At 28.9% G+C, this 144,179-nt stretch overlaps 4 protein-coding genes and 1 long non-coding RNA gene across 5 annotated transcripts in view; 3 read left to right on the forward strand and 2 right to left on the reverse strand.

Annotated features, from left to right (window-relative positions):
• Positions 1-24,690: 24,690 nt before the first annotated feature.
• Positions 24,691-77,499, reverse strand: LOC105846408 (heme-binding protein 2). The gene is made up of 4 exons (XM_065807349.1): positions 77,320-77,499; positions 55,803-56,148; positions 29,694-29,791; positions 24,691-25,233 (listed from the first exon to the last, which is right to left on the reverse strand). The coding sequence occupies exons 1-4, from the start codon at positions 77,360-77,362 to the stop codon at positions 25,007-25,009; spliced, it is 714 nt and encodes a 237-aa protein (XP_065663421.1). The 5' UTR covers positions 77,363-77,499; the 3' UTR covers positions 24,691-25,006.
• Positions 44,416-45,794, forward strand: LOC136086513 (uncharacterized). The gene is made up of 3 exons (XR_010641383.1): positions 44,416-44,685; positions 44,830-45,047; positions 45,147-45,794. It is a non-coding gene; the product is annotated as an uncharacterized LOC136086513 (long non-coding RNA).
• Positions 77,500-88,075: 10,576 nt separating the features above from the next.
• On the forward strand, positions 88,076-90,415 carry LOC136086165 (zinc finger MYM-type protein 1-like). The gene is made up of 5 exons (XM_065808442.1): positions 88,076-88,172; positions 88,255-89,059; positions 89,177-89,809; positions 89,868-90,153; positions 90,248-90,415. Exons 1-5 carry the CDS (start codon positions 88,076-88,078, stop codon positions 90,413-90,415), a joined length of 1,989 nt encoding a protein of 662 aa, XP_065664514.1.
• An 11,320-nt stretch (positions 90,416-101,735) lies between these two features.
• LOC136086166 (heme-binding protein 1-like) lies at positions 101,736-106,104 on the reverse strand. Its single transcript, XM_065808443.1, has 3 exons — positions 106,008-106,104; positions 102,539-102,684; positions 101,736-102,230 (listed from the first exon to the last, which is right to left on the reverse strand). The coding sequence occupies exons 1-3, from the start codon at positions 106,102-106,104 to the stop codon at positions 101,736-101,738; spliced, it is 738 nt and encodes a 245-aa protein (XP_065664515.1).
• A 7,825-nt stretch (positions 106,105-113,929) lies between these two features.
• The window catches only part of LOC136085813 (D-amino-acid oxidase-like), a 61,717-nt gene continuing 31,467 nt past the window's right edge, over positions 113,930-144,179 (forward strand). Inside the window, exons 1-3 of the mRNA XM_065807350.1 lie at positions 113,930-114,135; positions 120,836-120,956; positions 143,689-143,771. Coding sequence (XP_065663422.1) covers positions 113,948-114,135; positions 120,836-120,956; positions 143,689-143,771 — 392 coding nt within the window. The 5' untranslated portion in view covers positions 113,930-113,947. The remainder of the gene's footprint in view (positions 114,136-120,835; positions 120,957-143,688; positions 143,772-144,179) is intronic.

Here is a 144,179-nt window from a genome sequence, read left to right on the forward strand (position 1 = left end):
ATTTAAGCCAAAAATGAAGAAATAAATTAAAATTACGAATTTTGATTATTAGTGTTATTATTATTATTATTATTATTATTATTGTTATTATTATTATTATTATTATTGTTATTAACATTATATATTTGTTGTGGGATTTTAGCTAATCTGAGCAATATCAGTTTCAATAAAATCAGTTGTATTAACAGAAAGTTGTAAATCAGTTAACAGAAAGAAATTTATTCTAAAAGACTGTTTTAATAATGTCTATTTTAAAGATAATTTTAATCTGCATATATTTCAGAAAAAAAGAACTTTAAGAACTTGTTTTAAAATGATATCACTTATAATATCATATATAATCTATTTTATTAAATTAAAACTTATTAACAATCATTTATTTATCACGTTTAATATTAGCGGTTCTTGGTGACAAGACCTAATGGTCTTCTTTAAGTGTCCGCCTTCTTTGTTTTTGATTATTAAATATTACTAAAGTTTTACTCTTTTTAATAAATTTTCTACCTGTAGTTATATTTCTTGTATATATTGTCTTGAACAAATATTGCAAAAAACAAAACCAAAAAAAAAACAATACAAAAAATGTTTAGATTCATAAAGTTGATTTCTCAAATATTTAAGATTATTATCTTATTAAGATTATTATCTTCAGGGATATGCAAATTTATTGGAACATCCGGTTTCAATCATTATATTAGAAAGTAACCTGATTTTAAAACATACTACACAATGAAAAATATGGATTCATGTTTAAATAGTTGTTATGGTGCCTTACTTAATCCTAACCAAGATTTATAAACCGAGCATGGTCCTAAACGAGACCGATAAATAAGGTTAACCGTTATACGGTTGACCTTAACCCATCAACAATCACATCACCATAAGGTATCACTTTACTAGTTCGTTTTCCTTTAACTTTTTTAAGGTCAGGATCAAGCTCCGGCAGTAAAATAGGAGCTAATGCAGCAATACCCCTTGCTTTTAATTTTGGACCGGCCTCTAATAAATCTAAATACTGCACCCCACTTGATTTCGAACTCTTTAACGCGAAAAGGTCATTTCACCCCTCAGCCTTTGGAGAACAGCATGAATATGAAATTAATTTTAGTGACCGGACAAAAGTTATCATTTCTACTTATACATCAACCACACCAAATTTACAGTCGTGATAATATTGCTTTTCAATATGAAACATTTTATGATCTTGACTTAGCTAGAGAAGTTGCCTATAGTAGTGTAAGCCGCTTTGGACTCGGCTTTGAGAGAATAATACGCCATTGCCGCATTCAACAAGACGCCACTCGAACATTATGGCTTTTTTATGGAAAGTTTTTGTGAAAGTCTCAAGTATGACTCCATATGTTGCCTACAGTCAACCAATTTCGCTCGACAGACTGAAAATTCAAACCCTGTAACGAATATCACAAAAGTTGATATTGTAATTTATAGACAGCCTAATAGACTCTATGTTTATATATAAAAGGAATGTGGCCATATTACTTTGTTGAAGAGTCATACCGCTGTTTATCTGGTTCAACGTGCAACTCTACCAACGAAATCAATATGTTAAATATTGAAAATGGCTTAAAAGCTGTAACACCTAACCGATTTTACTCTGAAACCAAGCAATTCCCTGCAATTGACAGTAGAACTACAAAAGACCAGCATTTATCAAGGAGTGGTAAAAAATTTGAAAATACTGGTGATGGTAGTACTATTTCACAAACAGTTGGTATCGGATTCGTTGACGTTTAAGTGTTCCTTGTCATGGACGCGGTCACACAGTTCGATTAAGGAAGTTTCCGTAGCGTAGTATTAAAAAGCGGTAAGAAAAAAATCTGCCAACCTGAAATAATGCGGGGCGTGAAATGTTTTTTTTTACTGTAAAAAATACAGACTTGAAAAAAACTTGGTGTGAGTGAACAATTTCAAAACGTCTCTTCTGCTCATAGGGGGCCCCTTGGGGGCAGGTCCAATAATGACGAATCTTGATTAAGCAATAAAAGTTTAAAAGCATGTGTTAAAACCACTGTTCTTTATTCAATCATCCCGTTTTCAAATAAAAAATCTGTTTTTTGTTTTGTTTATATTTTTAAAAGTACTGAGATAAAATTTGTGACTGAACTGTATGAATATTTTATTAAATTTTGGGCATATACAAAATTTCCTGATATAATTTAATTACTAATAAATCAGGAAAAATATTACTTATGACTGTATTCAGTGGTATGAGTGGTATCACAGTGGACCTGAATGTGAATAAGACCTTACTATTGTACCCAACTGTTTTTTACATAGAAGGACTGATAGTTATTACTTTTTTCAAGTTTGTTAAAAACAAAATGGGTGAAAAGAGGTTTTTGAATAAAAATTCATTGCTCTTTTGACAATTTTCTTCGTAAAAAAAAAAAAAATGCAAAACACGATTCAAATTTAAATACCATACATATATACATATATACATATATATATATATATATATATATATATATATATATATATATATATATATATATATATATATATATATATATATATATATATATATATATATATATATATATATATTATATATATATATATATATATATATATATAAATATATATATATATATATATATATATATATATATATATATATATATATATATATATATATATATATATATATAAACAAAATATATATATACATGCGATTAAAATTTTCAATTGCAATTAATCGCATGATTAAATTAATTGATCATAATTAATTGCGCAACTTATCGAACACTATAATTTAAGTTAATAATAAAATGATAAAACACTCTGAAAAAGTTCTAACTATAGTTTCTACTGTTTCTAATACAATCAATAAAAATAAAATATTTGAAAATTTTGAAATAAAAAATTTCTTAAAGCCAGTCTTTTAAACATAATAACATGTTCAGTGAATCTGGCAGCAATGATGATCTGTGCTTGTCTGCAATGAATCCAGCGTTTGAAAACAGTCTTTCGCATGGAACTGTAGTCGCTGGTCCTGCCAAATAATTCTTCGTAATTGTTGCTAATCGAGGATTTAAACCTTGATGTAGCTTCCACCACTGAAGAGGATATGAATCCATTTTCGCGCAGGGTTCTTTTCGATATCGACTCACTTCATCTTCAGTTGGGGAATCAACTTCACCCAAATCTGGTAGATAAATAAATTTCTGATGCTTAACGATGTACCTAGAAAAACGGGGCTCTCAATAAGTTAATATTGACTTCATTCCAACAATGCTGTGAATAGGCAATTTATAAAGGTCCACGATCATGGCTTGTGTACTCGTTAAAATATAGTATGGTGTTTTGATTTAGCTGTAAATTTTTATAGAAAAAATGAAAGTCTATTTTGTTGTAGTACTAGTACATGAAAAGGACTATTAAAGAAGTTAAAAAATCGTGAAACAGGTATTTTGCATTGAAAGTGTTTCTGACGGAGGATGCATCTTCAAAAGGGTGTTGATGAATTATCCAAAACTAATCAAGAAATTAAGCTTTTTCTTAAAGATAAACAAATCTTGAAGAATCTCCTCAACCATCTTATTAAAATTGTGAAGGTCCTGTCAGAAAAAAATTGGCTTTTAGAGGTTCCGAAGAAGTACTTTGCTCACCACGTAATGAAAACTTATAAAAATTATATCCTGTTCTGAAAGAGCTACTAAAAAGGATTGCAAAAAACATGATTAATATTTTAGCAACAACATTTAGAGTTAATCCAACTTATTGCAAATAAGGTAGAAAAGGAAAATTTGCAAAAACTGAAAAAAAAAAAAAAAATTACTACGCAATAGTTCTGAATTGTACTCTAAATGTTTTTCACAAAGAACATTTAACAGTCATTTTGCGTTTTGTTCTGTTTGGTGCGTAATAAAGTCACTATAATGAAAGATTTTTTTAGATACATTTGGCAACAAATAAAAATTTTTTTTTTGTATCTTTAGCAATTTTATTCAAATTATACTAATTTTGGGCTGAAAAAAAAAGAAATTGAAAACGAAAATTTTTTATTAGCTCAAGTTTCTGAGATATACAATAGCAATAAATTTTTATTTCAGTTAATTTGCAACAGAGCAACTTGACATAAAATTTACATATTCTAATAATATTTAAAGTACATTTGTTTATTTTTATTACAGATATATTCTAACAATTTTAAACAAAGAAATTATGATTATGAAGCTAATAAGTGTAAAGATGATTATAGGGTATCGTCACGAGATCGTGATTTTTTTGTTTTCCTTTGTAGACTACACATAAACCAACAGTAATCTGTAAGCAAAGCCTTTTTCCAACAACCTTGATATCTTTGTTTCGTTACAGAAATAACTTGGTGACACCTTTCCCCGTGTTCATCACTAACAGATCCACAACTGGAGGGGGAGGGGGGGGAAGAAGTCTAGGTGTGAGTGGGGGAGATTAATCTTAAGGGACATGTTGCATCCAAGTTGATGGTATTTTTGCAGAAGTACTATTACCAATTGAATGTAGTTATCATCACAAATCACTCCCTTAAGAGCTTTCCTAGTTTCCTTTTCTTACCCCTTCAAAACTTCGTCAAATGCAGGATCCTTCATAAGTTGACGTATTTGTTGCTCAACAAAAATACCTCTTTAAATTTTGCATCAATTATTTCGTAAAATTTTTTTCTTAAATACCTAAAAGTCTGTCCTTCTTTGTTCATTTCTTTGACAAAATTTTTCATTAAACCTAACTTAATGAGTAATGGTGGAAGAAGAACATCTTTTGGATCCACGAGTAGTTCAGCAATAAGATTTTTTTCAACTGTGTTGAGATTTCTAACAGGCCAGCCTTCTTTTTTCTAATGTGAACTTCTGTCTCTGCTGTCCCACATACACAAAAAGCAGCAGTATTTAAGTATAGCAATGACTTTAAGATCACCACAAATTTTTCTTTTGTGTTCATTGTATTTAATTGAGTTGAGGAGAACTTTCATGTTTATATAAGTCTCTTTCATGGCAACTGCATGGCCAACAGGAACAGAATAAAGACAGTTTCCATTGTGAAGTAATATAGCTTTCAATCAATGTAAACAACGAGATTATTTTTCTTCTCAAAAAAAGAAGAAAGCAGATTCAGCTGTCATTTTCTGTAATGTGAAACCTTGAGATCAAATTCCACTGCTTTAGTCTTGACCCTTAAAGTTCTGCCTTTTCCTGTGACAAGCCCAGATCTTAAACAAGATAACTTAATTCTACTTGACTTAATCTGTGTGGCACATCATCTAACTTCTAACTTTGTGATGGAGTAGGAACTGGTGAACTATCCGAATGTGGAATAGATCATATGGAAGATGGAGGATTCGGATATTTAACTGTTCCAATTTCCTTCATTGACAAATCTGCCTTAATGAGTGAGGTCAAGCAGAAACACCAGTCATCTGTATGGTTTTTAGACTCCCTCCATAGCATAGGAACAGCAAAAGCCAAAGATCTTTTTTTATCTTTAAACGTGTAACCGAACAAGAGCTACAGCATATATGTGAACCCCATGACTTATCTTGGCCCCCTACCTTCATATCGAAGTAATGCTGGTAAAAAGTCTTCGCAAGAGGTGTCATAGTTCTTTTCCGTGAGGAAAGTGTTATTTCACCACAAATGTAAAAAAAAATTGTCCAATAAATTTACGCACTTCCTTGGCATGTTGATTTGTCAAATTTTGCACTAGTAAATAAAAAAAAAAAAACTTAGAATAAATTAGACCAGACACTTTAGCAAACACACATAACTAATATCACAAGATTTGAACATAAATAAAACATTATGGATAAAGAATTTTTTTTTTTCAAAAAATGAAAATTTATACCCTTTAAAGAAAAATTTTGCTTTTATTTCTTAAACAAGAGCTATTATATCATTTTTAATGTCATTTTTGAATTCTGCACATGTAAATACATAAAAAATAATTAATTTTGGTTTCAAATCAAAATCACTGTTGCGCAGTGATATCTTCAGGTAAGTAACAGCTCAGGAAAACAATTTCTCGACACATTTTTAGAGTGAGCAAAGAAGTTGAAACTGAATAATTCATAGTGTGGTATGTAATGAATCTAATTTGAAAGGGAAGAATTCTGGTGTCAAGTCACATATTCTACAAATGAATCATCAAGCTCTGTAAGTGTCCTAAGCTAATCACTCTTTGAATTTAGTGGTTGTTAACAGTGCTAAATTGTCAACTAGGTCTTTGACACTATTTGTTTTGTCCAGATTCTATACCATATTTTTATTATCCATACAGCATTTGATAATTCTGAAACAACACGCAAAGATTGCAGTTATTTCAGAATTATCAAATCCTGTTTGGATGATAAAATATAGTATACTATCTCGACATAACATGAAATAGTATAAAAAACCTAGTTGACAATTTGGCACTATCAACAACCACTTAATTCAAAAAAAATCAATAGGACACTCGTTTAGTAAGTTGGATCAACTGTATTTAACCTCTTCGGTATTGTATTTGCAATGTTTTGATTTGTCAGTTTTCGTTTATTTTTTAATTACTTTTAAAATAAAAGGAAAAAAGTAAAAAAAAAAAAATTTAAACCAATATGTTCGTAAAATCAATAAAAACCAGATGTTTGGGCTTACTTGCACCGAAAAAACACATAATGAAACTTTTTAGTACCTGTGTAATGAAGTTAACTTATAAAATAAGGCAATATTTGTAAGAAGCTGGATTAACTATGTTAGATTTAACACCATTTACAACTAAAAAAAAGTTTAGTTGCCTATGCATGGATGGCTATATCCATAAAAAAGGCTATATCCATAGACATTATTTTCGAACCATGCTTCGATTTCGCTCAAAGCTATGCTTTGAGCGGAATCGAAGAACTTAAGAAAAAAAAATCAAAAGCCTAAAGATAAAAACTCTATTTTGCAAATACAGCTAAATTATCTTTGGTGGAAAAAATCTTTTCCTCATGAGACACACACTTTGATGTCACCAAAAATATCATTAATAATGGATTCTTAAATTATCCTTTCGAAGACAAAAAAAGGGCAGCAGCTGCAAGAAGGTTTAAAACCATTGATTCCTCACAATTAAAAACAAATATCAATAAACAAAACAGTCGACTCTAATTCTAACGAAGAATTAGGTACCAATCAAAAATTAAACCCAAAACTGTTACGTAACAAATTTTTAAACTGTTTGTATGCCAACGGTACATCACTAAACCAAAACAAACTTCTACAACTTTCAATAAAAATACTATGTCATTTTTGTCACGGAGACTTGGTTTAACAAACTTTGTGCTCCGTCTCTTCCGAGATATAATATTTTTAGAAAAGACAAATCCACCCAGGGTTTTGGCATAGCAATTCATGTTAATAGTAGCTTTACTGTAAGTAAAATTTAATATTCTTAAATACATTAAAAACTTAAGTCAAGCACTGTAAAGAATTTTCTTCATAAAACTTCTTTTTCTTCTGGATTTATCTTGCACCTAAAATTTGTTTTCATGACTTGCATTTATCATTTATAAAATTGTAAGCATTTCTTATGTAAAATCATTTATTAAAAAAAAAGTTCAATTCATTGAAAAAAAAGTTCAATAATCATTACAGTTGGTTTTAAGATTCATTACATCGAATGGAAAAAAAAGTTGGATATATACCTTAAGCACTAAATTCAGTTTAGATAGTAAATTTTAGAACATCATAAGCAGCCTTCATCTATGTCAGCATGTCATTTTTAATCAGTGAATCAGTGAATCAGTCAACATTACTAGCAAGATTATTATTGGTTCACCTTTACAAACAGGCCTACAAGGTCACTGCACTCTATCCTTGTATTATCAATCAGCTAATGATTGGTTTGAATATAATAATATTATCAGCTCAAAATTTTTTATAAAAAAGGAAATGATATTATATTAAACAATTACCTATTCAAATAGAACAAGGAAAATCTAACCAAGTATTTAGACGTTATTGAATGTTAGTAAATCTTTTGCACTATCTACTATAAAGGGTGCGAAGAGTTTATTTTATGCAACTCTTTTAAACAAAAAAAAATGCAAGCTACCCTGGTTAACTCAATCACTTTTATTGCAAATCAAACAAAGAGAGAGCTCAGGTTCTCAACAGTAATAGCAAGAGGAAAATAATTTCTCGGGATATTGATTTTAAATATATTAGTATAAAATGGGCGTTCTAGCTCAAAATTTTTCAACTAAATCTATAACCATAAACTCATATTATACTTAACTATAAACTTATTTATATTCTCATAAGTCATTTCAATCATTATACTATCTTTAAAATTCTTAGCTCATTTCAACTATTGTCGTAACCATAATTTCTGAGCTAAAATAAAATAATATAAAGATAATGGTAGTATAACAACCATAATATATTAATATATTATGGTTACAAACAATAAACTCTGAGCTAAAAAATATTTTTGTAATTTTTTATAAATCAATGTTTCAGACTTATCAATTCTTTATTATCAACCCATGAGTTGAACGAATCAGGATACCCATACCACTTTACGAATGATTTGTTTTTGAGTTTACGAATAACTTTTTCAATTCTAAATATGTTTTGATCAGTTTTTTGCATTTCTTGTTTATAAAAAATACCATGTATTTCTTCACTATTATTGTCAGTTATTTTATACGTTGGTGGATCTGTGAACTGAATCTGAGACACTACGTTCAACGTTTAACTACGCTTTTTTCTTCATTTTCAGTTGAATATAACTCAACACTTTTCAACACTTTCAGTTGAATATAACTCAAGCGCTTTTACATGCTTATTATAAAACTCTAAGCCTTTATCTATCCACATTTTTTGACACTTCCTTTCTTTAAAGATTTTATTTAAAGCATTAGCAACATCAACTCCAGTTTTGTTCTTCAATGGAACAATCCATCCATACTTCAAAAAAACATCAATCACCATTAATAAGTATTTTATACCGTCATTGAATTTGAAAAAAAATTTCATGTCAACTAAATTAGCAACCCATACTTCATCAATTCCATTTACAATAACTTTTCTTTTTCTGAAATATTGTACTACTGGTCTATGAAGTTCGTTTGCAAGTTTGTCTGTCCATTTCAATTCTTTATCCTCTTCTTTTTTACTGATCGTTGGTAGTTTTTTTGAGTAGTTTTAGTTTCAACACCTAATTCAAACTTTGCTTTAGATGATATAATAGGTTTTATAATATCTCGTTCAATTCTTTCACGTTTTGTCGCATTTTTTATCGCATCCATTTCTTGGATCATAATTTTATTAGCTAAATTTCTTTTTGCCGTGTCATCGAAGTATTTATAAGCAAGATCGCGATGGTAAGCTGCATTATCAACTCTATCTATAGGTTTCCTCCATTCTTTATATGAGTCAGTAGAAGTTAATCGTTCATCTAAATTAGTATCAGGACCTGCAAAGTTCATACCGGGTAAATACATTTCACCTGGAAACTTCGATCATGGTAGTTTTATTTTACTTGTTGCTGAATTAATCGAACTCACTAAGTCTCCTCCTGTTTTTGATGATACAAATTGAGTTTTTGTTTTTCCACAAATAGCGCAAGTTCCACGTTGCATATTTCTATTGTTTTTACTCACAACATTTTGCAAGTTTAGTGTATTTGTTTTGTTTCTACATTTAACGCAGTACATTTTTATATATAGAAAAAAATGAAAATCTTAAATATATAAAAATGGATATTATAGATTTTTAATGAAATGCGAATAACAATAAGAGAAATAATAATAAGTTGTTTCCTAAGAGTATAAGAGGCATTATTGTTGGAAAGTCGGTTTGTGGAAAAACTACTTTATTATTGATTTTACTTTTGAGACCTGGTTGGTTAGACTATAATAATTTACAAGTTTTTGGAAAATCACTTTTTCAACCAGAATACAAAATATTAAAACAATCTTTTGAAAAAAAATTTCCAAAAGAAATTGTTCCTGAATTATTTAAGCTACAAGACAAAATAGAAAAATTAAATGCAAACCCTGAGCTTATAATTGAAGACATGAGAAAACAGTTATAGAGTGTAAGTTTTTAAAAACAGCTGAAGATGTACCAGATACTCAAGATCTTGATATTCATAAGAATAATTTGATGATGTTTGATGATTTACAATTAACAAAGCAAAATAAGTGTGAAAATTATTATATAAGAGGAAGACATAGTAATGTAGATTGTTTCTATTTCGCAGAAAATTATTTTATGTTACCTAGGCAAACTATACGATAAAATACAAATTTCATTTGCTTATTTCCACAAGATTCAAAGAATTTAAATCACATTTATAATGATCATGTTTCAAGTGATATGACAAAAGATGAGTTTAAACATTTTTGTATGAAAGCATGGTCAGAGCATTATGGATTTGTTATTATAGATCTATCTTCTAAAAAAGATTATGGAAAATATTGAAGTGGATTAAATTGTTTTTATATACCAACTTGTTGAAATTAGTAGTGTAAAATAAAAAATATGAAAAAAAAATATATTATCTTCTATATAAAAAACAAAAATGGCATATTTATCAGTGAGAAGAAATAGCAGTATATTAAAAACTAAGTTTGCTCCTATTATTACACTTAGAGAAGATAGAGAATATGAAATGGCTCTTGTTAGTTTACATACATATTACAGTATTCCTAATGTTAATGCTTCAAACAACAATTTTAGATATTGTGCAAATAATGAACTTGGAAGGATATAAACATTCCAGATGAATGTTTTATATTCATTTTCCCCGACTGTAGGTCCTGGATATAAAATTGTTCAAAAGCCGTATAACTTAATTTATTTACCAGTAACACTAAAATCAATATCATACATGGAAAATAAATTGATCGATCAAGATGGAAATCTTTTGAATTTACGAGGAGAAGAATTGTCTATTTCATTTCATATTAAAGAAGTAAAATAATTTTTTTATATTGTATATAAAAATGAGTAAATATACTAATAATAAAATAAATGTTTAAATTAAAAGAGCATATGTATAAGGTAAAGGCTTAATAATTACTCTAAGTAAAGCACAACTAGCTCACAATTCTCAAATAGAGAGAGGATTTATTGGTGCACTATTACCTTTCCTTGGTACAGTTGGAAAATTTTTATTATCAAGGTTTATTAACAGGAGTAGGTTCAGCAACTGGATCAGCTATGATTGATAAAATTGCTGGAAGGGGTATTGTGTACTTAAAAAAGAATGGAAAAGGAGTTAAAATGACAGCTGCAGGAAATGGTTTATATTTGAGACCATTGAGTAAAGCAAGTTCTGTAGGTGATGGATTGTACTTACGTAGTGGAAATGGATATACATCAACAGGATCAGGTTTATTATTAGGACCAAATTCACCATTTGCTAATATTCCATTTTTGAATATGATTCTGTGATTTCTCGAATTTTTTTAAAAATTGCATATGAAAAGAAATATCAAGAAATTATCCGCCAATACACAAATTCATAAACAAATATATACCAGATGAACCTCTAAAAATACTTCATCATTCTAAAGTACACAAAGATTTGGAGCAGTATTAGTAACTGAGAAAAAATATGAAATATTTGCACAACACGACATTACAATAAAATCTCTATCACATCAATATATTCTTTTAAAGTTTGGTGTAGTAGTTAATGAAGGTGTTGCGTTAGTTTCATTAAAAGAAGAACTTAAATTAAAAATTGTAAGTTGACAAAACTCTGCAATATCAGAAACTGTTGATGATATTATAATAAATGTTGTTAATAATTCTGATTCTGATCTATTGATTAAAAAAGGAGTTTATGTTTTGTGAATTTATTGTAAATATTTTTTAAAAAATTATTCTTAAAAAAAATTATTTTTACTTATTAAAATGGAGTTTAATTGCAAAAAGCTGTGTAAAAATATTTATTCAGATATACCAAATGCACAAAGTACAAATGATAATAAAACTTTCAATAAAATATATCCGAATCTTCCAAGTGCACCTGATGAAGAAAATAAGATTATTTGTGCACATATATATCGCCTAAACACAATTAGTGAGGTTCAAAAAAAAATAGAGAGTGAGAGAGAAAAGAGAAATATGTTAAGTAAAAAGTATCATAGAGCTGAAAAAATAATTTTAGCAGTTGATAATTCATTACTAGCAAGCACTATGGTATTTGGAACTATTAGAATTGGATTTTTAGCAACAATAATTGCAGCACCAGTAGCTATTGCATGTGAAGGTGTAGCATTAGGAGCAGGTATTTTATCATTAATAGGAGGGCAAGTTAATAAAAAATTAAATTTAAAAGCAGAAAAGCCTGAAAAGATTAAAGTACTTGCTGATTCAAAACTAAATACAATAAGTGGCTATATTTATAAAGCTTTAGTAGATGGAAGTATAGATGGCAATGAATTTAAACTAATACTTAGTGAACTTGAATAATTTAAAGCCATGCTTGAGCAAATTAGAACAAATTCAAAAGAATTAATTAATGAGCAGACTAAAGAATCATTAACTAAACAAGGAAGAGATGAAGCAATTAAAACACTCAAAAGCAGATTTAGTAAAAATGTAAACGTAAAAACACAAAATAATAAATTAAAATAAAACGTAAAACGTAACTTAATTTATGTTGTGTGTTTTTTATATTCCTTATAAGAAAGCAAAATGTCATTCTAAAAATTAAAGGTCCTGGAAAAAGAGACAAAGTTGTCAAAGATTTCTTTGAGCTTAAAAAAAGAATAAAGCAGAATAATTTATATGAAAAGATGGGTGAAACTAATTTACAGCCAGACTTAGAAAAATTGTACAAGCCATTAACTGATAGTCAAGATAGAATAAAATAAAACATAAATAAATTGCAATATCAAGCTGATAAATTTGCACTCACTTTTTCAAATTCTTATCTTGAAGCAAGTAGAGAGATAGGGATAACCGATTCTAAAGAACTATTGCCTTATCATGAAGAAAATAAAGATATGAGGCTAGGAAAAATTGCAGCAAGTTATCTAAAAATGTATGCTACTTGTAAAAAATCTACAGATACTACCTTTGGGATACGTAATGAAAATGGTATATTACATCATTGAAAAAACCCAATACATATTAGTGATGATAATGTAACCCCTTATCAGGGGTTACATTATCATCACTAATATGTATTGGGTAACATATTAGTGATGATAATGTAATTCCCTTATCAGGTTTAAACTTTGTTGTTAACAAAGTTTAAACCTGATAAGGGAATAAAAAATGAAGTTGACCTTAAAAAATATCGAGATATGTTAATACAAACAGATGCAATTACCACCAAAAAACCATACAAACCAAAGTCGTCTCGTAGTGGAAAACACAGAGAAATAATAGCCCCATTTGGAGAGATATAAAGAAAAATGAGAAGCGTGAATCAAAAGGAACAGGAGTAGGAACAATCATACAAACTATAATTCTTCCTAGTGATCCTATTGAGTTAATTGAAAAGCTTAAAATATGTATAGCTGCATGGAAAGCAGGTAACACTGGAGCAAGAAATGAAGCTGTTGCAATTTGTGATGAATTATTACGGCAAGGTGTTATGAATAGTGCACAGTATAAATCGATACAAAATAAATTATAATATATCAGTGTATATAAAAAAAATATATATAGTACATAAAAAGGCTAGTTGTTCATAATAAGAGATAAATGAAGAAACACGCTGTTGGAGGAAGTGGTATATTCGAAAGTATAAGAGATTTATTTAAACGAATAAAAGCGTCAAATGTAACAAGAGCATCATCAGCTATGTTGAAGAAAATGGCTGCTACTGATTTAGGAAAAACTGCAATAACTGCTGCTAAATCAGCAGGAAAAGAACTATCAACATCAGCAATAGAAGCTGCTAGAAATGCTGCAGTTGAAAAAAGAAAACAAATAATTGATAAAGCATCTTCAAAAATAGTTTCACAACCTGTTATTAATAAAAAAAAACTGATGAAATAATTTCAAATTTGGTTGGATCCAATGATCTGATTAATAATGGATCTGAAAGATCTAATAATAATGGATCTGAAAGATCTAAATGACGACTTCCGAAATATTAAGTTTTACAGAAATGCCAATTGTAGATAATGGAATTGAAAGATTTGAATTTAATGAATATGAACCAGTGAATAGTACAAATCTAAATGCTGGAGAGATAAGAATCAACATTATACAACAAGATTTATTCACACTTTTATCTGAGGCTTTTCTCTTATTTGAAGGACAACTTGGTAAAGCTGATGGAACAGTTTATGCTAATACAGATGCAGTGACGCTTACAAATAATGGTATTATGCATTTATTTATTCGAATAACATACCAATTATCAAACCAAGATATATAATCTGTTTATTTTCTAGGTCAAGCAACTACAATGTTAGGAATGCCTAAATACCCAAATGACTTTCAATTAGCGCAAGGATTATATCAATTGTAGTATAAAGATAAAACAACAACAGCAGTACTTGCTGATAACCCAGGGTTTACAGTATAACAATCATACATAATTCAGAAACCAACTACAAAAGGAACATTTTCATTTTGCATATCTTTAAGACACATTTTTGGATTCTGCGATGATTACGATAAAGTTATTTGTGGGTTTAAACATCCAATAGCTCTTGCAAGAGATAGTGATGATAACGCAATTTTTAAGCTTGCTGCTGCAGCTTTAGGAAAAGTTAATTTTAATAAAATATCATTGTTTATACCACATGTGATCCCATCAGATGTATCAAGAATTAATCTTTATAAACCTATCGAATCAAAAGTGACACTTCTAGTAAGTTTTCGTTAGCGTCAGTGTGATACTATAGTTGTTCCACAATCTACTTCATTTTCTTGGAGATTGAGCGTAAAGACATCTCCTGAAAAACCAAGATACATTAATGTTGCATTTCAAACAAGTAAGAGTGGGGAACAAAATGCTAATGCTTCAATATTTGATTATTGCGACTTGAAAAATATGTACATTATGCCTAATCAAGAAAGTCAAATCCTGCTGTTGATTATAATTTGTCATTCCCAAATCAGCAATTTTCAAGAGCTTATAGAAATGCAGCTGTGTTTAATGAAAAATTTTATGGAATGAATGAATTGATATAGATGGAGTTATATTGCTGTGTTATATATTGATATATATAACACAGCAATATAACTCCATCTGACTATAAAGATTTATACCCACTTTTTGTTTTTGATGTTAGTAAACAATCAGAAAGATTAAAATCATCAACAATAGATGTATAAATTAAAGCAACATTTAATTCAGCTGTTCCAGCAAATACTGTGGCATATGCTGTTGTAATATCTGATAGATTGATAGAATTTCAATCAGACGGGAATAAAATGAATATTGTTTATTAAACTTTTTTGAAAATTAATTAAATTTTTTTTCTTTATATATTAAAAGACTGAAATATACAAAGAAAAGTTTAAAAAATCTATTAGAAGAAAATAATATTTCAAAAACATCTAACAATCTCGCTACATTGCTAATGATTGCTATGGAAAATGGGTTATAAGATAAAGAATCTATTATGACTGAAGTGAAGAAAGTAAATGAAAAAAGAACAGTTGGGAGACCTAGAATACATCTAGTGAAGGAAGTAAATGAGAAGAATCCAGGCGGGAGACCTAGAAAAAATCATGAAAAAGAAGAAAAAGAAATAGATCCAAAATATGAAAGATTAAGAACAATAAAGAAAAAATCAGTCACTGTTTAATTGACTAACATGGAAACAGGAGAAATTAAAATATCTAAATCATAATGTAGTGCTATGCGTGAAACTATGCATGGATGGAGATATCTCGAATTACGTGATGGAAAAGTTGATAATGGATTTAATATTGAAGTATTAAATTCTGAAAAATTAAAAAAATAAAATCTTGTCATATAAAAAATGGAAAATATACTAGATGAACCTATTCCAGATATAACATCTTCAGAAATTTTAACTCCTACACCTTTTATATATAGAACATTAACAATTACAAAAGAGCAGGAGATTGCAAAATATTGAAATATTACTTATTATTGTAGAATACGAGGATGGGGATGTATTTAAAAATCAGAATAAATATAAAAAAAATAAACGATGTTTAAAAAATATTTACATGTGCTTTGTAAATATTTTTAATAATAAAAATACGGCAAGATTTTTTTATTTTGAAAAATCATTTAAAGAAAATGAAAATAAAAAAAAAAATATCTTGCTATATAGAAATGGAAAATAAAAAAATCAAAGAATTACAACAAATCGCAAAAGAGCGAAAAATTAAATATTATTATAGAATGAATAAAAAAGAATTATTAGAAGCGTTAGCGCAAGAGCACACACAAACGCAATCTACATCGGCGGAACAGAGAAATATATTAGATGATCCTATTCCAGATATATCATCTTCAACAATTTTGACTCCTACACCTTTTATTGCAACTAGTACATCAATATCTCAAAAAGAATCAAATAATTCTATTGCAAATTGGATTATGTCTTTTGTTCCTGATAAAATAAAAAAAACAGCTAATGAAAAGATTGAAGCATTTAAATCTAAAGTAGTAGAGTTGTATAATAAGTTTTTCAAAAATCCAATATAATTTAAAATAAAGAAATCATCTGTTAACGATGGTTTATCCTTCATAAATTCTGCTAAAAATAATGCTATTAAAGTACTAAAAGAAAATAAAAATTTTAAATTTTATATAGTTTTCTATTGTGAAATGGAGCCTAATGATATTAAAACGGGAGAAACTATAATCACATCTGCTCCATTTAGAACGAATAATCAAGTTGTATTAGAAACAACAGATTTAGATGAGTTTTATGAAATATCAAAGCAGAAAATTTAAGAATCATTATCATTATATCAACAAGCAGGATCAAGTTGGAGATTTTTTTTCTGTTGGAAAGATGGATATAAATATTATTGAGTATAATCCTATAAAAGCTAAATCATATATTTCACTTGATAAAAACTTAGCAACTAAAAAGGCAATAGTCAATATAAAAAATACAGATGATCAATGTTTTAATTGGTGTATTGCTAGAGCATTAAATCCATCAGATAAAAATTCTGAATGAGTAGATAAAGAGCCTAAAAATCAAGCTGAAAAAATAAACTGGGATAAAATAGAATTTCCAGTATCATTAAACCAAGTTACGCAATTTGAAAAGAACAACACAGATATCAGTGTCAGTGTATATGGTTATGAAAATTCAAAAGTTCACATTTTGCATGTATCAAAGAATAATGATCGCAAACATTTAATTATTTAGCTTTTATCAAAGTAAATTAGTCACATTTACTGTAAGTAGTGAAACAGATGACGTTGCACAAATTTTTGTTGATAGCTTAGAAGAAAATATTAAGAAAATTTATAACAAGATTAAAATTTCCAAAAATGATGATATTTACTACTGAAAACAAGCATGATTTTAATGCAGCAGTATCATGCCACATTTGTAGAGAAGATCTTGGAAAAGATAATGTAGGTGACCATTGTCATATTACTAGAAAATATAGAGGTGCTGCTCATCAAAACTGTAATTTAAATTATAAAATTCCATATTTCTTTCCAGTACTAAGTACTTATTTCACAATTTATAGTACTTATTTCACAATTTATCTGGTTATGATTCTCACTTATTTATAAAGAAATTATCAGGAGGAAAATTGAGTTGTATCCCAAACAATGAAGAAAAGTGTATTAGCTTTTCTAGAGAAATTAAAATTGATTAGTATATTAAAGAAGGTAAGAAAGTTGAAGTTAAACGTGAACTTCGTTTCTTAGATAGTTATAGATTTATGCCTTCTAGTTTAGATGCTTTATCAAAGAATTTAGCAAGAGACCAGTGCAAAAATATCGAATAATTATATTCAGGTAAAAAATTAGATTTGCTGCAAGAAAAGATGTGTACCCATATGATTGGGTTGGTTCTATTAAAAGATTTAATGAGACACAATTACCACTAAAAGAATCATTCTTTTCAAAATTAAACGATTAAGATATAAGTGATGATGATTACTCACATGCACAAAATGTTTGGAATGAGTTTAATTGTAAAACATTTAGAGATTATCATGACTTGTACAATGTTTCAGATGTGCTTTTACTAGCTGACGTCTTTGAAAATTTGAGAGATGTTTGTATGAATTGTTATAAATTAGACCCTGCTTGGTATTATACATCATCAAGATTAGCTTGGGATGCAGCATTGAAGAAAACAAAAATAAAATTAGAATTGCTAAGTGATTATGATATGATACTAATGATAAAGAAAGGTATAAGAGGTGGAATTAGTATGATATCAATTAGGTTAGGAACTTCTAATAGTAAATACATGGGTGATGAGTATGTTCAAAGCAAACCATCAACATTCATCCAATATTTAGGTGCTAATATTTTATATGGATGGGCAATGAGTAAACCACTTTCAACACATGGGTTTAAATGGATGGATAAAAATGAAATAGAAAACTGGAAATCAATTCCATGTATACTAAAGGTAGATTTAGATTACCCTGAATATCTACATGATAAACATAACGATTATCCACTTGCACCTGAAAGAATATATATTGATAAAGTTGAAAAATTAGTCCCTAACTTAAATAATAAGAAAAATTGTATAGTACATTTTGAAAATCTTAAATTGTATGAAAGATTAGGATTAAAGATTACTAAAATTCATAGAGAGATAAAGTTTGAAGAAAGAGCATGGCTAAATGAATACATTAAACTAAATACAAACCTTAGAACTAAAGTAACTAATGATTTTGAAAAAGACTTTTTTAAATTCATGAACAATTCAGTATTTGAAAAAACAATGGAGAATGTTGAAAACAGAATTGATATTAGATTAGTAACAGACAGAAATGAAGCTATTAAACTAGCATCAAAACCGAACTTTGAAAGTAGAACAATATTTGATGAAAACTTAATAGCAATATATATGAAAAGAACAAAATTAAAATATGCTAAACCAATTTACTTAGGAATGTGTATATTAGATTTGAGCAAAACTCTATTGTATGAATTTCATTATGATTACAAAAAGAAAAATAAATATGCTGATTGAGAAAAACTATTATTCACAGATACATATTCTTTAGCATACGAAATTAAAACAGAAGACTTTTATGCTGATATTTCTAAAGATTTTGAAAGCAAATTTGATACAAGTGAATTTGACCCAAAACACTTAGCAATTATTAATGTAGATTTTAAAGTTGGTGTTAATAAGAAAGAATAGGAATGTTTAAAGATGAGACTTGAGGAGCACAAATTGAAGAATTTGTAGGACTCAGATCAAAGTTGTATTCTTACAAAGTACAAGGAAAAGATAACAAAAAATGTAAAGGAGTAAAGAAAAATGTTGTTAAAGTATATAACACATGAAGATAACAAAAAATGTTTATTAAGTAAAGAAAATAAGATGATGAATATGAATGTAATAAGATCACATTCACATGAAATTTACACAGAAGAGATCAATAAAGTAGCATTAGGCGCAGAAGACGATAAAAGCGTTATTTTAGAAGATGGTATTCACTCATTAGCATATGGACACTACAAACTAAAAGTAAATAATTTATAGGTCAAATAGGTCAATTAGGCAAAGAGGCCAAAGAGCCCAAATAGGTCAAAATAGGCAAATTAGGCAAAGAAGAGCCTAAATAGGCAAATTAGGCAAAGAAGACAAAGAGCTCAAAAATATAAATATATATAAATAAAAATGGAAAATAACAATTATCATAAACTTATCAATGTTGAAGGAATAATTTTACCTAACGAACCACAAACAAATTTTCAATTGATCAAAGCAGCAAAAAAACTAAAAATAAAACATTTTAGAGATGTATTTGTAAGAGATGAATTACAGAATTCTTATGGATCCAAAGGATTAAAAATACACAAAGAAAAAAATGTGGAATATTAAATACAGGAGATTTAAGTACGCAGGGATTTCACTGGATTTGCTGATATAAAGACGAAGATAAAAAACTAAATTTTGACTCTTATGGACTACCACCGCCAGTTGAAGTTGTTAATTATTTAAAAAGTCCTGTTTATTATGATAGTGATAGATTTCAATTTGGAAATACTTCATTCTGTGGACACTTGTGTTTATATGTTTTAAAAAAATTAGGTGAAGGATATGATTTTCAGAATATTATTAATAATCTATGGTAAATTTTAAAAAAATCTATAGTAATTTTTAAAAAAATATATTGTTAAAAAATTTTTTCTTTATATTTAAAATGCCTGTTGTTAAATTCGGACGCGACACTACTTCAGCTGTAGCTGTAGATAGTTTAACAATATCTCAAGCTACTAACATGTTCATTAGGAGAGACGGACAAAATAATGCAGCTAGTAATATTAATATGAACTCTAATAAATTAATAAATGTAGCAGAACATACTAGCTCACATGATGCTGCAACAAAAAATTATGTTGATAATAAAACAATTAATCTTAATAAATTGGGAATAACACCAAATTCAAGTTTAACATACCTTGGATTAAAATACCAGACTATTCCACCAAATACAGGTGTTGATGCAACAGTTTTTGTACAATTTTCTGGTCCTGTTATTCTCAGAAAACTACGGTTAGCATTAGAAGGATCAGATCCTAATCATAATGTTCCAGGTAATGTATTTCTTAGAATATACGCAGATCATTCAATTTGCATAGGAGATTATTCTAGTTCTACAGATAGTGTTGGAGATAATATAATTCCTTTAGCCTGTGATATTTTATTTACACCACTTGATGGATCATTTTATGCAAACTCTTTACAAGGTTGTAATGTACATACAACCAATGCAATAGGAGGATACTTTACACTAGATTTACTATTTATTACTAGTCTAGTAATTCAACTATACAATAAAACTAGTCAAAACGTTGCATATTGGATACAACCCCATATTGCAAGAACTACATCAATACCTCAATCATTGTCATCTATTAACTTGTACTCAGAAACATTTAGATTTGTGAACACAACTTATGGTAAAGAATGTATATTATTAGACACTTAAGACAATGCTGGTCTAGGTGTTTATCTTAAATATATTAGAATACATGTTATTGGAGTATCTGGAAGTTGGTGGGAATCTAGAGTACACATGTATGATTCATACAATTCTCCAGTAAATGCTAACTCTGTTATACAACCTTGGACACCATATAAAGGACAGAGTTACACAGTATTTCAAGGATTTGATTCGAATAGTGTATGCATATTTTAAATGACATATACGCCTCATCTGGTTTAGAAGACTTTTATCTTTCTTCGTGGAACGGTGTAAATATTAAATCATTTAATAATGAATCATCTGGACTATTGTATCAATCAAAAGATGCAATTGACTCTACAACTACTATCTCAATTTACAGAAATTTTACTGATTCCATGCCTAGTGTTCCTACTGGAAGGAGATTAGTAGTTACATTAAACTCTGGAGATGCAAAAGTTGGACAATCTGGAAGTTTCTCTGTAATAGGATATGCTTTATTTTATGCGTAGATTTCACTTGTGAAATCATTTGAGAAAATTGATATGTCTGAAAAATTGATTTATAAAAAATTACAAAAATATTTTTTAGCTCAGAGTTTGTAGTTTGTAACCATAATATATTAATATATTATGGTTGTTATACTACAATTATCTTTATATTATTTTATTTTAGCTCAGAAATTATGGTTAGGACAATAGTTGAAATGAGTCAAGAATTTTAAAGATAGTATAATGATTGAAATGACTAATGAGAATATAGATAAGTTTATAGTTAAATATAGTATGAGTTTATGGTTATAGATATAGTTGAAAAATTTTGAGCTAGAACGCCCCTTTTATACTATTTATATTCAAAAACTTTTAAAAAAATAAACTCGATTAGCTGTCTTTTCTTTTGAGCAGAACCAAGCCAACAACAAGAATAATTCAAAAAGACGTTTTGCCTTCAGCCAGCGTGTTGTCAGCAATCACATCAACAATTTGCGCTTTTTGTCCGGTTAAGTTTGTAGTTATAAGCTTTTTTTCAAACAAGTTGAGCAAGGTCTTCCAATCTGTATTTACTACATAGATCATCCACCAACACAACAGTAGTTCCGCTTGCTATGATTTTTAAAAAGTTAATGAAGCATAAAAAAGTACTAAAGGCTTAGTTTGTAGCGAATTTAACTCGATTGTTTGAAAATTGCTCTAGAATTAACCCGCCAAACTACAGATCAACTTCCATTTTCTCTGTACCATGTAAAATAATGGAAAAAAAGATCATAGAGAAAGCTATTCTTCACTTAGTATCTAACAATCTTTTCTCCAAGGCTGTGTCAGCTTTTGTTACAAATCTAGTAAAAACTATAGATTTCTTTACCTACACTGCACCTCGTAAGTTTCCTGTTGATATTTTTTTTTCTTAGTTTTTCTAAGGCAATTGACAAAATTTACCCTAAAAGGTTACTTGAAAATGTTGAATCGAAAGGGATTCAGGGCGAAGTCTTAAATTGGAATGATAACTATGGAATATATTTCTGGGAAAATAATCTTTCCACAAAACACATCGTGTCCTCCTTAAAATAAACCAAAAGGTGTAAAGGAAATAATCCAGCTACAATTATAAACGTTGAAAAAAGACCTGAATAATCAACTTTCTGATAAACCAAAAATCAAGAGTCAAGCATTTAGCGTTGCTGCTAAGACAAATAAGATTTAAGGTGTTTTAAAACATGCCTTTGTTAGATGAGAAGTGAAAATATGGAAAAATCTTTAGACAAATTATGCCCGTGCCTATTTAAAATGCGCTATCACCGCCTGGTGTCCTCATTTTAATAAAGATGTTGTTGTAATTAAAAAAGTACAACATTGTATCACAAAAATACCCTATGAGTTAATACACTTTCACTTTAATATAAGATTCTCATAATTATGGTCATCGCAAGCGCTTTCGTCGCGAAATTTATAGTGCCTGCTTGAATATAACTTTTTCAACAACGAGTTATAAATAATTAGAAATTTCTGCTAGAAGAGGTTGCCAATGCCGCTATATTGGCAGTTTTAAACATAAACTACATCAGCAAACTGTATGGTTACTATAGGTGTATTTTCAGTGCATGGAAAATACAGCTATGGTTGTATTTTTCGTGCATTAAATAAATTAAAGTGTTAAACTGTTCTGAAGTTACCTTTTTTTTTCTCGTTTATCTTTTTAATTTTTTTTTTTTTTTTTGAGCATTATTTGAAAAGTAAAATACTATCATTTTCGTGGTAAAATTGATATACCGAGCTCAAAGAACACAGAAAGGAAAATATTGAACCAGTTTTGGTGTACTGAGGATTTTTTAAATTTTATTTATAAAAAATTATTACCCCAATATGAAAGTTGATTTTGGGTGTTTTTGCTCACCCTTGGCCCACAGTGCGTTTTAAATTATGATTTAAACCTTTAACAGTCAATCGGGTTTATTTGAAAAATAATTTACAGGTTTTTATGCCCATTGCCTAAGTTAATGTCGTACTTAGCCCTAATCAATATACAGACGTGCAATTCGGAGGCGAACATTGGATGTCTATATTTTCTGTAAAGCGTTGAAGTTCTTACTAAAATATTTTAAAATAAATTTGTAATAAATATGGGTCGTAAATGCTCTGTCACAAATTGCAACACAAAGTTATGGTAAAAGTTCTGAAAAATACTTTTCTTTTTCAAAATAAATTCATAATTTTTAGTATGAACCACTTCACTGTGAGTCAATGTATAATAAAAATACTCTCACTGAACAAATTTACCATATTTATTAAATAAACGCGTATCGTAGAAAAAGGTCAATTTTCAACGAGATAAACGATAAAAAAATTTAAGTGCATTGAACTGCAACTTTTTTTCAATGCTAGTAAACCTGTTACCGATAAAAATATTTCTGTTAAAAAAATGATTAAAGGATTTGAGAACTTTCCGATGTCATAAGCTAAATATAATTTTTTCAGAAAAGACATTTAAATTCCTTGGTGCATTGTTTTGCATAGCAAACAAAATATTGTCTTTGATGAAGCAAAGGATTTGTTGATTGTCAATATTTCTTTCGACAAAGTTGGAAAAGGTAGATTTTTCCTATTTGATTAGTATTTCGGGTATTTAAAATCTAACTTTTTAAATTAGATTTTAAAATCTAATTTAAACTATTTTTAGTCACCACCTGATAATCTTTTATTGGAACGCAATTTTAATTATTTTACAACGGCTTGAACTGCGCGCAAGACATAATTCTAAAAAATGACATGTTATTTTTACGATTTGATATATTTTTGAATTTCAGTACAACTTTAATTTTTTCTCTGATAATTTTCAAATATTAGGCATAGTGGTAAGAAGAATATTGAGTACTATCTAATTTAGTATCTAAAGTCGGTTCAATTGACTGATGTCAGAAGAACAACTCTCTATGATGTCAGAAGAATAGCTCTCTATGATTTCAGAAAAATAGCTCTCTATGATGTCAGAAGAACAGCTCTCTGTGTTCTCTCCCAGCTCTCTAAGTTATGAAATTAAAGTTTTAATGATTGTTTTTTGTTTTTAAACCTTAAAACTGTTTCAGTTTCGTTTTCCAACTTTACTTGACAAAAAACAAAAAAAAAAGAAGTTCAAATTAATTTCAGCTATGTTTTATATATATTTTTTTTTGTAATATAATTTTAAAAGAATCTTTGCAAAGTAACCAAATTACGTCTATTAGAAGTTTTACAGACGTGAGACGTCAATAGAACGTCGTAGGGAGTTCCAAGGATGTACAAAAATACTAAATAAGTCTTCGTGTTATCGTTCGGGTAACTCAATAAATGATTTTGGTCGCCAACAATAAAATTAGTTTCCTATAATTAGTTGTTTTGGCTATCGGTACACTTCCTAAAATATAACTATATCATGAATGAACTATACAGTTTAAAATAATGCTGTTAAAGAAACTAAATTTGACCGTTTAAGATATCAGTTTCTTCATCCCCATTGCTAGCTTTTTTTGATGATAAATTATATTGATTAGATTTGCTTTTACGACGACAAGTTTTTATATGTTTCAGCAACTTGAAAAATGCTTTTTGAAATATTAGAGTAACGACAAAAACTATAAAGAGTTCGACAGCAAGCGCTATAAGTAAAACTGTCGTTGGAACCATCTTTGGAAGTAAGCCATCTAAAAAAAAAAAAATTTAACCAAAGATGTTTCTAGAACCATCTTTGAAAAGAAATCTATTTAAAAAATAATAAAAGTTAAAAAAAAAATATGTATGCTGCATTAAATAAATTCCATCCGTAGCAAATATTTTTGATAAGTGCTAGGATTACGTCATGTGTTAAGATAACGAATAAGTCAACTAGCGAGGATTAGTGTTAGTGTATAAAGTGTTTTTTTGTTACAAATGTAAAAATTTAATGAGTATTAACAGCATTTAAATACAAAAAATACTATAAAATGTTATAAAGTATTATAAAATATTATAAAATATTATAAGATATTATAAGATATTATAAGATATTATAAGATATTATAAGATATTATAAGATATTATAAGATAATATAAAATACTTACTTTACTTTTTTAATTAATTTTTTAAGTTTTATTTTTAAAAAAAAAGAAACGATTTATTAGTGCGCAATGATATATCCAAAATAATAGCACCTCCTAGACTTTATCACATTACGTGTCGTGGTAATTAAGGTTTTTATAATTTTAGTCGCAATTTTGAAATTGCAAATGAAAATCCTTATTTGTTTCCTAATCATTCGCCTAAATAATTTTAAAACATACTTGTGTATAAGATGTACTTATTTAACATTTAATATTTTAATCCAGTTGCACAGCTTATTGCATAGGTAGGAGAGAATTAAGCCATTCCTTTACAGTTAGAAGTGAACAGCGGCTCAATCGTACTTAGTGTAAATTTTACGTTAAAAAAGTGTTTCCTTTAGCTTAAAACACATCAAGTTTGACTTTTATTATTTTAAATGTTGTAATAGTTCGAACGCATTAAATAATTACTTTAAAGGCAGAAACCTCCTGTAAAGACATGAAAGATTAACTTTAATCTAAAAAAAATAATAATAATTGGAGATAGAGTAAAGGCTTACAACATTCTATATGCAATGCTATGTCATTTGATAAAAAATGCTGGTTGATGAAACCATGAAATAGACTGAATCCGAACTTTTATTATAAAAGAATATTCTCAGACAAGAAAGATTTAGAACTAAAGGAATGATTTTTGACTTGCTCAACAATATTCAATGGCCTTTAATAAAAGAATGTCAACTTTTAGCTTTCGAGACGGCGACTATTAATAAAACAAATATTCCATAAAAGTTGTACAAGGACTCAATTACAGGTATCGAATGGATAAATATTTTTCGAAAACGACATCCCTTAGAACAGATGAAGGATTTTCTCCTTCTATGGCTACATGATTCAATTCCCATAATGTAAATATATTTTTTAATAAATTAAAAGAAGTTCTTGCAAAATCAAAAACATTCCCTAAACGTGATGAAACTAAGACTGTTACCGCGCAGAACTCACAGAAAATAATATAATCATCAGTTTTGGTAATGGCTTCAGAATAGTAATGGCTACCTTTTTATTCAAATAAACAGGTCGATACTAATGTTGTTATGGTTTGTTTGTCTACATCATCAGATTCTTTTATCATAATAATAATCCGAAAGAAGAAGACTTTGTTTTGGAAAAGTACTGTATTAGAATTCTTTTATAAAAGAAGTTACAACTTCTCTATGGAAAAAAGGTGATATTTTTAAGATGCTTGATTCACCTGAAATTTTGACTATCCCCTCGAATGTATGTTATATTAATACTACCTCAACCAACGTTTTCCGTACCAAGTAAAAGACATTTCAAGTTTAAGGTTGTGTTTAACTATATTAATACTCTGTAGCTATAAATTTTTTTGCTTATATAATAAATGCTAGTTTATGCTAATATATGCTATTATAATGCTGTTATAATGTTGCTCTTAGAACTTTTAATTTTCTTTATATTTACTTGTTGTTTTGTGACATTGCTGCAGTTTCCTTTGCTGTTAAAACATTTGTAATAATAAGAATGTGAACATAATTTTTTTTTTTTATATAGTTTATACATTTTATTTATTTCATTAGATGAGTTTAGAAAATGTTAAAATTTAATGTTACATTATTATTATGTTACTTACTTATAACGCTAAGTGGTAAATGCTTTTTAATCAGTTTAAGAAAATTTGTGTTTCCATCTAGTTGGGTTAATTGGAGTTCAATCCTAAATATTAAACCCTCATTGAACCAAAAATTTTTCAAATGAAATGGTATTTCGATTTATAGGAGTTTGAATTACAACTGTAATAAACTCTGAATACTGTTATATTTTGTTAAAACACGAGCAAAAGCATTTACCATGGTAACATCAATCCCTTGTAGTTTCATTAGGTATAAGTCAAGAAGATTTGCGTTGCTGGTCCAAATTCTGTTGTAAATGTTTAATGTACTTTGTTTAAAACAAAAATAACTAGAACTTTGTCCGTTTTGCACCTGACGGAATTAACTAGTTCAGACATTTATTAGTTATTCTCAATTTTTCCATTTATTATAATAACTTTTAGTTCTTTAATTTCAGCTAAGTATTTAGAGATCATAATGCTGTTGATACTTTTAATATTGCCTCCAATTGCTTTTCTGTTATTACTTGTGATTTATTACAGTTTTTTACAATTCAATCGTCTATAAATATAGATATGTATGTATACATATGTATATTAATAAACATTTACTTTAATAGACCTATGGCTTAATGCATCTTTTTGTCTACTTAGTTTATTATTTATAATAAGACATAAAAAAACACTTTGCTGACAAAAGCTGGAAAAAAGTACTTTTGCTGGAAAAAAGTACTTTATTTTTTTCTCCAACTTTTGATTTTTGACAACTCTGAGATAATTATTAAAAATCTGCAACTTTAGATTTACTATTTTTTATAAAGTTTACTTTTGTTAATTTGAAACTACTTTTCTCTTTGCTGGTTTCTCAGAGGTAAACAACTTGTGTTGTTAGGAAGTCTAAAAGATTCTTACACTTTAGATCTAAGCATAAAAATTTATTTTATTCTTCTAACCAATCATAGAAAGCTACAACTGCAACTCCACAACCACAAGCAGACAAATTAAAGTAACACATAAAATTGAAACCTAGATATTCCTTTTTTTGTTTTGTTTTAACTTTTGCATATTTTTACAGCAGACAATACTCTCATGAATAGTCTGTATTTTATTTTGACATACTTCTAATGAAACTTAAGGAAATTTAAGGTTTACTCTATTTCAAAGATTAATCTACTTCTTTTAGTCATTTGTCATTTTTTGTTTCATTTGACATTTTTCTTCTGTTTGTCATTTGTCATTTTTTAAATTATCTTTGCATAATTAATAGTTTTTTTACTTTACTTTAAACTCAAATTAAATTAATATTACCTAAATCCCTAAATATTGAACAATTTTTATAAACTTATATCTTTTAGAATTAATTGATACCATCATTTATATCACTAGTAAATTTTACAGTATGACTTATTGAACTTTATTCTTGACATTAATCTGTTGTAGATAATGTTAAAATGCTTTGCTTTTACTTGAGAATGGAATTCCCCTCACATTAAAAACTCTCCTGAATAAAATCTCCGAACAAAAAGTAGCTTTGACTGTCAATACCCTTTTGAAACATATGTATTATATTTTAAACATTTAAAGTTTTTTTTTATTTTATGAAGATTTTGTTAAAATTTTATAAAACTTTGTTATCTTATTTGTTGCTATAAAACTATTCTACTGGCTTCTCTTTTTTTTTGAGTTTGAAACGTATATTATTAAAATAATGAAGAAACAAGGATTAATAAAGATAAAGAATCAGGTCAACCTCAATATTTTAATTCAAATTTGTTGAGAATAATAATAATTTAAGTATAATTATACTTGTAGTAATATATTGTAAAAAAAATACGAACAAAAATTTTTTAAAAGTTTCTTGTCCGTATCTTTGTAATATTAAAAGCTAAAAAATATAAAAAAGTTACCTGATATCCAGCAAAAATGTTTTTAAAAACTTTTTTTTCAATTTTTTTAAATTTGTCATTAACGTGCTTTAAGGAGACTTAATAGTCTTATTACAAACCTTAAACGAGAAAGTTCACACTTTCTTCAGTACCATACCTTATATACCATAACATAACATACCCATATAACAAATCTGTTCAACTAGGTCTTAAAGCTTGGAATCAGATACTTAAAATGTAATTATTAGTAAAGCATTGATATAATAATAGTTATAATAAAATATTTTAAAAATATAATCTAAATCAATGGCAAAACACAAAAAAATATATAAAAAAATACACAAAAAAATATATAAAGGGCAATATTAAATATAGTATTAATAAATATGTAAATAATTTTCATTATTCAATTAAGCAATAAACTAATTTTGGGTTTGTATCAAATTATACGAAATAAAAAAAAAAGATTTACATCAGATTTGCTACGCTACCGTAAATTTAAAAGGTGTAACCGTCTGGAATTATTGGTATTATAAAAGTTAAAAAAAAAACTAAAACAAATTACTTTTATTTCCAGTGTTTCTGCTTTTGATATCGCCATGGTTCACAGGATAATTGCACATAGGTATATCCGGCTCGCAGTCACATATTGTTTTGTTCCACCTGTAAGTAAATCGTAAGCCCTGCTCAGTAACCTACTAGTAACTGCTCATACTAGTAATTTATAAGTTAAAGCTAAAAAAAGTTAAAGATTTTATTTTCAAATTATTTTTGTTTATTAAAGACCGGTTTACTAAGGGCTGTTTTTTTGCCGAGGCCAATAAGCCCTTATGGCTAAGGGCCCGCTTAAAAAAGGCCCGGTTGCCAGTCTTAATTTTATTTTAGAAAATTACTGATTTTACAAATAAAAAAACTGCCAAAATTTCGTAAGAATTGCGTGATGTAATTTATAGGCGACCCCTGGTTGAAGCTAATAAAAGTTTACGCTTTGTCAGTATGGTAGAAAAGTGTTTCGTCGTCTTATTTTAAAGAATTTGATATTAACAGAGTTTTTTTAAAAGTAGAGTAGTCAAACCTTATAAATAAGTTATTTTTTATTATTATAACAATTATTATTTTATTATAAATCTTTTCTGTTCATATAATAAGAAAATATTATTACAAAGAAGTATTTAAATAAAAAAAATATGGATTTATAAAAAACAGCAAGGAGCTCAAAGATGATACGGATGACTAAAGTCAAACAATCTTTTCGTTAAGCCCCTATTTTGTCTTTACAAGTTAAAATAAACCAAGGTGATTAAAATACGTTCAGTTCCAATTTAGTAGAAAAATAAAAGTTTTCATAAACATTTCTAATAAATCAAGAAAGTTAATAGTACCAATATATTTCTAGCGATAGTCATTCAAATATACTGACAAATTCTTTTGAATATACAAAATAAGAGACAATGAAATAAGTAAAAAAAACTAAAATAATAAAATTCAATGTTCTTTTAGAAAAAATTAAATAATTAATTATCCAGTTTAAAAATTTCTTTTTTTATTAGAAACATAAAGAAGTTTAACATAGTGTTCCATAGTTTTAGCTCACGGTATGCTATTCCATTTTTAGAAAACTTGCTACTAATTTTTACTATTTATAAGTTATCCATTGGTTTATTCTAAGAAAACACTTTTTGTTCACATTTTTTGTAAATTTATCATTAAATTTTTTTGGAATCAAACTGGTATTATATTTATACATAAAAATTAAGTGTTGGTAAATATTGACTTAATATACAGTGTCTCAAAAAATTATCCGACCAAACACTTTTTTAAATATTTTTCCTAAAAAAAGTGCTGTATTTTCGTAAATTTAGACTTTTTTGGTAAACTCAAGATTAATAAAAATAAAAGAACATGTTTTTAAATAGATTTTCTTTATTTCAATGTAAAATATGAATCACAAAGTTTTCAGTCTTTAAATAAATGAACTTAGGTCGTTTTTTTATTGTCAAAAAAATATTCGACCAAACGCATTATTTGTTCCATAATAAATTATTATATAACAAAACAATTATTTTAATACTTTGTTGGGCCTCCCTTTGATTGGATTACAGCTTCTAGACGTCTAGACATTGATTCGACTAAAGATTTTGTTTCTTCTGATTGAATCTTTTCTCAGGCTTCTTCAATTGCCACTTTGAGGTTTTCTTTTTTGGAAAATGACCGATCTCCAATTTTTCGATCTACAATTTCCCACAAATGTTCAATGGGATTAAGGTCCGGTGATTGTGCAGGCCATTCCAAGACCTCAACATTATTTTCAGCAAACCACTCCTTTGTTTTAGTGGCACAATGCTTGGGATCGTTATCTTGCTGAAATGTAAAATCAGATCCTAGCCGAAGTTTTCGAGCAGATGACTTCAAATTTTGCTTTAATATGTTTCTGTATTGCACCTGAACCATTATAGTATCAATAAATTGGAGTTTTCCAACACCCTTCCAAGCCATTGAACCCCATACCTTCACGTTACCGCCACCATACTTGACAGTTCCTCTCACGCAGCTTAATTTGTAGGCTTCTCCGGCTTTTCTCCAAACTTTTTGGGCTCCATCAGATGACTTTAAGTTGAATTTCGATTCGTCGCTCCACAGGATCTTTTTCCAGAAACTTAACGGCATGTTTTTGAACTTCTTAGCAAACTCCAATCTTCTTTTCATGTGTTTCTTACTCAAATATGGTTTATTGCGCACAAGTCGTCCTTGAAGTCCCTGGTCTCGGTTACGATTTCTGATTGTCTGATGGAATAATTTGATTCCATAATTCTCTTCAGCTTGCTCAGCCAGTTTTCGAACAGAAATGAAACGATTTTTCTTGACTTGTATAATTAAGTTTCTATCAAAACTCATATTAAAGCAAAATCTGAAGTCATCTGCTCGAAAACTTCGGCTAGGATCTGATTTTACATTTCAGCAAGATAACGATCCCAAGCATTGTGCCACTAAAACAAAGGAGTGGTTCGCTGAAAATAATGTTGAGGTCTTGGAATGGCCTGCACAATCACCGGACCTTAATCCCATTGAATATTTGTGGGAAATTGTAGATCGAAAAATTGGAGATCGGTCATTTTCCAAAAAAGAAAACCTCAAAGTGGCAATTGAAAAAGCCTGAGAAAAGATTCAATCAGAAGAAACAAAATCTTTAGTCGAATCAATGTCTAGACGTCTAGAAGCTGTAATCCAATCAAAGGGAGGCCCAACAAAGTATTAAAATAATTGTTTTGTTATATAATAATTTATTATGGAACAAATAATGCGTTTGGTCGAATATTTTTTTGACAATAAAAAAACGACCTAAGTTCGTTTATTTAAAGACTGAAAACTTTGTGATTCATATTTTACATTGAAATAAAGAAAATCTATTTAAAAACATGTTCTTTTATTTTTATTAATCTTGAGTTTACCAAAAAAGTCTAAATTTACGAAAATACAGCACTTTTTTTAGGAAAAATATTTAAAAAAGTGTTTGGTCGGATAATTTTTTGAGACACTGTATATTCATCATTTGCATGTCTTTCATTAATGGTTTTTTATGTTCATTCATTTTTTTTTCTTACATATAAGTCTGCATGCATTTTTGTTGAGAAAATATTTTTTAAGTTTTGTTGATTTAGCACTAACTCATGCAGGGCCGCCGAGAGCGTGGGGCAAAAACAGCATATGTGCCCCAGGATCTAGGATAATAGGGGCGCCAGTTTTTTAAGATTTATCAACCAAATGTACTCAAAAGTTCTTTAGCCTATTTTCTAATTTATATGCATACTAATTTCAAAGAATCTGTGTATATATGCATACTAATTTAAATTTTTTAACATAATGCTATTATCTGTCACGTATCTTACTTATTATCTTATTTAAGGTGTTATAACACCTTACGTAAAATTGATTACTTCTGGTGGGCGCGGGATCTAAAAAATTGTCATTAAAAGTGTCAGAACGTTTAAAAGACGTCTTTTTACGTCCCGTGTCCACTGGACTTTAAAACAGAAGCGTTTATTGGACACTTGTGTTGAAAATGAACTGGATTCAATTCTGTTGTAAGATAATATAAAAATAATAATAATAGTATTTATTTTTAAAAAAGCAAAATATTTTCAATAATAATTCTAAAGAATCTGTCTATTAATCTTTATCAGTGAATGTCAAATGTGTTGCATAAGTGCTAATCGAGACTTAATCGAGATGCGTTTCATGGATATATGGATCTATAATATCAGTATTAGAAATAAAACTTGTTTGTACTGTACACGCTTTTAACAAATTTTCTTTTAAAACTATGTATAATAATAGGGGCGCCTAATAGCTGCTATGCCCCGAGCGTTTTGAAAGCTCTTAGCGGCCCTGAACTCATGTAATATTGGAATAACAAATAAAGCATTGAATAAGATCAAAAAAAACTAGTTTTAAACATTCTGATGTTACACATAAACAAATTCGGTACATCAAACCAACTGATTTACTAGTTTTTAATTTAATTTATAAGTTCATATTGAAGAACGTTAAAATTGAGTTTATAAATATGAAAATCATGTTGTATTTCTGTTTCTAACAAATGTGAAAGATTCATGAAAAGCTCTTTCTTTTTCTCTTCTATTCTTTCTCTTAAAGTTTATACATTTTTTATGCACCGGCTTTATAACCCTGACGAATTTTATTTTTGCATACCCTCAGTTACAAGCACTTGTGGTATCTAAATTTTGTGGTCTCCTAACAGTTTGGGGGAGAGGAGAAAAATTACTTTATTCTCTTTTTGAAAGCAAAAAGTAAGAATCAATAGAATATAAAATTCTTTTACATAATAGGTATGTTACACAAATATTTAAATCTTCTACATAATAGGTACCTTACACAAGTGTTTAGGTCTTTTTCATAATAGATATGTTACACAAGTCTTGTTCGTAATAGGTATATTATACAAATATTTATATAACATTTATAAAAACCTTTTATAAATTTCAGCTCTTCGGTAACTTTTAGTTTACTTTTCATTGAGTAATTAGAAGGTAAAGATATAAAACAATGTTAAATAAAACAATATTTACTTTAATTTCGAAACATGAATTTAACTTTCTAACCATTTAGATCAACATGCTCTAGAAAAGACTGCTTTTCACTATTAATTACTTTGAAAGTATAGATGCTTGGTAAAGAAAATTAAAATTAAAATCTTTTTTTTAAAATTAAAATTAAAATCTTTTTTTTTTAATTTACTTATTAAGTTGATAAAATAATTTAATTATTAAGTTGATGACGAAAGTTTATTATTTTAAATATATTGAAAACAATGTTAGACAAAGTTGCAGTTAATCTTACCATAACCAAATTTTGTAAAACCTGGCAAAAATCTCTGTATGATTTAAATAGCCACTTTATGTCAGTTAGCATTTAGGCCTCTGAATGTTGTAAATGCAATAATTGTATAGCAGTTAAAAAATTTTTGAATACATCGAGTTGATATTTAAAGGTAAAGGTGGTTTTAAAAATTTGATAAATTTTTAGATAATGATAAAACCACCATAATGTATCATCCCTAGGTATCATAGTAACCGTTTTTGTATTGTTTTTATACTTGTTTCATTATCAAACACTATGAGTTTAACCATTTTCTCACTGTTAGAACATTAAATACTCAAATTTTTTATACTTTCATTTAAAATGTATTGCAAACCATTAAAGATTACAAATTTAGATGCAGATTAACATGTTTTTTTTTAAATTCCTCATATGTTTTATGATAAATAATAAATTCGTGCTTCATTGATAAGCAACATATAAACATGATTTTTGCTTGCAGCAGAAGATGTTTTAAATAGTAGAGACACTTTTCTATTTAAATAGTAGAGACATTTGTTCATTACTATTGCAGAAGAGAATGCAAAAGCACAAATTTACTATATAGAACATAGTGAACAGTTTATAATGAACAGTTAGTTCAACGATGCTGAGTCTGAAAGTTGATGCTAAAAGAAAGTCGTCTAATGCAATACTTTGTCATAAATCCTTCAAATTATTTTAGAAAAAGAAATTTTAAAAATTAAAACATGCTTAGCATTTTTTATCAGTGGAGAGGGACGCCCCTTCTCCTGAGTAGGACTATCGAAAATTGTGAAAATGTGCCTGCCCGGATAACCTTCGAACGAATGGATGGGTACCCGGTTACCCTTTAAAAAAATAATACTTTTTATAAATATATTCTTATAAAGAACAATTTTTATAAAAAGTTGTTCTTTTATAAAAAGTATATATATATATAAAAGTATATAAGTATATATATATTCTTATAAAGAACAACTTTTATAAAAAGTTCTTTATAAGAACAACTTTTTATACAAATGAGCATTATTAAGTTAAAAGTTGTTCTTTTAACTTAAAAATGCTTAAATTATTAAATTAATTTTACTTAATAAATTTTCTGAACTTTATTTTACTTTAACACTACTTTTTCACCATAACTAACAAAAGTGACCTAATCATTGATCAAGCATGGCTTCACAACCCGAATATTACACAGTTAATTTTTAAATCATATGCAAGGATGCCGAATAGAATTGCAGCGCCTATAAAAACCTAGGGTGGTGCAACCAAATACTGAAAAATTATGCACAATGAGTAAATTGTACTCAGTACATGTATGTTTGCTTAACTTCGGCTTATATATTGAATTTGAGGAATAAAAATCAGTTTAAATGTAAAAAACAAGTTTTTTGTCAACTATTGTAATAATTTGGCCCGTACTGTATATGTTTGCATGCCAGTGTATATGTACATGATAAACACATGAAATATATGCGCAAGTGCAATATGTGCAATATATATATATATATTTTTTTTTTTTTTTTTTTTTTAAACATCTTCGCTTCCAACAAGGCTGCAAGCAGCCACTAATTAAAGTTGGAAGTTACTGTAAGAGAAAAGATGAAGATTGTAGAGCAAGATAACGATTGACGGACGATTTAAAAGATTGCAAATTATATGAATCAGGAAAGCAAGATGAAGGAAGCGAATTCCAAAGAACTGATGTTCGAGGAAAAAAACTAGAAGAATAAGCGTTTTTGGAGCACTTAGGAACAGTCACAGAAAAAGGATGACACTTAATTGAATGACGAGTAACACGAGAATGAATTTTAGTAGATGGCACAAGAGACGTTAGCGTTTCGAGCAGTGCCCATTATAGTATTTGTAGAAAAGAGAAAGAGAAGCAACATTACGACGATGTGATAATGGTTGAAGGTTGGCTGCAAGAGCAGGTCCAACTATGTTTACAATGCGTTTTTGCACCTTGTCTAAAAGAGAAAGGGCATCATTAGAAGATCCGCCCCAGATATGGCAACAGTATTCCATACAAGGCCGGATTTGAGATTTATAGAGGTAGAGAATAGAATCCAGAGTAAGAAAGTGGCGAGCTCGATAAAGAGATGCAACCTTAGCAGATGCTAATTTTGCAACCGATTTGATATATGGTTTCCAAGAAAGATTGGAAGTAAGAGTTAATCCTAGAAGATGAAGAGTAGGTGACTCATCGAGTACATCACCGTTCATAAATATAGGAAGATCTAAATTATTGCGATAACGATTGGCTGAAAAAAATTGAGTTTTATCTGAATTAAAGTTCACCAGCCACTGTGAGCCCCATGCTGTAGCAGAAGTGAGATCCTTTTCAAGCTCAAATGCCCCTTCCAAGCAATCAGAGGGTGTTGGTTTCTTATCACGACAAGAATAAATGGTAGTATCATCAGCAAACAATGCCACCTTAGATGTGAGAATATCTGGAAGATCGTTAATGTAAATTAAAAAGAGTATAGGGCCAAGGATAGAACCTTGAGGAACCCCTGAAGTTACAGAATAAGAAGAAGAGTGTTGTCCATCGAGGACAACTTTTATGCTACGATTGGAAAGGAAGGATTCAATGATCTTAAAGATGTTGCCGGATACACCATAAGAAGAAAGCTTATGGAGAAGACCAGCATGCCAAACTTTATCAAACGCTTTTGAAATGTCAAGAGCGATGGCCTTAACCTCTCCACCTTCATCTAATGCATGATAAAACCTGTCAGTTATTACTGTTAGCAAATCAGCTGTAGAACGAGAAGATCGAAATCCATATTGATGGTCAGAAAGTAAGTTATTAGATTCAAGATGAGAAATTAAGTGTTTGTTAATTAAAGATTCAAAAACCTTGCTTATGATAGGAAGAAGACTTATGGGACGGTAGTTAGACGAATCAGATCGCTCCCCAGAATTTTTGAAGATAGGGATAACAGATGCCGCTTTCCAGCAGGCTGGAAAACAAGACTCTGATAAGCACTTGTTGAATAGTTTTGAGAGTATAGATGACAGCTCTGGAGAACACTTCTGCAAGACAATAACAGGTATGTTGTCTGGGCCACAAGCTGTAGAAGAGTCTAGACAGGAAATCACTTTAGATACAGATGCTGAAGTGATATGAATGTCAAGCAATGAATCAACCTGTTTGTTGGCAATATCAGGTAGAACGCAATTAGTGGAATCAAGAGATGATATTGATGAAAAGTTGTTAGCAAACAGTTCGGCTTTGTCTTTAGGTGAGGTGACAAAGTCTGAACCATACAAGAGAGGTGGAATTATAGATTTGCCCTTATTATTGATATTATTAAAGATTCTCCAGAAGTCACGAGAGCCTATTTTTTGAGATGAGATACGAGATTTCATGACCTGAGAATAGCGGGTTTTGGCGTTAGACAAAACCTTTTTACAGTTGTTTCTAGCAGTAATAAACAGACGTCTGTTTTCTGGAGAATTGTTTTGCTGATAAATATGGAAGTAACGGTTTCGATTGGCAATCGCAGCAGCACAGTGTGAGGAAAACCATGGAGGAGAGTGAGGCTTGACCTGGAATCGTCGAGAGGGAATAAAAGATTCCATGCCAGCCTGAATCCACGAAGTTAAATAAGAAGCACATTTGTCGACAGGAAGTTGAAAGATTTCTACCCAAGGGCCATCACGAAGAAAATCACGGAAAGAATCCCAGTCAGCTTTACTGTAGTTGTAAGAGGTTCGATAGTAGGGGTATTCAGGTGATGAAGAAGAATGAGATATTAGTTTTAAAGAGATCAAACTGTGATCAGAAGCACCTAAGGGTGAATGTGGAGAAACTGAGCACTGACTAGGATCAGAAACAAGACATAAGTCGAGTAGAGAAGGTAAATGATTAGGGTTGTCAGGAAAGCGAGTTGGAAAGTTGACTATTTGAGTTAGGGATTGAGAAAGGCAAAAGTTGTGGGCTTTAATGCCTGCAGAGTCACTGACACTAGAGCCAAGCCATTCAGAGTGGTGAGCATTAAAGTCACCGACAACAACTATATTAGCTGATGGATAAAGAGAGAGGGCTTGGTCAATATGATCAGAAATAACATCAAAAAGAGTACAGTCTTGAGATGAAGGAGATCGATATAGAACAAAGAGAAAGGCAATAGAGTGAAGTGGTGCTAAACGAAAGCACATGAAAGAATAGTCTGTGGATTCAAACCTAGTTTCACGACAAACAGGTGAATTCTTACGAATGTAAATGCCCAGGCCAAGCATGTGACTATTGGAGTCTTTACGAATCAGAGGAAGATAACCATCAACACTAAGATCACAAGATGAGACAGCCGAACTCAAATTAGTCTCACAAAGAGCAAGTAGGTCTGGTGAACTTTGCAAGAGATAAGACTCAACAGAAGAAAAGTTACTTCGAAGACCACGAATATTAGTGAATGATAGGTTTAAAGAACTTGGTGATGATGATGGTTTTTTGTGTTTTATAGTTTTTGGTACTTTATTCATTTTTAAATTAGATTGAAGAACTTGACTCAAAGCATAGATAGTACTCAGAACACTGTTTAATGGCCCAAGCAATTGCCTCATTACTACTAATAAACCCTAAGCCGTAACAAAGGGCTCCAAATGTGGCCTCCGCAATGCACACCAAAAGTACAAACAGGGACACCATCCATGCGCAACATGGCACTGTTAATACTTTGATATTTTTCAGCTGTTGATGGAATCAGCCTCTCTGAGAGCTACCACAGAGTTCGGGAAACCTGACTACCAGCCGGCCTCAGAACCATAAAACTGAGTCTTAGAGCTGTACCCTCATAAGGAGATAATAGAATGAGTTGCCTAGTCATAAAAACAGTGACACAAGCAAACCCATGCATTGAGTCAAGAAGATCCAGCATTCAACATCCTAAACTGGAAACAATGTATTAAAAATACATCTGCGCCAGCCTAATAGATGAAGAAGGGGTGCGAGGCTGGTCAACAGATAGAATCTGTTTACCCCTTTATATATATATATATATATATATATATATATATATATATACTTAATATATATATATATATATATATATATATATATATATATATATATATATATATATATATATATATATATATATATATATATATATATGAAGAGCTTATTTTCAAAACGCGGTAAGCGCCAATTTCGAAAAAACTGTGTTAAATGGATAATTTTGAAGAGAAAGTTAGATACTTTAAAGTCATGTTTGTAACTAATTAATTAGGTTTAATTTTTTTTTTTTTTTTAATTTAGACTCTAAAAATTATTTATTTTCAAAACGCTTTTTTTTTTTTTTTGCGCTTTAGCCATTGAGTCGATAAGACGTGTTTTTGTTCGAGCGTAAGTTTCAGGATTTTATATATATATATATATTTTTTTCGTATTCTTTTTGTTTCCTTTTCCTCATATTCTCTTTTTTCTAACATTATTTCTTCTCTATTATTGCTTTATCTTATTAGCTTATAAATTATTTTCTACTTTTAAATCATAGTATATTATATTGCCTATATTCGTGTCTAAAATAACAGTTTTGTCGTACTTCGCGCACCTATATTTATATATACCTATAATTATATACTTATATTTTATTATATATATTTTTATCTATATATTATTATTATAAAAATAGTTGTGACTAAGATTTTATTTACGCTTTAGTTCGCTTATATTTTTACAGAGTTTACAAATTTTTTTTTTTCTTTTTTTTTTTCTTGTTTTAAAGAGTTTTGTAAACTTTTCAATTTTTGCTCGTTGTTTTACCACCAACGTTTAAGCATGTAAACGATTTTCTAATCTATTGTTCTATTCAAATAAGTTTTGATAAATTTTTAACCTTTTTCTAAATTTTTTTTTCCGCAATTTTTGTGCCTTGACATCCAAAACTTATTATCAATTAATAAATATATTTACGGAAAAATTATCACTTTATATTTACTTATATCTGTAATCAAATTGCTAATATTAGTGAGTTATATACGTATAAATTTATTATATTAAAAAAAGTAATTAAAGAGATCGGACGTGTTATTGGAGCTTAATAAAGTTATTCAGTTTTTTGGTATATGTATACAAAATACTTTGTATATTGTTTTCACCGTTTGGAGCAGATTTATCGGTTACTAATACTGGTCTACTGGTTTTGGTATACTTTTCTGCTTTCACGCTGTGATTTTTAACAGAACTAGTAAACTCAAGTTATAAATTTAGTTTCAACTTAGCTTTATTTAATATAATATCACATATTAATATATTCAACCAACCGTATTAACTCTCAAGTATATACTCCCGAGGAACAATTTAAATCTTATCTCAATTAACAACAAATATCGTAAAAAATAAAAATAAAATTGGCTGCTTGGATACCGTCACCACAAAAAATGGTAACCAAGACGGAAATAGAAGCGCTAATCAAGAGAATATCTGTTCTTGAAACAGCGATTGTTGTGAAAGAATTGTGGAATTAGAGAAAAGAGTTAAAACGCTGGAGGACAAAACAACAAATGCTGTGACTTCAACAGTGAACATTGGAAATGATTGGGTTAATGTGGTGTCGCGAAACGCAAAAAAACCGAAAGAACAACTAGTTGTGGTTAACGCAGCAATTAATGAGCAGGAGGAGCGAAAGAAACGCGAAAAGAACGTCATTATATATGGAATTAAAGAGTCGAGCAAAACTGAGAGCAAAGATAAAATTGAAGAAGACAAGAAAGCAATTGAGGACTTACTAAAAACAATAGGAAAAGAAAATGTTAAAACGATACATTTAAGGAGATTCAAATCAAAAAACGCTGCCAAACCAGGCCCGATTCTACTCGAGTTATCCGAAGGCGAAAGAAACCCTCTCTTACTCGCGTCAAAAAAGCTAAGAGAAAAGCAAGATTTTAAAGAAGTCTATATATGCCCAGACTTGACAGAGGCCGAGAGACTACAGGACTTTGAGTTGAGGAAGAAACGAAACGACTTAAATTCGAAGCTTGACGCTAACTCGCCCTTTCGATATGCGATTCGTGGAAACGAGATTGTGCGATTTAAAAAACAACTATAGAGGAAAAAAAATGAAAGCGAAAAAAAGAGAAAATTTATCGTATTTATCCTGTATATATTTGAACGCCACTTCACTAAACAACAAGTTTGAGGAATTTAAAGTATTGTGTCACCTGAATGAACCAAACATAATCGGAGTAACGGAAACATAGTTTAGTGAAACTTCAATTACGTGTGTGGAAAATTTTTGCTTATATCGTAAGAACAAATCTGAACTGTACTAGTTTTCGGGAACGACAAATATTTGGTAGGATGCATATACCGACCAAACGATGTGGTAGATATGGAACTGTTCAGAAATGTTTTCAGAACTGCAAGAGAATATGTGGACAAACGGGGTTTTAAAGATCTTTTAATAATGGGTGACTTTAATTTTCCGAAAATTGAATGGTCAGATGGAGCAGTTCATGCAATAAATTCCAGTGAACACTCGATAGAACATCATTTCTCGGAAATAATAAACGACGAATTTCTAATTCAGCACGTCGCGATACCTACTTTTCAACTAAACGAATCAACGTACGAGAATACATTGGACTTACTGTTCACAGTAAACGAACAAAGATTATTTCAAGTTGAGACAAATGCGGTATTAGGGAATTTAAGCAAAGGACATCTTGTAATTTGCTTTAAATATGCACTCAATCACCATGAGACAAAAACTGTAGCTAGCAATCGGAAATATATTTTAAAAAAAGCTGACTTCGCAGGAATGAACAAATTTTTTACAAATACAGACTGGGTAAACATTTTTGATGCAATTAATGTCCAGGAGATGTACGACACGCTCATTTTTTATGTTAACGAAGCTTTTCAAAAATATATACCGTGTCACAGCTCGAAAAACAGGACTCTTAAAAGAATTTTTTGGATTGGCAATGAACTAAAAGAACTTGAGAAGAACAAAAGACGAATGAGACATTTAAACTGTTGCACAAATTGGAAAAACAAAAATATGGTAAACGAATACAAAGCATTGTGTAAAACAGTTAAAATTGAAACGAGAAAAGCCAGAAAAAAATACGAACGCGAACTGGTCTACAAATCGATTAGAAACAAGAAGATACTATTTAAATATGTGAACGATCAACAAAATGTAAAGAGCTCAATTAAAGCGATAAAAAACGTAGAAGGAAATGTTACAAATACGACTAGTGAGATTGTTGACATTTTAAACGAAAATTTTCAAAACTCTTTCACTAGAGAGGGCGACCAAGTATTACCAGAATTCGGATCGAGATGTGGGGGTAAATATTTAGATTTTGACGAGAGTGCAATTAATTACAGTGACGTAGAAACAAGATTAAGCAAATTATCCACTGAGAAATCTTGTGGAGTTGATCAATTGAGTACTATCATTTTAAAAAATTGCGCTGAAGGACTAGCAATGCCAATCACATTGATATTTATGTCTTCGATTGATAAGAGCGAACTACCTAAGCAATGGAAATTTGCGAACATTACCCCAATCTTTAAGAACAAAGGCAGTAAGCTAGAAGCGAATAATTATCGACCAGTATCACTGACTTCTGTGCCGTGTAAAATTCTGGAAAGCATAATAAAAGACTCACTTTTGGCACATTTTACGAGCAATAAATTTTTATCGAAGTGTCAACATGGATTTGTTAAATCTAGATCATGCACGACAAATCTCATGGAAACTGTGGATTATTTAACAGAAAATATCGCACTGAATCGTCCGGTAGATGAGGTTTATTTAGACTTTGCGAAAGCTTTCGACACAGTGCCACACAAAAGACTCGTTTTAAAATTAAAAGCGTATGGAATTACAGGAAAGCTGCTAAAGTGGTTAGAGGAATTTTTAAAAGATAGAAAGCAACGCGTAGTCAACGGTGATACTGTTTCGAGCTGGCGCGATATCTACAGCGGAGTTCCGCAGGGATCGGTAATTGGTCCGATATTGTTTGTTTTGTTCATAAATGACCTGCCGGATAGAATACAAAATGTAGCCAAGCTCTATGCAGATGACACCAAAATAATGATCGATGTGAACTCAATAGAGAAAATAAACAGTCTTCAACGAGATGTAAACAATGCTTGGGACTGGTTTAAAGAATGGTTAGTGAAATTCAATAAAGAAAAATGCGAAATAATACATTATGGAAGTAACAATCCAAAACACGATTATTCTATGGATAATGTTGTCCTAGGACAAACTACTATTCAAAAAGATCTAGGCATATTATTCTCAGCAAACATGAAATGGAGACAGCAAATTATATCTTTCAGCTCGAAGGCAAATAAAATGCTGGGAATGATTAAAAACACATTTGTGAAACTGGATGTGCAGACTCTTAAAGTCTTATACGTGACGTTTGTTCGCCCAATAATTGAATTCGCGGTTCTAGTGTGCTCCCCTCAGCTTAAAGGAGAAATAGAACTGCTCGAGAAAGTTCAACACAGGGCTTCGAGACTCAATCCGACTCTGGCAAAAATGAAATACGAGGAAAGACTGGAGATTCTTGGCCTCAGCCCATTATGTGAACGCAGACTTCGTGGAGATTTGATCCAGACTTATAAGTTATTAAATAAGATTGAAAATGTGGACTTTTTAAACGGTTTCAAGCCTGATGATTTTCAAATATCTAGAGGAAACGGTGTCAGGTTTGAACGCGAAAAAACAAAGTGCAACTTAAGACACTCATTCTTTACTAACAGAATAACAAAACCATGGAATAAACTACCTAAAGATGTAGTTAATGCAAAATTAGTAAACAGTTTTAAAGCACAATTAGACAATTGGCTCCTTTTAAATAAAATTAATACTGACACGGCTGTCTAAGTGTGTTATTAATACACACACTCGTCGTCTTCGGGCGGCTACAGCATCTACTACTACTACGCTGTATAATTTTTTTAGTTTATTTTCAATGTGCTGTATATTTTTTTGACCAATCCGTGCTTATATAAAGTTAACTCCACGCAAGCGCAATAGTCATATTTAAATAATAATAATAAAGATGGCTGATTTGGATGGTTTAGATGAAAGTGTTGTGTCAACGTTAAAATCACGAAGAAAAAAAAACAATGCTCTGCAAGAAAGAAAAATAAGTTATTTAGACATTCAAGTGGAGGAAAAATTCCTACTATATCATGTAATCATGTTTCAGGTTACTGCAAAGTGAGTCTTTTTAATTTAATGATCTTCGTATGTTGAAATTATAATTTAGTTATGAGTTTAAAGTTTTATTATACACAATGTAAGATTACTTGGTATAATTTCTGTTTATGGCAAAATAATTATTTATTGATTGACTTATTTCAGGCTCGAGATATAACAAAGGATAATTTGCTAAAACATCATACAGAATTCAGAATCACAAGATGCTACTATACTGTCAATGCTTAATATAATCAGTGTTAAAAGAGTCAGAGTGAAATATAATAATCGAATAAAGTTAAGAAATATGAGTATTGAGTACTTTTTATGCTGCGAGGGAATTAAAGTACGAGTTTGCCAAGCTTCATTTTGTTCAGTATTGTGTAAGTATAAAATTACTTTACTTTTAATTCAGAAATAGAATGTATATTTTGTTAAAAAAATTAATGAGTAAAAGTTAATATTTTATTAATTTATTCCAGCCATAAAACCTGATAGAGTTTTAAGAATTGCAAGACACTGGTATGAACATGGAACAACCAGACTTGAAAATAGAGAAGGAGACAGGAAGAAAATAGCTTTTTCTAAAAAGAAAGAAGTTATTAAAAACCATATTCAGTCTTTTAATTGCAGAGCAAGTCATTATGGAAAAAAAGGTGCTCCAGGACATAAATATTTGCTCTCTGATTTAAATGTAAAGCGGGTGTACGAACTTTTTTTGGATAAAAACAATGCTTATACTGTAGCTACTGTTGGCTACCATTATTATTATGGGGTATTTATGAATCATTTCAATTTAGCTTTTGGATACCCAGCAACAGATACATGCTCTACATATCAAACATATAAGTTGGCTATGAAAAACCAAAATATTACTGATAACCAAAAAAAATTAAAAACTGCTCTTTTCATTCTTCATCAAAGGAAAGCCAGAAAATTTTATAGTCTTCTCAATGATATTCATCCCAATGAGATCACTATCTGTTTTGACATGATAGAGAACCTTGTACTATCAAAATTATCAATCGGAGAAGCCTACTATTCTAGACAGCTTTATTTTTATGTCCTTGGTGTTGTTATTCATAAAGGTGATAAGTCTGTTAACGATATATATTTTTTTACTTGGATGGAGTGTGAAAATAGGAAAGATTCGAATATGATCTGTTCAGCTATAGAACATCTACTTGAAAATGTTTTAAAAGATAAATGTTTCAACGCCTCATCACTTCGATTGTTTTCTGATGCATGCTATGGCCAGAACAAAAACATAAATATGACATGTATGCTTCTAGCTCTAAGAAAACAATATTTTAATAAACTGCAGATTACACATACTTTTCCAGAACGAGGTCACTCATATCTGCCAGCTGATCGCGTTTGTTGGTCGAGTTCAGCTAGATATTAAAAAAAGAGACCAAATTTTTGAGCCTAATGAATACATAAACATACTTAGCCGGCATGGAAAAGTCATGGTTTACGGGCAGAATTGGTCAGCACATGACTTCAAATCAGAAGTCAAAAAGTATGTCATGAGCCAAAAAACATTTAAAATCAGTGCAGCAAAAAAACTTCTTATAAATTCAGACAAGCTCGAAGTAGTTGCATTTAGTTACCATTCTGAGCCAAAATCACACAGTATCCTTAAAAAACGGAAGAAATGGGAGACATTTAGACCGCAACGTTTGGAATTAAATAACTGTGTTAAACTTGCTAAGAAAGACGATGTTTTTCGTCTTCTCGGTCTTGTAGGAGCAGAAGGCAGAATACTTAGTATGTATAAAACACTACTTTGTAATGCCACTGAAGATAATGCTAGCCTTAGTGAAGAAGATAGTTCATAATTTGATTTAAATGTTTTTTAGCTGTGAATTTTGTAAACATGTTTAATTTAAGATACAAATATTTAAAAAAATTTCCAGCATAACATGATTTATTTTGTTGTTTTTTTTATTAACGTTATTGAATACAAGATAAAATACTCATTAACACCTTATATATTTTTATAGTTGCACTTGTGAGTTGTTTAAAAAAAGTTGCTGATTTATATTAAAGGTGAACAAAATATATTAAAGGAGAACAAAAGGTAGATCTTAGAATGCATAATAAAATAATATTATGTTTCATTAATAGATATATTTTATTAATGAAATGGATATAAAGGATATATATAATGGATATAAAGCGTTTAAAATATAAAAGGATATATAATGGATATAAAGCGTTTTGTTAATAAATAATACTTGGATATACAGCGTTTTGAAACAAAACAAAAATAACCACTGAAAATATACATCGATTTCATACCGCTCAATTTCAGTAGACATTATAGTCTTATTAATAAAGTACATGTTTAACTAAATCCATAATAACTTATTCCAAAATACTTAATTTCTTTATGCAGGAGAAAAGTTCGATTTACTCATAACCCAAAAAATGGATTTACAGCGTTTTGAAAATGAGCTCTTCATATATATATATAGAAAAAAAATAGTAAAATAAAATAATAACATGAGTGTCTAATTACCAAAAAATAAAACAAAGAGCAACTATTAGGTGCTCGTAAAATCTAAAGCAATTGCTTGCCGTTTTATGAATAACGCTTTTTTATTAACGCCTTTTCTCTTATATGAGTATTTTCTAAGAGCAAAAGCTTTTGCGAAAAATAAAAGCAATTGCTGAAAATTTTTATTCACGTAAATAAGCAATTACTCCGAAAACTCGGAGTAAAAGCAATGAAATTGAATTATGAAATATTTTCAAAATGACTTGAAAATATTTCATAATTCCTTTTTTTATACATTTTTTATATTTCATTTGTTCATTAGTAAACTTAGGTTTATATAATAGATAACAACGCATTAATAATTGATTTGACATTGCCTTAAGGAGCTAATTGAAATATAGAAATAATTATGTCCTTATCATTTGTATTAATAAAATTAGTTAATATATAGTTTTCATAGGAATGTAGGTCAGGGCCGACGACACAAGTTTTGAAGTGGGGAGGGGGGGGGGCAAAAGCATCAGTTTTTAAAAAAAGTCTTCTATATCTAAAAAAAATTAAAAAAAAAAAGTTCCTTTAGAAAAAAACGTGCTCACCCCTCCTCCCCCTACCTTCTCCGGTGTCGTCGGCTCTGTAGGTTCACATACAGATGGGAATAGAAAACATTCTTCCTCCGGTGTCGTCGGTCTACACATTGGAATAAAAAGCATTCTTCAAAACATTCAATAAATTTATTAGTTTGAAATTCATTACCAGTCAATAAAAAGGGACAATAATTGTCAGACTAATCTAGACTATTGAATTTTATCTGATAAATGCTGGTTTTAGCAGCATAAATAGATAGCAAAGCATAATTATTGAGGTACGTCTAGTGATCGATCACTAAACGTACCTAAAAAATTTTAATATGAATGCATCATATTAAAATTTTTTGATGAATAAAACTTTATTTGATTTTCAAATATAGACAAGTCCATAATTGCTGAATAAAATTATTACTTAATTGCGAAATATTTGTTTCTAACTGATTAATACGTTGCTTAGTATAAATAAAAACAACGCCTCAATAAGACATTCTATTGTTTCTGAAAATGTTATAACTTTATATGTTTACATCTGGATCTGCTTTAAAGTTTCTGAAACACAAATAACATCCGATTTATAAATTTGAACTAGTAATCTTAATTCATCAATATTATTATTTAATGACGTTTGAAGTGCTTTATTGCTCAGCAACAAATTAGGGCTGTAAACTTCCCCACTAGACTGATTTATTTTATTGCTTGTTTCAAAGTTAAAGTACCGTATGTGATTTAAGTTTTTTTTGCGTTTAATTATTTTTTTAAATTCTTACAACCTTATCCCCAGCCAGCATTGTGATGCAAAAGAAATTTTAATATAGTAAATTTTTTTTTTAATATATTTTATCCAAAAGTATGGCATTAGGTAGTCTCAACATATTACTATAAAATATCATGATTTTATTTAGTAGGTATATATTGATTAAATATGATATAACAGTATATTTCATTTAATAAAATATGCATGAATATGTCCTTGTGTTTTAAATTTGCATATGAAACATTTAGCTTTTAAAACTTTTGTAAAAAATTATCATAATTAAATTAATCATTTCATTTGTTTAAAATGAAAAAAATTGCTTTAAACAAATTGTTGTTAATTTAAGGTATAAAAAATCTAAGTTATACATAATAAAAAATAAAAAATATATCCGGGAAAATTCTGGGGTCAATACAAGAAAAAAGAAAAAGCAGCCAAAAAATTTTTCGTTTTTTTTTTATTTAGTCCGTATCATATAGATCCCGCAGCCAATCCCGTACGGGTCTCACACGGTGCTCGCACTACAATGCTGGCTGGGTCATTACTAATTCCAAAGTAATATTTTACCGTGTCAATGTTATCACCATTTAGGTTTTTCCGCTATTTTCTTAAATACACTTCACTTTATACACTAAATACACACAAATACATTACACTCTTTTCTCAATAGCTTTGATTTGTACCGGTTAGATTCAGTCAAATCAGGGTTTATACATAAATTTTCTTAGGTTTAATCTTCCTTTAATACTTTTAAACAGAATTTATTCCAATTTATTAGTTAAAATAACAATATAGGGAACTTTATATGCATTTTTTGACTTTAGATTGAAAGCTTTTTTTGATATGACTCAATTACCTGTCAATCAAATCAAGATCAAATCTGGAAGGATGGCTACGTGTTATCCATAAGTCAATGCCGTTTGCAATTCCAAGAAAATAGAAAGAACAAATGAACCATCGTTTAAACTGTTATTTCTGAATGGTTTATATTTCAAAATATAAAAAGCTGAAGATTAGGCTGACTCAATTTTATCCAAGTATAACATTTTCTATTAAACCAGTTCCACACAATGATGAACCGCCTGTTCCTACTCCAACTCAATTCAAACAAGCGGTTGTATGTTGTTCTGAAGAAGATATACAAGATAAAGTCACTGATGACTGTGATTTCAGGAAACCGAAAAACTTTTCAAATTTCCCTAATGAATTTAATGACTTTTAAGAGATTTAAATCTCACTAAGTCAAATGCCAAACTTCTGACATCACGTTTGAAAGTATTGAATTTATTAGATTGAAACTGCAAAATTTCAAAATATTAAAATAGACGAATATCAGGGCTGTAGATTAGCACTTTAAAAGACGGTAGTGGCCAGTAATAGAACATTTACAGCCTATTTCATACAATTTTATAAATCAACTCCTGATTGAGAAGATCTTACTTCCACTTTAAAGTTTATTTTCAAACATTATGTCAAAGCATTAAACCCAGCTAGTGCAGCACTCCAGAATATTTGGCTGATATTACCAAAGATGTCAGATGCAAAAATTTCAGCTGTTTTTTTTTTGTGTTGGTCTACAGATTAAAGTTATGTTGGCATGTAAGGAGCTGGAGGAAAAATGGATGCAGTTTAAAAAGAAGCGTTAACTGCGTTTATTATTAGTTTTTTGGAGGCAACAATGAAAGTAATAACTACAAAAAGCTTGAGGAAAACTTAGTTGTACACAGATATGAAATGCAGAATGTCAATAAAAATGCATTACCAACAATTACACATGGAATTTTTCAGACCAAGTTTGAGTATTGTAAGCAAAGAGTACGGAAAACGTTTTCATCAGGATATTCTTGAAATGGAGAAAATATACCAGGGTAAATGGTATGCAGCTATGATGGATGAATACAATCTGGTGTTTGTTACGCAATGACAACAAACTTCATAAAAGAAAACCATGTTCTACTGTTCACTTCTAAAGTTTTATAAGATTGTCAGAGAATATTACATTACAGCATAATGTAAATTTATGTTATATATGTATGTAACATGACGTAATATTATTATTTGTAACATAAAATACCATTTTTGAACTAGTAAATATTATCTACACCCAAAGGTGTCAAACTGTTGATGCATCAAAAAAACCATGTTTAAACTAAGCATGCTCAAATTTATTAGGAAATTTATAAAATACATAATAACGCAGATATGTTTTATTTTTATTTTTTTTTGAGACCTTGTGTTATTCATATTAAACTACTTTTTACGAAAGGAAGTTAATGAAAATAATATTAACGGTGTAACCTTTTTAAAAATATAATCTTGATAATAATTTATACTTTATTTTAATTGCCAAAAAAAATTTTTAATTTTTTCTTTTCATTTGAATATTAGACTTTTTACAAATTTAGTTTGTTACTATAATTTTTTCATTTTTGATGAACCCTTATGAACTTTTTTTATTTTTTACTATTTAAAAAAACTTATGTGTTTTAGTATACCCTAAAAATCTTGTTTTTGTTTATAAATTATTTGTTCATTATATTTTTGCTTTGAAATAATTTTTAATCTTGAATTATTTTGTATTTTTTTTAAACTTCTTCAAAAAATATAGCTTTTTATATTTTATTTTTGATTAGAATGGATTTATATAAGTGTGTTTGTAGATACATAAAGGGCTTGGTGTCAAGACAAAAGCGTCTCCTTTTTTTCCTTGACATCATTCTAGCCATTGGAGTGACACCTTAATGAAATAAACAAATAAAGTAAAAAAAAAAAAAAAAAAAAAAAAAAATTTATAATAAGAAAAACAATAATTATTTAAAAAAAAAGCAAGACAAATAACTCAAAAAAGGTAAAAAGTAAATTAGCTGACATGAGAGATAACGAACGAAAGTTTAAAGATTAGCAGCATGATGAAAATAAAAAATAAAGCACAATTATTATAGTTAACAAAATTATTTAATTCGCGATGACTAAAGATCAGCAATTATTAAATATCAGCAATGATTAAAGATCAGGTTCGGAAAAACTAATTATTTTTATTATAAATTATTGATTTTGTAATTGTTGAAGAAGTTCTTAGTTTTGTTGCTAAAATGTTAAACAAATAAGTTGAATTATTATTAAAGCTAAAATTCAGTTTTTTATGTTTTTTTTAGTTGACGTCATCAGTAGCATTTTAATTGTTACTGTAATGTTACTATTATACTTAATTTGTTTTCCAACTTTAATGAGCTGACTAAATAATTTAGATTTTCCAACTTGATCAACTTTATTACATCTACCTGGAATGATTGTACAGGGTAAATTTAGTAACAATTTATTGGAATTTGATTTTAAAGAAGTTGTAAAGGATTTTATTTATTCACTAATAAAAGAAAATTTAATTTTAAATTTAGCAACACTTGGATCTGGCTGCTTGATACCTGACATCTGGCTGACTGGCATTTGCCACCAACAATTACAAAAGCAGGAAATTTGGTTATCATTATAAGAATAAAAAACAAACTGATATAGGTTACGTTGCAAATTTAATCTTTTATTTGTAATGCACTTTAAGCATGTAGAAACCTTAAAAGTAAAACCATAAGATCAATCATTGCACATAATCACTGTTTTTTTTAATTGATTACTTTGTTAAATATTAAAAACTTTTGTATGTTTTTATTTTAGTATTTTAGACACTAAAAGGAAAGAAAGAAAAGGCTGTATTTTTGTGTATTTTTGGGTTGTAATATTTATATTTTACAAAACCAATAAAGTTTCCATTAAAAAATTTTTGAATCAATATTTATAATGTAAATATGCATAGTAATATTTAATATAATTTTATTATTTTGTACTTAGTTATATTTGCTATATCAAAAAATAACTGTTAATAATTGCTTTTGAAATTGCTTATTTACTAAAGCAATTATCTATATTTATATTTATATTTGCTCTTAAAATAAATCACAAAAAATTAAATATTTTTATGTAAATCTATACACAATCGATTGCTAAATCTATATACAATCGATTGCTAAATTTATATACAATCGATTGCTAAATTTATATACAATCGATTGTAAATTTATATACAATCGATTGCTAAATTAGCTTCTGCAAAGGTTGCTTCTTTTTATCATGTTCATCGTTTTCTTTTTCCTAGTTTTATTTTCTACCTCTTAAAATGATGCTCTTTCTTTTTTTAGACACGCATCCAAAACGCATTGTAAACGTAGTTAAATCCTCTCTATCTGCGAAGCTTGAGCCTCTCCCTCATAGTCGTTAAGTTGTATTTCATTCTTCAAACACTACTATGGTTGCTGCTCAAAGGATCTATCATCCCTAGTTACACCAACTAAAACTCAATCTCGCTTGACTTGTCATTCAGCAAAGTCTCATTATTTTATTGTATCTGCCCCAGCATGCTCTAAAGACTTATATTCGTCTATTTTTATTTCCCGCAATTCAAACTTTGGAAATCTCTCTCTCATACTAACGACAACTTTTTAAGTTTTCTGTCAACCGTTTCCTTGCTCTATAACTCTTTTTTTTTTTTTTAATAATTCCCAACATAATAGTGGTTGCTTTCAGCCTTAATGGGAGTGAACCATATTTAAAAAAAAAAAAAAAAGCATCAAAGAAAGTTTAAAATTTTGAAAATTTATTTTTGATAATATTTTCAGTAACATACAATTTATTTTTTATTTTCTAGAAACAAACTTTTAAATTTTCTTATTATGGAAATATTATTTACAACATTCTTTTTATTTACGGAAATTGCTTGTCTGATGAGTTGCTATAACCAAGGCCTTCTAAAGTAGAAGGACCGCTCATGTGGAATGTGACGTCTTATTAGTAGTCCATTGATATTTGTCTTGTTTTAAAAAGATTAACTTTTATTAAAAACTTTTGCTAGATAAATTTTTTATATTTCGTTCAATTTAAGTTATCTGATTACAAATAAAAAGTGAATGAAAAAAATAATAATGATAACAATCACCTTAATTTTGAAAGTTTTAATGTTTTTAACAAGTTAGTTTTTTAACATCAATGAAGTTTTAAAAAATATATCAAAAGTCTCATTAAGACTAACAAATTTTTATTTTTTTATTATTAAAGTAACTTTAGCAATATTCTTAAATAATAATTTACGAAAGTTGCCAGCTTCCTTAATACTTCTTATACTATTTTTTTCTACATTTTAAAGGTTATCAGCTCTTTTAAAAAAAGATGATAACCTTAAAAAAAATTATTTCAAAAAGACTTTTTGCATTAATTACATTTGGCAGTGTACATATGGCAAGTCATGCAATATAAAGTATTGAAATACCACAACTGCATACACCATTATTCATCTCAAGAAACTCTAAACACTTAATTGAAAAAGAAATTAGGATTTGTTTGTGCTTTGACATCAACAAATACTTGGATTCGCATTTAGAAAATATTAGAGGAGAAAAAATTAAAAAAAAAAAAAACTTAGGTTTTTTATTAAACTTTTTAAACTTTTTTTTTTAATTTTTTTAATTTTTTAAACAAACTTTTTGTTGCAACTAAAAACAGAATTCTGTTTTTAGCAGCAACAAAAGGTTTGTTTGCCATTTCAACCCTCCACGATATAAATTAAATAGGTAATCATATGCTGAAGCAATATCTAACTCTAATAAATGTTTTGACACAAGTTCCTTTTTTTCAAACCTCACAAAAATTTTTTATGCAATATACTCAAGAGAATTGCATTCAAAAAAAGAATCATATATATTTTCTGATCTTGTCACTAATTTAAAAAAATTATCAATAAAAACATCTTCAGAATTGTCTGCAGATTCAATTGCATTGACACAATTTCATCCAGAAATTAAGTCTAAGAATAATATACTACCATGTTTAGTAGAAATAATGTTTAAAGAACTGATGATTTTTTTTTCAGATTCTCTTATCTCTTGAACTTATATAGTATAATTTCCATCCGAAAACTTTCGATAAGAACCAAACTGTGTTTCCAAATAGTTTGTTTGAAACTTTCCTGTCAAGTCGTAGAAAAAATGCAAATCAGTTAGCATGTATTTAATCAGTTCAACAAAAGTTAACTAGTTTATTTTCAAGCGAAAATAGCTTGTTTAGTTAGACAGCCATGTATGCTTTTTTTTTTTAATTTTCCTATCTTTAAAGTCACGAGAAAAAATCTTTTTTTAAAAAAAAAGGTCATTGTTTAAGTCATTGATAGGATTGCAATTATTATCTCGCTTACAAACTCCTTTACTAGTCGACATTTAAATTTTCCAGAGTTTTACAATTAAAGAAATAAACTCATAAGTTCCTGTCAGAGTTGTTAGTCCTTGGCCTTGCCTTAAGCCGAAAATGAAGACCTTGGCCTTGGTCTTGGCTTTGAAAATTTTAAAACTAGTTTAACATTTTGTCTATCAATAGTGGTCGAGTTAAGAGCATTATTTGTCAAGTTTGAAGCAAATTTAATAAAATTATCTTTTTCAAAGTTGTGTAACTGTCAAATATGTTAAATACATGCATTACATTTAAAATTATCAGTAAAACCAGAATATAGAAATAATGATCACTGTCAAGTTGTCTCAGCCAGTTATTGCGAATACATTTCATTAGATGTACACTATTAAATAGAAAAAACAGTTTTCTTGTTGAATCATAATAATGTTGAATAAATGACATAAAATCACTACTACAAAAGTGGTGATCTTTTGAATGTGATTCGTATATAAATTATGTGACTCGTATAAAAAATTATGTTTACCAACTGAGTGAATTTACAAAACAGATATTTTGTTAATTGATTTAGACGATGAAATTAAACTTTTTCTGTAAACAGCCAAATTAATAAAAATAAAAAAAACTATAAACAAAAAATATGCCTAAATTTATAAAAGAAAACAACATATCCAGTACGTTTCCAATAATTGAAATATATTTGTAGAGATTTATTATTTATTTACTTATCAACCGGACTCAAGATCTTTTGAATTTATCTTATTTGTTTTTTATATATATATATATATTAATTGAGTTTATATTAACTTTTTCATGTATAGATTTCAGAAAAACATATTTGACAAACATAAATTTAAAGAAAAATTGGAAAAAACTTGGATGAAATATTTTTATTTTGATAATGAAAGATTTAAATATTTTACAGCTGTTCTTGTTTCTGAAATTATGTTTGTTAACTTAAATTCTAAGTTTTATATTTTATTGCACACACGCAAATACACATTAATTGTTTTTGAAAATAATATATAACCATTTACTCCACAAATTTTTTTAAATAGTAAAAAAAAACCTGTAGCCACTATCACACTGAACTTCTTTAGTTTTATAGTTCATGCATAGATTTCCAGAATGGCACACACAATACATATCACACCCAGTGTGATTATACAGAGTAACAACTTCAGTGTTAGTATGGTCATGTACAGACGTCAGTGTTAGTGTAATAATTTCTTGGGTACTAAATAAGCATTTCCATAGCAATTCATTTTTATCGTGACCACCACTATAACCAGAACATTTATTAAGTACAACATAATGAGGCATAAAAGATGCATTTTTTGTTGTCTTTTCTAGATATGGTCGAAGTTTACATGAAACATCGTTATAATTGTCTTCAGCATGAAATCTTTTTATAACTAAAATATATACTGCATATATATATATATATATATATATATATATATATATATATATATATATATATATATATATATATATATATATATATATATATATATATATTTATTTATTTATTTATTTATATATATATAAATGGTCCAAGTAGCACTTATTAAATAATAATTTTAAAAAAATAAGTCTTTTTAAACTTTTGAACATGTTTCACTTATAACAATTGACATCATTAGGTATAAAAAGTTAGTTACAATTTCTGTATATAAACAGAAAATTCTTGTTTATATACAGAAATTGTGACTAATTTTTATACCTGATGATGTCAACTTCAATCAAGTTATTGATGAAATATGTTCAAAAGTTTAAAAATATTGGGATTTTGAAGGTGGATACGTTATCTACGTTGTGTGCTTTTTTATTTTCATTTGTGACTAGGCCGTGTCACAGCACGCATTATTTTTTGACTGTTACATCAAGTTGTTTTAACTATAGCTATGTATAAAAGATTTATACTCTTCAAACCCTTGAAAAAAGTTACAAAAATAATTAGATCAGGTGTAAATTGCGCTTCTGAGGTAATATAAGAAGTTGCTATTAATATACAAATATGCAATAAACACAAAGAAGAGAACGTAGATCACAGCTAGTAGTAGAAGAGTCGCTCGAGTCCTTTTTTGCTTGATAGGTTACTCCAAGAGAGCGTGGCTTCGATAGACACGCTATTTATACAAATTCCTATAGGGGACATTTATAGTTTTATACAATCAGCCAATCCAAACGATTTACGTTTATGACAATTTGGTTAGCGCAACAATTGATAGATATTGCACAAAGAACTCCAAACTTATTTAAAATGATATCTTTACTAAAACTTTAAAGAACTTCAAAGCTCTGATAGATTATTCTATCAGAACTTCCGCAAAAAAAAAAAATATTATTTGCCGGTGGCAGAGTACATAGTGAATGAATATTTTTGAAAGCATGTATAATCTATGAGGAATTCGGAATCATTTGCTATCACCAAACAATAAAAATGTTTTATATTAATCTACCAAACAACCTTATTTTTCAAACAACTTTGTTGCTATATTGTCATGTGCCACTCAATAAAATTAGTTTGTAAAAAATTAGTAATTATCCATGGCTTGAATTGACGCTTGTAGCTCTTTATACAAATTTTTTTGATTGATATTACAATAAAAAAATTTGTTGTAATTTTTTTATTGTAATTGTTATTATTAATATATTATTGTAATTGTATGTTGTATTAGTATATTATTGTAATTGTATGTTGTATTTGGCACATTGTTCTTAGATTGTCATGTCATGACAATCTAAGAACAATGTTGTTTTTATTGAGGTAGGTAATCAGAAATAGAACTTGTTAGATTTCCTGAAATAATTTGGTTAGTGGTTACATTTAAAAAGAAAATGACAATAATTATAGCAGAATGGTCAGTAACTCTCGTTTAATAATATATTTTTTTACTGATTATTTAAAATATAATCCAAACACCTCATTGAAGTTTATTATGAAAGAACATTGGGAGCATAAAACCTAGCAAGGAATACTATAATGAAAGGTTTTTTGAAAAAATTCTAGACTTAAAAAGCTGAGAAAAATTCCTTTGAAGATACAAAAAAAGAATTAAATTTTATCAAATACTATTATATAAGCGTAATAAATGGGCGAATATTATAATCCTTAGTGTCACTCCTTTGACCAGGTTTCTGCATGAGTGACTCCTTCCTTGTCAATTATTTACTTATATTTTTTTTTAATAACGGTATTTTGATTTTTTTATTAGTAGTAGTATATTATTGTAATTGTATGTTGTAAATTTAAAGGAAAATAAATATCTTGTTTCTGTTGTTGTTGTTGTTACCACCTTAGATTATAGTTGTTGTTCTTAACACCTTAGATTATAAGTATCAAATATGCAAATTTTATTTTTTAAATAAAAACTAAAAACAAAAAAAAACACTCTTTTGAGTTGACGTACGCTTGCAGTGACGGATTAATCATAAAGCGTTGGAAGGGGGGAAAGCTGCCCTCACGCGCTCTCTAAACCGGTCAACTGGCGCCCCCTAAAATATTAAATACTAGTTTCTCTTTACAAAATTCTGCGTTTATTTTTAACAGAAATATAAAACTTGGTAACAATAAACTACCGCTTACGTACCTGCTGTACAATTTTGCACGCATTTATATCATAAAACAAAGCGGAGACGGTTTGTTTAACACTAGAAGCCCCAAGTTGGATCAATTGATCCAAACACGAATTTGACACTTTACTGAAGCTATAACTTTAATGTTGATAAAATTGTTTTTTATGACTTTTATTACTTTGATATTATTTACTGAAAAGCGGAAAAACTACATAAAAAACACATTCAGAGATGCGGCTATAAATATTTATACCTAAAAAACCAGAGGTAGATCAATTAATCCATCTTATAGAGAATATGCATAAACATAACAATTTTAGTCAAATAATTAAAATCATTTGCAATAGTTGCATATATTTGACAAGCACTTTCCACAAACAAGTTTTTTACAATTAGCACATACTGTTGATGTCAGATTACTTTGCAGTCTGTTTATATCTGACATCTCAAACGGGTTGATAATAGTGTATTACTGTTGGCAGCAACTAGGCATTTTCGGCGAGTAATATTTGCTCTACTTAACTGTTCAAATAAAGTGTAAAGAAACTTTTGTCTCGAAATATTTCGTTATATAACGTTTTTAAAAATAATTTAATCACCGGTCAAATCCAAAATATTAAAGAAAACAGCTAACGGCTGGCGTCTGCACCCAGTTTTTTTTGACATTTGTTGACACATTGAATCTTACAAATCAATTCCACATTTATTCGCATTGTAAAGAAGTATTCCCTTTAGTTTTTTCTTCCCATCACTTTGCTTAATCGCCCCTTTATGAAGTGTTGATAATAAAATTACAGTTCTCCTTATCTTTGCCTGGTAGACAATCAAGTTTAATGGTCCATTAATGTAGAAAGTCGAATCGTTACGTGGAAGTCGATTAAATATTGGAATTTCCTTTCTATTATGTTTAACTGTTCCGACAAATGACGTTTTCTTTTGCAAAGTTTTGTTGCAATATCGATACTTGTAAAAAAGTTATCTGTAGTAACCCAGCCGGCACATTGCGTGTCAAATAACACCACTAGTTCTCAACACGTGTTTAATACCTTGAAAATTACACCGATAGTTCTAGAAACGTGTTAAATACAGCATTTAGTCCGTGCTACACACCGTGCCACAGTAGGACAAAATCGAGTTTTTTGTGCCAAAAATATTTTCGTAGTTTTTTTTTATAAGAATAGCTATATTTATATATAAAAGGCATAAATTAGGTAATAAACATGTAATTATTTAATGTTTAAAAAAATATTTAAAAAATTGAATTGATGAAAAATACCAAATATTTTTAATGGACAAGACAACTTTTATCAGTGTAAACATTAAAAATATTACTTTTCCATGCATGTATTTGTCATAAAGTATCTTTTTAAGATTTGTATTTACAGAACTTAGATATTATAACAGTAATGAAAGATTTTGTAGGTATTCTTTGTGTAAAAAGCATCTTTTTTACATATTTAGTATTTCTCATCAACTGACCATTAACCGATGACCAATCTTTTGTTGTAACTTTTTTTATTGCAAAAAGTTGCAAAATATTTATGATGTATGGCTATTTACATAAATTTAGCATGAGGTTTACATAATCAAATGTTTGGAGGATATTGGAGGATAGTTTATCTGATACCTAATAGTAAAGGTTAGTAGCAAAAAAAATATCGAAAACTGTCTGTTTTCGATGCGTAAAAACTAATGATTACACTTACGTTAAATTGTTTTAAAAGTCTGAGCGAAGAAAACATTGTTAATTAAAATAATATATTTTAAAATGAAATTCAATAAAGTTAATTAAAACACTAGTACCGTAAGAAAGTTGATAAATAAAAAATGCAAAATAGCGTTTTGGAACACATGTCAAATTAACGTGCATATGTCAAATTAACCGCATAAAATTACTCTCAAATTAATATTAAATGTTTTTTTAACTAGATATTTCCTCTAATTAACATGTCTTCACCAATATGACAAATTTTTTGATTTTTTGGTATTTTGGCACACTCCGTCCCACTTTGCGTGCGTAAAGCAGTAATTTTTAGCTCATAGTACAAATTTCAAAAGCTGGAGATGTCTGATGTGAAGGAAAAAAAAGAACGTGTATAGCTGATGCGTAGTAATAAAAGTAACACGTAGTAATAAAAGTCATTTAAAATGGATGATTAAACTTTTTATTATTTAGTTTTTTTTTCTTTGCTCTTAATTTCAAAGCATTTAATATGCCACCTTTAATCAGCACTTAATCAATATCAGGTAGGCATAGATTGTAAGCCAGGTAAGCATTTGCCTAAAATGCCAAGAATATCAAGAACGAATTTTATTTTGTCAATGCATATTTATTTTCGTTTAACTTCTAAATACTTTGATAATATATAAATTATATATATTATTATTTATTAGAATATATATATATATATATATATATATATATATATATATATATATATATATATATATATATATATATATATTCTAATAAATAAGACAACTTTTTTAATTTTTGTTAAAACCATTTATTTTATAAATACATGTTTCAACTATATCATAGCCATCATCAGTTAAAATATATTAAAATGGTTAAATCAAGTTAGTAAAATTAAGTTGAATTAATGGAGACCTTATAATAAAAATGAAGTTAAATAATGCAACAAATGTTTTAAAAAGATAAAAGAACCGGTAATGTTATAAGAAACTAGATTGAAATTGTCATTTTTAACATGGTTCATTTGTTTATTAATAGTGGGTTTTTCTCTCTGTATGTTAATGCTTTCTTTGAGTTTTAATATAAATTTGTTGGAGGCCGAATCCAAAACTAAAAAATTAGCATGATTAAAACTATTAAAACAGCTTTCATTTTAGTAAGTGAGTGTTTAAATGTTAAATACTCACTCATTTTCTACTCGCCATTTAAAGACACGAATAATCGAGCACCAAAAAAGGGATAAAAATTCACAGATTGATAAACATATTCATTCAAATGAAAGCTGTTTTAATAGTTTAGTTCATGCTAATTTTTTAGTTTTAAACTTTAAAGCAATCGCGTAACAGAGTCGCAGCTGAACAACGGCATCACCTATCATTTGAAGACAAACTTTAAAAAACTTTTTTTATTTTATTAGTCTTTACTGATTTTATTTATTAGTCTGTAATGTTGATAAATTCTTTTACTCAATTCGTATGCATTATTTTTTTCAGTTTTATTTAAAAAGCAGGATTTACATAAAAGTCAGTCGCATTACTAGGAAACTCGAATAATACAAAAAGTAATTTAGTCAATTAAAATAGCAATATATTATCGATAATTTGCGATAGCAATGAGGTTTGATTATAATACAAACAACAGTTTTTACATAATTTAAAAAAGTACATAGTGTAAGCAATTGAATAATAGTAATAAACCATTTCCGTTCTAAATGCTTTCTTTTCTCTCATTTTGAATTCGAAAATTTGTAACTTAACTTAGTTAACTCGCGAAAGTTAAGAATTTTTGCAGAAAACTAAAATATAAACAAAATTAAAATAAATGCTTCGTTGCATATATGTTTATTTGAGACTAGGAATCTCGTATTGAACATGTGTTGCAAATGAAATACAACAGGGACTCGAACACGGCAATTTTTTTTTATTGATGTTCTCCCACTTGCAATAGTTTACAAGATTTTTGGAAACGGACGGAACGAAAACAGTTTATTTTATTTTTGCGCGCCAACTAAACAAATTCTCTCTAAATAAAAATTCAAAATGGTTTCTGAACCATCTTTTTACCGATAAAGTAACCTACTATCAAAATTGTGGATAGACTCAACCCATGATGCATCTTATAATCTAAAAATTCACACATTGGTTCATAATGTGTATATCCAGAATTCCTGTTTACAACATATAGTTTCGTATGACTAATGTCGTAAATATATATGTATTTCGTTAAAAAACAGTGATTTTTATGTCTATTTTGCTTAAAAATACTATTTAACTGTATTTAAGACATATAGTTGTAAACTGGAATTTGAGATCCAAATGAAATGTATCTTTATAAGTAATAACATCGATAGTTAAGGAAAAACTGTCACTTAGTCTATCCAGCGGATTTTTATAGTTTTTATACTAGTTTTTTAAATAAATTGAACTTCAATATCTATATAACTTTTAAAGAGCAGATTTTATAAAAAAAACGCACGATATGTATTTACACTTTAATAAATATTAAAAGAAAAATGCATAAACTTATATTTATAGCCCTAATTCAATGCTAAAGATGGTAAGTTTACGTAACTTTTCATAAAAATTAAAAAATTGCGGACGTTTTGGACAAAATTTCGTATTTCTTCAAAAAAAGCTTCGGGAGTTTTTATAACAAAAAAAATCGCCGTGGAAACGAAACTAATTACGTGATTTTCACGTGCTCAACGCCACGTCTTAAACACGTGAAGCCGGGTAACAGGCGACCGTGCCCAACACGTGTTGTAACCTAGATAAGTCGGCTGGGAACATTGTATCATGGCCTACTGTTATTATACGGCCTGATTTGTTGCATTTTCCGTAAAAAATTAAGAGGCCAGTTTTATTACGGCTTATTTCTAAATTTTAAATTATGCATGAAAAGTGTTATTAACAACAACAACGATAACAATATATCAGTGAATATTATACAAAGGTGTTGAATAAAATATTGAATTATATTATATATTAATATATTAGTTATATTATAACAATTACTATATAAATATTTGCTTGCATGCATTGGTTTATGTTTTATAGTCATTTAATATGTAATGTATTCTGAACTGATTATTATGTGAATGTATTCTGACTGATTGCCTGTTTCATTATATTCCATTAGAGAGTGGAATAATGAAATAGACACACAAACAGTCTATTATTATTACTGTATATAGTTGAACTGCTTTTTTATGCGATGTTATTTAAGTGGAGATAATTCCAATAATCAATTTAAGTAAACTTTATATTTAAAAATAACTGTTACATTTTTTTGATTTGTTTTAGTAATAAAATGGTTTACAAATGTGTTGTTACAAACTTTAAAACTGGTTACTCTAATGGTTCAAAAAAGCCAACATTTCATTTTCCTGAAGAATATGATTTGTGAGAACGATGGAGATACTTTGTTAATAGAAAAGATTGGGCTCCATCAAAATATTCAGCTATTTGTGTGAATCATTTTGATGAAAAATTTATTAATTAGGGAAAAAGATGCTTGAAATGGAATCTTCTTCCAGTTCGAACTATTCAAACCGATGAAATAGGTGGATTGTCGACTCTAAGGGTTCCAAAGTTGCCCCGAAAAGAACCAACTTTGAGATATTTGGGAAAAGATGAGTTTGAAGATTTTCAAAGTGTTGATAAAATAATTAATCTTGATTCTTTGACAGAACAACATTCTCTGCCAGGATTTACATTTAAAAAAATTCAAGATAGTGTTGTTTATTATAAACTATGTTTTGATGAAAAATCAGGCATACCAACTGTTTTTGAGTCAATAACTGTAAATAAAGATCTTTATGTTTCATTGTCATATAAAGGCTATCATATTTCTTTACCTGAATGGTTTCGTGGTCATAATTGCAAATTAACAAACTGTAGTATGTTAGAAAATTTTCCTGTCTATATTAGAAATAAAGCCAACGATATGAATTCAATTTTGACAGAGTTAAATAAAATTAGATACCACTCTCCTCAAGGCAGACCTCTATATTCTGCATCCATTATACGTTATGCGCTAATTTTACGTCACACTTCAGCACAGTCTTATAAGTTATTGTTACAACAACTACCTTTACCATCTTTTAGTTTACTTAAAAAAATCCAAAGTAGTGATATAAATGGGTATAAAGCTATAACAGTTTTGTTACAAAAACATTATGTATCAAGTGATTGTGTGCTTCTTGTGGATGAAATGTATCTGCAGATTCAGGCCAATATCAAAGTGGGAATATTTATTGGTGAAGATCCAGAAAGTAATCTTTATAATGGTGTTGCTGTTTTTATGATTTTAGGGCTTCAAAAAGCTACTCGTTATGTTGTGAGATCATCACCTGAAATTGGCACAACAGGATCATGGTTGAAAAAAGAAATTGATGAGTGCATTACCTCATTGTGCCAATCAGGTTTTAAAGTAAGAGCTATTGTTACAGATAATCATTCTACCAATGTTAATGCATTTTCAGAGTTACATAAATCATATACTGGAGATGGAAAACTATTTATTTATCATCCAGTTTATAATGGAGTTTTAAAAACATATCTATTATATGATATAATCCATTTAATAAAAAATGTTAGGAATAACCTGCTGAATGGAAAAAAATTTGTTTTTCCTTCTTTTTCGTTTGATTTCTTCAGAGACAAAGTTGAAGTTTTAGCTGGTTTTATTTCTTGGGATTTATTTCATAGAATTTATAAAAAAGACCAATTATTAAATGGAAACTTGAAAAAACCAAGGAAAATTAATTATCAGGTCACTCATCCTGGAAACAATAAACAAGACGTTAACCTTGCATTAGCAATTTTTGATAAAACAGCTACAGCTGCGATACTAAGTTATTTTCCTGAAAGAAATGATGCTGCACAATTTTTACCATTGTTTCATAAGTTATTTATCACACTTAATTCAAAGCAGATGTTTAATACACCCAATCAGCTCGGCAATGCTGCTGTAAAAGGAGATAAAAAAAACCCACATTTTATAGAGAAATAGCAAATTGGATTGAAATTTGGTCAACATGTGAATATTTTACTTTATCCAAAAAAACTCTCATGCTCTTATCACATTATTACGTGCAACTGCATCTCTTATTGATGATTTGCTTGAAGAAAGCTATACATTTGTTCTTACTTCCAGGTTACAAAGTGATCCTTTGGAGCTACGCTTTAGTAAGACTAGACAAATGAGCGATGGTCTATTTCTTGTAAGTCTTTTAGAAGTTTGCAACAGTGAAAAGATTTTAGCAGTAAGAAGTCTTCTAAAGGAAGATATTAATTTCTGGGATGAAAATATTTATCAAACATTTGAATACTCTACATTAGAAAACATTATGCAAGATTGTTGTCTTCAGAGATATTAGAGTGTCAGCTTTCTGAAGATAGCATGGAAGTTGCTGTTGTTATAGCAGGCTACATTGCTAAAAAATTGAAAAAAAGATTTAAATGTCTATCTTTGTGGTCAAAAAATGGTTTCTTCAGACTTAGATGTTTTTAATAACAAATATCTGAAAATATTATGCAGAGGTGGACTTATATGGCCAAGTCAATCCTTGTTTGATTTTATTTGTCATTTTTTCAGATATTATTTCTCCTATTCTTATCAAACATAGCAGTTATTCTTTATCAATTAAAAGTTTTGCAGAACAAATTTTCAAGATTTATTATAGCAGTGTTGATTTTACATGCGAGAATCACCAAGAATGGGGAATTAAATATGGATCTCGAATTGTTATTAATGCTTTTATAATAATTTACAAAAAGAAACTACAGATTCTGTAAGAAAAGATCAGGTAAATGAGTTTAAAAAAAGACAAAAAACTGATAGCTAATGCTAATAAAAGATTTTTTCTCAAATCCTTAATACATATAAAATTACAAACCTTTGTTTTTATTTCCTCATAAGAGTTGTAAGTAGTCTTTGCAATTTTTAAGTTTGATTTAGAAGCATTTTGATACATAGCTATTTGAGAGCCTATCTCACATAGCTATTTGAAAGCCCATTTCAGTATTTCATGTTATTGGAATATACTGAAACAGGGAATCAGTTAGCGAATAATATTGTATAGCATAATGTAATTACATGATGATAATCTCAAGTATTCCTCGACCATCTCAATAAAATAAACATTTGCCGTAAAAAAAACTGGCCTCTTAATTTTTTACGGAAAATGCAACAAATCAGGCCGTATAAAAACAGTCGGCCATGATTATACCCGCGACCTAAATCAGGTTCCATTAGTGGCATGACCACATGAGTACCCTAATTTTCTACACGGTTTTCATCTTTACCTAGATACGGTTTGATACTAAGACAGTATTTGGTCTTAAGATCAGCTAAAATCCAGAATTTGATTCCAAACTTGTCCGGACATATAATGTGTAAAGAGACACCGATCTTTAGTTGGAAACAAAATTTTTGACTGTTTTCTACAAATCTTGTCAGCACCCATCATGACATAAGAGCATATTTATCACTTTGGAGGAGCTCTCTACGTTCTGGAGGTTGTATCAAATCTAATGTTTTTTATGTCTTCAAATTGAGAACGAGGCATAGTTTCTATACAAGCTTTGTTGCCATATTTTTCAGACCATGGGAATTTAACTGGAAAATTTCTAGCGTTCATGCATCCGCAAAGATATATTAGGTCTATGTTCAACGTCGCTTATATTCCATCCTTCATTTGAAAAATTAGCAGATAAAATTGTACATTTTTTGATGAAGCGTGTAAACCCTTCATCCATAATTAGTCTAAATGCATCAATAGGTGTCAAAACATTACGACAATAAGAAGTTGCTCCGTTTTTGGCAGTAAACACATTTTGAGTTTGAAATCTTCCAATTACCTCAACTATTGACGCAATAGTCCATTTTAAATCATCTCTTCGAGTTTTAACAGTTAAATCATTACTTCCACCGCATGAATTTTCTTCTACGTCATCATTGCTACTACTTTCTGAATTTTAAATGAAAGTATTACTTTCATTGCAATCAGAAAGATTATCTTCAAGAACATCTGCCTTGTCATTTTCTGTCAATTTCCGAGAGTTCTTGTAATATGAACAAACACTGTTGCACCGACACACTTTTCAGACGTTGATATATACTTGATTGGTCATTGGAATTTAAAGAGGATGTCCTGCAACAGAGGTTTTTTATGATGAAGCACTATCAGTGTTTGTCGAACTTAAGCGTTTCATTTTAATATCTATAGCTTTAATGATATTTTTTTTTACAGGTCAATACAGTAGTAAGTTCATAATGTAAAGCAGTAATATTAGTGTACTTGTGGTAGCAGCATATTTATACTAAATAGGCGTAAACAATATTTTATTTTGTTTGCTAATGTTTCATTTTTTATTTCGGTTTAAATAATCTGTATAAATATGCTTGTAAATCAACTTTAGGCAAAATATGCTACTAAAGCTTTTACTAAGAGTAAAACACGCCGTAATTTGGGCATAAAACCTATATATAAATATGTAGGGTGAAAGAAATTTTTATTAAGTCTAAAGCATATAAATATTAATTTGGATCAATTGATCCACTTTGGGGTTTCTAGGTATATAAAAAACCTAAGGCGTCTAGTGTCTAGTATAAAATATCTCTCATAATCATGATGTAGAAAGTCAATGTGTTTTTAACATAGTTTGATGTATGAAAACTGTAACTGTTCAGTGACAGATGTTCATAAAACTGCAATTACTTTGCGAACGGTAAATAACTTTTTTTTAAAATTTAGATTTGGTTTTTTGTGTTAGACCACTAATAAAATAAAATCCTTTAAAAATTACATTTTGGAAAATATTTTTATATAAGTTGAGTAAAATTTTCATTTTAATGACAATTTTTTATTTTTTATTTTTGACTATTAAATGGCTTGAGAAATTTGGTCCCGAAAACCCTAAAATAGGGTTACTTCGTTGCGATGAATATCTCAAAAACTATGTATGGTATCAACTTGAAATTTTTCAGACTTGCTTTTAATATAATAAAAAAAAACCTTTACCAAAACAAAAGAAAAACATTAAAAAGTTTTTTTTTTAATAAAAAAAACACTTTGAAAACAAAAAAGGGGCATTTTTGACCATATTTGGACTTTAATATCTTTTTATCGAGTTATCATAATCCAATAAAAGTGGTAGGGGACATCCATAATAACTAAAGGAACAACTCATGAAAATTTTATGAAAATCGGTTAAGAGAATCAGGAGATAATAACCGCAAAGTCGTGAATTTTAAAGAACTGAGAAAAACACATTTAAACAAAAAAAAAAACATTAAACACTTCAAATAAAAATATATTGACAAATATTATCTTATTATAAACGTGTTGTGGAGTAAAACTAACGCAAAATTAAAATAAAATATGTTTAAAATAAAGTTATTATATTAATCACTTTATTTTCTTCCTCATCTTTGTCCAAAAATCCCTAATGAATACTTCGTAACTGCTTTCGCCTGCTTTTTTCCTTTTCATTGCATTTTTTTTTCATATTTCTAACTCTTTTCAAATCAGACGATGCCAAAAAATTTGATGCCCTGGTTTTAAATATAGTTCAAAAACTCTATTAATACCATTAACTCCATCATTGAAATTAATGATTGCAGAACAGCAACATAAATTTAATACATCAATTCTAACAAAAACATCTTTTGGACAACGTTTCCAAAACTAAAGCATTTAAAGACTCGTTGTTATTTTGTGTTGATCCATGTAGACTGCACCAAAAGCATTTAATAATAAACAAAAAGTAGTTTTAGAGTAGCAGTCACCAAAAATGAAGTTTTTTTGTCCTAATTTTTATGGTGTTTTGTGGGATAACTTCTTTTTTAGCTACGTAGCAACGGATTAAACAATCCCTTGCTACGGACAAATTAATGAAAATGCCTAAACCGCATTATTAAAAACTGATTTTTAATAGGGTTAACTTTATTTTTATATAAAACTAATATGAAATTTGTAATCTACGATAATTATATTACTTAAAAGCTTTAAAATTGAAAAAAATGATTTTTTCGATTTTTAATAGTGGTCTACCACCTTAAAAAGGTGCATAGACTTTAAATTATCAAAAAACCACTTTGTTTCAGCCCAGCGGGCGCTAACGTCTATAAGATGTTTATGCAACTCCATACTTATGTCACAAGTCCTTATGATGTTCTTAAGACGCCCAAAGAATGTTCTTTTTCCGCTGAAAATGATATCTTGCAGAAAAAATTTTTATAAACTAGCAGGAAAGTAAGTTTCTTTCTTAATACTTGCAAAAATACAAAAGAGAGAAGACTTAAACATAAGTTTAAATACATTTATTAAATAGACTGTATCTTAATTAAATATCAGTATCTTAATTAAACGTCCCGGTGCCGGTTAGAATCAACGTATCATAATATGTTTATATATATATATATTATTATATATTATTATAATTATTTCATTTATTCAACACCCAATGTAATTTACAAGATAAAAAAAAATACGAAATTTATTTATCGTGATTTTCACTTAAGTATTTTTTCTTCCAGAATTTGTTTAAAATTTCCTCTTTGTTCTCTTGCATTCCAGCACTCTATTGTATACTTCAAAGTTTGTTCAACTCTGGAGGAAATTTCACTTTTAGAAAGTGCTGCTTTTATCTCCTTTTCATTCTGAACTAACTTTTGAAAATTTAACATCCGAAAACGGCATAGGTCCTGGAAGTCGCCAACAAACAAATGTTGAAATAAAGAGTGTTTTAATTGTGAAAAGACAATGTCTGCGGTTGATTTATTATTAAGAAGACGAAGAAACGAGTTTAATTTATTTTGTTAAATACTTTTTGAAATTTCCTGGATTTTAAATTGCAAATTTGAATAGTTTTTACTGTGTTTCGAAACATTTAAAAGCGATTTTAGCGCACTCCTTCCAATTATATCTCGCTTTTTCATCAAAGCAGAATTATTTTCACATAGCTCCATACCAAAAGTTAAGATAGCGACTGCCAAAGATTTATATATATAGGAAATAGAACATGGGTGGGCAAACCGGATTCCAGAATAAATAAGAGTTTTCATTTATTCCAGAATAATAAGAACAACAGCTTTATAGTTAATATATTGTAAATTTTGTTAAACCCATATTTATTAACACGTTTTTTCAGCGTAGTGTAATAAATATATTGAAAATTTTGTCAAATCAATACTTATAATCACAATGTTTCACTACTTATAGTCTGAGGGTAAAGTAATGCAATTACTTTACCCTCGAACTATAGTAATAATACACAGAGTGGCCGCTGAAAACAGCACATCACTGAGATCGGAAGAAGAACTACCAATAAAAACTTATTAAGCTTTTAATTTCTTAAGTTGAAAGAAATATAAACTACACCATGCTGATTCTGACACGCAAAAAAAAAAGCAGATTACTTTCTCGGTATACTTTGAGTTCAGAAGACCAAAATGATAATTTCTTGGACCATTATAATCATCTAAGAATTTAAAGTCTTTGAGTTTTGTTTTATTAGATCTTAGATTGTCACTTCGTATAAGATTTTTTAGTTTTGGAATTCCTATCCAAAAAATATGTATAAGGAAATTCTACTTAATTTTTAAAATTTTGTTTTGAGTTTATTTTGGCATTTTTTAAGAATTTAGAATTTTTTTTCTCAAGATTTTTCAGATTTTTTCTTATATCTACATTGTTGACAAATGGAAATCCTGCCTATATCCATGGATGTTTTATTTTAGTGATGATACATTCTCATTTAGCTTGTTAACATCTATCAACCTTTATGCTTGACTTCGGAGAGTTGTATAGAATATCAATATTTTTTGTAACTCCACTTGGTTCCATATCCGTTGGATGTCGAGTTCCTAAATAATATAAGTTTTGATAAAATATTATAACGAATAACAACAGTATAAGATAACATATAGTATTAGTATAAATTAACTTTAAGTTAACATTAGTGTCTTACAAACTATAATGGTGTAATGAAATAGTGTCAATATTAAAATGTACTTAATTTAGCATGACTTATTTTTAGGTAACTAAAAAATATCTTGAAATCTATAACTCCTAATTTTTTTATTGTCATTCAACAACGCATACCTGAAATAGTAGGCTTAGCTTTATTGATAATCTTTATTGATAGTCTTCTTAGAAGATCTCAAACCAGTTTTTGCACAAAATCTTGGAATTCTGTTAACTCATATTAATATTCAAACACTTGAAATTTTTCAATTTGTATTTGTAAAAAAGTTGAAAAATGTTTTAAAATTTAACGCAATGTACAGACTTCATGTAGCAAATCACAGACTTCATTTAACTTAATAAAACATTTTCATTCTTCTAAATTCTTACGGAAGTTTTGTGAGAAGTTAGTATAAATTTAGTAGTTAGTCATTATTTTTATTTTGGGAAAGAAAAGGTGGGTAAAGTAGGTTAAGGAACCTAGCCTCATCCTCGAGTACATAAGTAAATAAATTAGCAGCAAGGCACACATTTTAATTTTGTATATAAAAGAGTATATATAACTTTTTTCTGTCAATGATGCATATGTTTTGCTGCCAGGGTTGGGGTCAAATACATTTGATCAATTATAAATACAAATATGTTAATTCTAGATTTTCAAATACAAATTTCAATATAAATAATTGAACTTTAAGTTAAAAAAAAACACAAAGATTTTTTCAAGACAAGATTGATATAATGGTATATAAAATAGAAGAATGAAAACAAGTCTTCTAACAAATATCTCGTAAAAACAAAGTTTTATTTTATTTTAGTTTTAAAAATGAAATAATAAAATGAACCTCTTGGTTTTTCCAAAAAAAAACATTAGTTAACCTAGTTTGTGGAATTACAAATACTTGTGAATCAAATACAAATACAAATATAAGGAAATTTTTTTACTAAATACAATACAAATACGTCAAGTGAGCCTATTTTTACCAAATACAAATACAAATTCAAATACAAATATGTATTTGACCCCAACCCTGTTTGCTGTATACATTTTAGTTTGTTTACAATATGGTTTTGAGCATATCTCATTGAACGTTGTATTACTCCATATATTCAATCACTCTAGTGTCATCTGATCGATTTATTCTCTTTTTTTGACAGGTTTTTTAATATTATTGTTTCAATATTTAATAGTTTATTTATTTTAATTTACTATCTTTAAAATTTTTGTCTCTATCTTTTTTATTTTAAAATTAGTTTATATTTGGTCGTTTAATATTTGATATTTAAATAATGGTAATATATATTAATATGGTTGTTTTATTTTATTTGTTTACTTTATTAAGGTGACGCTCTATTTCTAGTTTTTAACTAAATAAGTGACACCAAACTTAATTTCGTAATTATAATTAACTTTGTAGTTTTTACTTTTATGGTTAAATAAATGAAAAAATATATATAAACCAATATTTGCAATCTTTGAGAGTGTGGTAAGTACTTTATCGATGCTATCATTTTGGTTGCGCGCCGCTGTACTTTTTCCAGCGTTTCAATGTCATACTTTAGAAAAGGAGACAGAAATTGAATTGCGAACTCAAGATGCGGTTGTATGAAGTTGTATACAATAAGCGTCATACCACGAGGTCTTGTTCAATCTTAGTAACTGTAAGCTAGTATTTGAGACTACTCCACAGCTTTGATTAGATCGTCATGCAAGGTTAACTCGCCTTCTTGAGATTTAAAGATGCTTGTGATTTTTTATCATCCGCCTATTTTAAAATCTAAAATATTAAAATGTATTTTGCCAAAGCATTTGAAACCGTTTCAAATTGCCAACCGTTATTGGCAATCTAAAAGTCACAGTTTGATTTACTTAAAAAATACCGAGTATCCTGTATTCTCTCAGTTTATTTAGCAAACGTTGATGAGGAATTTTTTCAAATTAACGTTATTAAAATTACTCTGGAAGCTAAACCTAGGTAAACAGTCTGGATCAGTATGTCGCATACCTCCATGAGATTGCTTTTGAAGCTTGGTTTAAGTACAAAGTCGTGCGGAGATTTCAAAATTTGTTGATAACATAATAATACATTAATCTATCCTGAATAAAACCTTCTTGGATTTTGAAGAGGTTAGTGATACCGGCCTGTAGGTTAAAGCGTTGATTTTGCTGCCTTATCTGAAAATTAGCGTTACTTTTTATTCGTTCCGGGACGTCTCTAGTTGCGGTTGCTTTCTCAAAAATAAGCACTATTGGAAACGAAGCAGGAAAAGTTTTCAAGATATTCGAGTGAACACCATTGTTACCCAATTTTTTAGTTCAAATTAGATCTTAAGCCTGGTTTCAAACTCTTTAACAGCTATGTCGCTTTGAAAAAGATATATTTATAGAAGCCGTGGCGCAGTGATTTGTGTTTTGGCTCATAACTTTCATAACTGTATTCAAAAAGTATATTTGGATTCCGTATCTTGTCAAACTTTGCATTGAACCTTCTGGCTCAAAACCAAACGCCGACTGTACAATACTTGCATTTGACAGTGTTTCCAGTTTTAGTTGATCCGCTTAACATTTCAAGACGTTTGATAAAATTAAAAATGGGTTGATTTGCTCTCGTAGGTGTCTCCTAAGTCAACATCACCAACTTCACTAGTTTGGACACATTTTTGGATGCAGCTACACTTACCTTTCGAAGTGTATAATGATAGTGTTGACCAGATGCTAAATATTTTGTCCAAAGTTTGTGCTTCTTGTCAACTGCGGCAATAACTTCTGGTATAATTCAAATTTCGTTTTTTGCGGAAAAAGGTCTTTTTGTTGTCGGGATATGGTGCGTGATTGCTACGTTGTGTTTACGGTATATATATATTGTAGCTTTAAGATCTGCTGTAGTATGCAGAGACAATGTCTCATAACCCGCAAAATATATATATATATACATGTATATATATATATATATATATATATATACATATATATATATATATATATATATATATATATATATATAAATTAGTAAAAACTTTTAACACATCAGTAGGCTCATCAGGAAAAAGCTTCTGACTGATGAGCTTACTGATGGCGAAACAAATTGTTGAAGAAAATTAGATAAGTGTTTTTACTAATTTACTATTGCTCTATTCTTCAAGAATATTGAGCACTCTATTTGTAGAATACACTAACATAATTTATATATATATATATATATATATATATATATATATATATATATATATATATATATATGTATGTATCTATATTATATATATATATATATATATATATATATATATATATATATATATATATATATATATATATATATATATATATATATATATATATATATATATATATATATATATATATATATATATATATATATATATATATATATATATATATATATATATATATATATTTATCTCCGTTTACCAAAGTTGTTTAACACAGAAAATTGTTTATTTAAACAATTTTCTGTGTTAAACAACTTTGGTAAACTTAGATAAAAAAAACTAAGTTTATTTAGTTTTCTATGTTGGCTTTTATAAACAAAAATCTACAATTGTCATGGTTTATTTTATACTTTTTCTAATATTTCAGGTCTTGGATTTATACTTTGGTACTATATAGTTATTTGTTTTTTATTTTTATTTAATTATTTATTATATGGATTTTATACTAATTTCTTATAGTAAATGACTTATTTAGCAACTTTTTAGCTTCCACTTCAATCATAATGAATGTAAAAATCATAGAACTTGATAAAATTGATAGAAATTGGTGAAAATGGAGATGGTCATAACCATTTTCCTTATCAAAACATCAAAATGGAAGTTATTTGACTTTAAAGAACAACAAACAGTTAAGTAATTTTGTAATTAATTTTTCATTCTTCAATGTCTTTGCATGTTAAGTACGTCACAAAAACAGTTAAGGATTGCTATATCTTATGCTTATTCACCATAAAAAAAAAATAAAAAAATTAGATTTTTAGTTAAAAATATTACTAATTTTAAAGTTTTTAATTTAAGATTGTATTTAAATGAGGTTTAACCTCATTTAAATACAAACATGCAAACATGGTCTTTAAAGACATGATCTTCATGTCATCAAAGGCCATGCTTACTATAATTTAAGTTGTCACACCAAAGTTTTAAAAAAAGATCAGTTTTCAGATTTTATTGCATAAAAAATGACATATTTTTTAAACTAAAATAAATATTTTTAAAACAATGACTATTAATTTTGAAATTCTTATTTATAATGTTTAACTTTTTTTATTTTTGTGATTTTTTTTTTTAAAACATTTAAATCTCTTTATATGTTCAAGATTCTTAAAGCACCTAAAAAATATTTTTTTTTGTTAAAAAAAAAAAACTTTCATATCAAATGTTTCCTTATTAAATATAGCAGTCCAAAGCTATACGACTTAACAATACAAAAACGTTGTCTACAAATTGACGTCAAATTGTCTTCAAAATAATTTGACGTAGTGCAAAACTTAGTTCAATATAAAAACGTTAATAACGTTCATTCAAACTTTTAGTTAATATCTCATCCATTTGAACTTTGCTAGTAAACTTAAATTAATTCGTTATTAATAAGTCGTACTATATGTGATATGTCGTTACATATATTGCTTTTATTAGTGATACATGACTTGCATTTAAACTCACATTTTGAAAAAACATTTGTTCTATTAAAAATTCCGTAATGGAATTATTCTTTCAAGTTGGTAAACCGTCACTATAAAATCCCAAAATAATAATATGAGTAAATAAGCAACTAAATATATATAAAGAAAAGTGCTTATAAATTAGTAGAAAACAATAATACACACACACATATTAAATATATATATATATATATATATATATATATATATATATATATATATATATATATATATATATATATATATATATATATATATATATATATATATAAAAACGCGCATTGGATATTAACATATATTGTTGTTAATATCTAAGGTTATGTACAATAATTTTAGCTTTTAATTTATTCCTTAAAACAATTTAATTTTTAATTTTCATTAAGCATTGCAAGGTTTGATTTTGCAATGTTTATTGAAATAAAAAATATTTTATGCAAAAAATTCTTACTTGCATCTAGAGGATAATCTATAAATCTTTGTTGCCTGAGACACAAACACAAGATTAAAAATAAAGCAGCAATTGCTAACGTATTCATACATTAATCTACAAGTTAGTTCATCAGTTGAGAGTTGTCAAATATTTTTTAAAGATTATTTTTAGATTTTTAAGAATTATAAAATTTATTTCTAAGAGGATTATATCATAATATATATCATATAATTTTATGGTGCCTAAAAATAATAGGAAGAAAAAACACATCAAACCGCTAATACTATTTAAAATTTATCAAATACTATAAAAAGTATTTACAGTATCAATCAACATCTTATGACAACAAATTACATTAATTGAGATAATTAGCAATTAAATGTTTCTTTCATTAGTTAAACAGTTATAAAAGTACGCTGTCCTTTTTATTATGAATGACCTCAAGTTGATTTTTTTTTATGTAAATATTTATATTTTTGACCAAATTTTTATTTCAGGCCAACTCTAAATCTCTAGCCTAAAGACCATTTCATCATTTGCTTGAAAGTATTCGAAGAATGTTTTTTAGTCTTTTTTGAGTTTAGAGTGTTTTTTTATAACTGTCTGTCGTTCAATATTTTATTTAAGTTAGTTTAAATAAGACGCTAAAAGATGATAAAATGACAAAATATATAAATACAACATTAACAATATACAATTTTTTTTATTTTTATTTATTTCAGACAAAAGTAGAAGTACAAGGTAAAATAAACATTATTCAATTATTACTTTAATGCATACACAGCCGCATTGTTTCTAGCGCAGGAGACAAGCTCGTTTTTAAGACTACTGCAGTTAAGCAATTAGGTATCTAGAGTTGACAGACCCAGCTCATTAAACATAATTTTAAAACTCTTGAATACTTGTTATAGCCAAAAAATATATTAGCACATTTCTTGTGACAAGATCTAGATTCAACAAAATATTTACGTTGAAGTTAAGCTACAAAGCCGCATCGTGCAAACAGAGGCAGTACGCCTTAAATAACTGTATTTTTACATTAACTGAAATATAATACAAAAATCATGTAAAAATAAAAACTTATCAAGAGTTATAAAACTCTAAATATCGAATAAATAATAAATACTAAACAAACAAAAAATGAACTTTTTGATATATAAATTAAAGTTATAATTTTAATAATTAGCAATAATCAAATAAAAATTACAAACATAAATGCAAAACAAAATTTCTTACCGACGATAAGCCAGACAAAACAAAAACACACTTTAACTTTCATGGCTGAATCAAAAGAAAATTCGTTAAAGTTATCGTTATATTGTATTCGATTTATAAATTATAAAACAAATCGTTTTTAATACATTTAACATTCCCGAAGTTCTTTTAAAGATAATTAATTCTTTTATGCTACTGCTTATATGATTGTGTCACTACATATGAAAATTGTTTTAAAACGTTACTAAAGCTCGTTGAAATAGTTATAATAGGTTGTTTTTCTAAGCTTAAATATAACTTTACTAGTATAGTAGGCATTTAAGAAAAAGAATTATAGCTTATTTTAAAGCTTTTAGCTTCTTTAACATTTTAATTTTAAAAACTAATGAATAAAAGAAATAATATTGCGATAAAACTAACATATCTAAAAATAAATCACACGACCTATGTTTATAAAATAAGAAAAAAATTAAAACAAAATAGAGCTGCCTCTTAGCAAATCTTTTGTGTGTGCGTGTGTGCGTGTGTGTGTGTGTGTGTGTGTGTACCCAAACAGTCATTATTGTTGGATCTACGGCATTCCTCGTTAGTGCAATTAAATAATTTGTTTACTAGATTTGCAGTTCGATCAACCGCTATTTTGCTTTAGTTGACGCAAAAGCATTTGATTTACAGTTAGACCAACTACAACTCAAACTTATATATAATAAGTAGTACATATATAGCAGTACCTATATATGTATATGTGTAAGTACATAAGTATATTTTTGGGGCCAATTGCATTCTTGGATAGTTAGTGCAACTACACTGGATTATAAATAAAACTATTAATAAAATTGCATCAACCAGATTAAATCTGAAAACACAGCTAAAGTGCCTTGTTATACCCTAGTCAAAAAGTCCTATAGGACCAATAGTATTTTGGAACAAAAAAAAAGACAAAACTTTGATAACTATAAATACTATTGAACTTATGCGTTTTAATTTAATAGGGTTTTTATCTAACATTTTTTTGTTCCAAATTCTTATAGGATCCTACTGTAAAGGACTTTTTGACAAGATTAAGCATATTTTTGATTTACTTATTTGTCTTTTTTTAGCTTCTTTAATTATCATTCTACTTTATATTTCTTATACCTTTTATTAAAAAAATTTCTAGATCCTAGAGATTTTTTTTGAAACTTTTTATTTACCTTACTTGTAATATATAGTGGGTGTTTAACAAATATATAAATAAAAAAAATAAAAATTAAGGCAGTTCGCGAGTAGAAAACTTTGTGGTGATTTGTAACAAGGAGAGAAATGGGAGTGTGCAATTAGTATTTAGATTATTATATTTTACACTTTAAATGTAAACAATTTTTTTTGAATAAAAAAGTGTCTAGCCAAATGCAAACCCTTAAATTATAAGTACACTCCACTGCGCATTTATTTATTTAACTCAATTTACAGTCATTTTGTGTTTTCATTATACATTATTACTAATGTAACATAATTGTCATTTGGTCACGTAATTGGGGCAAGATGACTTACTATGCGTTTTACTATCTTTAACTTTATAAAGTTTTAAAAACTACCACCCAGTGGGCGCGCATCGTCCGGGAAACGTCCGTAGACGTATCACAGACGTACCCCGGACGACGCATGCCTACTCGGCAACTACTCTATCTAAAGTATTGCAAAATAAACTTGCGTTGCAAAAAATACCCCTTACTAAGTTAAATCAGTAGAACATCCCCTCATAGCAATAACCCTAGTTGTATTTTATTTTTTTATTCATAAAAAAAAAAACTTGTGCGTATAAAATCACATTAACAAAATATTTATAAAAATTAGCATTTTAAAATACAAGCTTTATATACAGTTTTGTATATAAAGCTTGTATTTCCCCCCATTTTTAAATTTTTTTTTGAGTTGTTATATAAAAACCCATTTTCCCCCATTTGCCAAGTTGCCCAGATTTCCCCATATTAGAACAATGTTCTTTGTATTTTTAATTATGTAGCATTAGTTTACTTTGTAATTCAAAGCAAAATCTGCTTTTGGCCAAGCTGGCTAAATGGGTTAGGTTTTCAATAAATAATATATTATCAAAAAAATAGAAGATGAATAATAAATAAAACATAAATGTCGTGTGTTGTGCAGTACGTGCAGAATCATCTTTCGTTGTTACACAATCTCAGCACCTAAAACAGGTCATTGGGTTTAACGTTGGGTTGTAGGGTCTCAAATGAAGCTGATAAATTTAACTAAACAACTGAGTTGGTAAATTTCAAATACCCTTTCCAAACAAGCACCAAAGAGCATTGTCTGCTACAAAAACTAAATTATCTAAACAGTTCCTGGGTTGTAACTCACTTTTTTGACGACTTTTTTTGTTGATATAGCTGCAATCAACTGTATTTTTAAACCTTTTGAACTAGGTATTTTCATTATTGCTCTACTTGTCTGACTCATTCAGGCAATTTTCTATGAAAATAGTTTAAATTTGTTTCATTTAACTAGACTGACAACCAACTGTAATATATTCGTAATTTCTCCCAACATATTCAGCCCTTTTTTGATTGTTTTCAAGGCTTCTTGTTCACTTTTTTTATCAGAACAATCTTAATATCTTTGTTTTGATGTCAACCAATATCAGTTAACAGTCCGTTTCCATTGTAGTGTTTCCTTGAATTTATTTTTGATAATTTTTTATAGCTCAAAACAAGATTTTATAACCACCTTTTCCGATGAAATATGAACTTTTGCTGGAAACTGATTTGTATGCTATTTTATATTTGACACCGAGAATTTACTCCAGAGTCAGCCAACCGTCATTTTGCTCAGCACATTCAACAACTCTTCATCTGTCATTTGGTGAAGATAAAAAGTAATGTTTTTTTTTCAACTTGTTCAGTTGTACCCCAATAAGAAATCGACTAGCGACTAGCTATATATATATATGTAACAATATATACAACGATTTGGTTACAAGAATCGCTAGCTAGATTAGTTAGCAACTAGCTCGTGACAACTCGTAACAATTAAAACAACGACTTGGCTACAAGTATCACTGGCTAGATAAAATAGCGAATAGAAGTCGTCCATAAAATACGTCACGCTTAATGGGGAGGGGGAGGGGGAGAGGTTAGTGGTTTTGTGACGACTCATACGGGACTTGTAACTAAAGAGTTACGACGTTGTAATGAGAGTGGTTGAGGGAATCAAAAACGGTCAAAAATTTCCTTGACGTAATTTATAGACTTTCCCTCAGCTCGTAAAAGATTGCATTGCACTTTAATAAATTTCTTATTCATATTTATACTACATCAAGATTAATTTTGACAGCACAAGTTCATTCCACTTACTCTTCGATGGTTATCGTTCCACCTAAGGTTCCCAGCATCTTCTCCCTATTCTCCTTATCGAAGCCTAAAAAATAAAAAAATAAATTTTTTTTTAGCTTGTAGAAAGTGTAATAGCGCTATTCCAACTGTAAAAACAAAGAAAAAGAGCTACGCTAAGCCGATAGTTTGCGCTCCTAAAATTTTTATATATAAGATTTTGAAATAAAAATATTTTTAGGTTCAGACGTAAGTCTGGCATGCAACCAGCAAATTTTCGCTTCTTTTGCTTCAAGTTTAAATAAATATCGAAAAGTACAAAAAGAACTATCGTTCCGACTCTATTTATTTTTTAAAGCATTATAGTTGATTAGGGCCCCCAGCTTTAATATACAATACAATTAATTTAATATTGTTTATTTAATAAAAAAAAGTCACTACTTTCTAAGACGTTTGACTTAATTGACTATAACCGATCTATAAATCCTAACCGCCTAATGCGATTAAAGAGTATTAATCTATAAAACAAAACTATTATTTTGACTCTAATATTTACAGTACGACCCTAATGTGTACAATGCGATTATTTTTATACAATACGGTTTTTACAATACGAACAATTGAATGCTTATTTAACAAAAAAATTAAAAATAAATCTCGCAAAATTCTCACACGTAAGACTTAATCGGCTATAATAACCAATTAATGCTCTCTAAAATATAATATTTTGATAAGTTGCTTGTTTAAAATAAAAAAAATTCCGAAATAAAAAGATCAATAGTTTGGAAATAAATTGGTTTTATTTATTTTTTCATGGCTGGTGTAATGTTTCCTGACTTCTGTGTTTGCTCTCAGAGACGCTGATTCCATCAACATCTGTATAATATCAGAGTATTAGCAGTGCCATGTTGCACATGGGTGTTGTCCCTGTTAATTTTTTTAATGTGCATTGTCGAGGCCATATAAGAAGCTATAACTTACGACTTTGGGTTATTTATCAGTATTGAAACAACTGCTTAGCTCATTGCTTAGAATGCCGTGCTCTGACTATGAATGAGTTAAATTCTCTTTAACTTAAGCCATGCACAAAGTAACCAAAATATCAAAAATAACACACTTGAGCAGCAATTATATTTTATCATAATCATTTTTTATCTTTTTTAAAAGAACAACTCTCTTGAGAAAAAAAATTATTTTCTTATTGCAAGAAACCAATGTAAAAAGGTGCTGTCTTATGCTATGCTCAATTAATCTCAGTTTACTAAATCTTGTATTTTTTCACAGAAGTTAAGCTCTACAGAGATTTACAAAGTTTTCAACAACATTATTAACAAAGGTAAGTCATTTCAACTCTAGTTCATGGGGCTGGTCTTATTTCCTCTCTCAAGGAGAAGTCAGAACTATTTGCAAACAACTTTTTTCTAATTTGACTCTTGATTCTTATGCCCATACTTTTCCTGCCATTTCAGTGAAACAAGTTAACCTATTGTTAGACATTTAAATTACTCTAACTTTAATTGCTAAAGTTGTATCTCAATTAAACTCTTCAACGGCTTGTGGTCTAGACAACATCCTGTTATAGTCTCACAAAAGCGTTCTTCAGAACTCTCTTTAATTTTATCTAAACTATTTAATAAGAGCGTGAATGAATCTTTTTATTCTGTATCATGGAAAATCTAATTTTCTCATTAGAAAAAAAAATTTCTAATTGGAAAATAGTATCTATCGTTCTAATTTTTAAAAACTCTAGAAAACATTAAAACTGCTACCAACTATTGTCAGATCAATCTTTCTGTTATTAGCAATGTCTTTAAGTCTTTGATTAACAAATTTCTAACATCCCATCTTGAATCTTATAATAAACTAAAAGACAATCAATAAGATTTTTGATCTACTCATTCTACTTCATTTGAGCATCAGATGGAGGCAGCCAAGCAAGAGCTCTTGCTCTTGCTCTTGACATATCTCTAGCTTTATATATAAATAGCTTTTAATATAGTTTTGTAAGCTAGTCTCCTCCATAAGCTTGCTTTATTTGTGTTATCTGGAAAAGTTGAGGTGATCAAATCTTTTCTTTCTAACCGCTATATTAAAGTCATCCTCAAAGGCCAACACTCTTCTTCATTTCAAATGACTATTGGGATAACTCAAGATTCTATCCTTGGTTCTGTTTTGTTTCTTATCTACATTAATAATCTTCCTGACAATCTTAAATTTAAAGTGATTCTACTTGCTGGTGACTCAACTTTATAATTATGTCTTGACAATAAGTCACATGAGTATAAAGTTGAGTCACTGTATGAGTATAAAGTCAGAAAGGCATTCTTTTGATCGCATATAACAAGCAGCTGATTTTGAATCTGATCTCACTTCTGTAACAAATTGGGGCTTGAAGTGGCTTGTGAACTTTAACTCCAACAAAACTCAATTATCCACTGCAAATAACTATCGCAATACTGTTGACGATCCTATATTAATGAATGACATCTCTCTAATTGAGTCCTCTTCTTTACGTCTTTTCGGATTATCTTTTTCTACTGACCCCTCTTGGAAGCCATGTATATAAACAATTGAAAAATTAGCATCTGCTAAGGTTGCTTCTTTTTATTGTTTTTGCCATTTTCTTATTCCAGATTCCATTCTCTACCTCTACAACTCTCTTATTTATCCCTGTATGGAACACTGTTGTTTTATTTAGGTTTGTTCTTCTAATGATGCTCTTTTTCTCCTAGACAAGGTCTTGAAGAGAAAGAACATCATTGAACAGAAGCTTGAGCCTCTCTCCCATCGTCGTAAAGTTTTCTTTCACTTCTCAACAAATACTATCACTATCACTCCTCAAAAGAGCTACTATCTCTTGTTCCATTCACCAAAACTTGTACTTGCTTGATTATTCATTCAGCAAAGTCAGATTATTTTACTGTATCTGTTGCTGCATGCTCAAAAACTTTTATTGGTCTTTTTTTTTTTTTTTTTTTTTTTTAACATCTTCGCTTCCAACAAGGCTGCAAGCAGCCACTAATTAAAGTTGGAAGTTACTGAAAAAGAAAAGATAAAGATTGTAGAGCAAGATTACGATTGACGGACAACTTAAAAGGCTGCAAATTATTTGAATCAGGAAAGCAAGATGAAGGAAGCAAATTCAAAAAGAACTGATGTTCGAGGAAAAAAAACTAGACAAATAAGCGTTTTTGGAGCACTTAGGAACAGTCACAGAAAAAGGATGACACTTAATTGAATGACGAGTAACACGAGAATGAATTTTAGTAGATGGCACAAGAGACGCAAGCTCTTTAGAGCAGTGCCCATTATAGTATTTGTAGAAAAGAGAAAGAGAAGCAACATTACGACCATGTGATAATGGTTAGAGGTTGGCTGCAAGAGCAGGTCCAACTATGTTTACAATGCGATTTTGCACCTTGTCTAAAAGAGAAAGGGAATCATTAGAAGATCCGCACCAGATATGGCAACAGTATTCCATACAAGGCCGGATTTGAGATTTATAGAGATAGAGAATAGAATCCGAAGCAAGAAAGTGTCGAGCTCGATAAAGAGATGCAACCTTAGCAGATGCTAATTTTGCAACTGATTTGATATATGGTTTCCAAGAAAGATTAGAAGTAAGAGGTTATCCTAGAAGATGAAGACTTGATGACTCATCGAGTACATCACCGTTCATAAATATAGGAAGATTTAAATTATTGCGATAACAATTGGCTGAAAAAAATTGAGTTTTATCTATATTGAAGTTCACCAGCTACTGTGAGCCCCATGCTGTAGCAGAAGTGAGATCCTTTTCAAGCTTAAATGCCCCTTCCAAGCAATCAGAGGGTGTTGGTTTCTTATCACGACGAGAACAAATGGTAGTATCATCGGCAAACAATGCCACCTTAGATGTGAGAATATCTGGAAGATTATTAATGTAAATTAAAAAGAGTATAGGGCCAAGGATAGAACCTTGAGGAACCCCTGAAGTTACAGAATAAGAAGAAGAGTGTTGTCCATCGAGGACAACTTTTATGCTACGATTGGAAAGAAAGGATTCAATGATCTTAAAGATGTTGCCGGATACACCATAAGAAGAAAGCTTATGGAGTAGACTAGCATGCCAAACGTTATCAAAAGCTTTTGAAATGTCAAGAGCGAGGGTTTTAACCTCTCCACCTTCATCTAATGCACAATAAAACCTGTCAGTTATTACTGTTAGCAAATCAGCTCTAGAACGAGAAGATCGAAATCCATATTGATGGTCAGAAAGTAAGTTATTAGATTCAAGATGAGAAATTAAGTGTTTGGTTATTAAAGATTCAAAAACCTTGCTTATGATAGGAAGAAGACTTATGGGACGGTAGTTAGACGAATCAGATCGCTCACCAGAATTTTTGAAGATAGGGATAACAGATGCCACTTTCCAGCAGGCTGAAAAACAAAACTCTGATAAGCACTTGTTGAATAGCTTTGAGAGTATAGACGACCGCTCCGGAAAACACTTCTGCAAGACAATAACAGGTATGTTGTCCGGGCCACAAGCTGTAGAAGAGTCTAGGCAGGAAATCACTTTAGATACAGATGCTGGAGTGATATGAATGTCAAGCAATGGATCAACCTGTTTGTTGACAATATCAGGTAGAACGCAACTAGTGGAATCAAGAGATGATATTGATGAAATATTTTTAGCGAACAATTCGGATTTGTCTTTAGGTGAGGTGACAAAGTCTGAACCATACAAGAGAGGTGAAACTATAGATTTGCCCTTATTATTGATATTATTAAAGATTCTTCAGAAGTCACGAGAGCCTAATTTTTGAGATGAGATACGAGATTTCATGACCTGAGAATAGCGGGTTTTGGCGTTAGACAAAACCTTTTTACAATGGTTTCTAGCAATAATAAACAGACGTCTGTTTTCTGGAGAAATGTTTTGCTCATAAATATGGAAGTAACGGTTTCTATTGGCAATCGCAGCAGCACAGTGTGAGGAAAACCATGGAGGAGAGTGAGGCTTGACCTGGAATTGTCGATAGGGAATAAAATATTCCATGCCAGCCTGAATCCACGAAGTTATGTAAGAAGCACATTTGTTTACAGGAAGACGAAAGATTTCTACCCAAGTGCCATCACGAAGAAAATCACGGAAAGAATCCCAGTCAGCTTTACCGTAGTTGCAAGAGGTTCGATAATAGGGGGATTCAGGTGATGAAGAAGAATGAGATATTAGTTTTAGAGAGATCAAACTGTGATCAGAAGAACCTAAGGGTGAACATGGAGAAACTGTGCACTGACTAGGATCAGAAACAAGACATAAGTCGAGTAGAGAAGGTAGATGATTCGGGTTGTCAGGAAAGCGAGTTGGAAAGTTGACTATTTGAGTTAGGGATTGAGAAAGGCAAAAGTTGTGGGCTTTAATGCCTGCAGAGTCACTGACACTAGAGCCAAGCCATTCAGAGTGGTGAGGATTAAAGTCACTGACAACAACTATATTAGCTGATGGATAAAGAGAGAGGGCTTGGTCAATATGATCAGAAATAACGTCAAAAAGAGTGCAGTCTTGAGATGAAGGAGAGCGATATAGAACAAAGAGAAAGGCAATAGAGTGAAGTAGTGCTAAACAAAAGCACATGAAAGAATAGTCTGTGGATTCAAACCTAGTTTCACGACAAAATGGTGAATTCTTACGAATGTAAATGCCCAGGCCAAGCATGTGACTATTGAAGTCTTTACGAATTAGAGGAAGATAACCATCAACACTAAGATTGCAAGATGAGACACCCGAACTCAAATTAGTCTCACAAAGAGCAAGTAGGTCTGGTGAACTTTGCAAGAGATAAGACTCAACAGAAGAAAAGTTACTTCAAAGACCACGAATATTAGTGAATGATAGGTTTAGAGAACTTGGTGATGATGATGGTTTTTTGTGTATTATAGTTTTTGGTACTTTATTCATTTTTAAATTAGATTGAAGAACTTGACTCAAAGCATAGATAGTACTCAGAACACCGTTTAATAGCCCAAGCAATTGCCTCATTACTACTAATAAACCCTAAGTCGTAACAAAGGGCTCCAAATGTGGCCTCCGCAATGCACACCAAAAGTACACACAGGGACACCATCCATGCGCAACATGGCACTGTTAATACTTTGATATTTTTCAGCTGTTGATGGAATCAGCCTCTCTGAGAGCTACCACAGAGTTCGGGAAACCTGACTAACAGCCGGCCTCAGAACCATAAAATTGAGTCTTAGAGCTGTACCCTCATTAGGAGATAATAGAATGAGTTGCCTAGTCATAAAAACAGAGACACAAGCAAAACCCATGCATTGAGTCAAGAAGATCCAGCACTCAACATCCTAAACTGGAAATAATGTATTAAAAATACATCTGCGCCAGCCTAATAGATGAATGAAGAAGGGGTGCGAGGCTGGTCAACAGATAGAATCTGTTTACCCCTTAACCAGGGGGTGTTTTAAATCGGAGTTGGCATCTCCTAGCCTTTGCCTAAAAAGGCGTATCATACAAGGCAGCAGGGCATGAAGCAGATTGTACTGGGTTACATGTTACCAGTAGCAGGATAACCTGATCTGACTATAAACTTTTATAATTTATTTTATTAAGTTTATTTAAATTTATATAACTTTTTTTTGATACATGCACTTTAATCCAATGAAAATCTCTACCATCTTCCAGGGCCGTTTTTGGAGCGTCGTAGGCTCTAGGCACTTTGCATAAAAATGCAGCTGTAGGCCTTTCTTTCAATTTAAATGTCATGAACACGTTATTCAATTTACATTATTTTTTGATTTTTTATGGCCTACAGTCGCTGTTTGTTTGATTATTCTGCATCTGTACACATGTTATGCCTTAAAGAAATTAAATTGTAACCATTTCATTAATTGTATTTCTCTCACTATCATTACTTTAGTTATGATCATGAAAAGCCATTAAAAATTCAGCAATCTATGGTTTGTTATTTGTTTTAAACGTTTGTTTAAATTTATCAATAGTTTACATTTATTTAAAAATAAAATTCTCAGAATTCCACGTATTATTTTAAAAAGTACGATTTTATTTGGTAGGTATTTTATTAGTTATGATTACGTTTTTGTAAATTATTAATAAGTTTTGTTAAATGTAATGTTTAATGGTTCAGTCTATGGTTTGTTATTTGTTTTAAATGTTTGTTTAAATTTATCAATAGTTTACATTTATCTAAAAATGAAATTCTCAGAATTCCACGTATAATTTTAAAAAGTACAATTTTATTTGGTAGGTATTTTATTTGTTATGATTACGTTTTTGTAAACTATTAATAAGTTTTGTTAAATGTAATGTTTTATGGAATATATTTAAATGTTTTCCCCCTCTTTAAATGGGTTAACATATTTTATTTTATTTTTATGTTTTATGTCTATTCTATACTGAATATTTATTATGATTTTCAGAAATTCAAGTCATGTCCGATGGCGATGGGTACAAGAGAAAGCACGAGTCTGGCTATATTAAACGGCAGAAAAAGCAAAGGAAAGAGGATGCATTAAAAAAAATGAAAGGTTCTTTGCTAAAATATGTTAATAAAGTAGATGCTACTTCTGGCAATGACACTTCAATAAACTCTTTCGTTTCTTCAACAAGTTCAAGAAATAGTTATACCAGAGCCAGAACCAATGCTGACTCACACTGTGGAACAATGCGGTTGTGCAATGAGTTTTACAAGTGAACCAGTTATTCAAGCAGATGCGGAACCAACAGTAGCAGATTTAGGATTGGGAATAAGGAATAGTAAGGAATCTATTTCAAATGATCCTGCTGAATGGGAAATAAATGCTGATCTCATAGCTTATTATGCAGAGAATATCCCATCACAGAATTTGAAATCTGATTTAAGCTTAAAAGGTAGACAATTTGGTGAAAAGATTAGGTATGTACGTAAGGAATATTTTATAAGAAAACTGGTAAATGGAGAAATTGTTAGCAGGGATTGGCTCATATATTCGCCCTCAACTGGTAAAGTGTTTTGTTATATTTGCAAGATATTCGGTTGCAAAACCGGCAGCGCTGGTACTAATAATGCACCAAGGAATCAATTTATAACTGGTTTCGATGATTGGAAAAATGTTATTGCTAGGATAATCTCACATAAAAAATCAAAAGATCATTTTGCTGCTGTGTCGATGATAATGCAATACAAAAAGTCTACTCGAATTGATGTTGAACTTCAGAAGGAAAATGAGAAGTCTTGCAAATACTGGACTGAAGTCTTGAAGAGAGTTGTTGTAGTGATAAAGTTTCTTGCTGAAAGGGGATTAGTTTTTTGTGGTGACAATCAATTGCATAACTCTCCTAACAATGGAAATTATCTGGTTGGTTGTATTGATCTGTTAGCTGAATTTGATCCATTTCTAAGAGAATACATTCAAAGATATGGAAATCCAGGAAAGTGAAATGTATCATATCTTTCAGCAAACATATGCGATGAATTCATTAATATATTAAATGGCAAAGTTTTGAAGCAAATAATTTCTGAAATCAAGGATGCTAAATATTATGGAATTAGCATCGATTCAACCCCTGATATTAGTCATGTAGATGAGCTCACACTTGTTATTCGCTATGTACTCAAAAACAGAAATGTAGTAGAGCGATTTCTTCAATTTATTCCAATTGAACACCATGATGGAGAATACGTATTTAATCTTGTGGTTGGTATTCTTCAGTTTCATAGAATAGACATCAAAAATTGCCGATCACAATCTTATGATAATGCCAGCAATATGAGTGGAATATATTCTGGTGTGCAAGCTAGATTCAGAGAGATTAATCATTTAGCAGAATGGGTTCCATGTGCTGCCCACAGCCTAAACTTAGTTAGTTCAGCTGCCGTGGAGGGTTGTTCAGCAAGTGTAAATTATTTTGGTGTCATACAGTCAGTTTATAATTTTTTCTCAGCTTCAACGAAGAGATGGTCAATTCTTATAGAACTTCTTAAAGAAAACTTATTTGTTTTACAAAGTTTATTAGAAACTAGGTGGTCCTCTAGAAGTGATGCCATAAGAGCTTTCTATGCAAATTACTTAGAAATTCGTCAAGCATTATGTGAAGTCACTAACAGCAGACATCAACCACCAGCAGCTGTTCATGAAGCGAAATCACTGGTTAAACATTTAGACTACTTTGAAACTGCGTTAATGTGTGTGATTTGGAAAGATTTACTTCAAAAGATGAATATTGTCAATAAAACCTTACAGTAATACAAGTAATCCCAGTTTAAATGTTAGTGCCAGTGATAATTTCCGTATTCAACAGTATTACGTTATCATAGACAGACTTAATAATGAGATGGAAAAACGCAGAGCAGCTTATAAAGTATTGTACAAAAGGTTTAACTTTCTTCTTGACAACAAGAAGAAAGTTAAACCTTTGGAAGTAGTGGCTAAAACCAAGGCACTAATTCAGTTGTATCCATCAGACCTCGAAGACGAATTTACCGATAAGTTTTTGCTGTTTTCTCAAATGTTTAGTGATGGTAAATCGGTGTCTGATAAGTTTAAGCTGCAAATAGACAATAAACTAGTTGCAAGTTTTCCAAATGGTAATATCGCTTTCAGGATTTATCTCTCTATATTAGGCACGAATTAAAACTGATAAAAACTATCTGCGTTCAACTATGGGACAAGCCCGACTATCCTCCCTGGCACTGCTATCAATTGAAAATGAAGTAATGCGGGAGATGAAATTTGAAGATGTTATAGTTGATTTTGCAAATACCAAAAGTCGAAAAGTTAATGTCATCTAATTATACTGTTTGATTATAAACATTTTTATCAATTATGAATATTATGCTGCATCTGTATGATTGTTTTATTAATGAAATGAAAAACACTTTAAAGTTTCTTTTTTTTTCTTTCTTTTGTAGGCCCCTGTAGATTCGTAGGCTCTAGGCACAGTGCCTATAGTGCCTAATGGATAAGATGGCCCTGCCATCTTCATGTTTTCCTGACTCATTCAACCAAGAACTTTTCAAGTCTTCTGTCAACCGTTTCTTTGCTCTTGAACTCTATTCTCTGTTTTCTAGTAACTATCAACTTAATAGTAGTTGCTTGTAGCCTTATTGGGAGTCAATTAGAATTGTAAAAAAAAAATATTGCAGACTGATACACTCATTCAAAACCATTGTAGGATACGTCTTATTTTGCTTTCCCTTTTCCTCCTTCTTTAAGTGAACGATTGAAACTGCCCCTTGATATAAATTCATCTCATTCTCATTCAAAATGAAGTTTATGAAGCAAGATAACGATTGACAGACGACTTAAAATATTGCAAATTATATCAATTAGAAAAATACGATGAAGGAAGCTAATTCTAAAGAACCGATGTTTGAGAAAAAAAACTGGACGAATAAGAATTTTCAGAGCACTTAGGAACAGCCACAGTAAAAGGATGAGACTTAATAGAACAACGAATTTTAGTAGATTGTATAAGATACGCTAGCTCTTTAGAGCAGTGAACGTTATAGTATATATAGACAATAGAAAGATGAGCAACATTACGACGATACCATAATGGTTGGAGGTTTTTTTGGCGCTCTGGCTTTTGCGGAAGAAAGACGTATTATTTAATAGCGAAAAGTTTTTACATAAAAAAAATGGATATTACGATGAAAAACATCGAAAAAATGATTTCTAGTAAGCTTGAAGAACATAAAAAAAGTATTCTCAAAGAAACGGAACGCTTATTAAAAGACCAGGAAAAATCATTTACCTCAATAATAAGTGCAAATCTCAAAATTATCACAGATATATTAGACATGCTAGAGAATGACATTAATAACAAGAAATGTAAAATATCAAATATAGAAAAAGACCTACGTGACATTAAAGACAGCCTAAATTTTCAAGAAAACAACATCTCGGAAAAAATATCACAAATAAAGAAATACTACGACAAAGAAATCAATTCATTATATAAAAAATCCATAGATCTAGAAAATCGATCGAGAAGAAACAACTTAAGAATAGATGGAATACAAGAAACACTAGGCGAAAGTTGGGAAGACTGCGAAAAAGCTGTTAAAGAAATTTTCAAAACAAAACTGAAAATACAGAGCGAAGTAGTGGTTGAACGAGCTCATCGTATTGGACAATTTAAAGACAACAAACCAAGAACATTAGTTATAAAACTTTTAAACTTCCATGACAAAAACAAAATTCCCAATGCTGTAAAGTATCTTAAAGGAACTGGCCTATACATAAAAGAAGACTTCGCTCAAGAAACAATATATCATCGAAGAAAGCTCTGGGAAGATGTTAAAATACTAAGAAGCGAAGGTAAATACGCCATTTTAAAATACGATAAAATATTTACACGAGATTTTAAAAAATAGCGCAACACACTTTTGTTTTACTGAGTAAACGCGTTCTACATTTTACATTCTAAAATAATGGCAATAAAAAATAAAACAATAGATTTTGAAACGATGCGCTTTAATGTCTTTGAAACCGCGAATAATATACTCAATGACGCTGATACGCAAATTTTTCAAATGTATAATTTTAACTCTCGATATTTTGAAACAGAAACTTTCAACTGAACTTGAAGCTTATAAAAATAATTTTACGGTAATTCACATAAATATAAGAAGCATAAATAAAAATTTTGACAAACTTAAACATTTCCTAATTGATTGCAATTATTCATTCAGTATGATTTGCCTAACAGAAACTTGGTGTTCTGATGAATCAATCCAAAATAACTCTAACTTTCAAATTCCAAATTATAAATTATTATCTTCTGAAAGGAAAGCATACAAAAAAGGAGGAGGGATTGCAACTTATGTTCGGAATGATCAAGTGATAAAAGTGAGAAAAGATCACTCCATTTCTAACCCCGATAGTGAGGTCTTTACAATAGAGATCATCAACTCCAAATTTAAAAATATTATAGTCTCTACCTGTTATAGGCCACCTGAAGGTAATATTAAAAAATGTTCTAATTATCTAGAAGAAATATTTCTTAAAATCAATAAAGAGCAAAAAAAGTTGTTCTGTATCGGGGACTTAAACATAGATTGTTTAAAATACAAAGAGTGTCCGATCACTAAATTATTTTTTGATAACATGTTTCAACATTGTATTTTACCAATTATTAATAAACCCACACGGGTAACCTCGAATACTATTTCTGCTATAGATAACATACTAACAAACTCATTTCTAGATACCTCCTTCAAAGCAGGAATAATAAAAATTGATATAACAGATCATTTTCCAGTTTACTTTACAATAAAGCATGATACAAAAATAAATAATAACTCGAAAAAAAAAATTTATAAAAGAAAAATAAATAAAAATTCTATTAAATGTTTTAAAGACGCACTATCGGCAGTAGATTGGGTTAAAGTGTATCAAGAATGTAACCTTGGGAACACAAACTCTGCATATAATACTTTCACAGATATTTTTCTAAAACACTATAATAATCATTTTGCAATCAAAGAAAAAGAAATAAAAGTAAAACATTTGAGCTGTCCATGGATCACCAGCGGAATCAAAAAATCTTCAAAAACTAAACAAAGACTATATGTTAAATATTTGAAAAACAGAAATGAAAATCTACTTATAAACAATATAAAAATCTTTTCGAAAAAATCAGAAAACATTCTAAAAAAGTTTATTATTCTAAATTACTTCAAAAAACAAATGGAGATACTAAAAAAACATGGAACATCATGAAAAAATAATCGGAAAAAAGTATATAAAAACAAACAGCTTACCAGATAAAATTATTATAAATGAAATAGAACACAACGATAAGAACTCTATTGCCGAACAATTCAACAATTTCTTCGCAAATATTGGCCCTAACATGGCGTCAAAAATTCAAACCGCAAATAACTCCTTTGAAAATTATTTTACTGATCTAAATAGCGAACTAACTTTCAACGGATTAAGCTATGAAGAACTCGAAAATGCAAAAAACTCTTTAAAAATCAACAAAGCACCAGGAATTGATGAAATTTGTAGCAATATTGTAATGAGTATCTTTCCGATAATAAAGAAACCCCTCTTCGAAATATTTAAATCTTCAATTACAACAGGAACCGTTCCAGAGAAATTGAAAATTGCAAAAATTGTACCAATATATAAAACTGGAGAACCATACTTACTAAACAATTATAGACCAATCTCAATTCTTCCTGTATTCTCAAAACTCCTTGAACAAATAATTTATAATAAATTATACCAATATATAACAAACAACAATATCTTAAATACAAAACAATTCGGCTTTCAAAAGCAACATGCAACCGAACATGCAATCGTAGATCTTGTAAATAGCATCAACTACTCATTTGTTAATAAAGAATTTGTTTTAGGAATCTTTATAGATTTATCGAAAGCATTCGATACTGTTGATCATGCTATCCTGCTCAAAAAATTGGAAAAATATGGCGTAAAAAATGTTGCATTACTCTGGTTTAAATTTTTTAGCTAAACAGACAGCAATGTGTTTATACTGATGAAAATATTCAAAATTGCTTAAGATTAAATGTGGCGTTCCCCAAGGTTCCATTCTAGCTCCCTTATTGTTCTTAATATACATTAACGATCTTCCGAAAGTCTTAAACAAACTTGATGTAATAATGTTTGCAGATGATACTAATTTATTTTATTCATCTCAGTCTATTGAAAAACTCTTTGAAACAACGAATATCGAACTTGAAAAACTTAATATCTGGCTAAAATCTAATAAATTATCTTTAAACACAGAAAAAACCAATTACATTTTATTCCATCCCAACCAAAAAAGAAAAAAAATACCTAATATATTACCATTGCTAAAAATAGAAAACAAAAATATTGAAAGAACCTCAATAACAAAATTTCTAGGTTTACTAATTGACAAAAATATTTCTTGGAAAGCACACATTGACTATTTAAATACAAAAATAACCAAAAACATTGGCGTGCTATACAAAGCTAGACCAATGTTATTCCAAGAAAATCTAAAACATCTTTATTTCTCATTTATACAGACCTATTATACATATGGTAATATAGCATGGGCAAGTACCAATAAATCCAATTCACTTGATGATACCCTGCAGTTATATTTTTTGTATTCTATAAAGTTGTGAGATTTTATTTTTTCTCTTACCATCATATATTTTATAAAAATTGTAAATTTGTATCAGTTATATAGATAGAATCACAACATTGTAAAGATAAAAGAACAAAAAAAAAAAAAAAAAAAAAAAAAAAGGTTAGCTGCAAGAGCAGGTCCAACTATGTTTATAATGTGTTTTTGCACCTTGTCTATGAGAGAACGGGTATCATTGGAAGATCCTCCCCAGATATGGCAACAGTATTCCATACAGAGACGGATTTGAGATTTATAGAGATAAAGAATAAAATCCGGAGAAAGTGGAAGGCACAGTAAAGAGATGCAACTTTAGCAGTTGCTAATTTTGTAATGGATTTATGGATATATGGCTTGAATGGATATATGATTTCCAAGAAAGATCGGAAGTAAGAGTTAACCCTAGAAGACAAAGGATAGATGACTCATCAAGTAAATTACCGTTCATAAATATAGAAAGATCTAAATTATTGAGATAACGATTGGCTAAAAAAAATTGAGTTTTATCTGAATTAAAGTTCACCAGCCACTGTGAGCCCCATGCTGTAGCAGAAGTGAGATCCTTTTCAAGCTCAAATGCCCCCTTGAAGCAATCAGAGAGTGTTGGCTTCTTATCAAAACAAGAATAAATGGTAGTATCATCAGCGAACAATAATACCTTAGATCTAAAAATATCTGCAAGATCATTAATGTAAATTAAAAAGAGTATAGGGCCAGGAATAGAACCTCGAGGAACCCCTGAAGTGACAGGATATGAAGAAGAGTGCTATCCATCGAGGAAACTTTAATACTACGATTAGTAAAGAAAGATTCAATAATCTTAAAGATTTTATCTGATACACCGTAAGAAAAAAGATTGTGGAGAAGACCAGCATGCCAAACTTTATCAAAAGTTTTAGAAATGTCAAGAGCGATAGCATTAACCTTTCCGCATCTATTTAATGCACAATAAAACCTATCGGTTATTACTGTTAGAAAATCAGCTTCAGAACGAGAAGATCGAAATCAATATTAATGATTAGAAAGCAAGTTATTAAATTCTTGATGAGAGGTTAAGTGTTTGTTAATTAAAGACTCAAAAACCTTGCTTATGATGGAAAAAAGACTAATGAGACGGTAGTTAAATGAGTCAGATTGCTCTCCAGTGTTTTTGAAAATAGGGATACCAGGTGCCACTTTCAAGCAGGCTGGAAAACAAGACTCTGATAAGCACTTGTTTAATAGTTTTGAAAGTATAGATGACAGCTCCGGAGCACAATTCTGCAAGACTATACCGGGTAAGTTGTCCGGACCAAAGGCTGTGGACGAATCTATGCAGGAAATCACTTTAGATACAGAAGCTGTAGTGATACGAATAACAAGCAATAGATCAACCTGTTTGTCGGCTACATCAGGTAGAACGCAACTAGTTATATTAAGAGATGATATTAATGAAGTTTTCTTAGCAAACAGTTCAACTTTGTCTTTAAGTGAGGTGACAAAATCTGAGCCATTCAAGAGAGGTGGAAAAACAGATTTGCACTTATTATAAATACTGTTAAAAATTCTCCGGATGTCACAAGATGTAAGAAGTCACATCTTTGGAATGTTTTTTATCTGAATATTGCGCCATCTTAAATACTTTTTGCTTGAGTTTCATTATGCAATGTAATGCGTCAAAAGTTCGTGTTCGCCTTATTTGCATAATGTTTCTTTATTTGATACAGTTTAAAGCATGCCAAACCTCTATATTCCAGACCTTAAAAATATTTTTCTTGACTACTAAAACCATATAAACCGTTATTTTGTACAAATTATTATTTGTTACATTTATTATCTTAAGCTTTTCTAAATCCACGAGATTTCATTAAAATAATTCACTGTTACTAAAATTGCAACTAATAATAGTATTGTTTGTTAAACTAAGAGAATATAAAATAGCAAAACATATATGTAAGGTTTTAAAATTAGAAAATAATTTTTTCAAAACTATATTATTTAAAAACCTTAAATGATATAGCTTTGAAAATTTATTAACTAATTTATAATTTTAAATAATTTAAAATTTTTAAATAATATAGTTTTTATTTTAATTAAATAATATATTTAGTTATTTAATATATATAATTTTTATTTTAATTAAATAATATATTTAATATAATTAAATAATATATTTAGTGCGGCCGTGGCGCAGTGGTTAGAGCGCTTGCTACATAAGCAAGAGATCCAGGTTCGAAACGAGCCTTGGACATATTTTCGCGTCACGGTAAGAAAGGAGGCGTGAACTTTCTGGTTAAATGCACATCCGCGGTGCTCTGTGACAAGACCGTTAGGTCTTCTTGGGGCACCTAAATAAATAACAGTATACTGATTTAAGAATCTCATATATTTTTGCTATTTTCTTTTCTTTTAATTTTAACGTCCTAATAATTTTCTTTTAAAACTTTGTATTTTTGAAAACAAAAAGTTTTGAATCCAGTGACTTTTTAATAAAAAGATTTTGGATCAGATTTAAAATTTCTTGCTTTTAAAATTATCACAGTTTTAAATCATTTCACTGATCAAATCAGCTAATTAGTGCAAATCAAAAGTTGTTCAACATTATTATTATCGAAATCTTTCCTTTTTTTCATGTAAAAATTATAAATTTTTGTATTTATACTTACTTTCAAATTTTATGTTATATGTACGCTGTAAAAAATATAATGCTAACTGACGCTCATACGTTGGTATATGCATACATTTATGTACATTAATGTTATTGTTTAAAGTTTTATTATTTTTAAAAATGAAAGAATTTGTTGTTTTGGGGCAAAGTTAAAAAACTTATATCTTTAGAATTGATTAGAGGAATAATTTTGTGGACATTGATTGAAATCTTGAACTGATGTAAAAATGATGAATTTGCATAGAATTACCCCATTCGTATCTTTAAAAAATAATATCATTTTCATCTTAAAAAAGTTAAGAATGTAATGAATTAAGTTGTATAAATGTATAAGTTAAGAATGTAATGGGTTAAGAATGTAATACATATGTCTGTTATTTCTGTTTTTTACCTTGCTGGGGTTGTCAAAAAGTATTTCAGCTTTTATATCATTTCTTTTTTTCACATTGTTATTTCATTTTTTTTTTTTAACCACGTATTGTAGACAGCATAAATTCTATTAAAACATTAGCTTGTTTTCTGTTAATGCTCTCATTAGCAGTTTTAATTTAATTTTATTTTTTTCTATAAAGCCAAATTAATTTGGTAAACTATGTATAATTTATGTTAATTATGCCATGATAATTATACTATATTATTATGAACTATAATTTACGTATTATTAAAGACTTCAACAAAGTTCTTTTTGACTTCGACAAACCATACATCTGACTGCATTAATATGGGCAGTTTATACTTGAGGTTAAGGGTTTTACGTGACTTTAAAATAATAGGGTTCTATCTCCGTTTTTAACATTCAGAGAATTTAACTTTCGGTTTTTAATTATTTAAATGTCTTACAGTTTTTATTGTTTTTATTCATAAATTATATGTTTTTTATGTTTGTACGTTTTATTATTATTCTTACATTAATATAATAATTTAAAATTGTTTATTTATAAATTATTGTTAAACCCAACTTTATTAAATAAAGTTGAAATTAACAAAAATTGGCAATTTTTAAAATTATATAATTAATAATAATAGGATATACACATTAATTATATAAATTTATACAACTATGAACATAAAAATAATATAATAAATAACAACCAAAAGTTAAATTTTCTTGACATGAAAAATGGGAGGTAAAACCTTATAATTCTCATGTCACAATATGCTATTTTGTTTTATAACAATCTATATTACTAAATAAATAATAAACTGTGTGTTATAATCAAGATCTACACCATCTAGTAAGGAGGGTAGGGGAATTTTTAGGTTTTTTTATTTGGTGAATTTAGACTAGAAAGTAAAGATGGGAAGGGAGGCGATTTTTTGATTTGGTGAATTTAGGCTCTAATAAAATAGAGGTGGTGGGAGGGGGACCATATTCAGGTTTATATTATAAAACTTTTTTCGTTAGTTTTTTTAGAATATTAGTTTTCAAACAACATGCTTTGTTAAATATATAAATCTACAACAACAAAAAATTATTTCAAAAATATATAAGAGAGGTGGGAGGTCACCCCAATTACACCTCCCATACCCCTCCACCAAATGGATCCGCCCGTGTGCCATATTTGAATCGCACTTAGTTATGGGTGTCAGATTTGGGGTAAAAAAAAGATCTTTAAACTAACTAGTTTTTCTTCAAAACAAAGCCCTTAAAATTATTCACTTTCAAAATTGTGTATTTTAAAATGTTTCTCTCTTATATAAATCATCAAAAATTCTTATGCTTAACGACGATACCTTTTAAATTGTTTATTTGTGTGGGATTATCATCGTGATAAACTTCCAATATCCTTCAAGGATTTCGGAAATTTATCACAAAGTTTGTCATGAACTTTTTCTTTCAAATACGTAACAAACATTCTTACTTCCTAAGATCCTTTTCATGCAAAAAAATCCTTATAGAACATACCAGGACAATAAAATTTGGCAGCAAATCAATTAAACATCAATGCACAAATGCTTGAAACAATCTCCCTCGTCCTTTTTAAAAAAAATATTTTAGTCAACAAGTTTAAAATACATCTGCTTCAACTTGTTGACTAAAATATTTCCAGTTTTAAAAAGAACGAGTGTGCACACTTTTAAAAAGTACTAAGTGTGCACACTATGTGGATATCTGCTAGAATAATAACATCAATAAAAGCAATATATCATTGTAAGTATTTTTACAGGAATATATTGTCGTCCTTATACAATGATTGTTTGTATATATGCGCACGCATGTTTAGGTATATGTATGCGTATGTGCATATATATGTCTATGTATACACACATACACATATACATGTACATATGTATAAGTGTATGTGTGTGTGTATATATGTATAACTTTAAATTTAGATTACCATGAGCAAAGAACTACCGGTAAAGAAACCTAGGATTTTTATTTTAAATTACGCTGACACTTGGTATAAACAACCCACTCAGTTGGTATAAACATCCCACCCCATTCCACCCCACCTCTACATCAAAAAAATCCTGTAGCCGTCGCTGAATGGAAAGTTTATTTATTAAGTGAGGAATTTTCTCATTTAATGTGGAACGCTTCTTTTACTTTGAATTTATGTTTAGTTGTAGTGGTATCTAAAATCTAAAATGAATTACAATTAGATAGGTTTTTACAATTAACGGATCTAATTAAATGTTTATATATAGGATTTTTAATTAGTTACAAGGTGCTCATTAATTCTTGTCAAATGTCTGGAAGTTTCTCTAATATAACTGGCATTACACCATGCACAAAAAACTAAACAACATGAGATTTAAATAGCTTAGGAAGTCGATCTTAAGCAAAAAAAATTTTGTATTTTCTTAGTATTAAATATGATTTTTATTAGAACATCTTTACAATATTTATTAAAAAATTTTTAATTTTTGTTGTAGTATAATTAGAATAAGCTTAAAAAATCTTATATTTGAGTTTTTAACTAAGGTAGAAAAGGATGGGTTCATTTTCTTGTCAATATACGATTTAATTTCAGAGCCAATAATTTTTTCATGTAGTTGTGTTAACGCAGTCTTTTCTGCGGAATGGACTATAGTTAGTGAGGTTGATAAACAGATTCACATTGACTAGGGCGCCAGCCTGAGTCTTTATTTACAAACTCCTTCATTTGCTCAAGAACTTTATCGGCGTCCTTTGAGCATCTCCTTGATGTCAATTTCATTAAGAATAGGTATAGAGTCAGATCCGAAATGGAAAGTTTGTCTAAAAGTATTTAAGGCTTTCCAAACATATCCAATACTGAAGGCTGTTTTTTATTTCAGTCACGAGGATTAGTGAAACCTATTTTCTACCCAATGAATTGAATAAAAATTTTTATCAATTCAAAAGAATTGATAAAAGTTTCATTCATTTGATCAAACTTTTTAACCGGAACTTTCTAGGAGCAGTCTTAAGCCTTGGAGTCGGAATAGACTTTCTTATAATACTTCTTCTGGTTGTTCTGTCACTTATTTTACTCCTGAATTCCAATTCAGCAAAAAAAATTAATTTTATTGCGTAGGAGATATTTCATTTCTATCATTCGGGTTATTAAAAACTTGTACTTTCAACGGTCTATGGCTTAGCTCTCGAAATGTTATCAGTAAGCCTAAAGTGCTGATTCTTGAATAAGTTATGTGTCTTATACTGGTATCATAGTTCTAAATAATACTTGAGTAACTTTATTTCTTCTAATGAAAATAATTTTTATTTTTCAGGCTACGGTTATTAGTTTTAATGCTGCGCCACTTGCCTAGTTATAAAAAAATATTTGCAACTAGATTGAGTTGACATTTTTTTATGATATCTATGTGTTCTAGAAAAACTATAGCTGTGACTAGAAAAGTTGTTAATGCTTAAAAGTAGCCTTAAAAGATAACCTGACTTTTTCACAACAAATGTTGCCAAGTCACAACTTTAGCTTTTTGTGACTAGGCAACATTTGTTGTGAAAAAGTCAGATGTCCTGAAGCCTACATTATACATCTACTGCGAGTTATAATAAATAAAATATTATAAATAGTATTATATTATTCCCAAATAGGACAATTTCTCCCGATGCGCTGTTTTAGGTCTAATATTAGAAACATAACATTAGACCATTTATCGTTAAAGCTAAAATTTAATTTTTTTGTTATAAAATATACATCTTTCAATTGAGATAATATAAAGTATTACATACTTAAATATGCGTATTTAATTTTTTTATTTTTATTTATTACTTGTTATTATTTTTTTATTTATTTTTATTACATATTTAAAATATACCTCTGAAACTGCAAAACTTTGTAATACAAACAAATTAAAAAGTAAGTTGTGATGTATTTTTAAATAAAGAAAATTTGAAAAATTAATCAACGTCGTTTAATTGAATTTGTGGAGAAATTTCATTTGGGAAAATGTTTAGCTTATCAGTATCTTCAGATTCAACTCCCAACATAATTTCGTTATGTCTGTGAAACAATTTCAATGGTGAATCGTAACCTGCGTAAACCAAGCACACTTCTTGGTATTTTCGACCGGCTTTGTCAAGTGCATCTGTAAGAATATTACGTTGTACTTCCAGAATTCGATCGACTTCCATTTGATATCCTCCAAAAACTCTCACGTAGACGCAAAGTTTGGGATAACTTACAAATTTAACAGCATTGTTGGTTGGTTTGGGTATCATTAAAATTGTAGGAGGAATAAAAAAATGCATTTTAATTTCCAAAGTATCATTTTTATTAGGTAACTTTTTCATTGAGACAAGAACGGGAGCAATCATCGGTATTTTAACTTTTTGATCATTTTTACCATTAATATATTTAAAAAGAGTTTGGTACAATGGTTGAAATGCTAATATATATATATATATATATATATATATATATATATATATATATATATATATATATATATATATATATATATATAGATACATACATACATACATACATACATACATACATACATACATACATACATACATACATACATACATACATACATACATACATACATACATACATACATACATACATACATACATACATACATACATACATACATACATACATACATTTATATATGTATATATTTCTTATGAATCGAACTACTGACAAAACGCTAACTCTTAATAATTGTTTAGTTCTTAATAATAAAAAAAATTACTCGTGTTTTGTCGTGTGGTGCTTGGATTGAAGCTGCCGCCCATGTTGACTCATCGTAACACCTTTCTTCATACCCATCGTCTTTTGACTTGATTGTGAATTTGTGACACTTTAAGTTGTTACTAAATTCAGGGTATTCTTCGTTCCCTAATAAAAACTTTATAATGCCTCCTTATTAGGCAACTAATTGGGCTAAGGAGGATATTCTGTATTTTAAATACAATTCAGATAGCAAACGTAACTTGTTATAATGCCAGAAACTCACATACTATGCTATTCTTAAATTAGGATTATTAAATGTCAAATAAATATCTTCATCCCAGAAAATAGTTCCATCCTTAAGCAGACTTCATCCAAAATATTTTAAATGTTGTTTATTTTCAAAATACTAACTAGAATTCGCTGCTCATTTATCCGTACTTAGTGAAAAGTAGCTCCAAAGGATGTCTTTGTAAAATAGAATTAAAAAAATATATATAAGCTTTCTTTGAGCAAATCATTCATAAGAATGATTTTCTTGAACTGTTGCAATTATAGCATTTTTGGTTGGAAATTTTGGTTGGTTGGAAATTTTGTTTAGTTGGTGTAAAATATTCACATTTTGACCAAGTTTCAATAAAGTTTGCAATAAAGTGAGTATTTGTAATCACTTTTCACAGCAGCATTGCTGAGTTATATGGATGTATTGAGTTTCTGCTTTGAGTTAATAAATAACTTATAAAACAATCATAAAAATTTTGCTGCATTATTTCTTTCAGAAAATAACTATAAAAATGAGTATATCAAATAAAAAGCATGTTTTAAATACTCATTTATAAACTGGATGATCAATAAATAGTTTTCCATCTCCAGTCTATAGATGTAGAAAGGTTCTTAAAGCATATAAATCCTAATAAATTTATTAGGATCTATATGATTTAAGATGCTTTTTTTATGTATTGAATATTTTAAAGATTATTTTGTTACATTGTTATTTTGTGTATAAAATATTTTAAAGCTCATTTGTGTTCGTTTATATAGTATTTAAAAGTAACATACAACAGTATGATTTTTAAAAAACGCAAAAGGTAACTGCCAGCAGTGCCGGCATATAATACAATATAAGAGGTTAATTGCCGGCAAGTAAATTAAAAGTATAAAGTTAAAAACTTTCAAAATCTGAATGTTTATGTCGCTCAGTGGATATGATAGTTAAGTGAGCGTACGGAGGAGATCCGAGTACGTATCTGCTTTAAGAGTTTTTTGTCCGCGAAATTTTATGTTTATTTCAAACAGTACTAATTTTTATTAGTATTACCCATTATTAGTGTATAATAATTTTTAATAATTTTATTTATTATTAATTACCATTTATTATAATAAATACTCTGCTTCGTTTACTGCTACATCAGTTAATGTATGTACACTTTGAGGCACTTATGAAACTTAAACCTATAGATAATGCCTCAAAGTGTACATACATCAACTGATAAAGCAGTAGGCGAAGCAGAGTATACATACGTTGGCTGATTTAATAAGCGCAGCGAAGTCTAAATAATAGACTGACTTGAATAGGGATGGAAGAAGTGAAGTGTACATACCACCTTTGATAGGGTACATACCAGGGTACATACCATGACTTCGATAGGGTTAGACGTGTATAAAGTAACATAAATTGAACGAGGGTTTTGCTATGGGTAGTCTATTATTTTAAAAAAAGTCTTTGTTTTTTTAAAACTGGCGTAAAAAAGTCTATAAAATTAAGCTAAATAAATATTACTAAACATAGTTTAAACTGTTTTTCTAACACCAAAACTAATTAGTTAACCAAATCATTATATTTGTTACACATAAATTGTTTTTTTATTCGCGCTCCAGGCAATTTATTATTTGCCGGCACTGCTGGCAATAACCGCCTGTCTTTAAAAAATTTATTTCATTAGAAAATGTTCTTAAATTATTGTAAATAAATAAATTAAAAGAGATTTTACTTATAAGCCAAATTATAAATTTAGCTCAAACTTTATATTTGACAGTACATTAAGTTTTGCAGTATATTATTTATTTGAGGTACAAATCATATATACATCGTATAAAACACTTATCTAAGTGTTTTATACTATGTATATGTAATTTATCTTTACTTATCTTTTGTATGTATAATTTATCTCTACTTATCTTTTTTCTTCATCTATTAGTTTCAACTTCAGACTGAAGTAGACCTTTTTGATGAATCAGTTAAAGTTCAGTAGTGTCATCAAGAAGGGTCTCCTAATGAACCTAGGTTTTTATAGAAAGAGAAACCAGTAGTTGAAGAAAATATTTAAATAAGACTTTTTTACTAATTTAACTGCTCTGTTCTTTAAGAACATTAAGCACTCTTTCTGTAGAATACACTAACACAATTTACATTACATGCAATACATACATGATGTATAAAGGAATTTTAAAATTATTATTGTGTAGTCAATACATAATAAATATAAATACAAATACATTTTCCTAATAATTTTAACATTACCTTTTTTTTTTTTTTTTTTTTCTTACTGAGTATTTAATGATTTATTAATCCGATCTAATTTTTACGCAATAAAAGAAATACGGAAAACCGGTAATTTTACAGTGAAAGTGTTGTCTCTTTGCAGGCTGACTTTCTCCGCAATTTTGGATGGAAAAATGATGTATGGGTACCGTGAATTTTTACGGTGCAAGTTCTGTTTCTTTTTTAACGGATTTTCTCCGTTAATTTATACGGAAATTAGAAACTACGGTGGTTATCAGGTAAAAAAAATATTTTTTGAATGCCAACATAATCATATACCAAAATTAGTTTAAAAGAAAAATACTTCTTAATATAATTAAAAATGCTCATAAAATTAATTTGCTTTTTTTTTGCTGGTTCAGCATAAAAAAATCAATGAAAAGGAAAACAACATTTTCTCAGCCTTTTTATGATATTATAAGCTAAAACTGACAAAACTGTTAGATAATAATGTAATAAACAAAAGCTTACTAAAAAAACTAAAAATAAAAATTATTTTTAAAATGGCAGCACTTTCATTTTTAAAGGTAAAATATCAATATTGGAAACAAGTTTAAGATTTGTTATGGTAAGGTAATGCAGTTCTATCTATAAAGAAACAACCCTGAAAATTTGAACTCAATTGCATATCTGGTTAAAAAGATATGAATGGTTTGCTGTTCGCAGTCAGACAAAAAAAATACAGTTGAGAAATCGTGCTTCAAAGTTTAAAAACAATATATTCATTTAAAATTTCCAGAAACATAAGAGTCTTTTCCCTCTTTTTCTTTCTCCTTATTAATGTATATCTTTTCCTTCTAGCCATTTTTTGCTTAGGAGTTGAACTTTTAATCGTGTTCTTTCTTTTAATCGTGTTACTCTCGATATGTCCTTCTTCCACGATCTTTGGATCATAAAACTTCCAGGCAAGTTTGTGGCTTATAACTTTTTTCATTCTGGCAATACTTACACCAGCTTTCCTTTGTACATGGACAAAATTGATGTCTCTCTTCGCTGTTACTTATATTTGAGCAACGCCATAATATAGCCAAAACAGATTTTTTCATATTTTACAAGGCTTTATTACGGTCTCCACTCCATTCTGCTAAGGTATTTTGCCTAATGCTAATGCCATAAAAGTTTTGTATTTTATTAATGATCTTGTCTGTCAACCTTCCTTTCCCATATATAATCTTTCCGTCATTTATTTTTTTATCCTTTAAGTCACATCAAATTTGACATGTGCCTAGGCGTTTTTGAACATGACCAACGCACTCTATCTTTACTGGGACAAGATCATCTCCGTATGGCTTTGCCTTTACAACATTCTTATAGGATTTAGTATCTCCATCTCCTATATAATGAGAATAAAGCACATTGTACTTTGCCAATGATTCTGTAAAAAATGATAAAGCATCTGCTGATTCCATGACACATGATGACTGAAAGTGGTTGAGGTCACAAACATGTATACTCAATAACTTTCCATAACCGCTTTTATTGCTCTTACTTTGCCACAAAGCACACCCACGACAAAACTTTGAAAATACTTGTAAATCAACAACTTTACGGTTAGTTTTTGTAACAGCAGTGCATACACCATTTAGAGATGAATGACCGCGTTTATGCCATGAACCGTCAATTCCAATTTGTATATCAACTATAATATTTTCACCTGTAGTCGGAAAATCTTTGTTTCTAACCTCTGTCACAGCATCCTTCATGCAATCACAAGAAGCAGCTTCATAAAATTTTAATAGATCAAAGTTTATTTCATTATACGAAAACAAACACATTGGTGGGGACATATTCAAAATAGATGCAAATACTTTCACTGCCTCATGACCTTGTCCAATTTCTCTAAAGGTCGTAACAGTTCTCATATTAATTTTTTGAGATTTTACTCCTCTGGTATCTCTATCAGGCATACTAAATGCTCGTGATGAATTAAAGAAGTATGTCCATTCACAAATTGCATACTTAATAACAAATTTTATTAAAAATCTCTTTGCTTTTTCATCAAGGTATTCAAAAGCAATTTCCTTAGAATTACATTCACCACAGGATCCAATGCTACAAATTAAATCTTTAAATATTGGGAAATGAAAACAAAAGAAAAAGTCGTCGTGTTTAGTTAAAGGTTGATCAGCTTTATCTATGGAAATGTTTAACTTTGTTGAACTAGCACATGGCAATATATATATATTCTATTATTGTTTGATTCTTTTTTAGGCTGTTGCAAAAAAGCTTCAATTGTTTTCTAAGTATATCTATTACCTTGAAATATTCGGTTAATTTTTCTTTTTTTAAATTTTTATTCTTTTTATTTTATATATATTTTTTTAACAATTTTAAACTACCTTCTCTTTGCATAACAAATAACATCAAAACATACAGCTTTGCTTTACAACTCTGGTTCAAAAGTTTAGTTAATTATACAGACCACAGACAACAAATAATTATTTAAATCTAGTTTTTAGGTTAATATATATGTAAAAACAATTCGTTGCTATGCGCATCCCTTAGTAAATTTTTTTCTCTTATCAATATATATTGTTATATACTGATAAGAGTAAAAAAATATCATGATATTTTTTTTAAAAATATCATGTTATAACATGATATTTTTTTGTTTTTTGTTGAATTTTACTGTTGAAAAGCCAATTAAATTTCACACAAAGTTGGCTAAGAAACTAAAAAAAATATTTTTTCATAGAAATCGCTATTTTTTTACCTGATAACCACCTTAAGGGATCATCCATAAATGATGTCAGTAAATATAGGTGGGGGAGGGAGTGCTGGAAAGTTTGACACTAATTGACAATGGGGAGGGGGTGTTGAGGCCAAAATGATGTCAATTTAAATAATTTTTTTAGTCTTAATGAGCAGATTTTAAAGGTATTTACATCTACTAAATGGTATAGAAATGATCTTTTGTTTGTGGGGAAATTAATATTAAATGCCGGGAATTTGATATTATATTTTATTAAATATTTATAATATAATACTATAAATTAATATAATAAGTTTCCCAGAGACATTAAATAAATAACAACTACTAACGTAAAATAAAAATTACTTTCGTTTTATTAATATATTACCATTTGACTGCGAATCAAATTACGTTAGAAATATTAACTCTTTGTATAGAAAATTCACAGTCGTTATTCGCTCCCTAGCGGATTATAAAATGTGGTTCAAAGTAAACTCATAAAAGTAAACTCATAAATTTGTCATTTTTTGAAATTAAATTGCTGTTATTTCAAATACGAAACTCTAATTGCTCTCTAGTTGATTGTAAAACGTGATGCAATGCAAACACATAAAGTCTATTGAAAATTCGAAACGCTAATTTCTCCCTAGCGGGTTGAAGAAACTCTTTTAAAAAGCTTGCGCTAACGATGAGCAAAATCATTATTCTGATTGTGATGTAAACAATGCTAATAAATCAATATTAAAATATGGATAAAACCGCATTACTTAACTTATTGATGGTCTCGTATGGAAATGCTCATTCCGATAAAAAAAGGCTAATGTCCAGAAAGAAGTCCATAGTATATGGAATTCATTCAAAGAAGAGAAACTGGTGCATAAGGATCTTGAATCAAGAGTAATGTATTTAATCAATTTATTTAATGAAAAGGCAATGAAGTTCAAGAGCAAGCAATTATCATTTTGGGCCAATAATCCAAAACAATCTGTTATTGATGATCAACAAAGCGCATTAACTTTGAGTTTGTTGACCACGAAAAATCAAAAAAATGCAAGAACAGTGGCTCAAGATCGACTCAATTCTAAGATTGTAGCTTTAAATTGTGAAGTTGCTGGACTGAAGACTAGACAGAGAAGTGGATTCATTGCTGAAGCTGAAGAGAATGATTTGAAAAAGAAAAAAAAGAAACTAGCTCATCTATGTAAAGAACCGGCCAAAAAAAAGTATGATCAAGCTCAACAGAAGAAAACTAGAGAACTGAAAAAAGCTAAAATGGAGGAAATCTGCTTGGAGCATCCAGAAGTCGAAGAAAAACTAAAAATCAGAAAGAAACCTGGTCGACCGTCATTAGAAGTAGATCAACCTCTTCTTTTGAAGGCGACTATGGATATTGCTCTCCATGGTTCGTCCGCTGATGAAAGACGTCGGTAAGAGGTTCTTCGGGTAATGAGAGCTTAGCTATGTTTGTTAATATTGTTAGAATTTTACTCTTAATTAGTACTTGCACTATTGTAAATATCCTTGAAATGTTAGCTACTAATTTCAAGATTTGATTTGAATATGATTTACGAAATAAATCCCTTTTTCTGTAAAAAAGTTAATTATATCCAAATATATTTCTTTATTATTTAGAGTATTAAAACTCTCGACGAATTGACATCCGAGATGAACAAAATTGGATTTGCAATCAGCAAGAGCGCCCTCTACATTCATCTACTTTCGAGAAGTTACGGAACATTAGAAGGCAAAAGGCACGTCAAAGCAGTCCCTGTTAGATTGATCAGTTCTCAGAATGAATCTCATTTAAAACATGTTGGTGGACTCCTTTGCAGTTCAATTATAAAATATGTGGATGAAGTTTGTTCTATTTTAGGGCCAGATGAAGTGTGTTTCATTAGCCAAGACGATAAGGCTAGAGTGCCAATTGGAATCACAGCAGCCAAAAAACAGGCGCCGTTGTTGATGCATTTGGAGTACCGGGTAACTCTCCCGGACCACGGTCGTGGCTGCTAAACACAAGCTTATACCAAAAAAGATGGTCTCGGAAAAACAGACGCTGTCACTTATTCTGGACCTACCTACATTGCTGTTCGATCAGGAAAATACGCATCCTCGACCGCCTTCGCTCATGGATTAGACTTTCTTGGATATCAAAGAATTCGACTCTATTACCAGAGATCCTCAAACTAATATGGTTAAGCCTATCCAACCATTGCAGAGTATATTGATCCAGACAAATCAGAGCTAGAGTCAAGGAGCCTTTTATTACAAGATCAACGTTGGATTGCCAATCATCTTCGTACAAGTCAATATTTTACTCAAATTGTGAAATGTGAAAATCGTTCTTGTTGTCGTACTATTAGAAGCTCTTACTTTACTCTAATGGTAAAGGTGCAATATCTACTTTGCCTCTCAAGCTATGTTGAAAAAGCACGCTTCTATCCATTCTTCAACTATAACACTCCCTCTAATCAAAAGGGTCCAATCTGTTCGTATCGCTTCCAAGCGTCAGACAGAATTTTTGGCAGTCATCGCCTTGCAGAAGAGTTCGGAAAATGCTGAATGGTTAGATGAAAATGAAGTTGACCTCAAAAATACGATATCCTTTTAGAGCGCGGAGAGCATTCACTACCTATTGTTTCAATCGATGATCACTTCAACAACCCATGGGAAGATTATATTAAAGATATATAATACTATTTGCTTAGTTGATTATTTAATGAGATATCGACTGTTATATAATATAGTTTGATGAGATCTACTATTATATAAATGTATAATTTAGTCAGAAAAATATCAATGGTTTTTAAGCATTTTTATTGTTTTTTAGAGGGGAAGTACACAAAAACTGACATCATATATAACGGGGGGTTGGCCAAAAATTGATAATTTGACAAAGGGAGGAGGGGGAGTCGAAAAATTGAGAAAAAACACTGACATCATTTATAGATGACCCCTAAGTACTTCATGATTGCCACGAACCTCTCTAGGCATAGCGCGCCGAAAAAGTCGTTTCCCCATACCATAAAACCGGCAAATTTTTACCCCCTAACAACTCACGAGCATTGAACAGGCCAATAAAGGTTCCCACCTCTGCAAAAGGCAGTTGCTAAAAAAAAAAAAAAAAAAAAAGGATAAGTGCTAAGTTCAATTTTTTTCACATCCCCATACTGATTCCGAAACAGTGTAATTAGATTATAGAGAGCATAATAGACAAGGAATACGCATGGGGATAAAAATTAAAGATATCCGCATTTGATGAAGTATCTAAACTTACTTGTTTTCGATTTCATTAGATGATTTTATTAATTAGGAGTGAAAATGATGAGTTTGCCTCTTCCTTTGATAAAATTGTTCCTTTAGTTGAAGCAGATGACCTAGAGGTTGCAATAAAAATATTGTGTGCTTGTTGTCTTTAGCGTACACGATTACAACTTTCAATACGCGATTGGGTTCCATTTTTAGTTTTTAAAGTATCACTCAAATCTGTTGATTCTTCTGGCTCTAAATCTGATTCGCTACTCTCATCTTCAGTCTCGACGAAATTCTCATCAATGTCACTTACATCATCATTAGCTGATTCATCACCTATTTGTCTTCACGTATGCTTGTTAGTTTGGCTAATTCTTCAAAGATATTGCGTGACATAATGTGTAAAATAAAAAAACGAAGTTACTATGACCTAATGATATTCTATGACAAATTGAGAAACCTAACACAAAATTCCTAACGTTAAAAAGTCAAAATCAAATAAAAAATTACTTTGTCATTAAAGTATAATGACTTCAAAGTTATAAATTTTATATCATTTTGTATAAGGTTAAAAATTTGAACTTCAAATTAAGTTTGAATATAATAGTCTACTTGTTTGATTATCTCAACACCAAGAATAAATTGGATGTAGTTTATGTTAGCATAAAATCTGAAAATCGTACAGATGCTCAAATGAGATATCATTTCTATTCAAAGGTAAATTTATTTTTACAAATGAATAATTATTTATATATTGTTGTTTTATTATTTAATTGGAAGCATATGTATATGTTTTTTGTTTGTTGTAGTTGCAAAGATGCATTAAAACAAAATATCCTCAAATCGAAGGTGTTATACTTTGGCCTAAAGAGATAGATCAGGTCCTCAAAAATTGAAGTTCATAAACCAAGTAGCACTTACATTGGATCTGGTACAAATGTTACAATTAAAATGGTTTTAGACTATAATTGAGCTCACTTATCATTATCTTATGTTAAAACTGTAAAAATAAATGATTAAAATAATGTTGTTTTCTCTAATAATGTTTCTTTAATCTACAAAAATTTGCAATATATGAATAAATTAGGCCTTATACAACAATTAAGAAAGTCACAAACAGTTGAGTAAACCACACAAGGTTTACACATGTTTAGACACTCCAGAAGTTTTGTAGAATTGCATTTAGAATTCAATTTTCTTTAAAATTTATATTGGGTCAAAATGACCTTATCAGATTTCTAGGTATGTGAAATTTACTGTAGTTCTAGTGTTAAAAAAGAGTTTATAGACATTCAAAATTAAAAAGAAGTAACGAATCCTTATCTTCCTGGTGTTTATTAAACTTTAAATTATGCTTTTTATAAATATTTTTTTTGTTTTGCATTTTTCTAAATGATATGTTTTTCTGACTGTTGCTTTAACTTCAAACAATATATCTCATAAAATAATTGTGCTATAGCTTTGAAATTTTCACCAAATGTTCAGGTAATATGTGCCTATGTCATTCACCAAAATCAAGATTTAAATAATGTTTTTTTAGAATTTATGACCCAAAAACTATAAGGAACCCCCTCAACTATTTTCATCACAATAAGGGCATTTAAAAAATATTGGTAGAAGTTATTTTAATAATTTTGGTGAATGTTTTTAACTTATTAACAATGAATATTTGGGTCAAATTTGAAGTTTTTTTTGTGGAATACTTCCTAAGTTTGATTTAGAAGGTATATCTAATCAATTTGCATAAAATTTAGGTAAATTTTGTATTAAACAAGAACATAGCCTTTTTTTTTTTTTGCAATTTAAGATTCAGTTAAAGCCTATTAAATATCAAGAACCAAAAAAATATAGTATAATAAGTTTAATAAAAGATTTTAGTTTTTCTATTGAAACCACCATAAGTCCAGTGTAAACTCTGATTCTCGCATTATTTGATTATCTGATGCTCCCTGACCATAACATTAGAAGTTAATTGCTCCAAGCGGTGTGCATGAGATGAAACAATTAATTGTACAATGTTTTTTATATTGGCAGTAATATTGTGCTCTTGCCATAAGAGATGATGGTGATTCCACAAAAACTTTAAAACAATCAATAATTGAGGTTAGTTTTAGGAATTTTTTCTTGAAAATAGGAGGAATTGTTTCATATATATGATCTCAATCTTGCATTTTTATTTAAATATTTAGTTTACCTACATAATGTCAATCCTTTTTCATAAGTTATCCAATGCAAAAAATTTTTTTAAACCAAACACAAATGATAATATGTCAAAGTTAACCCAATATTGCATAATGCTACCAAATGGCAACACATCAGTAAAAAACAGATAACTCCTTTTATTTTAAAATAATATGAACTTTGCAGCACTTTCTCTTTGATTTATCATCATTGCTTGTTTTTAAGTCATCAAAACTTGCATTTAAATTTTAAACAGGGCTCTAAAGTATACTAATTTGCATTGTTGTTGTCTGTTTTTTTTTAATTTGAAAAAAAATGTATGCAATATTAGGTTAATGTTGTCTCTTAACTTTACTAAGCAGAAAACAATTTGATCTGCTAAATTCAATTTTTTAAACAAATTTTCTTGAGTTCCTTTGCATAGGAAATATATAGCAGCTAATCTAATACTGGAAGTGCAATATGCTCACTCCAGTGAGCATATTGCACTTATCAGGATGGGCTCGAATTTTATTTATTCCATTCCATTATTATTCAGTTGCTATCTTTTATTGACATCCACTTTGACATAAATAAATCTCTTTCTAATCGAGGGTTATTTACTTCAGTATATAATTGTTTTTTTAAAGTTGTCACATGTCTTTCGAAATTTTTTAAATTTTAGAATGACCAACTTAAAACAGTTGGTCAATTTAAATATGATATTTTTTAATTCAAAATTTTGACTTGGATATATGTTTTTCTTTAGCATCATAAGTTAAAATATGGTTAAAGTAATTGTTGCTGGTGCAGGAATTATGGGCCTGTCAACTGCATATCATTTAAAACAAACAATTCCTGAAATTGATGTAGTAGTATATGCAAAAGATTTTAGTCCTAATTTAACTAGTGATGGAGCTGCAGGATTATGGGAACCATATATACCTGGTGAGACACCTATAGAACTTGTTTCGTAAGTAATTTATACATTTTATATTCACTTACAACATACAAGACTATATAATAAAACAGCACCATAAGAGACTTATAAAGGATTTATAGAACAGAATCTTAACTTACACATCGCGCTACTAAGTAAGAAACTATTAAAAAATCATCTTGAATAATTTTTGTTTAAGGCTCAAAACTCTTGACATTTTAAAAGTTCTTGAATAATAATAATAATTATTATTATTGACTAAATTGCATCTGTATTAAAGTTACTTTTCCAGGGAAGGAAAGGAGGAGGAGGTAACTAATATAAATTCATTATGTTTTTCCGGAGTATTCTGTTACATTTCTTTTCAAAACAATACTCTTGGAACAAAACTCCTTTGGAACTTAAAAAAACGATGAATTAATTTCAAAAACATAGATAAACTGATTTCAAGATATTTGTATTATAGCTTTTTGGTATCTCCTGTTTCCTGTATGAAAAATTGATAAACTTCAGTTTGAACTAAAAAGTTATTGGTTTTATTTACATTTTGAAAAAAATTTACCCCGCATCACTGTTCATTACATGCTAAGCCCTTATGTATAGCAGCCATGATGCAGTGGTTCGAACACTTTCAGTATTGAGAGGTCATAGGTTCAATGCCCCTCTGCCCATATTTGCAACATTTTTACAGAAGGATGTTAACTTCTTGATTAAATGCTGTTCGTTTTTTTTGGTAATTTATACCAACTTATTTGATTGTAAAAAAGGTATATTCCTAGATTTAAAAAAATTAACCATTAGATTGACTCCTAGATGATATAAGAAATAAAAGGTTTTAATGTAGTTTTGTTTTAGTTGAAACACTTTGTTTTTGCATGTTTGTTTATTATATTGTCTGTTTGAAAGAATAAGTTTGTTTTGAAACCATAACCAAGAATGATATTGTTACAAAGGTTTTCTAAAGCATCTAAATGAGTATTATTGTAGTAGACTTTATTTAGTTTCAAATTAACAGATCAATAGCCATCTAATTCACACTTTATTTTTGTAAGAGCCATCAAAATTTTCTTATTACTAGGAAATGTCTTTGTTTACAAAGTATTAACAATATTTTTCTTATAAAGTTATTAAAACTGTATTTATCAATTAGAGCTTTGAACAAATTCCTACTAATTGTAACAACAGCTGATGTATGTGAAAGGTAATCAGGGTGACACTAAAAGCATATTTTGTTTATAAATTTTAGCGGAAGTACTAGTCTTCTCCTTTTGTAAATTTTTGTGAAAGTGTAAAAAAGAGTCAGCTAGAGGCTCATGAGACTTTGTGTGCAATGAACTTTGATAACACTGTTTAAAAATGGAAATACAGTGTTTTTCCTAGCAACAAATTCATTTCACTATTTGCTGATATTGCTTGATATAGTTAGACTCACTCTGAACTCTTCTACCTCGAACTGTTCTTCTTCACTATATTATTAATAATAAGCGTTTATCTGCTGTTTTTTAAATTTTTTTTTTAATATGTATAACAACTTATGTAGTTTCCAACACTTTTTTTTCAAAATAATTTAGATTATCTTCAAACTGTTATTTGACAACAGAAACCTGTTGAATTACAGCTTACAGAATTGTTTTACAATTAAGTTCACTTTTGCGTATTGTGTTCTAATTACAATTTGATGAAAAGACAAACAATTATGAATCAAATATTATGAAAATAACTTTAAAAAATCATTAAAATCATGAAAATATTGTATATATGAAGACTTGAACCCTGATTACCACACAAGGTAACAATATTGTATTCGTAAGTTATTAGAACTTAATTATACTCAAATTTATTATAGCAATATCATGGCAAACAAAATTATTTCCCTATTACTAAACTATCTGAGATCATTTCCTAACAGAGTTTTAAGTTATCACATTAGAACATAAATAATATAGATTTACTTATATGTAATAACAAGTTTCAAGAATCTTCCTTTTTTCCCATATTAAATATATTTTTGGGCTAAACGGTTTTGGATTGCTTTTGTAACTAAGATTACCATAAATGTAATTTTGCAAAATAATTGATGAGGTTGAGCAAACATAGCATAAAATGTGAGTTTCTCTGTGAATTTGATTGCAGCCACCATATTTAAGATATAGGCTGGCTTCTTCATTAAGGTACCCAAAAAATGATAAAAATTTGAAAATCAAGAGACTATACCCTCCAAACTATGTGATTTAGTCTATAAAGATAGAAATATAAAAAAATTTGATCCAAAGTTAGCAACTTTGCTAGATGTGTTATTATAAATTCAGAGAGATTTATACTTTTTTTACGGTTTTATGTGTATATTACTGAGACAATTTTCCTTCAATAAATATAAAAAATCCCAACCTACAAATTTATTTCACAGAATAAACCAAGAAAAAATGAATCACAATATTAAAAACTTTTTTTATCAAATTAAATGCATAGGAAAACAATTATAAAGTAAAGGTTTTGTAAGTTAATTTTTCTGTCATTTTGGCTGATATTTTGCAACAAGCATTATATTTTGTCTTTGATCATCATTTGTAGATGCCTTCACAAAGTCTTGTATGAGCTTGATATTTCGTTCTGCGCAGTCGTTAGTAGTAGAGAGATATTTAACAAATAAACATAACTTAAGAAAACTTTCAGTATTATCTAAAGATTTTACTCTACCGTAAACCCATTGTTCAACTTCGCTTTTTGAAGTTCCAATTATTTTAAAAAGATACCAAGACTCTGAACCAACCAGAAGAGGTAGTGTTGTTTCGTAATCAAGAACTGGAATAATTTGAGAATGCCCAATATGGAATGTAGGCATAGGAAATTTTAGGTTATTAATCATTTTTATTTATTCATTATCTTCAATGTCATGATCTCCAATTACTACAAGCTGAAGAGTTAAGTACCAAGAGTATTGTTTTATACTTTTTGTTTAAAACTAACTGGTCATCATATTGCTCTTGTATTTTAAGACTTGCCCTAAAAGCATTGAGGTCATTCTTAGGTGCTTTTAAAGACTGAGAGCTTTTTAAAATCATGATGCATAAAGAATGGCGGTAAAAAAACTTCCCTTCTGTACCTTTTCTTCCTTTTCTGTCATTATTTTAACAACATTTTATGTCATTTCCAATGTAATAAGGTAAAATCCGTCTGCCATAAAATGTGCCTTATAAAAAGTGCCAGGTTGATGGGATTTAAAATTATTTACATTTCCACCAAGATAAAAAACAACAAGCTGGGAAAGTTTTCTATAATCACCTCTTGCAAAAGTATTTTTGAGCAGAGCTTTTAAACAGAATGTAAGGGCATCTTTTGCAAGAATGTACAACACTGAATCAACTTCTAGGTTATCCCAACTCATTTTTACAGTATTATTTAGTGTTCACTTCTGTACAAACAGAAGTTTGTTCCACTTTTTTTTTAACTTTAAATATAATGCTTTTTAACTTTAAATATAATGTGAGACATATGTGATGCCTGCATAATAACCATATTAAAGAGAGCTTAAGTTTTACGCTCAGCAATTGAATTGCTGAAGCATATTTCCTTGTGTTACTGCTGGTTGTATCGCAGCAGCAAGCAAATAATTGATTAACACACTTGTAATATTGTAATAATTTTAATAGTTCAATTGCCTGGCATCAGGAATGCTGAGTCCCAAAAGGACTCCGGCTTTATATCTCTGCTTTTTCCAAGTCTGTAGTGTCCAGAAGCTCTAAACATGTTTGTTGACTTATTATCTGCTGTAATAAAAAATTTCACAAGATTTAATGACTTGAAACTTGGAACTCCAGGCTCAAAAAACAATTGTTCCTCTAACCTAAATGTCTTGATTTTTTTCCTATTAGTAGTCCATAAACTTATTTATATTTTTAGAGCTCCTGGATACCAAAAACTAGGATAGAGTAATCTTTTTGTGACTTTCAAATCCAGAGTCCTTTTTGGGACTCCGCATCCCTGATATATATATATATATATATGTATATATATATATATATATATATATATATATATATATATATATATATATATATATATATATATATATATATATATATAAATATATATATATATATAAATATATATATATATATATATATATATATATATATATATATATATATATATATATATATATATATATATATATATATATATATATTTGGGATTCCACATCCCTGCCTGGCTCGCTCCAGTACCATTTTTTAATTAGACAATCCCAACCAATATATCCTTGCAATCTGGAGCATCTGGAGAACTAACACTCGCAGCCAATCTGTCATAAACAACAGATATTTGAAGGAAATTCTGAAATTTCTTTAACTAGTTTAGTGTCAAAATGTAGAACTAATCTTTAACCTTTTAGTAAATCAATTATTTGCTTTCTTAGAAGGTTCCCTTTTGACTAAATTATCTGAAACCGTTTTCTGTGAACAGAAGACCTAGAGATATTTATTTCTTTAAAATTAACATTAGATTTGGAAAGAATGACAGACATAATTGCGGTCTGAGGTTGTATTCCAATATTACATCTTGCTGCCACAATTGATGTCACTTTAATTAGCTCTTTAATCTAAATGTATTTAATAAATAAATTTTTTATTTAAATTTGTTGTTGAGTTAACATGCCTCTATTAATAATAAAGTTGTTCTGTAAATAAAATAAATACTTGATTATAAATAAAAATTATTTTTAATAAAGTAGTAGTTCACAATTACCTTTTTTTTTTCTTCATAATTTTTTTGTCAAATTCATCATCTGTTGAAGAGTCAAATTTGTAGTCGGCTGTTTCAAATCCATCTAAATTTTCACTACATATTGATATACTACTATCCTGGATGGATCTTGGCTTCCTTGAACTCATAGAGTTCAAGGAAGCCAAGATATTATCTAATTCTCTTTTTGTTTTTGTTTTCCTGTAGTTAGAAATCTGAGTTTCCTTTTTTTTAGTTCATCATCTTTTTCCTCAATGAACATTTTCCATACCTTCTTTTGGTCTTTAAAGAATTCTAGATCATTTTCAACTACTTCTAGATCATTATTAGTTGCTCTTATTTTGTGCTTAAAATCCATTTTTGAAATATTAAAAAAGGTTACTTAACTTAAACTTAAATTCTTCTACTAGATGTTATGTTTTGTTTTATCTTTAAACTCAAGTGATTTCATTTTTAGCATTTTGGTGTATTTCTTAATGAACTTATTTAATTTGTCCCTAAATCAATAATTAAAAAAATTATTTTATTGATAACAATTACAGTTAACAAAAACAACTGAAAAAATATTCATTATTTTAAAGGTTACGTATTACCTTACTTGAGCTCCCTTCTAAATATAATATCCAATACCTGCTTTGATCCATACATAAATAATTTTGGCAACAACACAATTGATCCCAAAAAGACGTTTTTGTGGATACACAGTGTGAAACTTTGGCGGCTTGAATCTGTGGCTTTTTTCAGAGTTTAAAGATAGATGATATCTCAACACATTTCCCAAAGAAGGCAGTTGGTTTGTTGGCAATTTGTTTATAGGATAATGAAGAAGGTAAACAGTTCTTCTAGGACTAATAGAGCAGTTATATTTTCTCTTTGCACCTTCCTTTATAACAAATAAAAATTGATATTGTGAACACTTCTGCACTAGTTAAAAATATTTAACAAGCAAATCTATTAGATAAATTTATAAACATTCTTAAGCTTATCTAATAAATCTTTTTGTATGATTTTATCATCAATGCTTTTTTCATAACAATTATTACAAAAGCGAAAGTAATAAAAATATGGAAAAAATTCCTATATCCAAACGCACATCTTGCAATTGTTGACAAGATGAACCATAAAGTATGGGTATTTTCTTTTTCTACAGACTAAATCCCAAATATTTGAGGGTATAGTCTTTTTTTTTTTTGGGACACCTTATTCTACATGTAAGACTCAAAGTTTTTGTTGCAATTTCAATGGACATTTGTAAAAGCATATGTGCTTCACTAAAGGCTTATTTTAAATCAAAAGTTGAAGTTCCTTTATGAAATTTGAGGATTTAACTGAAATTTGATGTCCTGTAAGTAATTTTTTTTTTTGGAAAAACTCCATAGGAGTTTTAATATTCAGGATTTTTTTGATTTAAATAACACAATCAGACTTACACCCATAAGAAAAATTTTTCTAGAGCATTTTCCTCACAACACCCCAAAAATTCTCAAATTTTTTTTTTCATTTTGCATTAATTCCATTATATTGAAGCAGTTAAAGCTTTATAATTAGAACCAAGCTTTGTCAGTTTTAAGATTTGTTTAATTAATTTCAATAAACTCAAGGAGAAGATATTTTCTTGGTTTTATTTAACATAATTAGTAAAAAAACTAGAATTTAGATGTAGGTGATACATTGTATTACCTACATAATCTAAATTGTAGTTGCTAATAATGTTGAATAATACCAAGAAAATATCTTGTAGTATAATATATAATAATATTATTGTACAAAGTACAATAAATAATAATAAAAATGCATAAAACTACAACACAAACGTTAAATTTAATGATAATTCAAAAGTAAAATAGTAAAACTAATACAATTAGTATTATTATTTAATACTACTATCGTACTTGAAATATTTACTTTTAAATTTAAAAGATCTGATGTAAGCATCTTCAATGTAAGCATCAACAATTTTTTATATTTCATTGAACTTATTTATAATTAACAGGAAGTGGTCTCAATCAACTTATGATTATGTGCTTGATAAAATACGGTCTGATCCTGATTCTGGAAACTATGGTTTGATGACATGTCTTGGGTATAATTGTAGTACTAACAGTGACTTTCAGGTATATTTTTGTTCTTTATTTCCTAAATCTTTACTTAAAAAATCTTTTGTTTTCTAAACTCAAAACACCTACCATTATATTTGGACATTATTGCAATCTTGTATTGATAAACATAAACAAAATGTTTATTTCCTAACTTACTAAGTAAGGAGCCTATCTGCAAAACGCTTCAAGTCCAAGTAAATTGATTTTAAGAAATTAAAGGAAAACTGGCCCACGCCTTATTAGCGCTCCAAAAAAAAATGTGTTCGTTAAACTTGTATCATTAGATCGACACTATAAAATCACGTGCATAAAAAAAAAATGCAACTCTACAGGATCTCAAAATAAACCTTTTTGAAATATAGACAACTTATTTTGATAATGTCAGTTGGACTTATATCATTTTGAAAATGTTTGGTTAAATTCACTTGACTTGTTAGTTTATTAAAAAGCATTAAAATATTTTGATTTATTTAACTTGCACAAATTCTTGGATTTTTATTATTATACTATAAATAAGGTAACGGAAAAGGAAGTATAAAACAACAGGAAAAACAAAATATTGAAAGTTTTATATTAAAAAACTGATCAACAAAAAAAAAAATTTGAAATACAACAAAAAGTTAAACATGTCTGCTTACAGCATCTTCATCAAGACAACTGCACATAGTATCTTCTTAATCTTTTAGGCATTCTTCTATTAAAGAATCAATAACAATACTTTTTAAAAAATTGAAACAATTACCCTACTCCCAGTTCACTCCTGCATGCACAAGAATTAAACTTTTGATATCTTTCTTTATAGCATCTGCAACTGGGATTCTTTTCTGAATCTGAGATGGACAAGAAAAACAGTCATGCCCTCTCTTTGTTATAATATGAGGACTGTACAGAAAAAATTTAAAATTTGGTTCTCCTTGGACTTAAATATTTTTAAGTGACCCTCTTGTGATAAAAAAGCGTTTATTTTCTTGAATTTTGATTGGCAATGGTTTTTTAAAAACTTTTAGAGATACTAATTTAAAATCTAACACACTCCAGTCTCTTTCTACAATTTTCACTTTTCCCTGTGTACTGTAAACATTATAGTACTCTTCTGGGGAATATATTTGTTCAATCTTTTTGAGGTTTTTTTCCAAAGTTCCAAATACATGGTCACAAGGCAAAAATGTATGCCCTCGAACAGGAAACAAAAGTTCAAAGTGTTTTGCGATATTTTGAACACAAGTTTTATTAACATGCAAGCATTTTAGAAAAGTGTCTTTACAAACATGCACTATTTGTCTGTTTTCGTTTTCTATAAAATAACTAATTTCACAATTAGACCTATTTCTCATTTTTTGAGGATAAAATTGCTCTTTTTTTCTAGATCGTTTTTTTTTTCTGAACAGACAAAAACTTTAATATATCTTTATCTTGGTCACATTTTTTGATAGCATTATAAAAATGAGCATTAAAAAGTTAGAGGTCAGTACTTTTTTATTTCAGAACATTTGTATGTCGTCTTGTGTTTATGTTGGCAATAATGTTTTGAAGGTGGTTTTGGTCCATGCCTAAAAGTTAAAATGTAAACTAACATATATATATATATATATATATATATATATATATATATATATATATATATATATATATATGTATATATATATATACACACATGTATCAGGCTTGGTCGGGAAGCGGGAGCGATCGCTCTCGATACCTGATCAAGGAAATAATATTTAGTTTTTAAGAAAATTTCAAAAAAATGCAAAAAGGATTAATTGGACCGATGAGAGACAATCACAAAAAAAATAAACTTGGAAAAGAAAACTTTTAACGCGAAAAAAACTCAAAGCAAAATAAATTACGTTTAGAACAAATATTTTCGAAACATCATTCTTTTATAATTTTTTGATAAAATTAAGCAACTTTTTTTATATAAAGTAACATCTTACGATTGCTTAATAAGGAAACAAATGTTCTTTTATTTATTAAAGAGTTTAATTTAATTTTTATTTATATACTAGTGTCTTATTTCCAGTGCTGGATTAATGAGGGTTGGGGTTAAAGGGGGCTATAGCCCCAGGCCCCGCAATGTTAGGGGCTCCAAATAGTCAAGAAGAAATGTACTCTGTGGCACATGAAAAGGCTTCCAAAAAAAAAAAAAAGCCCCTGACCCTAAAAAGTCTAGCATGATTCTAATAAAACTAAGGCTAACTTTAAGCTAAATTATTTTATAAATAAAAAAGTTGATTTTTTTAATAACAATTTTATGTTTCATGTAGTTTAAAAATTTTAACATATTTGAAACCATTCTTCTTAGTAAGATGAACAAATGAAATAATTGAATCATTAAGTTACTGTAGAATATAAATTAACTAGATAGAAATCAACTAAATAGGTTAAAAATATTTTATGAAGAGGAAGCAGAACTGCTTCACAATACCGCTGATGATGTTCAGTGAGTGGGCTTTTTAATTTTAATTAGTATTTAAAACCGAAAAAAGTAACTTTAAGTTTATGTATAACGGGTTTGTAAGACTGGTAACTGAAGCGAAAATATTTAGAGCTAGTAAACCAATATCTAAGAACTTAAAAATTTTTCTTTATATGTAATAACATTTTGAATATACATATATATATTTTATATATATACAGGGTTAGTCAAAAGTTTTGTCTCCCCTTAGTGGCACTTTTTTTGAAGTACATTTTATCTCTTGTCAGCGTTGTAATTTATAGATAATTATTTTCAGTATCTAACCTTGACCTTAATACTGTTGTTTACTGATGTTATTTTTAAAAATATGTTTTTGACATAAAATAAGCTGTTATTAAATAAACGTAGTTATTTTATAATGAGCATGATTAATAGATAGTATTTTGTCTATATTATTATAAAATGAAAACACGGATTGTTAGGGTTTAGTTTAGTGTTCAAAATTTTAAAGGTGAAATTTTCATCATGCATGTCAAAAGTTTTGTCTCCCCCCACCCTAAAATTAAATTTCAATTACAAGCGAAGTATTCTGGAAAACTTATGTTTTGTATTATTATTTTAGATGGGAAAAATAGCTGGTGTCACAAATACAGCTCCTGCTTTAAGAAAAAGAATGGCGGAACTGCAGATAGCCGGCATGACGAAGACACAAATTGCCAAAGTGTTGGGGTGTCATCCACGAACGGTTCAGCGGTACTGGACAAAATCACCATCGTCAAAGTTTAACGACAAGTTTCGTTCTGGTCGTCCGAAGGCTTTGTCACCAGCGTCAAAAAAAATCATCACCGAAACTATAAAAAATAAGTGGGGTTCATCTCCAGGTGCTTGCGCAAGAAAGCTGAACATGTCGCATCGATATCAGGAAAAAAATAAAATCGTATCAGAGTCAACTGTACGAAGATTCGTTCGCGAACAACCGTGGGGTAAAATTGCTTATAAACAGCCAATAAAACCCCTACTAACTGCAAAAAATAAAGACGATCGCTTAAAGCTGTGCCAGTGGTTAGACGAAAACGGGTATCTGGACGATAACCATTTGGGGCGTATCAAGAGGAGTCACATTCTTTGGACGGATGAGTCACCCATCGAACTTTTCCCGACTCCGAACCGACAAAATGTCCGCATTCGCACTGACGACAAAACTAAAATTATCCCGGCGCAGAAGCCAAAAAATGGACTTAAAATTATGGTTGCCGGTGGAATGTCAGGGTATGGTTTGACAAAATTAATAATTGTCCCAGAAAAAGTTACGATCAATGCTGATTATTACATAAATAATATTCTTCCAGTTTATAAAGAAGCTTGTGTAGGAAAACAAGCCGGTAATGATGCTGACTGTCGCCAACTTGTGTTTAGCCCTCAACATGTGTTATTTCAGCAAGATGGTGCTCCAGCACATTCTGCGAAGAAGACCCAGGAATTTTGTCGTAAAAATTTTGCCGCCTTTATCCCAAAAGGTCGGTGGCCAGGTAACAGCCCTGACATTACCTGTATCGAACACTTGTGGGCAAAACTTCAAGACAGTGTGCTGCTTGAACCACGGCCAAAAAATAGGGAAGAACTGGTACGCCGTGTTCAAAAAACTTGGAAATCGATGGATGGTGATTATCTGAAGGCTCTGGCGGAATCTCTGCCGAGTCGTGTTGCGGCTGTTCGAGCTGCAAATGGAGGACATACTAAGTACTAAGCATAAATTATATTTTTATTTTATTGGTTTATGTATTGTTGTGTTTAATAAATATGTATTTCTTGCAAATCATTACTTGTTTTTGTATTAAAGTTGAAATTGTTAGACCAGTGGGGGAGACAAAACTTTTGACTAACCCTGTACATATACATGTATATATATATATATTATATATATATATATATATATATATATATATATATATATATATATATATATATATATATATATAATTTAAATATATGTATATATTATATTTATATATATACATGTATATATATATAAATATATATATAAATATATATAAATATATATATATAAATATATATATATATATAAATATATATTAGTGATGTACCGACTAATCGGCGTCGGCATCGGCTTAATCGGCCACTTTTTGTACAATCGGAATCGGTATCGGCATCTGCCTTTTTTTATTAATTTACCGATATGCATTACCGATGGCATTTTAATACTTTTATCCTGCATTTTGATAATAATTAAATAATAAGTAATCTAAACTTTATACATCGCTTAGAATTTTTTTAAAAATTGTTTATTTTGACTTTGTTTTAAAATTAAAAAATAAGACAAATGCAACAAAAAACATGTTTTCACTGATTTCTTTTTAAATCTTTTGTAATATTTTGGTAGATTCTGTGAGTTTATTTGAAAAAATGATAAGATAAAGTTAAGGAAAGCTAAGGAACTTAATTTTTTGAGGACAAAACCGCTTTTTCTGTACAAAAACTTACTTAAACAACTAACACCGCAGATAAGCATTTAACTAGGATGTCCACGCCTCCTTCTTTTCCAATGTGCATTATATGGCCAGATATTATATGTCAAAAATTTACCCGATTTAAAATTCTATGGCTTTATATCTTCAAAACTTTAATAATTAGTTAATTAATCGGTATCGGCATCAGTATCGGCCTTTTCCCATCAATCGGCATTGGCCAAAAAAGTGTTATCGGTACATCACTAATATATATATGTATACATATATACATACATATATATATATATATATATATATATATATATATATATATATCTGTGTTGTGTCGTGACCTCAGGCGCGGTGCTTGTTCATCTGCGAGTTACTTGTATTCATGTTGATGTTTAGTAACCAGAAACTTCTTGTATGTTTACTTCATAATTAGTTTTATTAACTTTGATGATTATTAACAATTTCATTGAAAACACAATTACTATTGATCGTAAAAATTGCTTTAAAAGATTACATTAAAATATAAAACAGATACACAAAATTACATTTACACAAAAAATACATACTTTTTAAATAAAAAATAAGAGTATATTAATAAAATCAATAATATATAATAAACTTACCAAATTGTGACTTTAAAAAATATATATTTAAAATATTTATTTTTGAAAGCAAATAATAATAGTTTAAAAGATTTGCAGTTTTGCAGATGTGGCTCCGGGAATGAACCATAGTATTAAAGTATTAAAGTAATAATTCGTTTGATAGTATATTCTTAAAACAATATCAATTATTGGTTTAATTCTATTGGTTCAAAAAATATACTTAGTCAGCATACTTTCTGAACCAATAGAATTAGTTTGTTTGTAGATTTAGCGTGTTTTTAGTGTTCGCAAATATTCTTTTTATTCTTTTGCACCAAGATATTTTGAGAACATTCAAGTTTATATATGTTTCCGTGTATGTCCGTAAAACAAAATTTTTTTGTTTTATGGACACACATAATTATTGTCCATCAATACAAGCCTAATATGTATATATATATATTGATATATAGATATCGGTTTATATATATATAAACATATATATATATATATATATCTATATATGTGTATGTATATGTCTATATATGTATATATCTATACCTAGCTCTATAGTTTGTTGTCTTTGGGAAGAGCGGAAGGAAAAAAGTGATTCTTACGCCAACACATACGTCACTTTTAATTACTTTTGACTTTCGTCCAACATTTGCGTGTTGGACGAAAGTAAAAACCATTAATTTAATTACAAATAAAACGTTTTTTAAAAAAACCACAAAAACGCAAATTTAATTGACCAGAATGTTTTAAAAACATTCTAAATGTTTTTAACAATATAAACAATGTTTTTATTTTTATTTTTTTTAATAAAATGTTTTTATTTTTAATTTTTTTAATAAAATGTTTTTATGTTTTTTAAATGTAAATCATGCGCGGAGTGTTGCTACATCGACTATCTTATAGCCTGACTCGAAGGGGAGTGCTGCGACATCGACTGACAAATAGCCTGACTCGCAAGGGAGTGCTTCTACATCGACTGACAAATAGCCTGACCCGCAAGGGAGTGCTGCTACATCTACTATCTTTTAGCCTGACCCGCAAGAGAGTGTTATATATATATATAGAAACCAAATCATACAAATTTATCTTATATATATATATAAATAAATTTTTATGATTCTGTTTGTATAAAACTTTTAATATTCATAATATAAAAATACACTACTTACCTTTCATATTGTTTTCTTTTCCTTGCATTACCCTTAGTAAGACAGTGGCTTGCTTTTTCTCCAACAGCTATAAAACCTTTAATTTCAGTCTTTTTTTTCTATGTGAATATTAAATAAAACTTGAAGCGCCAACAAAAAGTGCGCTAATTTTAATATAAACACTCCTTTTACTGGTTGCTAAAAAATCATAACGTCATTTGATTCGCTGTAGACTTCATATGTTTTAAGGCTATAACCCTGTTTAACTTAGCCTTTTTTGAAAATGTTGCGATATTTTCCCTAAATATTTTTAGGACCTAGAGTCTTTTATTAGATCTAATATTTAAATAGATCATAGATTTCAGTATCTATAATGTAGAAATGTAATTAACTCAATTTTTTATGTTGATGACTTAGCGCGTTTTGAAGATGGGCTCCTCATTTAAGGGAATTCATTTTATTTAATGATTAAATTTGGACATAAAATTGGTTTTTATCATATTATTTAAACCAAAATTCAAAAAAACAAACTTAATAGTGTATTAAACAATTAAATTTGCTTGTCGTGAAATCATTAATTTCTTCACAAAATAGACTGTTCTTTACAAAATAGACTGACAAAATAGATTGTTTTTAAAAAGGAATTTTTGTTTTAATGCCACACAATGAACATTTTAGCAAATAATTTTTAAAAATTTCAAAATAGTTTCAACCTCAAATCATCAATTTAACTTTATTGTAATCAATAAAATAAATAAATTTAGAGATTTAGATTATCATTTACTTTCAACAAAATAAACCAAATAAAATTATATAATAAAAATAATATTTTTTTTTTTTGTTATAGTATTGTAATATAATATAATCCAATATTTTTAATAAAAATAATATTAAACTAAACTAAATAATTTTAAGATCTTTCTTTGTAATGTTCTTTAAAATTTTCTACCAGTTCATCTGAACAAAATTATAAATACATAAATTTATAAAAAATACTACTTATACATCAACAACCATTATTAATAATAATAACTAAAAAAATAACATTTATATTTGTATTATATGGTAAAATACCTGGAAAGTAGCCTGAAGTCTGTCTTCATTGTGTGTTTTCGCAATGAAATTTTGAATTAGCCTAATGTGGCGTTTTGCATAGTCGTTTACAGCAATTGTTCTAGCACACATTGAAAAGTAAAAAAATTGGGAAACTTCCTCATTTTGATGCTTCAATGCCTTTTTTCTTCCAGAACAGAAGCTCTTTCTTTGGGATCTTCAATAACAAGAACAAAAGGTAGGACTGCTCATTGACAAAGTCTTTCAATTTTAGTGTATGAATAGTTTTAACCTGAATTTCAGGCTTCTTTTTAACCAGGGTCTCTCAACTCAGGGATACTATAAGAAAGCAGCTTGTTTAACATGTTGGTCTTGAAAAAATTCCAGCTTTCTGTTCTTTATCCGCAAGAGCAAAAGTTACTTGTTGGGGAAATAGATATCAAGTATGACACATGAGGCTCTAGTAAAGAACCTTTCCTAAGTCTGAAATTTCTTTAATTTTGTCTACTGTTTGTAGCTGGAAAGCAATATTTAACATCATTAAATCATTTGTAAGTTCTTGAAAGTCAATAGTGCTTTTCAGAAGTAAAAACCCATTTAAAAAATACAATGTAATTGGTTGAGCATTCAGATGGTTTAATGTGCTTTTTCTTGGAATTAGCAGAGTAGTATATTTGAGTCATTGAAATAACCAGTCAGCCGTAATTTTGCTCCATGCTGTTTAAATGAGAAGTTAGATAACTCTGTTAGGGTGATATCTGCACAGCTGTTGTATATGTATTATTGTAATTACGGACCATTAACTTTGATATTAGTTTCTAAGCACAGGTTATGTGCCCAGAAACCATTATCAAAGTTTATTAATCAATGGAGATGAAATAAAGTTTGAATTATAGGAATAAATATAGGATACATGAAACTTAAAGGTTTAAAAGATGTTTTTACTGGAACTCAAGAAGTCAATGACGATGAAAACAAACTTTTTGCAAAAAAAAGCATTTGCAGAATTAATCCAGTACCTAGACGAAAGATCACTTTTATTAGTAATGAGAGATGCTCAAAATAAAGGAAGAGAATCATTCTCAATACTTAAACAACACTATGCTGGATGTAGCAAACTAAGAATTATAATATTACACAACCAACTTACAACTCTTCAAAAATTGAATTTGGAGTCAGTTACTGACTATATAAAAGAGCAGAAACATCAGCAACAGCATTGAGATCTGCAGATGAAATTGTAAGTGATTCACTCCTAGTAGCAATGGTCTTAAAGGGATTACCAAATGAATATAAATCTTTTATTGCGGTTCTAACAAAATCAGAAACTATTAAGTGTTTTCAAAATTTTAAGCAAACACTTAGAAGCTTTGAAGAAACTGAAAATTCAAGAAGTAATCAGAATGAACAAAATATAAGCAGTATTATGAAAAATACTGTAAAGTTTAAAAAAAAATGTTGCAAAGTATTATACATATAGGACTCCAGGTCACAAATCTACAGATTGTTATAAAAACAAAGAAAGAAAATGGTGTAAATTGTGTAAATCAAGCACTCATAATGACAAATCTTGTCGTAAACAGCAACAGGGAAAAGATAAAGCTAAAAAGTTAACATATCAAAATATTGATCAAAGTTATGTATTTAAAATTAATGAAGGAAATATGCAACTTTTATATGAAAATGACTCATTCCTTGTTGATGGTGATGCAACTACTCATATAGTTAACAGTGATAAATATTTTATTTACCTGGATGAACATTTTAAACCAGATAAACATTATATTGAGTTGGCTGATTGTACAAAACCTAACAATGTGGCCTAAATATGAGGAGCAATTTCAGTAAAATTAACTACTGAAGATGGAAATGTTGTTCAAGTTATACTAGAAAATACTTTATTTATACCGAGTTACCCTAATTGTATATTTTTTGTTCAAGCTGCTGCACAAAAAGGTGCAACTGTATGGTAATGCCGAACAAAACTGGCGAACTTTGTTTGATATTGCCAGATGCATGGTTATTGAATCAAAATTTTTATGGGCGTATGCCATAATGACTGCAACTTATGTTAGAAACCATTGTTATAGTTGTTGTTATAGTTTCATTGTTATAGTAGACTTGAAAACACTCCATATGGAACTATCACAAAGACTAAGCCAAACCTTTCCAAATTGCATATCTTTGAAACAATATGCTTTCCCTATGAAAATGATAGTAAAAAGTTGGAACCACGTAGTAAAATTGGATATTTTATTGGATATGACAGAGAAACCCCTTCATACTTTGTATACTACCCTGAAACAAATTCTGTTCTAAAGCATAGATTAGTAAAATTTACTGAAAATTTCAGACTTATAACATATGCTGATAATGATGAAGATGAAATTGAAAACTCATACCAAAAATATCAGCATCAATCTACAAAGCTAAAACACATACAACCTACTAAAAACCGTAGGAACTCAGAGAGAACTAAAAGACTGCCAAAATACTTAAATGATTACATTAATGGCAATTCTGAAAGCAATGATTACATTAAATATATTGACTACTGCCGTTTTGTAAAAGTACCCTCTTCTTACAGTGATGCCATTCAAAGCGAAGAAGCCTGTGAGTGGAGGAAAGCGATGGATGAAGAAATAAAATCATTAAATGAAAACCATACGCACAGACTTACTACCTTGCCAAATGTTAAAAACCTAATAAGAGGTAGATGGATTTACTCAGTGAATGGTGAACCTTATAATCCAACACATAAAGCTCGATAAGTAGCAAAAGGTCTCACCCAAATTGAAGGAGTAGATTACCCTAAAACATTTTCACGCACCGCTAGAATTGAATCGGTAAGGATAATTATGAATCTATCGGTACATGAAAATCTAATCATACACCAAATGGATTCAAAAAGTGCATATTTACATTCTCCAACTTAATGTGAAATTTATGTCTCACAATCACCTGGCTATGAACAAGGTAACGGTGAATTAATTTGGAAGTTGAATAAGTCACTATGGTCTTGAACAAAGTGGGGGAAACTGGAACAAATTATTAAAAGATTGTCTTATTGAAATGAGTTTTACTCAATCTGAATCCTACCCATGTGTTTATATATACAACGAAAATAATTTAAAAGTTATTATTTTAACTTGGGTTGATGATATTATTATAGCCACCAGTTCCACGAAAGTCATGAACTATTTTAAAAAACAACTTAACCAAAAATTTAAAATAAAAGATTTAGGAGAAATATCAAATTTTCTTGGAATAACTTTTGTTCAATGTTTTGACAAAATAATTATGAACCAAAAAGTTTACCTCACTAATGTATTACAACGATATGGAATGGAAGATTACAAATCTAGAATAACACTATGTGAAATGAATCTAAAATCATATGATGAAGAACCACAAAACAAAATAAATTCAGACAATCTTTATCGTGAAATGGTAGGAAGTTTAGTTTATGCAATCATGTATACTTGTCCAGACCTTAGTTTTATTATCACAAAATTTGTCAAAACCAAATAATAGAGATGGGGCAATGCTTAAATATGTTTTTCAATATATAAAAGGTACTCTAGAATATTCCTTAACTTTTAGAAAAATCCAACAAAGTATTAGTTTGAATGCATTTTGTGATGCTGATTGGGGAGCATCTTGCGATGATCGAACTATTATTACTGGTTATTGTTTTAGTCTTTACCACAATGGTCCAATCATAGCATGGAAATCTAAGAAACAAGCCTCTGTTCTCTTTCAACATGCAGAGCTGAGTATATAGCAATATCTGCCACATACCAAGAGGTAGCATACCTTATCCAATTCCTAAAGGATTTATTTGTGGATATCACTGAACCAGTGAAAGTCAAAAGCGAAAACCATATTTCAATTGCTTTATCAAAGAATCCAGTGAAACATCCACGTTCAAAACACATCGATATGCGATACCATTTTATAAGAGAGTATAGTAGAATCCTGTTAACTCGGACTCTGAAGGGGTATATATTTTTTGTCCGACTTAGCGAATGTCTGAATTAAGCAAAGCTCTTGTTAAGTCGGACGTGTCACAAATGTCCGACTTATTGAGATTTCGAGACTTATTGAATGTTCGTCGATATATAAATATTATGTACATATATATTGAACAATATAATCTTATGTGAAATATATATTTCTGTATAAATAATATATGCTATAAACAAAAAAAGTCCAAAAATGATGTTTGTTTCAGTGACTCGCACAATTCTTTTTCAAACAGCTTTGAAGCATTCAAAGCTACTCTTCCAATATCGTTACCACTCTGAGTAAACATGGAAAAATTAACAAGGGTATCAATTGCTTTATGAACTTCTTCTTGAGTTTCTTCTTCAACTACCTCAACGATATCTTGAACAATATCTTCATCTGTCATCACTCCTCCCATAATTGAAACATCATCATCAATTGTTAACATATCTTCGTAAGTAAAATCATACGGAACAAGATCCTTATCACGCTGACGTAACTGATTAATTGAATTTTTTAATGCAGGGAAGTATTCTTCATCTTTGTCTCATACTCCTAAAAAAAAGTAGAGTGTTCTTCTGAATATACTTTGTTTTTTTCTTTTGACCATCCAGACAATGTTTGCTTTGGAATCCCATATTTCTTTGATATAAATACGGATGGTTCTCCTTTGTCGAGTTCTTTTAGTATTTTGTATTTTTCTGTTAAAGTTCTACTTGATAGCTTTCTTTTAGCAACCTTCAGCATTTTTAGTAGAGAAACCTTGATCGAAGTATAACCGTATCGAAGATATCAGTGAAAATGTTTAGTTCGTTAAATTATGTTTGACGCTAAAGTAATTAATTTTCGAACGTTCTAAGTTTAGAATTTTAATTGATATTTTAAAATTTTTAATTTAATAGTTATTAACAAATAGAATTTAATCGAAGCTTAACTGAATCGAAAGCTCTCCGTTAAAATGTTTATCTATGTTTAATTATATTTGACATAAAAGTATTTTATTTTCGAGCGTTTAAAGTTTGAAATTTTTGTTGAAGTATTGGAAGTTTTGTTATTATACACACTTATATGCAAATTCAAAATAAAAGTCCTAGTTAAGCGAAGTTTTTTGCCGAAAGGACCTCAAAAAACAGTACAAATTAGCGAATGGTCCGACTTAACCAGGGTATGACTTAAGCAGATGGTTTTGCAGTAAGTTGATAGAGAATGTTCAAGGGGAATTAAAATTCCATCCGACTTAGTAAAAGTCCAACTTATCTAGGGTCCGAGTTAACAGGATTCAACTGTATCTTCATAATGGAAAGATAACCTTGGAATATGTACCATCAAACAAAAACTTAGCGGATTTTTTTACTAAACCATTTAAAAGGGACTCTGAAATTATTTAGAGACATTATATTTGAAACATGACTTTTTTCGTAAATTTAGATTTTGACATCAAATGGGGGTGTTAGGATGATGTCATCTGCATGACCGTTGTATATGTATTGTTGTAATTACAGACCATTAAGTAGTTGTAATAGCACGCGTGTCAATATGGCCGCTTCCTAATATTAATATATAGATTATATATTTAGTAAATATTTATTCCTCTATTATGACTAACCCCAACTTAACAAACTCAGTTCCTAGAAAAAATATCAGAACATATATACCTATATATATATATATATAGCCTATAGTTACCTCTCTGGAAAGTGCCTTTATGAAGAGTTATAGTACAGAATTCTTCAGTATCCAAAGCAATTTTGAACAATACACTGCTTGATTCTAAGGGTTTTAGGTTGAATTTTAAAAGATATTTTTCTTCAGATTCTATTAATATATATATGTACAAGCTGGAATGTGTTAAAAATAAAATTCCTTCTTAGTCCAAAATTATTATTTTACGAAATCCAGAAAATAGTGCTTAAAAAACAATATCATTTGTATTATTTTAGCTATAATGACTTTACGGTTTATGTGCATTTAGAATTAATATTTTTGGGTCTGTTATATACATTACAGGTTTCAAAGCAAAATAAAAGTAGATCAAAAACTTTTCATCTATTAATTAAACAATATATATATTATATAAATAAGTTAAAAATTTTGAAATTATTTAATTTAAATTCATATAAAGCTGTAGGTGGAAGCAACTTTTTTAAGCCTCAATCCTTGGTTTATGTTAGTCTCTGCGACAGCATAGCGCTTCCATGTTTTTGTTAAATTTTTAAGTTCAGCCTCGGATGTTTGTTCTGAAATAAGTCCAAGAGCTTTCTGACTCCTATTGAGAAAATCTACAAGGTGGTATTTAATAATATGAAACTTCCAACCAAGTGACAATGTTTTGTTGAACACATTTTTACAATAGTATTCTAAATATTCAGCAGATTCAATAAACTGCGAGATATCTTTACTGTATGAAGGTTTTAGCATCATGCCAAAACAACTTTTTGTAACTGAAAAATTTTAAGTATAGGATTAGAATATATATATATATATATATATAATATATATATATATATATATATATATATATATATATATATATATATATGTGTGTGTGTATATATATATATATATATATATATATATATATATATATATATATATATATATATATACATGTATATATATATAAGTGTTACCTTTTCTAAACTTCTGCAGGGTTTCAACGCAGGGGTATAACTGAATTGGTGTTACCAGCATCATTTAGTCTAATAATTTGAGAACTTTACCACAGTTGGGTCCATCCAATCCGCCACCATTATAGCCATGCCACATTACAGTTTTTTTGTCCAAAAAGGATTTCAGGCCCTCATTAACTAAAATAATGTCAACAATTTTTGTCATAACATGCTCATACATCTGAAGTTTTGGAGGAGGGATGGTATCAAGAATAAATTTTCTAGGATCTTCCTCAAGCAAACATGACTTAGTAACACTATTAAATAATTGCATAGTCTTATAAGGATATCCTGCATCTTGATACAGATAGTAATCTAAACTTAAGGAGGCAAAAGTTCTCAAGTCACCTGATGAGCTTATTGTACCAGTACACAACAAGCATGTTTTCCACCATGACTCTATAGTAAACTATTTTATTATTCTGAGATTTAATGTTTTAAAAACTACTTGTAAAAATTAATAAAATTAAACAAAATCTCTTACTCATATGCCAATAAGTACGTTTATGAGCTTTAAAAATTTGAGCTGATGTAGATTAATTAATTTAGTAAACATTCCAAGATTATGGTTATTCTCCTTGACGTTACGTGCCAAAGCCAGAAGTATCACCTTGTTCACTCCTGAGTCTTTCTCGTTTCTGTTTTGCTCCTCTAACTTTGTTTCATCGAAAATTTTCATTATAATCTGAAAATTAATCACAATTGAATAATAATTCTAATTTTATTTCTTTTATTTGAGTAATATAAATTAGGTTAAGTTACTAAACCTTCAGTGAACCCTGTCCTCTGTCAATTCCAACTCTAACAATGGCTTTCATAGGATCTAATCCACGTAGAGAGCAGACTTTTTGAACAAGTCTGGTGAGATCTTTAATGTATACAATATTTTTCAACACTGAGATTTCAAGTTCATCTTCCTTTCCATCTAAAAAAACAATTTTTTTGTAACTGTAAAACTTATCTAGAGCATGAGACGGCTTCATAACCGTAGTAATTTAATTCTTTTCAACACCTAATTGTGAAAAACCATACTGTAAACAATGTGATATATTAAATATTATAGTTTTTTTGAAAAAAGAAAATAAATGTACTGCCATTTAAATTATGTTATAAAATATTTAGACACCTAAAAGACTAAGATCTTTTTGTAAATATCTAAGAATATCACGAACAACATTTTCAAGCAGATCATGATTTTTCTTGATATCAAATATTGTATCAGTAGAGACTACTTTATTTTTTTTTGGGCTTTGGTTTTAGTACTACAGGCAAGAGTTATCCTCCTAAAATTAGAATAAAATATTGCAAAAAGTCGTTTTAAATAAATAAGAAAATAAATAAAAATCTACCAGTGGATAATTGTAACGAATTTTCATTCTTAACTCGAAACTTTAAAACAGTTGAGGTTATTTGCTCTGACGTCTTTTCATTCTTGGAAAGAATAAGATTCTTAGCATTTTGAGCAGCTGATGTTCTCGTGCATGGGTACCTAATGCCCTTTCCAACTAGTTGAAAACAATCTGTGCAGAATGAGTTTAATCTTTCAATGCAGAGATTTTCATTTGACTTTACAAGCTTTCCTTGCTGTGAACAAAATTATTTGTATTTTCAGTGAAATATTTTAGAAAAAGTTTAACAAATAAAATAAAATATTTATAAAATATATTAACCTTTTTGGCAAAGAGAGCATTTTTGCAGCGGCAACAAAGTCCAGTGGAAAATGCATTTATATCAAAACTGAATCCTTCGTGTACATAGTCTCTGCGCAGTATGCCATCATTGGTGACACTAGTCACCAATGATGCAAAGAGAGTAGCTGTCTGTTTTATTACAGCAACAAAAACAAACTGAATCTCTGGACTCATTATGATTTTTTTTCCTTAAAAGATGAGCCATTTGATATATCATAGTTATGTACTTTTATTGTTATTTAAAATAAATGTTTATTAATTTAAAATGTTTTAAAAAGTAGTTATACTTTTACAAAACAAATAAAAAAAAAGTTGTAAAATTTTTTACAACATTTCTAAACAAGTCATCAACCGCTTTAAGAGCTTTATTAGTGAAACTATTTAAGGTATTATTATATATTAAGTTAACCACATTTTAATGACAAAAAAAATGAAATGTCACGTGGCTTTCTATGATTTTTGTAATAAAAGTAAGCTTGAATAATAAAATTAATATTGTTTTTTAAACGCTAATTTCTGGTTTTTCGAAAATATCAATTTTGGGCTAAGAAGGAACGCTTTCGATTTTATTTTCAACACATTCCAGCTTGTACATATACATATCAATAGAATCTGAAGAAAAACCTCATGTCTTTTGAAATTTAACCTAAAACCCCTACAATCAAGCAGTGAATAATGAGCTGAGCCTAAAAACAACTTGAGACCAGTCAAACTTTTTAATTCTTAAAAATATTTTTGCATCTTTGTAATTTGCGACTTGCTGGACAGAAAATTTCTTACATCACATGAGTCGCATGCCTTTGGTGATGTCTGCACATTAACTAAAGAACCAGTCTACTTAGGGGATAATAATAATTCAATAAGCACATTTTTGCAAGTGTTACTGGACATTGTGTCAGAACACAATCCTATCAATCTGATCAGACATGTCATAGTATTCAAGCATTGTTTAAATAGCAATGAGTTTATCACTATTCTTGGATCTATCAATATTTAAGATGACAAGATAGAAGTCTAGTTGAATAGACTCTGGAAAATGCACTAATAGCAAATCTATTCTCAAAGATATTTTATCCTCTTAGATATTTCTTTTTAAGCAGTTGTATCTTTTTAAAATCCTCCTTAAAAAAACTTTTTTTTTAAGGAGGGTTTTAAAAATTGCTCCTTTGATGCATTACCAATACCTGTTCTCAGTGAATTAGTGTGACAATTTTTGTCTAGAGGCATTTTCTAAAATCAACTTATTTCATTTTAAAATATTTAATAGTTAGACACATTTGATTATACTTGATTGAATCAAGTTGATAGCATACAACTAATAATGATCAATGAAAAAATAGTGAAACTGGTAAATAAGTTTTATATGCATCAAACCTGAGTTTTAATAGAAATTCTTTGTTGAAAACAACTTTCAAACTTCATTTCTACTTTGATAATGTATCAACTTAAGTTAAATTCATGTATCCTTAATTTCTATTGTTTATCAAACACACATTATTAATTTCTATTGTTAGCCTCATTTTTGTCAAAACATAAATTAAAGTTGACTTTAATTTATGTTTTGACATAAATTAAAGTCAACTTTGAAAGTATTGAAAAATGACAATATAATTGCTTTATTTATTCTGAGGCAGAATTATTTCAAAATTACATTAAAAACTTGAAAAATAGCTTAAATATAAACTGGGGTTGAATTTTGAGATATGTCAAATAATGCAGTTAGGTGCAAGTAATAATAGATATTTTTATTTTATGAAAAATGATTGTTAACTATAAATAACTTATACTTTAGACCGCATTTGGAGTTAACAAGTCAAGCTTAAAATCCCTATTATTTAAAAAAAAGTAGAGCTACTAAAATGATACCAGAATCTGGGACTAAAAAAGTTATTAGGCTTAACAACTTTAAAAGTTCAAAGTTGCCCTTATTCAACAATATAAGTTATATAAAGGTTTTAAATCTAATAAAATGAAGAAAGTTCAAATACAAATGCATTAAATTATTACACTCTACATCCAGCCTCCAGTATAAGAGGTTACAATTGTTGTGTTATGTTAGAGTTTGTTAAAAATTGTTTAAGAAGATAACACTTCTTTACATCTTGTTTTTGGATGGAATAGTTTATCGAAATGCATAGTGGAGTGTACATCAGTTAAAAATTTTAAATCCAATATATAACTAATTAATTTTAAACAACAAATATTAAACAAGAAAAATTACAATAAATTTTTTAAACAATTATTGTATTACCTGGTCATAGATATTGCCTGGTGCTCCATCTCAACACCATTTGAATTATATTTTATTATAATAATTTTTAAAAGTAAAAAAAAAGCAAAAAAATTTTCCATTGTCTTTTGTAATCATTTTTACGATTATTAAAATGGTATGATTTATTCTGAATGATTTGATTGTATTCTGAAAATGGTTTCCAACCTTCCTGTTGTATAAAAGATTACTCTTTAGATTATTTCTACTTGATGACATCAAAGTTATCCTCAATCTTTTAATCATACCTAAGCAAACTTTGATTTTATGAAATTTCTAGATAAAGGCTATTCTCACAGATAACACACAGTGAATTTCAAAAATGTCTTATCCAAATCAAGTTAAATGTTATTTTTTTAGATCAACAAACGCAATTAGCATTACAAAAAAGTCTCTCTAAAAGTATTTGTGTTGCAACTGTTGGTATTATTTTTGTTGTTATAAGTATTCTTTTTTAATTTAAGTTCATAAATTTAATTTTTTAATTTAAATTCAAAAGAAAATGTAAAGCGTTCTACCAGCTGTCAGATTTTTATGTAAAAGAGTGCACTGCAAAACCTAATAAAATCAAGTTTTTTACTGTACTTTTCTACCTAAAAACAAAGCATCTGCTAACCCTAATTTATCACTTTTTTTATAGTACTTGAATTTACTGGGGTTTATCATAAAAGTAGTAAGAATGAAAATTGAAAATAATTTATTAAATTAGTATATTGGTAAATAAGAAATGTATTGAAAGATTTTATAACACAAATAGACTTATAACTTATTTTACTAATATTTTAAATCATACATTACAATTATCATACCATACTATAATTTAAAAAATATTGAAGTGCTATTTAAAAAATACTGAAGTAATAGAAAAATAATTTTGTAGAAATTAGTGGTGTAAAAAATGTATAAAGTCATGGGTTATTGTAAACTTTTTTTAGTTCAGTTTGGTTTGGTTTGGATTGGTTTGGTTTTTTGTTTTTTGTTCAGTTAGAAAATATATAAAATAATTAATAAAAATAATACAAATAAATAATACAGGGTTATTAATAGTTATATAGTGGTTTATTAATAATTATATAACAGTCTATTAACAATTATATAGTTTTTTAATAATTATATATCAATTTATTAATAATTATATAGCGATTTATTAATAATTATATAGCATTTGTACATAATTTAATTTTTTGAAAATAAATGATATATTCATCCATAAATACCACGTTATTCCATAAAAAGAATTAATATTATTTTAAATATATTTTTTGGTTATTTTAGCTCCATGGAAAATGATTTTAATCAAAGTGAACCTGTCAGAAATATAAGAAGGAAAAAAAGAGTACCAATTTCAGCTATATTAATTAAACAAATTAAAGTAAGAATGGATAGAGCGGAAAGTATAGCTCAAATTGCCAATGCTACTGATTTGGGAGTATCCATCATTAGAAAATGGCAGGCTATAATATCACGTAAGAATAATCTTAGTAATTGTTTTAACCTACTACAGAAAAGTGACCCCAGGCAAAGCTCCAATTCTCGTGCTATGATGTTGCTATCTGAATGTATTCAAGACGACAATTCACTTATGCAGGGTGGATTGGCCAGCTTCAAGAATATGGAATAACTATATCCCAACCATCTATATCTTGTTACCTTAAGAAGCTTAAAATTACAAGAAAAAGATTAAGAAAGGTCTCTGATGTCACCTGTTCACCAAGAATAATTAGTGAGAGAAAATGTTATTCTATTCGATATAGAATTATTGACTATTCTCAAATGTTATTCTTGGATGAAACCGTGTTCAATTTACATTCAAGACCAAATTTCGGTTATTCACCAAAAAACACTCCTGCATTTATAACTGCTCCTGCAGACAAAAGTCGCAATATCAGTCTACTAGCATTTATATCAGTCAGAGCCATCTTTTTTGGAAACATTCAATTATTGAAGGACCTTTCAACCCTGAAATTTTCTTAGGATTTCTTAAGCAATGCTATGAAGCAAGGTTGTTTGAAAATAAAATTCTTATCATAGATAACGTAAGATTTCATAAATCAGGACTGATAGTTCAATTTTTTATGGATAAGAATATTAGATACGGATATCTGCCCCCATATTCTTCTCTGTTAAATCCTATAGAAGAAGTATTTTCATGTTTAAAGGACAGATATTACAAATTATGTCCATATCCAGAAACTAAAGAAGATATTATTCAACACATTAATACGTAATAGCAGATATGAATGAAAATGTTGATTTTATGGCGTTTTATCAACATATGAAGCATTATCTTGATCTTGCTTTTATAGGAGAAGAATTTAAAAAAACTTAACATTTAACAACACTTTTTATATTTATTTTACTGGATGTATTTTTTATTTTAACTAAGAAAGGTATTTTATGAATTATATATAATTGTAAACAACCCGCTATATAATTATTAATAAACTGATATATAATTTTTAATAAACTGATATATAATTATTTAGAAGTCGCTATATAATTATTAATAAACGTGTAAATAAAACAAAATAATAAATAATAGCAGTAAAATATAAATATGTAATCAAGTAAAAAATTAAAAGAGATAATAAATAATAACAACAATAAAAATATATAACCTAGGTATTGTGACAAAAACTATTTAGTCATATGAACAATAAAGTTTAAGTAAAAGTAAATAAAATGCTCTCTCAAATCATAAAAAGATAAGGCTAAAAATACATCAGTGTTGAGTAAATTATGCAGTGTAATGGTTGGCATTCGGCAGTGCTGACCTAACTATTGACCTAAAAGTGTTTAAAGTCAGCAAAAAGTTACCGACCTTGTTTCTATGTTTTATGGTAAAACTTTTGTCAAACTTTTTTTGCAGAACTGATGCCGACCTCTAACAGTTTAAGATTGGCAATATTTTGCTGACCTTTTCTTAATTCCAATGGCTTCATTATATTATTATCGTTTGTTGTTTAAGATATAAATATTTGTTAACACTTAAACTACTAACTTTCTTATTTTAATAATTGTAATATTTTGATTTCTTTTTTATTTTGATATTTGTGCTTTTTTTTTATCTGATTGCAAAGAATATTTTTATTTTATCTGATGTTGTTAATTGATGTATCATAATTCATAATTTTTTTGTTTTGGTGATTTTTATTGTAATTATCATGACAGGACAGTTTTCATTCTTATTAAATGTTTGTTGTTGATATAAACTTTGATGGCTATCATACTCTTTTCAATAAGGCAAATAATTAATTATTTTTTATCTATTCAGAGTATAATATTTTAAGCACTGTTTAAATATGTAATTTAATTAAACTAAATAACTATTGAAGCATTATGTAATTAGAATTAGACTTGATTAATAGTTTATTTTATGTTTTATGTAACAAAATTAATTTTTAAAAATTTTAATTAGGAGAAGGTTTTCGTTATTTTATAAAACTATCTTTGTAATAGCTCTTATATAAATAAAGTTACACAATAATAGAGATATCAACCTGCTTTAGAGAAGATAAATATTAGCTTTTATTTTTATACTTAATCCATTTAGTCAATACCTTAAAGCACAAAAATGCTTTATGGTCTAATTTCTATATGTTATGTATTGTTTATACAAATAATTCTTGCCTTATATGGTACTTTTAATAAATTATTTATATAATATTAGTACCTTTAAGCACAAAAAAGCTATGTCCACTTTTTGAAACTTTCGGTAAATGCAAAAAGAAGTTTTATTGTCTTTTAAAACTGTTACTGCAAAAAAAACTAATGTTTGAAAATTTTATTTTAGAAATTATAATGGTAGGACTATGTTATAATTTGAAGATTCCGGTTTTTAGTAAAAATTCATGGATACCAATCTTACAGTTTTAAAAACATGTGGGACATGTGTGTGTGTCTTAACTCTCTAAAAAAAAAATGTAAAAACTTTTACCCTAGTGTAGGATATGGGATATATCCTTGTTAAGGTAAAATTGTCTACATTCTAAGGTAGAAAGTTATACCTTTAAGGTAGAAAATTGCATGACAGATCATTATTTTTTAATATAATTTTTTACCTTAGAAGGTAGAAAATAATACCTTACTAAGAGTATATCATATTCTATCTCAGGGTAGAATATGATATACTACCTTTTTACCTGTCTACCTTTTTTTTAGAGTGTATGTATGTATGTTTATATATAATATTAAGCTTGATGAATAATAAAAAAATCTGATATATTAGAAAAAACCAGAACCATACATTTTATCCATATATCTTTTACAATAGTTTTTCTTTTGAGATTTGAAATTTGATTTTTCAGCATTTTTATTTAGTTTGCCCTAAACCTTTTATTATACTTATTATATGTTTATTTTTATATTTATTTTTACTTTACAAATATGAAAAGTACTCTAATCATTTTCATAGCTTCCTTATTGGTCGCACATTCCATTGGATTATCATTTATTGAATGAGCACGATGTGGCAAAAAGATTTCCACCATGGATTAAGTAGGTGTACAGCTCTTGCTTATATTGTACTAATAATCTTGATCCAGCTGAGCCGTTTTTAACTTGCTACAACTAGAGTTGTGGGTTTTACAATAAGACATCATATTAGAGATTTAAGATTTGACTTGACAAAATCAAAAATAAGATAAGGTTCGAAACTTGACTTCAATTTTTATGCCAACGACTTTGATTTGACAATAAGTTATCAATTTAATGACTTTAGATTTAACTAGACAAAATAAGAAAAGGTTTGGAACTTTACTTTAATTTTGATGCCAGTGACTTGTTTATTTATGACTTGTTTATTTATGACTTGTTTATTTATGACTTGTTTATTTATGACTTGTGATTTTTTTTTGAAGTTAAAGTCAAATCACAAGTCTTTTTTAAGCTCCAAAACCATTTTGA

The sequence above is a fragment of the Hydra vulgaris genome, chromosome 10, assembly GCF_038396675.1.
Source record: "Hydra vulgaris chromosome 10, alternate assembly HydraT2T_AEP".
Classification (NCBI taxonomy): Eukaryota; Metazoa; Cnidaria; class Hydrozoa; order Anthoathecata; family Hydridae; genus Hydra; species Hydra vulgaris.

What these genes read in the sequence shown, in the direction of transcription:
- LOC105846408 (XM_065807349.1), bottom strand. Translation starts at nt 77,362, where the DNA reads ATGAAAGTTAAAGTGTGTTTTTGTTTTGTCTGGCTTATCGTCG. An exon ending in TTTTGTCTGGCTTATCGTCG is followed by an intron (nt 56,149 to 77,319) that starts GTAAGAAATTTT and finishes TATATATTTTAG; the next exon opens with TTATAAAAAGATTTCATGCT. An exon ending in CAGAAACACTGGAAATAAAA is followed by an intron (nt 25,234 to 29,693) that starts GTAATTTGTTTT and finishes TTTTTTTTTTAG; the next exon opens with ATGGCTTACTTCCAAAGATG.
- LOC136086166 (XM_065808443.1), bottom strand. Translation starts at nt 106,104, where the DNA reads ATGAAAAAATCTGTTTTGGCTATATTATGGCGTTGCTCAAATATAAGT. An exon ending in ATGTACAAAGGAAAGCTGGT is followed by an intron (nt 102,685 to 106,007) that starts GTAAGTATTGCC and finishes AGTTTTTATTAG; the next exon opens with GGAACGAAGAATACCCTGAA. An exon ending in CACCACACGACAAAACACGA is followed by an intron (nt 102,231 to 102,538) that starts GTAATTTTTTTT and finishes ATATATATATAT; the next exon opens with ATATTAGCATTTCAACCATT.
- LOC136086165 (XM_065808442.1), top strand. Translation starts at nt 88,076, where the DNA reads ATGTCCGATGGCGATGGGTACAAGAGAAAGCACGAGTCTGGCTATATT. An exon ending in AGATATGGAAATCCAGGAAA is followed by an intron (nt 89,060 to 89,176) that starts GTGAAATGTATC and finishes TTATGGAATTAG; the next exon opens with CATCGATTCAACCCCTGATA. An exon ending in TACTTTGAAACTGCGTTAAT is followed by an intron (nt 89,810 to 89,867) that starts GTGTGTGATTTG and finishes AAAACCTTACAG; the next exon opens with TAATACAAGTAATCCCAGTT.